This window comes from Chroicocephalus ridibundus, chromosome Z, assembly GCF_963924245.1.
Source record: "Chroicocephalus ridibundus chromosome Z, bChrRid1.1, whole genome shotgun sequence".
Taxonomy (NCBI): domain Eukaryota; kingdom Metazoa; phylum Chordata; class Aves; order Charadriiformes; family Laridae; genus Chroicocephalus; species Chroicocephalus ridibundus.
The window spans coordinates 12,555,633-12,699,811 of NC_086316.1; the positions used below are offsets into that span (position 1 = coordinate 12,555,633).

Genomic DNA, 144,179 nt, shown 5'->3' on the forward strand with positions numbered 1-144,179 from the left:
GCATCAAACTCAACTGATTGTCTCAGCTGATTACCCAGCTCATCATATAACATCTCTCTTGCTACGCACAAAACTACAGTTTTGACAGCACAGAACTAGAAGGCTCATTTTGGTTTTGACCTTGCAATTCCAATGAAACTGTGTATAGATTCACCTGCCAGTGGTACAGTGGAAATCAGTGTGAGGTCTGGTTTTCCTCTACACAGTGACAGTGTGCAATGAAGAAATCATTAGCAGTGGAATTTACATAATACAGTTCAAACTGAATGGTGTTTTGTTTTTGCACAGTTTACTTTCCTGCAGTAGACAGGGTCAAAATATTTTTTCCCTTGACTATGCTGGGAAAAAGGAAATCCTCTTACCCCTACCAAACAGAACAATTCATAACCATTCTTACTGAAGGGCAATGACTTATCAGTATTCCCAAATACCTAATACTAAACAAATGCAGCTCTGCTTGATCCAGGGTCTTGGGCAAAGAGAAAGGTTTTCCACAGATAGAGGTCTTTAAAGACTAGTTTAACATTAAGCATTCTTGTATGTTCATTTTTTCATTAAAATCAGCTTCTTGATCTCACAATGGGCTCCATGCTTCATTAACCTCTTAGAAAAATCCTGAACAGCAAGAGAACACACCACCACACTGGCTAGTAGTTTCATTAATCAGAGATTTGACCTTAACCCTTCACACAAAATTTCTACCATCTTCACTGAAACACAGTAAGTGGCCTATTTTCAGGAAAAATAATCACCTACCAGCTTCCAAAAATTTCAATGTATTTACAAATTCAATTTGAAATCTAAAGAGGAGTATGAATAGCTACAGAAAAGAGGGTAACAAGATCACAGTGAAAAATTACCATTATTAGAATTATTTCTGTTCCAGAAGAAATAAAGCAATTCTATCTCAGTGCCATTTTTCTCTTTTGAACTCCTCATTATCACATAATTTTCTACTTTTCACAGTGAATTTCTGAAATTTCCTAGGACAAAGGCTCCTACAAAATAAAAAAAAAAAGAGACTATCCCAGTAAGTTGTATTAACATTTATCATCTCTTTAAACATCAGTTTCCCAAAAAAATCCTTTAACAAATTTCTGATTGAGTAGTTGTCCACAACCGTTTAAGGCTAGGCCTGCCTTATTGCCAAGATATGCACTGGACAGCAGACTACCACAATTGCAACAGCCCTGTGGCCAGAGAGAAGCCATACCAGGACACCTCGTGTCCTCCAACACCAGCTTGACCCTGTAGATGCAGTCCTTGCACTGAAGAGACCAAGCAAACTCTGGACCATCAACCAGAGATGCCCACGCTCCCACACTCCACCTGAAGTTGGGTTTTGTCTTGCCTCCGAGGAGACGGGGGGACAAGGGAACAAGTCTGCCAGACCTGGCATAGGAGATACCCAACACAACATCCTAACTTTCATAAGCAAAGAATAAGAGCCCTGTGTCACTTTTCCCATGTGCTGTTCTTGCATATCTTTAGCACTATACGACACTTTATGATTTCCTGAGGTATGCTTTTAGGGAGCTGCTATAGCTGTGAACAACTTAGCATGTTTGGAACCTGCTCCTGTTAAAAATTCACTATGTTATTTACAAGAGCGCACATCCTAGAAATACATCGCGGGGGAAGTGCAGCATGAAAAATGCCATGCTTACCTGTGAATATAAGTGCTGTTCACACGTGCAAAATACATGGTGAATTTGCCTACCTTACGAGGGATCTCTGCCTCTGAAAGCTACACATGCAGAAGCATCAGCACTATGTTTGATATTTAAAACCACTTGGGTTGTTGGTCCTACACTGCTCACAAGTCTTGCTTTCAACTTAGTGTAAAGATTGTGCTTAAATGCACAGAAAGAAAAAGTTTACGCTGAAGTTTTTTCTTACCTGTAAAGACCTCTGCTGGCGGGGAATCCAGATGAGCTTTCAATTGCTTAAGAAAATGTCTTTTCACCGTCCCCAGTCAACGAGGTGGTTGGATCTTCTTTTTTTGGGTCTTGTCCTTGCCAGCACCTTGAACAGATGCACCTTGTCAACTGCACAGATACATCTTGCAGCAATAGAAAAAGCATGTGCAGTCTAACGTAAAGAAAAAAAATGGTCAGTATTTACACATCAAGGTGACTATAGTTCCCTCCTAAGCCTTCCCCCCATAAATTGCTCCCTCATGTTTGGGAAGATTTATTTTTATTTTGCATATATGCTGATAGTAGTTCCAGAGAGCACCCGATTTCTTTCATAACTCAATTTGCAGAGTGAATTTATGATCATCTGACTGCATCAGTAATACCTGCAGTAGGGCACTGCTGTAATTTTAAGACAGAAAGGAATTAAAAATACAGACTTGTTTGAGTTGAGTGCTGCATTTCAGTTCACAAAGTAGGAAAGATCACAGCCTCAGTGAAAAATGTTTAGCTTGCAAACTCGTGTCAGTAGCCAAAAGGAGAGAAAAACATGCCAGTGTCCAAAGTCAAATGACACTCTCATCCGTTCCCCTCTTTTCTCCAGAGTCTGAAAACATCATACTGGGAATACTGATATACTAATATTAATAAATGTGAATGTGAAGCAACACTCCTTCCATAAAGTATTTTATGCACAAAATACCAGGCTGAAGCTGGAAGTGACAATAAATGGGCAGCTAAAGCTGAGATACAAAAAAAAAAAAAAACAACCCACCCAAAACCTCCCCCAAACCAGCTTTGCTTCATTTCCTAAGAAAATCAGACTTTTAAGAGGGCTGATAGAGCTCAGCTGGTGAGCAGCTGTCTGGATTTAGGAAGAACAGTTCAGAATCTGTAAGGTTTGCCAAAATTCAAAGACATTTAGGGGAACCTAATGAGAAACAAAAACTCCACAGTGTTCAAAGTGAAGTGCCGTTCCCTGTGAACATGACACACCTGCTCATCTCTAGGCAAAGGAGCCTGAACAGACAGCAAGAATTAAACTAGGTAGATCCCAGATGATATTTCTATGGCAGCCTTGGAGTTACAGTGGAGAGATGACAGTACTAACATGCAGAAGAATATAACTATCCTCCCAAAGCTTTGTTGTGCAAGGAGGTTCATTTTGGTAAAGAACAAGGTATCAGCATTCTGATAGAAGGTTCACATTGGATGCTTCCAACAGACTCTATTTCATCTTCTCCACAGCCTGGCTGAGCTGCTTAAGAAGCTGAAGTGCACCCCTTCTGGCTAAATCGGCTCCTATAACCAAGCCCAGAGCTGCTTGCTTCATCCCACTGTCACTTTGGTGACTTCCACTGCCTAGTACATGCTTTCCTGGAGAAACATGCAAGAAGTTCAAAGCAACTTTCTGAACCCAAAGTCTCAACTCTTAATTTTCCACCTGTCTTGGTGGCTAAGCGAAAGCAGATTATGATAGAAACGGGGTCTCTCCCAGAGCCTGACCCTGTGTTCTCCCAATGTGTGGACACTTGTAGAAGACTGCGTTACCCAAACCCACACAAAATCCCAAATAACCTTCCAGTCCAGAAACCTGCTGGTAACTGTTACCATGACTGCTTCTGGATTCTGACAAATAGCTTTGAATTTGCAAGTTTACCCAACTCTTCAAAGCTCCTTCTGCTGAAGGGATACTTGACACTGCGTAGACTCACCAGATTACCGGGTTGTCTTCTAAACAGGGTATTTGGAAAAAGCTAAAGATCAGCATTTGAGGAAGAATACTTTGTGACATCTGTCACAATACTGCCATATTACTGACGGACCTTTCACGCTTAGGAATCATCTAGGAAGAAAATGCTGTCAAATAGCAGCAAACATGGTCACATAATGCCTTGACAAGACTCCCTGAAATCATATACCACATATTCCCTGGATTAGACCTTGTAAGGCTTGTTTACAGTTTGAAATTTATAAAAGTAAAAAAATTAAGAACTAGAGAATGCTATGAGGTGATTTCAGCCTTAGTACCTTGAAGAAGAACAAAAATATTCCCACCTGGAATATTTTAGAAATTTGATCTTCATCAATGGAAGAAGTTCCTGACAGTTCTCAGAGACTAGAGGTGAAAGAAGGGCTTTGCAGCAGCACCTTCAGGAACTCTGCGTAGTTGGAGAAGTATCAACCTTTTCCAAGAAAACTGAGTTCGCCTTTAAGTGCCTGGTATGGACCAATTCCTTCATTGTCCTACAGAAATCCTCATCTAGTGTTGCTGCTGAGGAAAAACGTCTGTGTGGAACAGAGAATAAAGTAAATTATTTTGATACATGTAATAATTACTTCAAACTCCATTTGCTTCCATTGGAAGCAAATTTGTTCAACTCTTCATTTTCCCAGGTAATAGCTACAGGCTTTTATTGTGAGCAAATGCTTAAAGCATGGGTCTCTTCAAAGATTTACCGTGATCAAGTGAAGTCCTCAAGTAATATACAACATTTCAGTGGTGGCAGTTCAGTCAAACAAAGAGTAAATTCACTTCTAATTTTATTTTGTTAGAAGAAATAATACTCTATTATTTAATTCTATGATTAAAATTTCATTTTATTAGAAATTAAATTTTAAGTTTTTAGTTTACTTTTAATTAGTTTTTCTGCTCTCCATGCTTTGCATAGATTTCAAAGAAGCCCACTAGTAAATGACAGAATTGTTGAAATTTGGTGTCACAATGTGAAAGCTCCTTTTCAGGCTTTTGCTGCCTTTGCTTTTGGCTTTTTCACACCCTTTTTTTGCTTTGTTTCTGCTTTTCTGGAGAGGTAGCAGGAAATGAAATACCCATTTTCCCAGAGAAAGCAAGAACAAGCCAGAGGACTAAAGAGGGTAATCCTTGAAAGAAGAGAAGTTTTGATGAGCATCCAACATAATCTGAATTTTCAACAACTTTTTAAACTTTCCTTTTTGGTCCAGACTTGACCACTTCAGGGTTCCCTCCTCTCTTCCCCGAGTTGTTCCAAGGGATGGCCATATAAATTCCTAAAGCATCAGCTTCGGGGTTATGGCAAATATTGTTAAGCTATCTAGAACGTGGAAGACGCTGTTTCCAACCAGGAAAGTAAGCAGTAGCATCTAGAAATGAGTTCTCACTAGAAAGTTATTAATCAGCTGTGGATCAGTTTATGTAAGTCCTGTATAGGCAACCTAATGGAAGTAATTAGAAGACTAATTTTGCCTTTTCTGGTCTTCCCTGGTCTGTAAAACATGTAGCCTGTGTTCTTGTTCTCAAGCTTTCCCTCTGCTACTTGCACAAATCCCTTTGCATGGACTGGATGCACAAAGGCTGGGTTGGTTAATAACAGATCAGAGAGGTGGGCTGGGGTAACACACACATGTGGGGTGGCTGGGGAGTGTTAGCACAACAAACAGCAATCTGAGGAAGCCTAAACTCACTTTCCTAAATATTTTGCCTATATACAAGAAGCCTGCCATAAGTGGGTATCATTAACAGCAAGCATTACAGTTACTTTCAAAATTCAGATTTATAACATATCTGAGTTTGTGGCAATAAAAATGGATACTACAGCTGTTTGCAATAAATATGCAACTCAACACAACACTTCAAGAAAGAAGTAATTCAACCAGAAAGTCTTTGAAGGTATAACTTCTCAGAAAACATGAACTGTTGAACAGGGAAGATGGACAGCTTGAAGCGAAGGGTACAACAGAACTGTTTTGGATCCATAAGAATAGTGCCAATGTTAACCAAGGACAGAAAAAATAAAGTCTGCCACGACGCTTTTGCTTGTTGTATTTTTGTATGATGACACAAAGTATAGATAGTAGTAGAAAAAAAAAACAAAACATTTTCTTTGACTTATCTCCACCTTCCTTCTGACACAACAGGCTGCTACAGAATACCCTGCATTTCTAAAAGTTAATACCAAACTTCTGAGACAGACATCAAGAAGTGGTGGACTAACTTTCAGGGCTATTTAATTAAGAATATTGTCTTTCATAAGTGTTAGCAAATAGCCCTGTTGTATCAGCAGCTGGGTGACCTGCAGAAGCTTTTATCAGCAGAACATTCATGTAAACACTTGAAACTGAGAACAACCTTGCATTCAAAACAACAAAAATACATGTGCTATACTAGGGAAGGGTCCTACTACTTAAGTGAGAGTAATTTAGTAAGAGTTGCTTCAAATTAAAATTCAGCCCTTATGTTTTTGTAAACTATTCAGTGTTTATAACCAATACTCTGTCAGCAGTTGTAGCAACTTTCCTTGCAGTATTACAGGGTCACTAAAAGTGTCATGTTGACTTAAATTCACTTATGTACAGGAGTCACATGATATATTACATAAAATAAGAAATCAGATGGTTTATTAGCTTTCTGCAGTTATGCTTGGTTTTTAGAGTGGCCTTACGTATACAAAAAAAATAAAGTTTTCCTTGTCTCCATTTATGTCTCAGAGCAGAATGTTGGTCAAAACCAGAAAACAGCAGAGTACTTACAAGATAAGACAGTAATGCATCAGACTTGATAGCGTAAGTTAGGCAACCTCCTAACCCACTTTAGTCACTCATGTTGCTTTGAAGGTACCTCAAAGTTTACGTTGCTTCCTCAATTTTTTCCTCATAGTCACTAGAAGTGCGGTCAGCAAGTCAAGCTTTTCAGATTAAAACTTCTCTTCACCCCAAGAGCAGGCTTCCCATGTTAACACAGTGTACCTGTTCCACCTCCTCCCACCAAAAGATCCAGCCTCTCCCCCAGCTTTGTTTTAAGTTGCTTGTCCCAGATGACCTCTGATGTGCTAGCTCATCTGCTGGCCCAAAGCATCACAGCAGTAGTTTTGTTGACAGATGCCTCTACAGAAAAGTCTAATTAGGGAAATTTCAGTGTAAAAACAGATGCATCCTTCTTTGTTTTGAGATGCGTACATGAAAATGCTGAAATCCAAATGCCACAACTAGGCAGACAAAGCCCAGCATAAAAGAAGGTGCAAGCACAGTTGAATCAACAGTGCTGACAGGGATGAAATAGCACAATACCAGGCAAAAAAAAAAATTCCATTTTGCCCGTGATGGAACATATCTCAAATTGTGTTCATTTCTCAAACTGTTACAGTAGAAAAAGACCCAAACACCTGAGATACTCTCTGCTAGTCATAAAATAAAACTATAAACTAATAAATTATAAATTAAAGCTAATTAGTTGCTGCTTTTCAAGATTTAACTCAAGTCACCATTCCTACACATTGTCAGCTTCATGCACTGTGTTTGAAGTGACAATACAAAGGGAAATGGATTTTAACCATCAGTCAGTCCTGCTCAGCAGTACAGGTAAGAGCATCTCACATTTACTAGTCCTTGATGACCCCTGGGTGTCACGCAGTGAATACACACCACGTACAACCCCAGCAGACAGCCATCGCATCCGCTCTACAAAAATGCACCCTTTTCATTTGCACTGGGAAGACACACTCCTGCCAAAGGCAGGCTCTTCTATACACAGGTGGGAAGTTCAGCTGTTGTGGTTGATTTCACTGCATAAATCCTTCGCAGAAGAAGCTACACAAGCCTCAAGTATGGTTCTGCAGTAACGAACCCCTTCCACAAGTGCCTCAGTTAACACCCATGTTCCCCACTTACAGCTCACCCTCTGCCAGGGTCATACTTCCAGCTTGTCTTATCTTGCCACTGTTAGTACCACACATTAAAGACGTTCCCAGAACTCTTACTATTTAGGTACAAAAGGAACTAGTCGTCCTCCACCGTATTGCATGAAGCAGTTTCACATTTTCTTCCTTAGCTTTATCATAAAACTTTAATATAGTAAGAAGAGTACTACCTCTGCATAAGTTTGCATCAGGTTCCCTTACTTGTGAGCTCTCACTACCTAGGGGTGCTCAGCTACATAAAACGATACTTGTATTCTTCAGCACTGACCTTTCCTCTGGGCAAATGCACTTACGACTGATAATTTTTAGTGTTGCTCCTTGACTGCCTGCTTATCTGCATCTAACCCTCAAAATATAACCAGTTTTGATTTTAAACTGAAGGCAACTACATAAAGACTTTTTTCCTCCTTTCCATATAACAAAATAATTCAACCGTGGCTAGTTACACTGAACTCCAACTGGTCTAAGTTGAGAACTAAAACCATCCTTCCGTGAAAGAGTGCAAGCTGAACACACAGATGTCCCTGCTGGAATATAAACTCCAAATATAGCTCCTCACTTGCTGCCAAGCACTGTCTTGCATCCTCTCATTACTCCAGCCACCAAAGAACACAACCACATAAAAGGTCACTGGTACACACTATTTCTATAAGTAAATATAAAGAGTCAGTGTGCTTGCACTGGTTATGACTGGCATCTTGATGTAGTTATCTATGTGTCGTCTTCACAGACTTATGACCCCATCATCCAAGTAAACTCAACCCTATCACACTGTAGTGATGGGAGATGCTCCACACCACAACACATGCTGCAAAGTTTTGTATCAAAAAAAATAATATCTCACAGTAAAGATATAAAAGAGAAGGGGAAAGAAAACAATTAGAAATAAAAGCTATGTTGCATAAGCTACTTTTGGAATTGTATTCTCACTGGTGGAAATTTACTCTCATTCAATTGAGTAAAGCAAACAAATTTAGGAGTATACGTACTTTAAAAGGGCAAGAGACAACTGACTAATTTTTAAAGAATTTCTTCAAGAGATGGTAAGTGAAAAGAACAGCAAACTAAGGTTAACTGAATATCCACTCAATTAATGGAGCCCAGAAATTAATGCAGTAATTAAACAGCAAATGGACATTCCAATAAAAAGTAAATCCTTCCCTCTCCTCTGTATTTATTCTAACACACTAGGGCATTAACTTAGCTACACTGAATAGCAGTCTGCTAGACAGACAGCATATTAAGTTTTACTGAATGTGTTTAACAATCCTCATTTATTATATCAATTTAAGTATTGAGTGGTTCATATAAAACCAAAGTGAAAAGATTCAACACTAATTCTAACATAACAGAAATGGTACACAGCTCCACTGTCTTACCTCCTTCTTGGTAACTAAGACCCCAAGCTAAGTTAAAAGGAGCTCAAGAACTTTGTGGAAACCTTTCACTTGGATTGCTTACCATAATTGCTTTCACTTACAGATTACTTACAGAGGGAACAATACGGTAAAGGACCTCCTCGTGACACTATTTTCCCTTCAACTTTGTTTATTGATGTACTGAACATGAAAAAGTACAAAGGATCCAAACACAAAAGAAAACATGTACAACCTCTTAAATACTCAACAGAATATATTTTCTATTCCAACAGATGTGAATTAAGTCATACTATACAACTTCAAATAAATACGAGCCTTATATTTTACTAAGTGCTCTGATAAACACTGTAAAGTGAAGCCCAATTTACATGCCTTCTCATCAATGCCGTTAGTTGCTACAGTAGTATAGGAAAGAAGCATGTAGCTACTGTTTTCCCCACATTGGAAAGTTTGTGATTTCTATAGTATATACAACTTTTAATGCAGAGGATTAGCTTTAACAATCTAAATGCACCTAAGAATGAGGAAGTGCTCAGGAAGCCAATTGATTTTTGAATAGCATTGAGTGGGTCAGCATGAAAACTCGCTTAGTCACTTTAGCACGCGCTTCACAGTATATGTACTGTACTATACTGAAAAATTTATAACTACAATTTAAAAGAATAAGAACCAAAAGCAACTGCAAAGATAGTGTACAACTATGTTATGCATAGAACATTGCTTTTTCTAAGGGGAAGCATATGAGCATCTCAGTTTATACAAAAAGCAGGACGTAACTACATAGTTGTCAGTGCATCCTGGTGAAGGCATCAAACCCTCAGCTTTTTTTTTAAAAATTTAATTATAAGCTAGATGCTAATCAGAAAATATTCTGTATTCTTCTTCTTAAATTTCTTCAATACATGGTAAAGACTTTTTCTATTTCCCCAAATAGTGATTTAAGCATCATACAAAGTTAAATTTCAATAGCATACAGGTATTTATGGGTTTTGTATGAAAAATGTAAGGAAATTTGTTCAAAACCTATGGTTATACTCGTTTTTACCACAAACATATTTATAAACAAAAATGTAGCATCACCATAAACAGCTGAAGCTAGACTATCTACAGACAAAAATAGCAACAGATCTGATGCACTGTAAATTCAAGTCCTCAGGACAACAAAAATGAGTAAGCAGACCTCAAGTAACAATGTTAATGCCATTTACAAAGAAAAAACTCATACAAAAACATTCAAAATTTAACATCACTTGGCATGTAACTTAAAAAATTAACTGAAACCAAAATTAGCTGAAAGGTTCGTAACTCAAGGTCTTATTTACATTACACAAAGCTCAGGTGTTAGCCTTGAACATAACTTTCAAAATACCTCCAAATACACCCAACTCAGGCCACTTCTGCTGATTTGCTACGGCGCAAACCATGCTCAATGTCTTTTCTTAAGACAAAACAATTCTTCAAACAATAGCAAGTACATCACTAAACACCATGAGCTCTATCTGAAGGGAATTCTTTAGGAAGAACAGATTTTTTTTTTCCCCCATCTCTCAGTATTTTAAGTTTCCTGCTTGCTCTTATATTCTTTTTTTTTTTAAATTTTCATTTGTTTCAAAAGCACAAATTAATGTGAGCCACCTAATAACCAGGATGATCAAAGACTCCACTGATGATTACAAAAATGAAACCAACAGTGCATCCCATTGACTCTACTTCTTAATACAAAGATCTCAAAAGTATTTCTACATCATAAATCTTTCTAAATTTTCCCCAACAACAGCAAATTTCCTGGTAAGTTTTAAAAGCTCACTAGGTGTCATATGAAGAGATTTCTCAAAGTATTCAAGTCAAAATATTTGTTCCAGGACCAGTAAAAAGTTTCTCCAAATTTTTTTTTTTTTTTTTATAAAAATAGATGCTTTTTTAAACCCACATCAAAGAGGCTCTTATCTCTTTGGCAAGGTACTGCTTTACGAAAAGTTCTCCAGTATTCTTACAATAAGCTTTTATAATGTGTTCCCATTCCCCGACCCAAATGATAATTATAAAATAAATACTGCTTATAACTTTATAAATTAAATGTAAACTTCAAATACTTTTCTTGAACAAAAAAACAGCAATGCAATTAAAATGTAAATTAAACACAAGGCAAATCAAGAAATAACATAAAAAACAACTTAAAGTATAACACAAAGCCTCCATATTTACTCATAGGTTAAAGGCAGTCATGTAAAAAGAAAAAAACTTCTTCCCTTAGCTGAAACATTTTAAAAGGTCCACCTTCTTCAAAGAAGGCAATAGAATATGCATTGTGACAGGTAAAAACCCTGCACCTCTTGTCAATATTCAAACACAAAAGATATTTAAGAAGTTTTAATTCAAATATTAGCAATAAAAAATCTCACATATTCTTAGGATGCTAAGTAGTCATTTTATCCCCATTTCCACACTGACATACAACAAAGGCATTTACTAATGCATAAAGCTTCTTGTAAATTGCCTTTGTTGTATAGTTTTCATGTATTAATGCACTGAGAATAAACTTGTTAGGCTTTGTGCGTTTTGTTTGTTTTGAAGGAGACCTGCAGTACTCTGTCCCCAAGGCGGTATCCATTCAGGCTGGCTATTGCCATAGCTGCCTCATCATAGTTTGTCATAGTCACAAACCCAAATCCCTTGCACTTGTTGGTGTTAAAGTCACGGATGACCTTCACATTGGTTACTGCTCCGAAGGGTCCAAACATTTGCCAGAGGATACTCTCATCAGCATCAGGGGCCAAATTGTACACAAAAATGCACCATCCAGTTCCTGCATGTCCAGGGATATTAATTCCAGCCAAACTGGTCATTCCATCAATGGTCATTGGGGGAAACCTACTAAAGAATGAGGGAAACAGAATCATAAAGTAGCCGTACACAGAAAATCCCAGCAAAGAAATTTCAAAATAAAAGAGAAAATGACACAGGGCTTTTCACAGCATGAACATGTTGGCCAGACTGAAAACGTAACATCACAAGTATTTTCTTCCCCAGCTGCACAAATACTATGTACAATACTATACACAAGTAGGGAGAACAGTCCTAGGTCTGTCTGAAATGAAGTAACGTAGAAAAACAGAATAAAAGCATGCTATAAAAACAGTGAGGATTAGTAAGTCATTTGAAACAGAATTCCATGGAACTGCTACAGAAGGTTTGTCTCTTTCATGCACAGTGTATCAAAAGGAACAATTTCAGCTTGTCTCAACATGCAGAAATCCAATATAAGTCTTACTGAAAAAGAATATGCAAAATACTTAAAAATAATTTGGTTATCATGAACCTCATAGTCCTTTATTACCTCTTTACTCCATAAGCCATGTTGAGCAGATTGTCCAACCTGCAAAACATTTAGCAAAGTGTTCAGTCTTCAGACTTTTACACCCTTTAATCTTAAGGAAACTTGGTATATTACTGCCACATCCCTTGCACTGTACAGAATCTCATGCAAAGTTAAAGTATCACCACTAAAAGAGCTGTGGCACCTTATTACACCTGATGCAGTTAGTGAATACAAAACAGATGTTCTTCTGTAGTATCCACAACCATTAATAGTTCAGTTCAGAAAGTGCACCATGCCACAAGTTTAGCCTAAGTCAAATACTGTTAGCATAAATTTATAGTCAGTGACCACCTCAGTGAAATTTTCAAGATTACTAACTTGTTTTAGATGAAGAATTTACTGAGGCTTCTGACAGTTTTCTGACATGAATACCCAGATAGACACAGGGTTTTGGAGGAGTAACAAAGGTCAGAACACGAACTCCAAAAAAGATTTTTCAATTTCCTACTCTTTTCCATAATAAAGCAGATTTAGAATATACACACACACACATTAGACTGCAAGCTTTCTCCATGTATTTCTTCCTTCACCTTCCCCCAAGCTGCTAGTCTGGAGTTTGCAAACACCATTCTAAACCCTTTGGAATTACCTTGACAATACTCAGAACATTACAGCACCTACCAGCCCTATTAATCTTACTCTTCAAGTTCCTTAAAGTGTTTCTGTAAGATAATTTCTGCCCTAAAGAAGCTCTGGTTTCTTCCTGGCAAATCTCAGACATGTGAAGAGAAAGAAAGTCTTGCTAAAGGACTCCACAAAACACGTGCCTACGTAGAAGAGGTACACTTGATTTAGTTTTTGGTTTACAGCTACCTTACAGATCTGTGCATTATTGTGATTTCTCTCCAGTACTGAGCTATAGGGTTTAAGAACCATTACTGGTATACAGAATCCAAATTCAAGCGCTGTAGTAGTGTTAATACACCTGTGCACAAAAAAGCTTCGAGAAAATATATTTGGTCTTGATTGCAGCTAAGTGAAGACCAAACTGCAGAGCATTATGATTCTGCAGCGAGCAGGGTTTGTGGGATGCACTGACAAGAAAGTGAGCCACTGAACCCCTAAAAGAAAAGAGTAAATTAAAAACGCCTGACTACTTCAGTAGACTTAGTATGGACGACAGAGGTCTATTGTCATTAACATTTAGGGATAGAGAGGAAGGTGAATAGTTCCAGAAACACCACCACTTCCAAGTCCTTGCTGTCCAGCAGTTGTCTGAGGACTTCATACAGTGACGGTATCACCCTAACAGTTTTCGTCAGTTACCTGGATGACTTAAAAATATTCTGGAAAAATTCTCAGGGCCATTCACTGGACAATTTTCAAAGATGCTTTAAGTTACACATGCTACAGGAACTGAGAAACAGTTATATATAGCTGCTTTTGAAAGTTCAGGTCAATATTTTTCTTAATAAGAAAAAAGGAGCATTGTAGTGATCCTATTGTTCTTCACTACTAAAATTTATGCTGACTCTCTTTTCAGCCTTTAACCAAGACAGGGAAAATGCATCAGGTAGTCCTGAAATGTCAACAGCTAAGATTTCTTGCATGTAAGAGACATGAAAGATCTGATGTATTGGTGCAATCTGAACTACGTAGTCAGCAACAGAGCTGGAATGCTGCAACAGCAACGAAGCAGAGACCTAAGAAACGAAAAAAGACACACTTCCCTTTAGAGTTATAAAAATTTAAAATTCAGCAGGGCTGTCTCTTTTAAAGAAACAGAAGCCTGAAGGCTTTCCCCCAAAAATTATAAAAAAATATAATTTAATTTTGTCTGCAACCCCAGTTTACTTTTGACTAGTCAGTTCAACCTTGTTCTTCCTTCCACACCAATAGAAGTGAGAAAGATTTTACTCCCCCTCCTATTCACTACAGACCTAACTCAGCGCTTTTTGTTACCATCATAGTTTTAACTGCAGCAAATCACAGTATCTCTTATGGTTGTTTCAGGCATCACTTCACGCTTAATATTCTCAGAAAAATAACAGCTTCCCAGTGAAATTTAAATGAGCTTTCACAAAAATATACTTCCTTTTTAAACAAAAATAAATCACAGACAAATAAAATTTTTAAGTTTCAAAGCCTAATGCTGGAGGACAGGGGTAGTCTATTTAAATTGCTATACTACAAAGAACTTCAGGTCCTATCCAGAGAAAAAAAACTCCAAAAGTTCAAGATTTTTTTACAAATCATGACAGATCTACCTGGAGTATCAGTTAAATACAGATAGTATCCCAGCCAGTATCAGAGTAATACCAAACACAGCTGAGTATCCGGGATCAAGTGCACTCAGAAGAACTCAAGGAGTCAGCAGGCCAGACTTGCCAGAGTACATTGAATGCTGTAACACACAGGCTGTACAACAGCTCCCTTGTGATCATATCTCATATAATGCACTGGGGTCCATCCTGTAACTTCTGCCCCTATGCTCTGCCTATGGTCAACTGGCAAGCCTACTTTTATTCAATATTCAGCATGCTGTTTAAATTAACCCTTTTATTCCCAAAGAAATGGTAAAAAAATCCACCAAACAACAAATAAAATTGGCTATCCCTTAGGGCAGAAAACCTACTGAAGTGCTGACGTTTGCACCTGTGAGACACCTGGAGCACATAAGGCTGAAAAGCTGAAGAAAAGAAGAATTCAGAGGTTCTGCCAGACGCTCAGTCCATGAACTCTGAATGTTTAGCCTAAAAGTAGGGTGGCCAATGCAGAGCTTTTGAAGTTTGATATATTCTCTTTGAAGCAAACTGTCAGCTGATTTTATTTCTTGAAAAATAAAATAGAAACTGTTTATTACTGTTTAGCACATTTCAGTCACATAGCGCAGGGCAGAGGGTGGGAACAAACGATCAAAATCACTGAAAAAAATCTGAGGTACTCACGAATGTAGATAATACAATATTTGTTTCACTTTGTTCTCACCATCTGTCCTTTTCAATACACTAAATATCACAGGGAACTGTATGGCTGTAGTTTCAACATGATGGGAACATACTTTCTGCATGTGTTTTTTGTGGATGTATCTGAATAATCTTCATTACAGAAGTTTGTAATGAGCAAAGACAAAGCATGGTATGCAGGATTCAGACAACTGACTAGGAAAAAAAAACTGAAAGCCAGAATGGGGAGGAAAGACAGCGGGTGTGGAAAAAGAGGCTGGCTGTGGCATGCCATATGGCTAAGAAGAAAATGGAATCGTCTAGGTCAATGTTAACTGGATCAACTTGCACATTAATCAACAATAATCTACGAATTAAAAATAACCTTTTAAAAGGGATTTTTTTTTTTAAGTGACTGTGTAGAAGAAAAAGATGTCATCTTGGTTTAACTCTAACTAGGTTTATTAGATACTGAATGGGAAGGGAAAGAGTGGAGGGAAATTAACAGGTCTATGGGAATACATGGTTTCCAGCACAGTTGCACACAAGTATGTATCTGACTTACCGAAAACGTTGAGCCTGCTGAGCTAGAGGTGCCGGATACCTTCTGTTTGGAGAATGGTACAGCTGGGAAAGGATGGCCTGATTGGTTTTTTGGCTTGGATTGTTAGCAAACTTTACAGTGATGGGCTCAGTGGCACTTGGAGGTTTTTGGCCATTCAAGCCCTTGATAGCTTCTTCTGCTTCAATTCGCTTGTCAAACCGGATAAACCCCACGCCCCTTGATACCCCTGCACAGGGTGAAGAAAGTATATAATAAATAATTCAGAGACTCTGGCATATTAATGTTAACATTTGATTTTCATAACCAATTGCTATGTTAATGGCCAACTGCTGTGGACACATCATTTTGAGCTTATTAGAACTGAATTCAGAGGCTTTTATACTGTAATTTTTTTTTTAATTATTATTTTTATGTTAACTGACATAAGATACATTCCATAGAAAGCTTGGAAGGCTGAGGGAAAACACAGTGGAGACACATATAGTGAGCCAAAGGGTAATTCTGAAACAAAGCCATTTGTGGTTAGGGTGGAAGTGAACCAGGAACCAGCTGCATTGTAACCTCTGTTCAGTTCTTGCTACTCTGAAGTATCTAAATTCACAGAAATTCTGTAAATAATTTAGTCATCTGCTCCCCAGCAGCAAGAAATGGCTTATGCCCTCCTGCAGCACTCCTTGCAGTCCCCTTTGGGGCAAATATGCTGGGAGGTCAAAGAATGGAGTGCAAGTTCTAGATTGCAGTAATGGGAATTACGGGCCTGTTTTAACAGTCCATATTTACCGCTAAGCAAGAGATTCAGTTTCAGCATACCACCACATTTTTGTTGGTATTATTTTTCGAAGGAAACCTTTCTTGGGCCATAGATTCTTCCTTGGTATAGAAAAATCAAAGATAACATGCAAGGGGATCAGTAAGTGTTTGTGGAAGGTCTTCGGAACATCACACCTCAAAATTTATACTGTGGCTTAAATATAAACACACTGAGGTGTCAATACTTGAACCAATTAACACTAAGCTACTACAGCCAACACTAGTTAGTTGCATGCTTTGCTGTAATATTCCTAAATCCATTTAGAGGCCTCTTGTATTTTGGTTCATGAATAAACAGACAAGTTAGATGCTTGCCCTCCCTTGAGAAAGACATTAGCAACAAGAAACATTCTGTTCATAAACGATGACAATTTAAACCATCAGAGTGACAATGAGCAGGCATAAGAAATTTTTAAAGAGGCGAGTGTCACAGCTTCAACTTTGAATTTTTTATCTGTCAGTTAGTGTCACAACCTTATTATTCATACCATTTTGAGTCTACCTCTTCCAAATTACTAAGAAGGAGGAGGGAAAAAAGCTTAAACCTGAACAGTCTATGCCAGGGAGTACTTAGAATTGCAGTAAACATTTAAAAGTTTAATTACATTTACTTATTTGGCCCATTTGTCAAATCCCACCATTTCTATGCATGAACATAAAGGACCATACTGAAAGCAGCTACTTATTGCACAGAAACAGGAAATTTGACCTGCAAGTTTGCTGCTTCTACAAGTGACTATTTGGCCTTTAGCTTTCCTTTCCCTGCCTCTCTACACTCTCACTAACTTACACTACTGAAACGTTTAAATATTTAGATTTCTGTTAACATAGTGGAATTGCAAAATAGTACATAGGAGGTCCTCTACAGGTCAGCCAAGTGTCCAACACTGGCATGCACAACCCTTTCAAAGTAAGACCATTTGAAAACTTTTATGACATCCTACAGCTGAAAGCTTTTTGTCACCCACAATGACATATACCTTTGAAAAGGTATGTCTATGAAAAAATCCAAACTAGCTTCTTATTCAGGAAATAATTACGTGAGTAAATGAATTCTTCTGCCTCACACCCCTAGCTTTTTGGAAAGATCAGAATTTTTAGAGCCATGCTCCTTTGCATTTTGCTTTGCACACTCAATACTTCTGTCATGTACTTGGCATTTCACTTGATTGCTTATTTTTGGAACAGGCCTGCTGGAAGCAGGTGAGTCAAATTATAAAGCTGCCAAATTATAAGAGCAGTAAATTACAAAGATCACCCATTTGAGCCAGCAAAAATACATGCACTACTGCCCAAGTCCGAAGAGTTACCACAGAGCATCACCTGACACTCACTCACCAGTTAGGACACATACTGTAACGACGCAACTAACCTGTTATAGCTTAGCTCTTTAGGGCACTGCTAAGCACAGAACTTATCTGCTCCTGAGGAACTCAAAGTTCATGTTCTTCAGTGTGCCCAAAGTTAATGAGGCAACCTTGAAAACAGTCTTACCAGCAGTTACCAGCCTGGGTCTTTTGTAATGCTAGCCTCAGAGAACCAGCTGTGCATTTCTGCATAAAATTTTATTTTTATAAAAAAAGTGTTTAATAGTATTTCATAAGGCACACGGGGACTATTTTCAGGCAGCAGCTTGGAAAGGAAGATTATAGCAGCTGTAAATTTATTACAAGCCATGAAACAGGCTTCAAACCTGCACCTTCAGGGTGGAAATGACTCAAGCTGGCTCAGTACACTCCACAATCTATTTTTGTCCATGCATATTTATGAACAATTCCAGCAGAAAATTGCATTTTCTGGCCTACATACACCTTTCACAGATTCTAGAGACAAGACTATTGTACTGAAAGGTGAAATATTTCTTAAACCGCCAGACCAAAAATGAGAGGAAGTGCAAAACTGCCTACTTACCAGTGACTTGGTCAACCAAAATTCGAGAAGTAATAATGCGTCCGTATTGGGAAAAGAGCTGTTCCAGTTCTTTCTGGGTCATTGTTTTTGGAAGTCCACTAACATACAAATTTGCATCTCTAATAGAAGCTGAACTTGGTCGCGCATAGGAAACCTTAGGAAAAAGTGAAAAAACTAGGAATCAAACACTTTAAACCAGCTGAAATAGGACAGTGTAATTTTTTCTGCGACAGTGAAATGTTTTAAGGGCCAGAAAAGTTACCTTGCAAAGACAGTTAAGTATTTTTTTTTATGTTGGCTTCTGTAAAAACACTGAAGGAATGCAACACAGAACACACAACACAGGCTGGCTACATGAACTCTTGTATAATTTAAGGAGTACTTGCAAATAAAGGAGAAAAGCTAGGTACACACTCCAGCAAGCCTTGGTGTAGAAAAAGTGTTCCCAGTTAGCTTACTATAAGATTGGAAAGAAATTTAAGAAGATCCAAGCATGTTTTCCTTTACATTATCGTTAAAAGATACAAGGAATAAAGCTTTCACCTTGATGCCTACGTCAGAAACACAGAAAGACAGTCCAAAGCATGAAGAGGTTTGCCATTTTTTTTTCCAAGTGCTTTGCCCTTTGTGCATGTGTTGAGCTTGCTATCAGATGACACACAATCATTCATGAGGTCAAGATAGATTTTGCTGTATCACTTTTATAGGCCTAAGAATGAATGGCAGAAGTAGGAATGGAACTTGCATGCTGGCTGTTCAGCAGCTTGCCAATTTCTGCAACAGGGAGGTCTTACAACCAAATGCCCAGTAACACTGGGCTTCTCGGGTCCTTTCTGACAGAAGTTTTTACCTGCTGCCTCAAAGTATCAGTCGAAAATATTTTATTGAGATTATCAATTAGATTCTTCAATCCTTAGACACACCCTACAAAACCAGGATGCTAAAGAGTTTAGTACCTCCCACTGAAGTCTGTACAAGTGGTTTATCCTTAGTACAGGAAAGATTAAAACAGAATATCTATGCTTATGGAACAGGACAAGTCAAAATATTTTATCTGGGGTTTCCACTGTAGAAAATATAAAGGTAAAAAGGAGCCTCAAGAAGTGGTTAGATTTATATCCTTTCCTTCCCTCTCTGCAATGCAGGATCAGCCAACTCTGGGCAGCTAGAACTTAACTCTGTAAATGAATCTTTTGCCTAATCCTTTCGCATTTATTTTCACATTCTCCCCCTGTCTCATCTCCAGCAGACTCTTAGGACTCCTGTGGAAGCAAAACAAAAAAGGCAATTGAAATAGAGCACTCTAGAGACTACACAAGGAGTACCCTGAATGCTGCTGTGATCATTTGATGTTCTACCCAGAGGCTTTGTGCAAGGCATCTTCCAAAGCTGGCTGAACAGGGCTGACCTACAGAACTTGCAGCTGTCCAAGATAACACACTATCCAAAACACACCCCTGTGAGCCACAGTGCCTTGCTCTTTTAACATGAGAGCCACACAAGGGCTAAAGACCCAAGTTCAAGTGCTTGTCTTCTGATCTCCCATATAAGCAAGCTGGGAATAACCTCAGTTGTTTCTATGAATTTACATTTTTTTGTGAAGATGTGCGAATTTAATCCTAATAGAAAAGCTGGCAGCACCCAGTTTTACAGCAAGAATGACAGAATTTCCCAGTTTCCATACAGTTTCTTGGAACTCCAAAGGCACACTGAAGAACAGTTTGTTTTCCACTGGAGCTGAGTCCACTGAACTTGAGATTACTTAGTCCTCTTTTTTTGCATGCCCTATCACTTTTTATATTATTAAAAACATGCACTAGGGAACTGTCTACAGAAGAGCTCATGAAAATTACCACTATCAAGGTGGTAGAAAGCCGCAGACCCTTTATCAAGATTGGATTCCGTGTCTATGATGCTAAGTGTTAAAAAACAGCGAACCAAAAAAAGACCTCACCACATTCTAAAACATATTCCTGACATCTGCTATGTGACTCTGAACAAATCTTTCCACCTCAGCTTCTCACGTCACAGGGACCTCTTCTATAATCCAGTCACATACACTGTCAATGGTTATTTTCCAATAAGTTAATAGTTTTCTTTTTCTTTAAAGATACCTTTAGTACCTCTTACGATTTTTCAAGATACAGTGTGAACAGAAAGCAGCAGTTCATTTTGTATACTGTGAATTGATAACTAGATTTTCTATTTTGACTTGATTCTTTGAACTTAAAAAAGTCAACATAGGATTATTGCTAGAAGACAATATCAACTACTAGCTAGAGTCAGATTCACACAGAAGGAGTGTTCAGGACCTAAGTGCCTGTAACCTGCCATAGGAAGTCCTTCTAACTATCAGAACTGTAGAAGTAAAAAGTGATTATGGCCATTTTGCAGCATTGTTAAGTAATTTAACCATATACTATGCAGTGCCGCTTTAAATTGCAAGAATGATGGAATATCACGAACTACTGGAAACAAGACACCAGATAGAAGATACTACAATGACAGCAGTCACGTTTCTGCACATGACAGAAAACTCGATTCCTGAGAGCCTTTAAAACAAGGTAGATTAGAAATTTAACAGGTCCTTCAGGAAAGGCAAATCCATAATTCTGATTTCTTAAAACTTGCTACAGTAGATTCAATACTCAAGTCCAAATCTCATCAGCAACATTAGCCCTTTCAGAGGAAGAAAGGAAAGGAGAGGCACTACTGTGGTATCATTTTGTTCTTTTTGATTGACTAACCATGCCCTTTCTTTAGATGAGGATTTGCAAAGGACAATGAGTACCAGCGGAACCACAGAAATAAAGATGAGTGGAAAGCACTGTCTTTCAAGTCAGACAAAGAGAAGAGGGAACAGACTTCAGCTACCAGCTGTATGGCAGATTCTGAAACAGCTGGGTCAAGTAACTGGTTTTGCCAGTTCTGTGCTGAAGAGTTTAACACTGAAGTTTTGTAAAAACAGGTTTTTTCCTGAAGTGGTAAATCTGCTACTATTATATGTCTCTGTAGCCAAAGCCCAATACTTGCAACTTGTGTTTAAAACTGAAACATTTGTTTTTATTCTGTATGTTCAACCTTCACAAGATATACACCCATATTTGAAAGAACAAGTTTCTAGATCTGGAGTCATTTTCATACTTTTCCACAGGCAAACGTATACACCTGTGATATTCCCAGGTGCAAAGAGAGTCTGAGAGGAAAGCTGCACCAGAGACAGGAAAACAGAGAGTAAAGGTTGCCTGCATTCAGGCAAAGCAGCAGCAAGAACAGCAAGGGCTATGCAAAAAGTAGAAAAACACAACAGAAGAACTTTCCCTACTTGCCTACTCAGCTATGAGCTCCTTTAACAAATAAAGCTCCATGCCACACTTTACAGGAGACCCAAGGCCAGAGAATGGAGACAGACTGCCTGGGGGACAGACTAGACACAACAAAGTCCTGAGTTACCAAACCCAAGCAGTTCTGAACCACTGAGTAAATGTTTGGTTTCAGAAGGAACCCTTCCACCTACCCAAATTTAACCCTACATGGCAGGAGGGCACAGCAAAGTCCATTTTGTAACTGAACACAATGAATTAATGTAAAGTTTCACAGCAATGGAAGCAGGTGAGGACAGGGACCACTTAGAGATAAACCAGATGTGTAACTGCATGCATCACTAGCACATCTCAATTTTATCTGTCAGTTTTTAATTCTGTCTGGAATTGAGATACACTGAAAACCATTCTATCCAGTCCTGTTTAAGGTGCCAGACACAAGATTTCCTTTCCATACGCACTGGGGCCAGGTCCTCTGGAACAAAGTCAGAATTCCTGGCAGTGACCATCAGCTAAGGAAGGGAGAAAAACAGTGACTTATCTTTATATTTAACAAGAAAGCTATACGACTGCTGGTCAAACAACATTTCACTGAGAAACTCAAAAAAACCCCAAAGCGATGGTTTGCTGAAGATTAAGGAGGTATTGTGGACTTTACATTAGCTTTGAACTCAGATAAATACCTGTTACTAAGCTGTTTTCTAAGCATGCATGCTTGCAAGCACTCAGAACAGAGGTTGCAGAATCTAAGCTTCACAACCTCCTTTCAAACAGGATAAAAGAAATCTGTATGAACAGAAGATACCAAAGCCCCTAAACCATACTTTATGGTGCTACTGTTTTCCCAGTCTCCAAACTATCTAGACTTTGCTCTAGAGGTACTTCTATAGGTGCTGATAGATTAAATAGCTCCATTTTCCAAGCAATCTAAAGCAGTAATTGGACTTTGCCTCCAGCTGCCCACTGCTAACTGTCAAAGTCATTCTGATTCGACATGTTAGACAGTATAAAACTGAGGAAGTACAACGTAAGCAGAAATAAGAGAGTTGTGTTCTTTATGAAGATGGAAGGACAAAGACAAAAAGCAAAGAAAAACCTTAAATCAAATAAGCAACCTCTGAGGCAATGATTAATACCTAAACTTTCTTTCCTTCCTGGTCAGTGACGCTAAGGTAGGCTAGAAGAAAATAACTAATTCAGAAGGTCCGACTGATCTGCAGCTCAAATTCAGTAGTGCTGAGAATGAAGTTAAAATTCTCCCTTCTTACCCATACATCACACTGATGGACCTCCCTGGTGACTGCCTCTGGCGTGGATGCCACAATTCTTGCAAAGTAAGCTGCGAGAAGAGCTTTATAGGTCTTGAAACCATGTTGATGTCCCTGCTTACCATCTCCAGTGACTGAAGGATCACCTCCAAGTCAAAGGTCCACCCTAGCAAGCAGAAAATCAAGCAGAGGTGTCTGAAGGCCTGCCTGGATTAACAAGGGATTAAACTCCAACACAAAACCAATGTGTACAGGATATGAAAGCAGGAATATGTAAGTGGTGTCTGATCATGCACAGATGAGGTTAGGAAAGCTGAAGTCCACCTAGATTTGAATTTGATGAGAGATCTGAAGGGCCACAAACCAGATCTGTACAAATATATTGTCAGCAAAAGGAAGACTGGGCAAAATACCAACTTACTGCTGACCAGGGACACAGAAAAGGACAGGATAATTAGTACTTTCCTTGCCTCAGTCTTTACCAGTACAATTGGCCTTCAGGAATCCCAAGCCCATGAGATAGTAGGAAGTCTAGAATAAAGAATACTTGCCCTTAGTGGAGGAAGATCACACTGAGGAATATTTAAACTGCACAGATTGAAGTCCATGGTGCCTGAAAGGCTGCACCCAAAAGTGCTGAGGGAGCTGACAGATGTCATTGCAAGGCAACTCTTTCTTGTCTTTGAAAGGTCATGGGTAACAGGGGAGGTTTCTGAGCAGCGGGAAGAAGCAAGTATCGCCCATCTTCTAGAGTGGCAAGAAACTCTCTTGCTCTTTGGGCAACTACAGGCAGTCAATCTCAATTCAATCTCTGGGACAGTGACTGAGCAACTGATCATGAAAACCTCCTGCAGTCACGTGAATGACTACTAGAAGTAGTCAGCACGGGTTTATAAAGGGGAAATCACATCTGACCAACCTAACAGTCTTCTACAATTACATGACTGCCTTGGTGGACAAGGGGAGAACAGTGGATGCTGTTTATGTCAACTTTAGTAAGACTTGACACTGTCTCCAATAATAGCCTCACAAACTGCACATTAAATACACCTATGTGCACTTAAGGACATACTAGATAAGTATTAAGTACAGTGGACTTATAGGTATTAAGGACAGTGACATAGACTAAAAACTGCATGAACTGCCAGGCCCAGTGGGTTGCAATCAGTGTCATGAAGTACAGCTGGAGGCTTGTCACTGGTGTCCAACGATACTGGATTCAATGTTGGTTACCATCTTCACTGCTGACCTGGGTGATGGGTCAGAGTGCACCCATAGAAACTTCACAGGTGATACAAAACTTGGATGAGTGGCTGATAGGCCAGAGAGTTGTGCTGCCACCCAGAGGGACCTCAACAGACTGAGGAATTGGGCAAACAGGAAAAGTAGAGTTCGACCCCTGGGGAGGAATAATCCCATGTACCAACACATGCTGGGAGCCAACTGGCTGAAAAGCATCTTGTCAAAGAACCTTGGAGTCCTGGTAGAAACCAAGATGATTGTAAGCCAGCAGAATGTACCCTTGCAAGAAAGACGGCCAAGGGCCACCTGGACTGCATTAACAGAAGCATTACCAGCAGGTCAAGGGAGGTGATCCTTCCCAGCATTGGTGAGACACTTCTAGGGGGCTGTCTCCAGGTCTGGGCTCCTCACTACAGGACAGATATTTACAACTAGAGCGAGTCCAGTAAAAGGCCACAAAAGTGGGCCTGGAGAGGGACCCACAAAAGGGACTGGAGCATCTCTGCAGGGAGTGCTCTGTCTGGAGAAAAGGCAGCTCAGCAGGATCTCAGCCATAAAAATCTGATGAAGGGAGTAAAGAAGATGGAGCCAGACTCTGTAGTATCAAGTGACTGACTGGACAGGAGGCAATGAACACAAATTGAAACACAGAAAAGTTCCTTTGGAAATTCCATATAGATTTCATTCCATAAGAAAACACCTTCTCATGGCAAAAGGTGGTTAAGCATTGGAAGAAGTTACTCAGACTGTAGAGTCTAACCCCTTGAGATGTTCAAAATCCAACCAGACCAAGGCCTGAGAGAACTGCTTATAGTAAACCTGCTCTGAGCAGGGGATTGGACTAGAGGCCTCCAGAGGTCACACCAACCTCAGCCATTCTGTGCTTCTGCCGCAACACTTAACAAATCTTAAGGGATTTCTTTGAATCATAGAATCTTCATGGTTGGAAAGGACCCTTAAGATCATCGAGTCCAACCAAACAACCTACAATCGCTGCCACTAGAGCATGCCCTGAAGTGCCACATCTACACGTTTCTTAAACACCTCCTCAACCACCTCCCTGGGCAGGCTGTTCCAGTGCCTGACCACTCTTTCAGTAAAGTAATTCTTCCTAATATCTAATCTCAACCTCTCCTGCCGCAACTTCAGACCATTTCGTCTGGTCCTGTCATTATTCACTTGGGAGAAGAGGCCAACACCCACCTCTCTCCAACCTCCTTTCAGGCAGTTGTAGAGGGCAATGAGGTCTCCCCTCAGCCTCCTCTTCTCCAAGCTAAACATGCCCAGCTCCCTCAGCCTCTCCTCATATGACCTGGTCTCCAGACCCCTCACCAGCCTGGTAGCTCTCCTCTGGACATGCTCCAGCACTTCAATGTCCCTCTTGTACAGCGGGGCCCAGAACTGAACACAGCACTCGAGGTGAGGCCTCACCAGTGCCGAGTACAGAGGCACCATCACTTCCCTGCTCCTGCTGGCCACGCTATTCCTGATACAAGCCAGAATGCTGTTGGCCTTCTAGGCCACCTGGGCTCACTGCTGGCTCATGCGAAGCTGGCCGTCCACCAGCACCCCCGGGTCCTTTTCTGCTGGGCAGCTTTCCAGCCACTCTGCCCCAAGCCTGTAGCATTGCTTGGGGTTGTTGTGACCGAAATGCAGGACCCAGCACTTGGCCTTATTAAACCTCATGCAGCTGGCCTTGGCCCATCGATCCAGCCTGTCCAGGGCCCTCTGTAGAGCCTTCCTACCTTCAAGCAGATCAACACTCCCACCTAGTTTGGTGTCATCTGCAAACTGACTGAGGGTGCACTCAACCCCCTCATCCAGACCACTGATAAAGATATTAAACAAAACCAACTTCTACCCAGACTCTGGAAGTAACTCTGATCAAGCGAAGCTAATTAAGTGAAGACAGAGGATTCACACTTTGTATAAAATCAGTGGTACAGTTATTGCCCCCTTACTCCTTCCAAGAGAAATTTGAAAGAGACACACTGTCTTCCAAAGGGGAATTCACACTGCTGGACACATGCTGTCACATATCAAGGATATTAACTCACTCTGAGCCCCTCAGAAGAGGGGAAACCCACAATAAATGTTTGCTAACTTACTACAAGTTTGCCTTATGCTACAGAACTGGTATCTGTCAAGAAATAAAACCGTATCTGCAAAACTCCTCTCACTTTTCTTCTGTCAAATGAGTATGAGTTTTTTCACAGTGACAGTTGATCCAATAATGTTTATTGCCCATGCCCTAGCTGGTAAATGCTATTTGGCATAGAGTTTGATATAGCAGTCAAGGCCTATACTGAATGGAATTCAAAGAAAGCAAGTAAATGAAAGTAGTAAGCTCTAACCAGTAAATATTACCATTTTAAGTTCAGTTTCAGTATCATTCCCTTTAAATTCTTAAGTGTGTTTACAAGGTATTTTTAACATCTAAGAACACATGCTGATCACAGATTACCCTACATGGAAAACATTCCAGTGACAATTCCTGTATCCGGACTGATGCGTACTAGAATCTGGGCAGATTAGTCACAGGAATAACATACATCAAATTGAAATCAGTACTTCATTACCAATATCCAAACACTATCTCTAGTCATCTTGCTAAGCAGCAGAAGTTCTGGCCACACAAGAAATCTGAAAGAAACCTAGAACTTCAGAAACCCAACGTAATTGAAGTTTGACTTTCTTTGGCAAAACATTAGTAGTGATCTGTGATTACTGCAAATCAGCATCACTAGAGACAGACACCACAAAACGTTACAGGGATAAGGGAACTAATTCCCATTCAAAAGAAGCTTGGCTGAAGTATGGGATATACAGTTTCTATTCATTATTGATGTTAAAGTCCAGCTATTTCACTTTAAAGCAGATACTCTCCAGATTAATCTCCCTACCTGCTTCCTGTCAGTTTGCTCGTTCAGTAATTACTTGCTGATAGTTCTAGATTCAATCTCTTCAAACAATATACATATGCATCAAATCAATAGCTGTGCTAAAATATTACTTCCACAGCCACTTCAAAACGTGAATATTTAACAGATAAACATTAAGGTTACGCAATATCAAAACCATCGAACACAATGCAAGTCATAAGCAGCCTGAAAGCCTACAGTTTTAAATATTTAATGATGACACACACTGTACAACACTGAACATAGCTACTCTGGAGAGACCAATTTAAAAATGGTTTTACAAACTGCAGTGGAAGATTCCAGTAAGACAGATACTTGTTTCTAGAAATGCAACCATCACCATACCAAATCCAAGTGTTCTCACTGCTTTAATATTTTAAATTTCTGAACATCAAGACGAACTGATTTACAATCCTGAAGTCAAAACTGTGGAAGTTAACAGGTTAAAGAAGTTGACAAAAAAAAAGTGACCCAGTCCGTAAAACATTAATGTTTCAGTTTCTTACTACCTGCTACTACCTTTAGACACCTCAGCATCATACTTCCATCTTTGTTATCTTACAGTTTATTAGCAGTATAGAGGGCAGAGCATTTGTATTACCTGCAAGAACTTCAGGAAGAAGCTATATTAAATTCTAAACACCTCTACTTAAGGTATTCTTGCAAGACTTTAAATCTGAAATCTTTAAATCAGGATTTTAGTAAATTTTTGCATAAAATAACTTCCAGTGTAAACTTTCAGCTTAGAACACTGTTTGCCTTACGGATAGCATCCAGTTCTTTTAAAATGCATGTTTCATTGGGGAAGAAAAAAAATAAAAGTAAATTACCACCCAGTCTGTGCAGATGAAAATGGGTTAAACCTTCCTGCAAGCCAGACAGATTTATGTTGGGAAGAGGAATACATTAAAAATGGGTAAGCCACCTTGGCAAGTATAATAAGAACAAGGACATATTTCTTTGTTTTTGTTACAGAAGTGTTCTGATACCATTGTGCCAGGCAAGCATTCTTAACTTGCACTTAAATTAGTATATGAGACACCATGACTCAAGAACTCTTCTTAATTTGATTTCTAGTAACAAGATGCTGCAGCACACAGCAGAGACCGGGTCTCAGCTGTCACTAGCCAGTGATAGGATGTTGTCTGAAACAGGAGAGTACGTTGCTGTATATTCATCAAGTTTTCATTCTCTCTCCCCTCAAATGAAAGACAGTTCCCTTCCAAACAAAGCTTGATGGTCACTTTTCACAGTATACACAAGACTGCCTTGTTAAACATGTCCATGCTGTGCTGACTAAGTTTGTGGTGGAAGCTTGCAGCAGCATTTTTTTCTGTGGGCAAAGCAAATTGGAAACACAACAGGCTTACAGGCAATTTAGACTCAACTCTGTGGAACTACAAAAACATATAACTCAACACAGCTTCACTTATAGCATGTAGTTTAAGCTAATAAATACACCCATATGCCATACGGGCTTCACTTTTACAGCCTGTCCTGCAACAGGTAATGTATTCAATAAATGGACAAGGAAGTAACAGCCTTTCAGCACTACCATCAGAAGAGGTTTTGCTATTTCAGTCCATATCCCATGAAGAGTGCCAGCTCTGGCAGCTCCAACCAGTGCCAGAGCTGCAGCCCTGAGGTCAGCTATGGGATCCATGGCTGTTCTGTACCTGAACAGCTGAGGGCATGAATGGACCCACCTGACATTTTGTTCCTCCACAAAACAGACGCAAGTAGAACCAGATCTGGCCATGAAGTACTAACTGGTGGGAGATCATGATGAGCTACGCCTCAGAGACAAATGGCTCATCAATACATTGCCCTGACATCAAAGCTTTCTCCTCAAGGATTGCACGGAACAAGGTATATTTGTAAGGGACCTGTGAAGTCAGTTATTGTCTCAGGATATTGCAGCACAGAGTAATTATGCCAGTTGCTACATGCACTCTTGAAACACATCTACAACCCTGGCACACAAGTAGCACTACACTGACCAGGGCAGCCACGTCCAAATCAAAAGCTGAAACACTGTTGAAGCTCCAGTTCCTCTACAATCTTCTTATATAAGCAGGCCTAAAATACGATGTTCAAAGTGATTACTGACGGGCACAGCAGTTCACATGAGCATTACTAGCCAACACAGGAGCACCTGTATTTTATGAAGCTCTTCCTTTGAACTAGGATAATTTTATCCAGGTAATACGAATCTGCCAAAGAGCTGTAGGCTGAAAATACCACATCACATCTACTAAGACTCACAAATACAAGCCCAACATACTTTCTGAGTTGGGGGAAAACAAAGCAGGAGATGTGTTTTTCACAACTAAGGAATGACCTCTCTGCAGCTAATGTACACTGAAACAAAGTGAAGCCTCCTTAGAGAAGTAGTCTCTTGCAGCTTTTGGTAAGTAACTGCTCACCCTTTACATATTTATGACCTTCACTCTTAAGCATGTTAGTGTACAGTATGGACACTGGATATAAGGACTCCAGCATCTGAGGCTTCCACTAATTTTCAGATTAGTTACTGGACAGAGACGACCACCGCTGATATGACGAGTACCAGAGCTCAAAGATTTTTTTACTGTCATTCCTCTTCTACCACCTTTCTGTATTTGACTCTTGTCAGTCAGGAAACAACCACCGCAGCCACTCGCACTCTTCGCCTGCAGCACAGCGCACACTTGCCCCGCTTTCCAGCTAACAGCAGGTCAAAAGCCCTAGCTCCGCCAGAAAGCTAGGAAACTGAGCTAGCTGCTGACATTACTCAGATCAGCATTAAATCTAAGGAAAAATCTGGCTTCAACTCTGGCTAAGTCCTAGCTCAGCATTTTAATCCAGTCCTCTCTCACATTTGAGATTTCCTCAGAATGGGACATTATTTAGTCATTTTTAAAGCATAGGAAGCAGCAAGTTCAGCACAGTAAAGCAAGTTTTAAGAACTGAGGCCATCAGCAAGTCTCATCTGGATGAGAAGACTGATGAAGGCCTACAATAGCAGTGAGACATTAGAGACAACCAGACCGAGAAGCTGAGAAAGCTCATAATTAATCATTCTTGAGAAGAAGTGTTTTGTAAGAAAGCATGGGAATCTCCAGTCTGGAAAGCAGTTTTTCCCAGTACTGTTCCTCAGGTTATCTTAAACAAAATACTGAAATACCTCCTTGTGAACACAAGATGTTTTCCCATATGCTGAAGACCCACTGTGTAAAGCACCTGAGCACTCACATTGAGATAGTTCAGATAAATCCTTGGCCTTCCATCAGTAATTCGTCACCTCATCTTCCTTGTCATTATCAAGCTAGCTTTAGGCCATGGGTTTTCTAATAAAACATGGCCAGTTCTTATCACTAGGCAGGAGCAATACTGATCAATAATGGTATCACATTGAACATGCACAGCAGTAACAGGCCTGATCAGAGCTATAGTTTCAAGGAGAATTTAATGGGCCTTCCCCAGCTTCACCCTATGCTGAGAGTACCCAGCTAGATGGATGCCCTTTGCTTTGGATTCAGACAGCCTTGGTTCTAACTCAGTCTCACACCCTTGGATAACACCGCATTATCTGAGAGAACCATCTTTCATTTGGAAGAGCAGCAGTCATGATGTTGGAAAATAGCATCCTTATGGGATTTCACGTCACTCTGTGCAGCAGTTTCCAGCAACTAAACCCGCTCCAGAAGGATTTATACCCTGGTTTCTCTTACAAGCCAGAGAAAACTAGCAACTAGAGTTCACTGCACGTCTGACAAGGCTGTCTGCAAGCAACAGGTTTCTTTGCGTGGTTTCAATTATATCAGCAGGCCGGTTCTGACTTTCAGTAGGAACCAGAAAACAATCCCTTGGTTCTGCAATTCTTAGGAGGAACATGGCTGCTAAGAAGTTTCTTCCAATTTGTAAGAGAATTTTCTGCAGGCAACTATTTCAAAGATATCTGAATTTATTTCATGTACGAGTGATAAATTTGTGACTCAGCAAGCAAGGACAGATCAAACTGATCTTGCTCTTAATAAATGCACTGTCCTGGTATCTTGCATGTTTGTATGGTTCTACCAGCTCTCTGCAAACATTCCTCAAACATCAGTGACATCAGTTAAGAATATGCCTTAAGAGTCTTAAACACAAGAGCTCTAAAGTCCCTACAATTTTTCAAGGTTAGACTTTGAAAAAAACTCAAAGCCTTAACCAAAGTTAGCAAACGGATGCTTACAGAGCATGTCATAGTACCAGATGAGAACTTTCCAATGTCACAGAAAAAAAAAAGAAGTCTTCCTAAATTTCCTTGTGGCCTCGCATAGGCTCAGAGCCAACTGTAAAATGGTAGCACAATGTATTCTGAATACGGTCAACTTATGCAAAAAGCTGCATCCGTGTTCTCAGAGCAGCAGTGTGAGAGACAGAAAGAACAGCCAAGCCAAAGGACACCCCTGAGCAATGGTTGCTGTGTTCTGCAAGGATGGCTCAATGAATTTTAGATTAAGTATCCACAGAGATTGACCTTGCAAAGGGTGAACTGGCTTTCCTTCTCTGTTTCCTGGTATAAGACCTGATGAAGACAAAAGGGGCTGTTGGCTGCAAAGGTTAAGATCAGAAAGGACAGGTACGATGACCAGGCTGGATAGGCTCTAAACCACATTGTTTCTACTAGAATGTGACCTAAACTGCATTGTTCCTATTAGAATTTAAATTAATTCTGTAATCTTCAGGTAATTCTAAGTACATGTATTGTACTATAAGAAAAGAGTGGATGAGTAGAATAATTGAAATACAGAAGTCGCCACATTTGTTGGTTAGCTCTTCTCCAACTTTAATTTGACATTGCACTCATCTCCAGTTGGCAGCTTCAGTTCCTAGTTCTTGATTATGTTTTTTCTGTTTTGTTTCTGGTTTGTGTATGTGGTTTTTTTTTCCCCCTCTTCTGTTTCTCTTTACTAGATTTAGGTCTACACATTTCCATTATACTAGCAATCTCTTATGACAGCCTTCTTCCAGGAAGAATTTAGATTTAAGACCAGTCTTTATATGACTGAAAGGAAGAGAACAAGGAGTCTTCCTTAGAGTATTACCGATTAAGGACAGCACACTACTCAGAGGAAGATCAGCAGTAAAACTGCTGCTGTACGTGCCACAAAAGAACACCAGAAATAGGCTTTCACAAGATTTGGTCTAAAGCCAATACATGAGACACAAAAATACCATTTGGTGAACAGAAGAAAATATAATAGTACATATGTGTTAACGACAGAAACCAACTGGAAATCCTGCTATGGACGAAAACAGAATCACAGGTTTTCCCAGAAGTAGTTGCAATAGTACAACAGTTTACCTATATTATCAGAAGTTTATCATACCACTTTAAGAGAACGACAATAATTAAGTTCACTGGCCTCTCTCTACACTAAAACAGGAGATGGGAATTATGCACTACAATCACAGAACAATGATTCTGCTGTTTTGCCTTTAAAAGGACTAATATAGAAGAACATTAAAAAAACTGCAGTTGTAATTACCAGTCTCCAAACATTTTCAGTTTCTTATGTCTCTCTTATAGCCTCGAAGTCCTTCCTCTGTACTTTGCATTCCTCATTCTGATCTGATGAACGCTCCCTCCCTACTCATGTCCAACCAGTGAGTATGAGCACCACAAGTTTTGGACACTTCCAATTAAAAACCACATACCATTTCATACTTTGGAGAACAAGAGTACACAGGATAATATCCATCCCTCCACAGGAATAATACAAAAAGAACAAAATCTCAAAACAGCAGACCCCAATTCTTCTGGTTTTAAGACTTGAGATGAATCTGTTCACTAGTTTTCCCTTCTTCTGAAGAAAAAAAGTACACTTCAGCTTCCCCATGTTTGTGTCTAGGGAGCTGCTGCTGCTGACAGAGACAATGGCAGTCATATCTCCCTTGGGTCTCTCTTGCACTACTGCACAGACACACCTTATAGAAATGCACAAAACACTTATCCATTGCCACTTATAGTTATCGCTTTACTGGAATATCTTACAACCTTTCAGGGAAAACTACTACAGCGATGAAAGACACCCAGAGTCAATATTTAAGATGTCAAAAACTTGAAAGCCACTAGTTTAATAGAGGTCAATTTGTCTCAAGACTTCCATAATTTCAAAAATACATGCAGACGTATTTTACAATAGTAAAAGCATTCTTATGGAGAAGACAACTATTTGGATTTTAAAAAGAAACAGACAGATCTCCATGACTGGCATTTGCAGCATTTTGGACCCATGTAGAAAGCCGTATCCTACTTAAAAGAACTTTGTATAGCATGAGAGGGCAGAGGACAAGAAGATGCACCATTGATCTCAGTAGCAACAAGCAATTTTTTGTTGTTTTTGTTGGCTTTTTTCGCTTGCTTAGAGCTTGGCTTTTGAACAATGCTTGCAGTCTTCCTTCAGCTCTATACAGTCCTGTTGGCCTTTCTAACATCTGCATTTCTGTGTCAGAAACCCCTTATGCAGGTTCAGAAAGGATCTTACTGCACCACTGAAGTTTTTTGCTCCAAACCTGCTCAGCAGCCTCAGGGTGAGCTGCCTTGGTCTAAGAATCCTCTGCCCCAGGGAAAGCCGGGAAAGACTCCTGCAGGAAACTCTAGTCATCTGCAACACAGCACTTGGGGTCCAAAGAGAAAACAACCTATGTGGTGGCGGAAGGTGAGATTAGCCCATTTTGTAGTTCAGTCTGACACGCGGTGTTATTTTCCTCAGAGTGGTTAGGCATTAATGAACAACGATGTGGCCATAATGTGGCTTACAGAAAGTGACAGCAATATGCATTTAGAAGTGAATCCTCCTCTCAATATTATTCAGCAACATGAAAAACAAGCATCCAGCTTAAGCTAGTTAAGTAACATTCAAAGTCTGAGGGGATTTGAATTTCAGTGAAGAACAAATTTTACCTGGGGGTGAAAAGGCATGTGTGGGGTGGGGAGGGGGTTTAAAATGGAAATGCTGTCAAAACTTTAACTGTAACATAGCTAAAAGACTGTATAATTACCATTTATATAACTCCTGCAGAAATTTAAGGGAAAAAAACCCACCTTTACCTTTGTTCCAAGACAAATCGTTCTTCTGCTTCCGATCTGCTAGAGCGCTTCAATTTTACCTTGAGAATACAGTTCTGAGGTATTTAATTACACTGTCAAGACCACTAAATGGTCTGGCACCATGCCCCCTCTCTCAATCTCTGCTGATTGATAGCACCAGTAAAGCTCACTAGCTTTAATTAAACCTCCAAATAGGATCCCCTTTTGCTACTCACTAGATCAATGTTCCTTAGAGCTGGAAGAAAAAAAATACGGAAGGCAAGGAGGGTTTCTCTCACCTTCACAGCTCGCTTGCCTCTGGTATTTTAATAGGCTTTTTTACAAAACTCGTATTTCATTGCTCCCCAGGGATGTTATTTAATGAAAAAATTACTATAAAAACTGACACTATCAAAGTTTTCCCCTACAAGTGAAGGTATGGTGAAGACAGGAACAATCTCAATCTTTCACCTGCTGCACTAACTCAGAAATCAAACAAGCATGGCTTTTTTCAGCATTTTGTTATTTTCCATTAAGTCTACACAGTGTTTGCAAGAGTACTATCATCGGCAGAATTTCATAAGGGTGGAGATCTTGAGCAGTTAGGTTAAAGGATAATTCCATTAAAATGAACCTTACTGTAAATCTAAGTAATGGCTCAAGGCACCAGGTGAAACTGTATTGCGTAAGGACACCGTGCCTCAGAGGCCACTAATGAAGTTGTGGCACATCCCTCATTTCCAGTCTTCCCTTGCCGTACTGCCCTTGAGGCATTTGTAAAGCTGATAGTTCAGTATTCACTCTTCAACTGAAGTCATAACTAGCTCTTTTCATTACACAGCTTTCTACAGTAGGGCAGTTAACTAGGTGATGATGGCAAAGTAGGCCATCTGTGCTTGTAGACAAAGAATTTGTCAAACTGCATTCCAACAGGAAGTTGGCAGAATGTTACATGTTAAGCCTGATTTTTTTTTTAAATATGCAAAGCTATAAAGGAGTGGGAAGAAAACCTACAGATTTAATACTTTAGATAAATTATTTCTTCTTCAATCTTTATTCCCCTGACAGGTGATAATTACCCATGTAAACACCCTAATAGTCCAAAGAATTTATAAAAGGAGGAAACCTTACTAAATATGATTTTTAGGAGGCACTAGCTAGGTAAAATACAACTAGATAATCAATGCTATCTTACAAAGAAGGACAACTCCTAGGCTGCTAGCCTGGACAAACTACTTTCTTTCCCCTTTCCAATACATACTTGCATACACATCTACACATGTATCACCAGCATTAAATAAAATAATAAAACCCATCACCAGTAATAAAACCCATCTGGCAGCTCCCGCACACAGAGGCTCTGCCACTTCAGGCCTCTCACACCGGAGAGCTGGGAACAGGACAGCAGGAACCTCCTCAGCCCCAGTTCATCCGGCAAGGGAGGAAGAAGCACTCCATTACTGCCATCTGCAGCGTCCCCTTGGCAGCTACAATCCACAAAAGACCATGTCCATCATTCAAGCCGTCTAGCATCCATGGAGAAAAGCCATTCCTGTGTGCTCCTGCTACCCCTAATAATCTAGGTAAAAACCTGTCTCCTATTCATGATCTTAGAAAGCTCTCCACCACCCACTCCTCTTTAGACAGAGAATCTTACTAAACTTTCATGTTAATGTTGAAGTCTTTTACACCACACTGAAAGATATTCCTGTTCGGATAATCTGACAATAAATTCACCTGTATCTTTTTTTTTTTTTGAAGGCATTTTCCCAGAAGCAATGGGAGGGGAAGCCACCGAGGATTTCCCTCCTCCCAAGCAGAAGCCAAGCCAGCAAACCATGCACTGAATTTTCCTATCACTACGTGCAAGGCAATGACCCTGACATGCTGAGTTGCTCCTCTGCATTTTCCACATTTGGTTCCAGGACAACCCAAATGAAGTCATGGACAAACAAGTGGGTAGGCAGAAAAATCACTCCAGACACAGAAATCCACATTTTCACTGGCTCTTCAATAGAGCAGATCCAAAGTCCTTCCCAGCAGCAGCTTCTTCCAGAAGAGAAGCCAGAAAATTCTAAGATACAACTGGTTTTCATGAAGTTGTGTAATTAAATTAAGCCCAAACTTCACAGGCTACCTGCAATACAAGTAAGAGTGTTCACATTGAAAATAAATCAAATTATGCCACTGAGGGCACCATCTAATATGTGTAAGTATCTTGCCTAGCAGAGTGGGGTTCAGGTATCCAACATATCTAGACGTGCCTTCAACATCAATTGAACTGTGCCGCCCTACAGTTTTAATATTCAGGTCAAATCAGAAGGCACAAACTGGCATCATGTTAAACAAGACTAAGACTGCTATGACTTGCTTTGGAGGTGTGGATCTGAAATCAGTTAAGATAGTTTGCAAACAGTTCAACAGTGTTTCATAAAGCATTCCACAGGTTGTTCTTCCTGTTAAAAAGGTATCAGGTAATAGGTTTTACTATCTCTACCCATACAGAAAAACCTAAGCCAACATTTTGCAAATTCACCTTTTCAATATATTTTATTTGAAGAAAACAGTAGGTGGCATACCCTATTAGGGATTAGAGAAATATATCCCATGACTAATGGGCTAGTACAGAAGCAGTGGATCAGAGGCAAGTGAGGATCAGAGGCCCCAGTCTGTAACACCTCACATCAGAATCAGGACAGTTCCTTCTGAATGGGAGTGTTCTTAGCTCAGCCACAATGTGAGGGTCCGTCACCAGACCAATGAGGTTACTTCCAGTTTTATAGGCCAATTGGAAACACTTTCAGCCATCAGTCTAGTGAACGTTTCTACAGAAGTCCCAAAAATGTATAGATAGAACAAACATTTAATTTTTTTTCTTTGAAGTCAAAAATATCCAATAAAACTAGGCTAGCCCATATTTTTCATGTGAAGGTATATGCACAAATCTCAATGACATCCATTTTCTAAAACTGAAAGTAAATCCAACTTATTACCCTGGGCAGATGCATTTTTCATTTGTCCAATCCAAGACATTAAGATCCAAGATACAGTGTACCTGCAATACCACTGGAACGCAAACCCAGTTCCACCCAAAAGACTCTTTCAAGAAACTAGAGCACAAAATTACTTTCCTCAGTTTTCCCCTAAAGCAGAAAATGGGAGAGACTGCCTGTGGGCAAGAAGTCTGCCAGAAGCACGCAAGAAGCTTTCTGCAGCAAAGCATCCACTGTTATTGTGAGCCACAATTCACTGTTTGTTAACAGCAGTATTTAAGTTTCAATAGTGTAATCCACTTTATTAAATCTTACGAATCCAGAACAGATAGGCCATTCTGAACACAACTACTGCCATCTTATTTTTGTCTCAGTCATCTTGAAGTGGCTCCACATTGCTTAAGGTCAAACCTTTTTACAGGTGAGCTTTATCTTACAGCTTAAATATGATCCTAGTTAGAGGGCAGTCACTACCCAAGTGACCAGCTAGCAAACCCTGCTGTTTAAAGAGAAAGAGCAGGCTGATTGGAACATGGATGGCCTTCAGGCAATGTTCAAATGTCTGCATTCCCCAATAAAATTTATTTCATCTGCTCTCTCTGAATATTTCAGAGCCCAAACAACTGCTCCAATGAGTATCCTCACACTTCCGATAATGGATTAACAGCAGATGAGAAAAAGTAACTCTAAGATTTCTACTTCTAGCCATTTAAGAAACTGAGTTTAGTAAACAACTACAAGACAAACAGAAAAAACAGGAATCCAAAACATTAGAGACCAGAGAGCCCTAGGACTCCCACAATTCATAGACCAAAATAATTATTTCAGCATTTCATTTTAAGAATTTGTAAAAGAAACCAGACACTAGCAACCTAAAAAAGGCAGTATTAATAAGTTACACCATCTTCTTTGACAAGGTAAGAAGGAAACACAGTGCAGTGTTTAGATTATACGTAATATTGCATTTCTGCAACTGAAACGTACAATTTCTCAGTTAAAACAATTCAAGCTCACATCTAAAATGTTATCAAGTACACAAAAAAAATCTAGATTTTCTATACTTAATCATAATCTAAATCTAAACAGACTACAAAGCACTAACCATCTGCTACATAGTGAAGTCCTAGTCTATTCTATAGACATTAGTAGAATGTTTAAGTTACACATGTAAAGGGAAAACAAATCATGCATCTGATCAACAAGAAGTCAAAACACTTCATTTGCTTTAAAAATCATAGTTAGCAATACATACTTTTATGGTTTTAGTTTGAAGTCTCAATCCATTCAGAGTGTTGATAGCTTTTTCGGCATCCTTGGGCTCAACGTAGTTCACAAAACCATAACCCAAGCTCTGTCCTGATTAAAGAGAGGAAGAAGAGTGATCATTAGTACTGCAGTGCTACGCAATGGGTAACTAACCATGTTTAAAACTTATATGGACACACTGAGCAAAACTTGCTTACATTAAAGAATAGTATCTGCCCCAGATAAAGTTTCAAAGGCTCACAACACCTAATTTTTCCAGTAAGGTTAGCGGTTTTTAACTAGCTCCCTCCGTTCCCATGGACTGCCCTAAGTTCAATGCAGAAATAGCTACAGTCAGTTTAATGAAAGACTTAAAAATTGCTATGCAAAATAGGTTCAGTAGTTTGTTACGATCTGTTAGAGACTAGAGGAAGTGCAGCAGCTTCACAGTTGAGACTACATCAAAAATCCACTATTCGCTTTTGAACTTCTTAATTGAACAGAGAAAATACAGTGGTAAAATTCTGGACCAGTACTTGTAAATAAGTGTGTTTCAAATTTATTTCTGTATCAGAATTTGAGCCAAATTTGAAGCCAAACATTTCTACAGGTGTTATTCACATACTAAATAGAGCCCCTCAGTAATAAGGAGTTCAAAGGCTCATTTTGTTTCTATATTCAGAACACACAGTACAAGTAACCAGTCATGAGCTAAATATCATCCAAAAATGCAACGTTTTTAGGTTCTTTTAGCATTGGTAATTCGGATGATAGATGGGCATAAAGCATTTTTAATTAGCTCTTAATCACTGAACCACTGCCCATTTCTAATAGTGTATTTTGTCTAAGCACTTCTTATTAAACACTGAGAGCTTGTCAAGAGATGACTACTGCTAACTTCAAAACCTGAAGTATACCATCCTTAACTAGCATACTCCTTTAAAAATATTTTAGTGCGTAAGTATCCAAACAGGTAAAAAAAAAGTAACATTAGCAAAAGGATACCACTTAGTAATACTACTATCCTTCATCAGCACAAACTTTTCAGAAAGTGTCTCCCGCACCTCTTGACCATTCTTTTTTCAGAATCAACAAGGTCCAAAAACCAGCCAACAAGCCACAGGGAAGCATCCAATATATCTAATTCACAAAACACTTGTTTGAAAGATTAGCTTGGAGATACAAACACATAAAAGGATAAACGATATTACATAAAGCACAAATGGCAAATTCATTTATTGCCAGCAAAGATATAAAAGAACCTATGCTGTCTGTATCAAGTTCTTGTATGGTATCTATACAGCATGTATTAAATAGTACATAAAGCAAACAACTGATGCAAAGTTTGTAACTGATTAAGTAAGACAAGAGAGGGTTTAGTAACAAGCCCGCCACTGCTGGCATTCATAATTTTGTAGAAAGTAGTCTACCATAGCACCAAAGTTTAGAGGACACCACCATACCCCCACCACCCAAAGCTACCCCCATTCTTCCCAATCTCCTCCTCAAAACAGCACACACACAAATAAATTGTCTACATGAAGCCGTGAACATGTTAATATATGCAAAGTTATTAGTAACACATCCAAATCCCAACAGGACAAAGTACTGAGCAACCTGCTCTAGACAACCCTGCTCTGAGCTGGAGGTTGGACTACATGATCTCTAGAAGCACCTCCAACCTCAGCAATGCTGTGTTTCTGCAACAAACAATATGGAAATATGCAGAAGCATTTCTATATTAATTTACAGCTTTACCTAGATACAGCAAAGTTCCTTATTCTAGAAGCACTTTTTTCCTTTTTAGTTTGATTACAGTAGAGCAATTTCTATACCTGTCACCTGCATCACTCCCACTGTCTGCAGAAGCTCTTCCCAGCACTGTTTTCTAAAAAGAGCAACTTAAAGAAACATCTCTTTTTGTGCAGTGCTTTTTATTCTTATCTCCTAATACAGAAATGCTGATTTTTAGTGTTATTATTAAGTATGTCCTAGGAAGGAACCTATTTAAACGACAACCTTAAAAGACATTAAAATCTCAAAGAGAAAGCTATTTCATTTAAGACATTCCCAATACACTACTCACTAATTCTAGAGTGAACAGAAAAAGATGTGCCGAAATTATTCCTACTACCCTTCTGTTCATGTCATCTATTTTTCCGCATTAAAAACATCTCGACCACTGCAGGCACAGTGCATATCCAGCTGTTACAAAGGATATCATCCATGATCAGTTCTTCTGGAGACATTCTATTAGTTAAGCTTGGATCAGTACTAGTAGACTAGCCTAGGAAGCTGCGCGAAGTCCAGTAATTTAATTTATTCAGGACAAACTTTAACTCATTCCTGTGGGTCTATTCTGCAATTTTGCAATTAATAAGAGCTTTCACTGTGAGGGTGGTGAAACACTGAAGCAGGTCACCCAGAGGGCTGTGAAGTCTCCATTCCTGGAGATACTCAAAGTCTGACTGGACATGGTCCTGGGCAACCTGCTCAAGGAGAACCTGCTTGAGGAAGGGGAGTTGACTAGATTACCTCCAGAAGTACCTTCCGCCCTTAATGATTCTGTGAATGGTTTCTTTTATCGAGCTGTTTTGTTTAATTTGGGCTATCATCTAAGATTCAAAGATGTTCAGATTTGACAGTCCAAAGGCCTTATATATTTGAAAAGGTTAAGAATAGGTAAAACTTCATAGAGATTGAAATTTTGATTGAAGATTAGTGGTTCATTATGCATTATCGATAATTCAGAGTCAAAAAATCACTTCCTCCACAGAAGCACATAAGTTGAATCTTGGCTCTCAATAAGCAATACGAATAATTGGAAGTTGAACATGATTTCTGGAATCAGATGCTTGAGGGACCACTTTTAAGTCTTTCTGCTTGTGTTAAGGGAAGGTGTTTAAGAGGTTTGTTAGTTCATATACAAATGTCTGAGTTTGTAAATCTAGACAAGGATTTCACAAAATGCAGTAGAAGCAGCTGTTTCAACAACCCACCAGATACCCCAATTATTGCGAAGTATGTCTGACAGCTGGTAGTATTTTTTCACTTGGTGCAAGAGTGCCAAATGGGTTACAAGAACTTAGAAGCTCAGTTCTTCCTAAGTGTTTCACTGATGTACAGGACTTCAGTCCAGACTTATGCTAGTACCACTGCGGCTGTATGAGCCAGAGAGAAGCCCCATCTCATTGTGGATTTCAGGTGGAGAAAAGGCAGCATACACACTGAACACAAATTTTAGTCAAATAAAATTAGAGATACCTGGCTAGTATAATTCAAATAAGTTCTCCCTCTGTGCAGCCTTTCCCTTCTCCTCAATGTCTAAACTTTTTGCTTTCAATACCAACCGAGTACAAGCTAGATATACTTACGCCAAATCAGCCACCACTTAGAATATCTAACAGGAGGAACTTCATTATTTAATAACTGTAATGACTAATTTGTATTGCCTGAAGCCAAGGATTAAACTAAACACTGACAGAAAACAGCTCTGGACTCTTCCATCTGTGCCTCTTCTACACTAAACTCCACTTGCCAAGATAGAAGTCTCCTGCAGAACACACACTTGTTTCAATATCTAGGAACACAGTTAAAGTAGATTATGTGTCTCAGTCCACAACGGGGTGATGGAAGAAAGAAGGTAAATCTATAGCTGTCCATGAGTTAAATAATCCTCAGATTTAAATGTATATCAAAAAGCAGCTTAGTTTCTTACTGTTTTGAGACAGGGTCAGCTCGATCTGGCTCTTGTCTCAGCTTTGTCTTTACAATTTGTGCATAATGACACTACAGTCTGAAAAGCCTCTGACACCTCTTGAACTCTTGAGCTGCCCTGGTGCTCTATCTACTATTGTGTGTTCAGGTATTTTGAATATCCAGTTTAGCCTTTCCTAGATCTTCAAAATTATGACCCACTCAACCTCAACACAGACAAGAGACTATCTGCGCACATCAGCTATTTATTCCATAACTCAGACTCCATAAATCAGATTCCATAACTTCGCAAATTTAATACTGTATTATTTTTAGGTTATCCTAAAGAATGGACAGACTACGAGTTTCTTAGTTTTGTGAGTTATTACTTGTGCCAGTAAGAAGAAAACATTCACCACCTTCTAGGGGGAATATTCTGATCATTTGCAGAAGTGAGCAATACTTCAGAAGTTACATGCTCAAACTATCAGTTGAGGAGCTTCTCAATAGTTCTCGTGGCTATTTCACAGCACTGTTTAAAGCTGTTTCTGTACACCTTCTACTAGATTTTGTGCTTGGGACACTACGAAAATTAGACGGTGTGGTGCAGAATAAAACAACAGTTAATTAAATGACTGGTAAAAGAAGAATTCACCTGAAATAGGGAAAGTCAAAATGATGAAGTGATCTGGAAGGAAAGACAAAGTAACTGAGGAAAAGCAGTATGACTTGAATTTTGCTTCAACAAAATCTGATAAAAACCAAAGACCACATAGCAGTAGAAGTGCATCTTGCAAGCCTGTAAGATAGCGAAGGACTTAAAGCAAAGGTTATGATTTCAAAGTTGATCTTCATTAATTACATTTTATGTTTTATGTAACTGACACTTGCAACAAAGTCAAATTCAAGCACAAGTGGCAAAACCCCCTTTCAGTCAGACATCACTGTGAACCTATCTGTGCTATATCCACCACTAAGTGCATCACTGATAAATGTTCAACCTCTAAGAAAATGTGAATGGGAAAGCAGTATGCTTCTCGCTTTAACAGACGAAACTGTTCCGTTTATGTTTCAAGTTTTTGAGCTTCATAAATATCAACTGACCACCGCATATGATGATGATGTAAATTAAACAGTAATTTATTAGATAATGCCAATTTACTTTCTGGCATTACAGTCAATATACAGAACAGAATGGATTTTGAGAGGAGAGGGGCAAAAAGTAATTTAAAACAATTTAGTTCTAATCAGTGTTTGAATGGACTGCTCAAGAGACTGAGTGGAGATCCACATGCACACTGGAGAAGCGTAGGCAAAGTGATTTAACATTAAATAAGAAGCAAGTAAAGAACACATTGATTCAGTATTTAGAAAAGAAAAGCAGAAAGACTTCCCAGGCACCGGTCAGCGAAAGATCAAAAAAAAAGTTTCAAGTTGGAAGAGGAGAAATAAACAAGTAGGAAGGTATAGCCTTCAGGTCACAGTGCTCCTGAATTTACTACTGTGCCTTGAAAAAATGTCACTTTTTTTTTTTTGCTTTAAAAACACACAGGCTCCAATTCACAATACTTAAAGAAACACAAAGAAACCCGGTCTGTCTTGCCTAGGTTGTTTCACAAGTGTCTCCTTATTTCCTACAAGTGAAGCCTATTTAAAACTGCACACACCTGCAAAAGCCCAAAGAAAAAAATCTCTGCTGTACAACATTCAGAGAAAGACTCAAATGGATGTTATCTCCACAGAGGAAACGGTCATACAAAGTAGATGTGATAGTGATGGCCGTTGTCCACTCTTAACATTCTGCTTTTAAAAGTAGCAGCAATATTACTTAAAGCAGAATAAAGCCCTTTTAGTTGAGTTAGTAGAACAACATCTTTCTCCTGATAACAAATACATTCAACTTTCTGAATAAGAATAATCTCACTCTGGAACTCAACTTACATGAAAGGACTCCTTGGCTATTTCCAACTGCTTCAACATTTTTAGGTAGACAGATTATAGTAGAGTCCTGTTCCAAGAACTTTATTTTAGAAGTAAAAACATCAATGAATACTTAGGTTGGACTACCCAAGATGTGACACAAATGAAGAAATGACAAAAAGATCAAGAAACTTAACAGGTTGTTTAGCAAAATGCAAGCCAAGTCTAGTTTTTCCTTGGTAACTCAGAAGGATTGTGGGTTTAAAAAAATGCATCACTATACTGTACATTTTCATGAGGCACAGATATTTACACCAACTAAAAGGGGTTATTGATTAATTACTGAATGCTCAAAAGCAATTACAAGCCAGATCACTTTACTTGGTCACCATTACTTACTTTTGCAAAGCTCTCTTACGAACTTGGGGAGGAATATGAGATATAGAGACAACGCAATTTTTCCTATTGCCCTGTTGCTACCCAAATTATTCATAATGGAGAGATAAGTAAGGGTGTTGGTGACATGAAAAAGCAAGATAACTACTGAAGCTGTTTGAACACTGATGCATCTTAATACCTAGGAAATTCTTCTGCTGGAGAAGTGTTCATGTATGCGATACTTGGTTGCCTGGAACAGCCTAGGTGTCCCAAGGCATCCCCCAGTTCAATGTTGGGAGAGTAGCTAGTGAGACCTGTCACATAAGACTAGAGATTGCTCTAGATAGGACAATTAATAGGACATTATCAAGGAAGAGTGTGGAGCAACAGGTCATGTATTTTCCTATGGGTTGCTTTAGTGTAAAGGTTTCACTTCAAGTCCACTTCCATAGTAAATACAACTCATGTCCCCCATTTGAATGGGGAAGCTGACATAACTTGTTCTTTGCTTGTCTGCTGCCATTCTCAGCTGCGTACACACCCCTCTCTACTTTGTTACACATTTAGAGGTCACATATTCTGATTATAATATGAGGCACAATTCTTTTTCTAGATGCAAATGAAGTGTTGCACTCTAAAAGCTGGTGGTGCCTCCTTGCTATTGTCCGTCTATTGACAGACAGTTTCAAGGGCTAGATTGATAGTGCTGATCACCTGTCCAAGGCAGCAATTTATGCCTCAAATGGACTGAGGGCAGCACCCACACATAGTAATGACCAGTTAAAGACAAGTGCACAATAACATGACAAAGGTTTTACTCTCCCCAGATATCTATATGTAATTGCCACCTCTGAGGAGTTTGTTCTTCTCAAATAATTTTTACTGTGTCTTCTAAGCTTCCTGTTTCTCTGGAGAACGCAGAACTTATTTCCAAGTGGTACTCCAACTTATTACCACTACAGTGGTAAGAAAAACTGAAAGATATTCCAAACTAAATTATCTGCCTCCACCAAGCCCATTTTCTTCTCTCCAGCAAACCTGCATTAAGAGTCTACTGTTAACATTAAGGAGTTACACACACAGCTGAACCAGGCCATTTAGCCCAATGACACTGGGGCAGCAATTAAGATGTTTTACAGCCTCCCCTCTCAACCTCCCTGCGAAGTGGCCTACCTGACAATATTTCTTGCAAGAAAAAGTATACTCGCCAACATTCACTTCCTTCCTTTTCAACTTTTGGAAGCAGCGACAACAGCCACAGACAGTGGCTTGTCTTCTATAGCTGTAATATACTCGCCACATAACAGCTAAATTCCTCCATGCTGCTCTTCCAAAAAGGGCAAGAGCCTTCAGATCAGACAGCATCCTCGAAGGCCAAGTTAAAGATACCCCCTCCCTTCGACTATTATACTCAAACCTGGAAAACTGGTGAAAGTAAATAGAAAAGTGTGGCTACAGCATGTAACATAAGAAAACTTCTGACACTAGATCGATATGCAGGAATGTCTCTGTGTGGCTGCTCCCTTCTGCAGTGGCCAAAGGGTGATAATATAACAGACATAGGAGCACTGAATTGCTGCAAAATGCTTCTGTTACATTTTCAACCTATGAGCTACAAACTCAGTTTCAGGAGAAACATTCCCTAAAGCTCATAGGCTCCTCGGAACCAAGAATAAATACTATTTTAGGCAAAAGTGCCAAAAGGCAGCATCTTCAACATCTTTTTTCGCAATGGTACAGGGCTGGATGCATAGTAAGAGAGAGTTCAGTCATCTGAACTCTGCAGTCCTGTTTGCCTGAAAGTGCTCAAGTGTCATTTGCCATCTGTTATACCTTACGAGAAAGGCTTCAAAGGTAGACAAGTATTAGCTTTACTTAACAGATGCTAAGTAAGCCCTTTCAAAAGCTACTTCTGAAATGCTGTGAGAGCTGAAACACACAGGAAAAGTCTCTGCGATGTTACAAATGCACAGCAAACTCAAGTGCTGCATTTTCAATAGTCTTGCAACATTTTATCACTCCTGAAAAAGAATACATAGTTTTCTGCATAACATCATGATTAGAGAACAGCTGGTTAATAAGACAGTTTTATTTCATGACTAATTAAAGCATCTTGACAATTTACTAGGTCTTCTCTGAATGTTTTTTGGGCAGCAACATTAAGTCTTACCCCAGGAATCTCTGGCCAATATCAAGCCTACTTATCTTCCGGTCTTGAAGTCTCTTGCTGTCCAGTTGTCTACTGAATCTGTGTCCTCACAACTCTCTTCTCTAAATAGCTAATGCTGAAGATAATTTTCCTACATGCATGATTGAGAAGCCTGTCTTCCCAGACAAAATCCAGAGCCAACATTGTAGAACTTTATTTTTGCTTAAGCACACAGCTGGTATTTTTTTTTTCAGCACTGCTCCATTAGTACACAATGGCATTATTACCAGATGACTAACAGGTGCTGAAAAACCAGCAGCTTTGGTACTAGAAGAGTTTTCATTACTGCATTTCTTCCCGGGGTCAACTCCTTGTGTTACTTGAACATGTTCTCCCTGCTCCTGTGAACCAGAATACTCGCCTTTTAACATGTGGCCAGATGCCTGTGACTCCTTGTCGCACCCGCCACACGAGGGAGCCCTTGGCTGCCGTTTCCCCGTCAGAGACATCCAACACCCAAGGCAAAGGCTAACTGAGCAAGCTACGTTTCTTAAGTAATGGTTGATTAAATTAACAGACTATACAGCTAGTCCTGTACCTTTGTCTGTAATTCTTAAACATTCCTGTAAGGTCTGCAGACAGAATAGAAAATCAACCGTTTCAAGCAATCGCTTTTTCCACCAACAAAAAATTAAAGACAAAACAAATTACTACCATCAGCTGAGCTCTCGAAACCTTTTCAGTACATAATCAGCTTCTGGTAAGGTGAGAGTGAATGAGTGGCATGAAACGAACTGGTTCTTTTTAACGAGCAAGCTTAGGTAGTTTCTAAGTTCCACCTGCCCTTCCCCACTTACTGATCTCCTCAACAGGTAACATTAGTGTAAGAAAAGTAGCCCCACTAATTGAGTGCTGTCAGTGCTAATTCTTAAAAGAAAAAACCCCAAACTATCATTCAGTTTTGGATTATGATTCTGACATGCATATTAAATAAAAAGCAAAAAAAACCCTGAAGAACACTTACATTTGGTTAATAATACATCTGAAAACTAATACATACTGCTAAATTATAAAACTAGTTTCACGGTCTAGTACAAACGTTTACCACAAGCCCACGCTAATGATACTCTGAAAAATTAAAAATCTCAATAGCAAATAATAGGTATTCATGCATTTACCCTCCACAGAGGGCAATCAAAAAATTTTAAGATAAGTAGGCATTTAAAGAAATAGGTTATTTCTATAATACAGTCATTGATTTCTGTATAGTGACATTTCAGGCCATTTCAACTTGTGCAAGAAGTCATCATATTGCACAATAATGAATTAAAGGAATATAGCCATCAAGAACTACAATACCACACAGAAGAAATGCTAAAAAAGCCTATCTTCCAAAAAATTACATAGTATTTGCATAAACATGACAGAAGAACACACTTCTGAGGTTCAGTAGTGAAGTCTAGAAGCTGAAACTCAATGCCTGTAAGCCTACAGAAAAAAAAAGTAAGAATTCTAACAGACTGAGGACTTTGTTTTTTATACTTTAACTTAAGCTACATATGCTGCCTTCAGTGCTTTACTCCTTGAAGGACTGCCAGCCAGTCCCTGACTGGAAGGGAGCAGTCCATTTTGCTAGTGAATATTAATACATTTTCTGCCACCAGTCATGCAAGTATTCATTTTACATCAAATGCTATTTTTAATAAACTCAGCATAACTTTGTTTAAAGCCATAAATTTCTGTCCCTGTGTACGAAGATAATTGGTAAAGACCTACTAAAGTATTGTAAGAACAAGTCATCTTCATATCTTTATAAACAGGACCAAGTCAAGTTCACAGGAATCTGATGTAAGGCTTTATTCTACCTTTCATCACTCCTGAAGTTGCACATACTGGTGGAAGAATGCTGTTAAAAGAAACACACGTGACAACATCACAAGCCTATATACAAAGGCTCTCATTTGAATTCATCTCATCAACCCATATAATTTCTCAGAAGTCTCCTAAAATTTCAAAGCAGAGATGTGCTCCCTGACCAGCACACAAAAGCAGAAGTGGCACTGTATAAAAGACACAGCATTATGTTAAGGTCAACCTAAAAACTGCAAGTAGTCACAGCCTATGATGTCCTGAAGGCAAGACTGTGTGGCCACGGGTAAGATCAACAGCACTTCTGGCCTTTAGTGCAATTTCACGAGCATGACAATTTGGTAAAGAGTTTCAGACATAGCAGCAAGAAACACTCAAACCTTTTGTTAGTCTGCATTTGCAATTTAAGACATCGAAATGCTCCACAATATGCAAGGCTGATCCTCCTGAGAGACAAGCCCACAGAGGACTCTCTTGTGCCAAGACAGGAGGATCATTCAGCTGGTACCAGCTCTTTTTCAGAAAAAAGTTACTGTATCTTCATAAGTCACCATTCTCAACTACATCTGATTCAAACCACTGAGATTACCACAGTAGTATTTTCACACTGAATAAGGCTAGAAGCACACACCCAGACATGCAGTTCACTTAACTGCAGCACTGTTCCTAAAACTACCAACATACCTATGGTATCTCTAACAAGAGGGGATAAAGGAATAAGCAAATAACACCACCAGCATTGCTTTCTTCCCATTTACTTTTAACGTAAGTTATTGTTCAAGTTTCACAATCCTTTGAAGTTTGCATTAAGGCTTGAACCGCATTTTAAAATCAGCTTCAGCAAAACGAAGGAAACTGCATGAGCCACCGAGCGATCTCCAATTTAACTGCAGTTTGCTCATAGTTCCAGTAGATGGATTCTATCTACTGACCACTCATAATTAATATACTACTGAGCTAGCAAGCTAGTCAGCTTGCAAAAATATGCCTGTAAATCATGATTGTTACTAGATTTCAGTATCTGATACTTAGATGCCTCTTTCTCCTAAACCCATTTTCTCAGGTATTGCTCTGAATCTGGAAAAATGGAAGTTGAGACTGAATGAAAAGGATCGAACACTGATCAAAGTACTTGACAGTTTATCCTGACATCCAGTAAGAAGATTATGTCTGTAATTAAACAGCTATTAACAGACCTGCCCTGAAAGTCAGAGTTTTTCAGGATAAGAAACTGAAGTTTCATCTCAGCCAGGTACAAGTCTACCCTTTTATCAACTTAGTGCCATCCTCTTGCCTTGCATCTTGTTCTTCACATGTGATGAACATCACCTGCTACTTCATCAACACAAGCATGCTGATGTTGGATACAAAAATGAGGGTGCAGCTCTGGTTCTTCCCCACAGCAGGCAGAGAAAGTCAAGGGCAGGGGGCATTGTGGATGCTACGATTTACATGAACCTGATCTAAGATGTTCAGTAAGACAGAAAAGATATTAACTGGGGGTTACTAACAGACATACCACATCCAAATAGGAAATCTCAACACTATTAACATAGCTGGAAGCAAGGACTGCGTGGGAAGGTGTATGCTTTTGCACAAGCAAAAGTAATAGGGCATTTGCTTATGGACACTACAGGTGGTTGAACACTGATAGTCTTGCCTCTTGTGTTCAAAGATAACTAGTGACAACCACGAACTGCTTGAAATAACGATGACTGACCTGGGGACCATACTTTCTTACAAACTAGCTTGTCATATTACAAGTAGAAGCTCCTTCCTATGCTAACGTGAAAGCATACGACAGAATTTGTGGAATTGGCTACTTTTTTGAAAGCTGGCTTTACCTTTTAATTTTTACCATTATTAGTAGTAACATGTTCTATGCAGCTGAGAAGTTTTATCTTTCACAGTCAATTTGTTCCTTGTCAGGAATATGGCCGGCAGTGTTAAATATTCTGCCCTATTGTACCACCTAGTCACATTAAATAATAAGCAGGTGGGTAATGCACTTTGCTTTACTGCTGAGGTGTTTAGAAGCATTTGGTAATTGTTGCACCCAACTAAAAAAATAGCATGACACTTAGAACAAATTCTCTTCCCAAACTTCACATTAACACATACTATTGCTGGGGTTTTGTTTTTCTTTCAGACTATCTGCTATGTTATCTCAGAGTTTTGAAAGACACCCTGAGACATACGTGATGAAAAGTCTGAAAACTATTTTTCCCCCCTAGGGCACATTTTGCAAAAGTTAACTTGCAGTATTGCTTTCAATCGTGGGGTTTCTTCTGGTCTTTACTGATGATTGAAAAACAATTGTTGCCAAAAGCTACTTTATTTTCCTAGTCTAAGTGTTAGCTGTCAACTCAAAAAATATGTCCCTGCAAGTATGTCAAAGGATAATATCCTTCTTTCAGTTTTAGTAGCTCTGATTAACAAACAAGAACAACTACTAACCTGCAATACAGAATAGTAGAAAACAAGCCACTTATTGTAGTTGGTAAATACACGCAGGAAAAGGATATGCTAAGAAAGGCTCACATTTTCATTACTTGAAACTGAAACATGTCTACACAAAGTAATTCTTACAGCAACACAGCAAAATTCTTCCAGAAGGAAGCTTTTGTTATTAAAAAGGTGGGGCGGGGGGGGAATAATCAATGCATCTTGCTATAGATGCAAGACTTCATAATCATTGAGCAGCAACATTAGGCTGTGGCTTAACCTGCATAAAGCCATAGGTACCACCAGAAAGACCAGAAGATAAAAAGCAACTTTTATCTTCAACAGATCCAGAAACTCAGAATACAGGAAAGAATTCAGATTACAAGTCTCCTTCTGTTTTAGTTAGTTCTACCATGTCTCGAATAGCTTGAAGGTAACATGGCTGTGCCTTTGATAACTCTGGTAGTTGATTGATTTACAAAAATAGTTTACGGAATCATAAAGTGAAATGCAGGATCAGATTTGTATTTGTCAGTTATTTTCCCTTTATATGTGGATTAAAGTATTATGAAACTAAAACCAGAGGCTTACAACATTTTTCTTCTGTTGCCTTCTACAACTTTCAATGTATTCCTACTCACACTAATGACAAAAAAATACATAAAAAAATCCTTTTCTGCAGTTGAGCACACAGAAAGATGACGTCAGCCTGGCAAATTAGCATTGTAAGAACTGCCATCTTAAGTGTCCCACAATGAAAGCAAATAAAATGTAGAAAACAAAATGTGTTCATAGAGCAAGTATAAGTATATGAAGCTAAAGAAAGTTCCTTGCCTGTATTTAAGGTCTTGTTTCTATACTGCAATGTACCAGCTGCTTCGATACATAATGGACTAACCATGAACCAGTTAGGACCATCTGCAGCTTGAAGTCTTATTACTTAGCATTCTGCTTGTCGTGACTAAGAGGAAGTACCCACTTTCTGTAGGGATACCCAGGTCCTTACAATCCACATGACATCCTTGGAGTGAAAGGGCTTCAGGGTGTGCAGGTCTGTAACACTACTACTATCCAGAGGTAGACTTCACTGAAACACACCTTGATTATTATAAATACCTCACAGTAATCTCACAGCCCAGTTACCCTGAAAGGCAGCGAGATGCCCATAAAAACGCATTACTCAGTCTCTTAACACACACACACACACACTAGAATTAGCATTTATTCAAACAGCCACCCTAGAATCACTAGGACATAACAGCAGTATACACCTACAAGTAACTATGAAAGAGCAAGCGGTGACAAGACATGCCAAACAGGCAGGCTGGGGACTCCTAAAGGGAAGCAAAGAGCACCACCTCTGCTGAAAGCGCACAAGATATCCCACATTACTAGAGGACCACTGCCAATTTGCAAGACCCAACATTTTCACAGGCTTCTTTTAAGTTACTGCAATCAAGGATGAGAGTGAATTTTAATTTATCTGCAGAAAAGTGCAAGAGAATGTATATTGCATTAATTCCCATCAAAAAGCACAGTGCTTGCTGAAAAGCAGAGTGATTCAATGAAGATGATCTGATTCACTACATTCAGAGAGGTCCCTGCTCATATTTAGCTTTATAAAAAGAGTTCCAGTTTTAAAACATCAAGTCCTTGCTTACGTTTTATATCGACATCACCTCATTAATTGAGGTTAATATATGGATGAATAAATTGTTTAATTATTTTTAAAAAAATGGCTTGTTTCCACAATGTCAGTATTAAGAACTGACTAATTAGGTAACTTAACTGAATCCCTGAACAGGCTATGCAGGTTTAGTCAAACAGGGTTTTTTTTCTACCATTTATTTTTAAAAACAAAGCCTATAAACTTCCAAAACCATTGTAGTGCCTGCACAAGAGTGAAAAGCAAGTGGATGCAAATGCGAAGACAATCAAGTGCTATCTTGATAAACATAAGATGAGACAAGTACCTTCATCCCCAGCTGCTTGCATGACTCATTTCCAGGAAACATGCAAAGTCCAATACATTATGCAGTTTACTATGAAAAAGCACAGTTAACGCCCCTAAATCCTTTTCAATAACATAAATAGCGATATGCAGAATCAGAGAAAAGTAACTCTAGGATACAATATTAACAGGCCTACGACAAGCCTCCATTAACAGTGCTCCAGATCCATGCATAATGCTTGTTTGAAAACATAACTCCTTCAGGATTATTCCTGCAGTCCAGACAACAGGACAGTACTCCAACCACGAGCTAAGTAGACAAATGCTACGCTGTTGTACTTTCTTCCAAACAAGCACACAAGTTCAAAATTACTTGTTGTGCTACAACACACTGAGTCCCTAGGCCACATCAGAGACTGCATTTTAACAGCTGCAGAGTTCAAAACATGGCCTATCTTGAAAATTAAAAAGCTGATACCAAGAACAACCCTCCCCCTGCACACCCACCCCCAGAAAAATCCATGCTTAAAAGTCTTAAGCAAGTTGCTCCAGAGAAGAGATCAAACAGTCACTATATATAAATTTGCCTCCAATCCCATTGGGTTTTTATTCTTGATTTCACATTTTAGTTAAGTTCTGCACAAGGGATCCTGCGAGCAAGATAACAGTTTGCCTGGCAACACCTTTTGTCCACGTCCCTGCTGAAATCAGAAATCGTCAGGCTGGCAGAACTCATTCCTTCTCTCAGCACACCATGAAGCAGCAGGTAGCAAGAACCTCTGCCTCTCACAGACTCAGCACACCACAAAAGAGCAGCCAGCTTCAGCGAGTTCCTCCATTAGCTGCCAAACTACTCTCCCACTACAAGTGCACTTAAAACATTGCAGAAACATCTGACAGATTAGAGTGGTATAGGACTGCAAACATCACGCACACTGGGAGTAAAGACTGAGAAGGAAGAAGAGCTGTGGAGTTTCACAAAAATAGCAAACCTCTTTTGGAAAAGAGCTGCCTGTTCATTCATGTGGTCCTTCCTGTATGACGTGGTTATGATACATAAGCAAATACCTGGAATTCCATCTACTCACTGTCCAACCATCCTCAAAATTTTAGTTTTTTGAGGAATGTTTAAATCTTTCTATACTGTAGATAGTTACCTTCCAGACTAAGCCACTCCACAGATATGCTATACTATTTGTCTTCTCTTGCTTTCTCTGGAACATGAAGAAAGGAGAACAACTTGCCCAGTTTGTCTCCTACCCCATCTCCACATAAAATACTTCAAGGTGTCAGCAAGTCTAGAGTCTCAGGTTAAGGCCTAAGTATATGACCATACTTTCTTCCCACACTCCTCTAAGGTTGGTTTAGATGCCCTAGAATTAGTCTAGGCAAGCAAAAGATTTAAGGTTGAAAAGTAAGCTAACACTGTTCAAAGCAATAGCAAAAGAAACTGCCAGCCTAGGCTCAACTGAACAATGAGATCACTCTGAAACTTTAAAGTGCACATACAGAATAAGTCAGGAGCTTTGCAGTAGCGCTGACAAGAAATAGGGTTTCCAACAGTTCTGCTCTTGCCAGACACTAACATGGGCTAGGAGGTTTTGCATTGGTATGATAGAAGTAAGAAAACTGCAGAAGTTGAGAAGTTTCACATGTTCTGGATTCAAGGAGCCAGTCAGACAACACACATTTACTGCTTGCGCTGAGGAGTCACAGTACGTTTCGCCCTGATTACCAGAAGATTGCTGCAGAAGTCACAAAAAGCATTAGAGCTATCACTAAGAGATCCTCATTTCACCCCTGTTCTCCTGAGACAGAGCACCTACCCCACAGAAAGAAAAACCCTTCATCTCACAGCTGCAGTTGTTTGGGCAAACTACAGTTCAGCACTGTCACCAGGTGTTTCCTCAGACTCTGCGCTGGAACAGAGTTCCCTATAACCAAGGATCTGACAGCACAGAGTTCCTCCTAACATTGCACTGACTGTACGCATATACACTGCACACACTGAATTATGACCAGTGTTAACTAGAACTATTACTGCTGTTAACAATCTAAGCTCAACTCTGATGACGTCACGTACAACTCCATACATGCTTCCTATTTTCTTCTGTGACCAACCCCAGAATCCTTTGCATTTATTACCATGGTTCTTCAATGAATAGAGAGAAAGTGTATGAGAAACTTTGGTATTAACAACTATTTCTGCACAAACTCTAATTGCAAACACACCAACTACAGCTGCATCCACAACTTTCTGGAAGTGTTCACCTTCTAGGAAATTTTTTAGAACTGTAGTTCTAGACAGATTCCGAGTTGTGTGCTGCATTTTGCATCTCCACTATATGCAAAACAGTAATGGAACAATACTTCCAGGTATTGAGAACCTGGACAGCAAGATGAAATATGCACAGTTAAACAAGACAGATAGGCCTATTTCCATAAGACTAAAGTTGGCACAACAGAAGGAAAAAGAAATGCGACCCTTCCTCTACATGACTATCACACTCTACTATTTCTAGATTGTAAAAGTCCACAAAATTTAAGGGTCACATAATAAAACCTGAAGCCTTTACTCTGAGAGCCTATAATGTTGACCATAAAGAAACCCCACTGCAATGTGACAGATAGTTATCAGTCACAGGGCCAAATGGGAATACAGATTTTTGGAAAGAGGTGTGCAAAAGGACCAGGCTTTCAACCAAAATTTAAGCTTCACAGGGAGGCAGCTGGATCAATTTTAAAAAAAACAGGCCCATATAACAGTGATCTGCAAGAATGTCCTGAAATAGACTTTCTCTTTGCCTTCCGGTTTAGAAAGCAGAAAGTCTAACAGCAGGAAGTGATGCAAAAAGAAACCTTCAGGTGGAGAGCACCTGCCTCCTTCTACTAAATGGAATAAAACAGTTACCAGGACTTCACAGCACACAAGTCTATGGATGTGAACTACTGTTCCAGGCTAGATCTCTAAATACCCATCTCCAGCCTACCTATCAGGTATGCTAAACTGAAAATCAAGTCTACATTTATGCATTATTACTAGTTTAAACGCATTCTGTTAAAAAGACAAGAAAAACTGACCTATCAACAAAAATGTTCTCTTTTAAAGAAAGTTAATTTTATGAGCATATGATTATCATAACAGAAGAGCACAACAGCTTTGAAGCCAAGAAAACTAAGAAATTCTCACAAATTTACAACGTCTGATTTCAGCTGCTCTCTGAAATTAAGAGTCTCAGTTCCACAAAGTGTCAGTTTAGCTAACAACTCCGTAAGTACTCCTGGGTAAATAACCAAGAAGCAAAGGCCTGAAATCAGCACAATGCAAAAACTAAGCATTTATCTTCTACATGTACAACTGAATCTGCACTAATGACAGTGGGTGCTAAAAGAAAGTGCAGTCTTCTTTGTAAGGACACCACATTCATTGCCGTTTTTACCCATACTCAAGTTTCAAGACCAGAAAACGTAGTTTGCCACACTAAAGTGTTCATTTTTACGTAGTAGCTACCGCTGTCCCTTGCATTTTCTTAACAGGTGCCAAATCCATCTACCATGCATGAGCAGAAAGTTTGCGCTTTTAAGTGCTTGAACTGGGGCAGTTTGACAATTAGACTTTATCCCATTTTATCATCTTCTCTTACATTTAAAGTATTTTTAGCTTAATTTTTATAATTACACATGTTCAACACTGAATTAAGTAAAATGTTATCTGCAGCTTTTAAATATGTAGAAACACTTAAGAAACTAAATTAAACTGCTACCTAGAGCAGCTGGTAAGAATTCCATTATGGTACTTTGTTGAGACCAGCGTCTCCCACCTATTGTACAACTATAATTAGTTCATGTGGTAGTTCCGTACCTTGTATATACATACATCTACCTTAGTCAAAAGCATATGAGAGTTAACATAGACTCTAAAAATATCTGGGCACAATGACTGATTCCAGCCAGATTCTCTGGTTAGCAAGTGAAGATAAGTGACATTCATGCCCCACTTGTCAGATGCTGCTCTTGATGGGATTCTCACATGAAGAACAGACCCTCATTCAACATCCTTTAAAATGTTCATTAGTAGCAAGGTTTAATTTCTCTACCTTCAGTAGAACAACAGAACAATAATCAGCTATTTTAATGCTTGCTGAGAGCACTTTCAGTGTTTTTCCATTAATTGAGCAAGTGAACTTCACTTCACCTACCAATGTTGCCCCAATGGCAAGTTGTACCCATGAACCAACCACATGCTTGGAGATGACCAGCAAGAACTTTCTGCAATTCAGCCTTCTTCCCTACCTCCCTCACTACTAAACCTTTACATAAAAATCAGTAAGGGACATAAACTTTGTGTTCACAGTACAGTGCATGGAACTAGAACCACTGGTTGAAACAATTAAGATGTTGTTTTAACAAATTCCACACCATGAAAAAAAAGCATTACTGAAACTACTAGAACAGCCCTTTTGAAACAGGGCTTCAGAGTACTCACACGATATTAAAAAATTAACTCCAGGGTGCCTCCCTTCCCTCCTAATAGGTTTTCCAAAGGCAGCAAGACCCTCAAGCTCAACTCACTGCAATCCTAAAGAGTGCAGACAGCTTCAAGGAACTGGGGCACTAGCAGTATTAAACGCACTTCAGCGTTGCAGATTTGACCTCAGACTGAGTATTAAATAACAGGGTGGGAGATAACTTAGTGCAAATCCACAGGATATTCTGACAAGTATTTGAGTCAAGACAGTAGTAGCCATTGTTAATGCCTCTGAATTTCAACATGTGGCTTTCATGACCCAGTATGTAGCAGACTTCTTCATGTCTTTAAATTTACACTAGTGGATCACATTAACGAGGTATGGTCTGGCACTGACGCTGCGTGCTAATATGGACAGATAGGTTAGAATTTCTTTTCTTCATCAAATGTTTCACTTCTGAGAAATAGTTCACCTGTATGTTTAATTTCATTCACCCATGCTGATAATACCAGATTTCTTAGTGTTTCTATACTAGAGCTGGCTAATCTGCTTGGCAGGCAGCTCTCAGTTCCAGGGTGTCATAAACGAAGGATGCATCCAATACTGTTATGGGCCAACCTGAATCAGTCAAAGGCAGACCAAAGCTTTGCCCTATATCAATTCTCATTTGCAGTTTAGCCTGTATGAAAGTGTATTTCAATTTCTACACTCCCCTAAATTTCTCATCAATTCAAGATATTCACCAAGTATGCAGTACTCATGACAGTTCATTTAAGATGGAAAAAATTACTGCTTTAAGACAAGAATTAAACCAATATAATTCTGAAATGCATGCCAAATCTCTTCCTTCAAAGCAACCTAGTAACAATCCCTGTTCTGAGCTGTAGAAAGAAAAGGAAAATTTGCTTTTCAAGAACTCTGTAGAAAACCTGAAAATGACTAAGAACAGGACTGGAACTAGAGCATCTCCCCAGCATCCACAAACACAAGGTAATCTTGCTCCAGGCTACTTAAATCAGAAGTATTGCTCCCAATGCACCTATAAGGTCAGACACCACTTTTCTCAATCTCATTTATACTAAAGCCTTTTGGAACAAGACTGATGCAATGTTTTTGCTGGCAGCTGAAAGTATGCCTCAAAGCAGATGATCTGCTCTCTGATAAAGGAGAAACATCAACTATATCTCCAATAATTCCAACCCTGGAGTTCTCACCTACTAAGGATGTAATTTAAATTCAGGACCCTTTTAGGCATCACTTTATGCTATACAGAAGACATAATACCTTCAAACAAGAGGTCTGCAGTTAAGTCCCAGGCAAGGAGTCTTTTCACACCAACTAGCAGCAATGTAAGCTTCCATATATAAAACATCAAAACCATCATTTAAGGATGTGGGCAATTTGCACATCCATCATTAAGACCTTGAGGCTCACTTCTGTGTGCCTGCAGCAGCCTCTTAATTGGGAGAAGCATGTAATCCTTAAGCAACTTTAATAAGGAATGCTAAATATGTGAACTCAGATCTGCAAGACAGAGATAAACACTTTGAATAGCCATCTCACTAACTGATCAAGAACCAGTTATATCTTTCCACTGCTGGAAAAACAGGTCAGGAAACCGCTAAGTGAAAGACTTTTTATTTCAAAGCACTGAAGTCATGACCTATAGAGAACACAGGCTTGTTTTCTGCACCCACCAGCCTTCAGCTGAAGACAGCAAGGTGTGGCACAAGCCCAGTCTAGTTTTTTTGGCATCCCTAAGCACATTAGGTATTCTTCACAATGAAACGTAGAGATTGCTTTGAGGCTTGGTCAGCCCAGAAGGACTAAAAGCAGCAGCTTCAGCAGCCAAGCCTACCATGCTGAAAGCACGGTACTTTACAGATTTAGCCATTCCACTACCTTATGGCTCAAGAGCAAGCCACTTGCTATGGGAAGAAGTGCTCATCATTCAGATCCAAAGGGAGGCAAAGCAACCTTCAGAAGTCAGACAGAGACTACTCAATAAGAAAGAAGCCAAAAGGTCAGTGTTGGGCTTTAAGCAGTCTCTTAGCTTGACTCATTTTGTGCCACTAACTGATCCCTACCTCAGGAAAGGTAAGGCTGCCAGCAATCACCAACTGAAATGAGGAACAGCCATGAAGCATGGCCCAGTGAATTCACCAAGACAGAAGCATGTGTTTTGTCAGTCATCTTTTAAAAGTCATACTCTTCAGGCAGATCCCCTTGTTTTGGGGCAAATTGCTTTGAAATTAACAAACTGTGTGTAGAACAGTCAGTAGAAAGCACTGAGACTTAAAAAAATCCCATTATTGCAGCCTCAGAAGGATAGCCTCACCTCGCTTCAGGCCTGAATATGGACATTGCTCCTTCTCTTTAGTTTCCACTTTGTGCAGTACCTGAAGTCAAGCATAAAACTGACTGATGTTGTATAAAGCTGAACTGCACGGAAGTAGGGCTTGAGAATGCACCTTGTGACTGGGGACAAAGAAGTGCAGGGCAACAAAACTGTCTAGAGGACAGTAGCCAAGACCTATAATCAAGAGTAACCAATGCCAAAAACATCCCTTTGTATGTAACAGGTTATTATCACACCATGCACAAGTAAATATCTATTTGGACACAGTCACAAATACTGTCTCCAGCATGCAGAGAATAATGACAGAAAAAAGCATTCTCAAAAAAGATGGTGATTATTCAGTGTCACATCAGTATTTTCCCTATTGTATATTAGCAGAATGCAGGTACATGAGCAGTGGCAACTAAACTACTTCATATTATTCAAAAAAGGTACAGGTTAAAGTCAGTCTCACTGTGCAGACTAGACGGTCAAATTTAGAAGAGATCCCTAACTTAGTTCACTCTGGTTACTCTCAGCAGGTGCAGATGTACTTGAACTAAACACACAAGAAATAATCCCTGTAGTATCTTTTTGCTGCCAGATTCTTGTTTAAGCATCATCCTTGTACCAATGACACAGTAGTATCTGCATCAATGTGGGAAAAGGTGGCGTAACTTCTTTCTGCCACACTAGAAGAGTGAATATGTCATCAGGACAAAAGAACGCCTGCGCTGCATGCCAAAGACAAGTCCTAGGGTTGGTGCCAGAGCTGCCTGAAGACCTTTTCCTTTTTTTCCAGGCCTTTTCTTCCACTATTCACATGCACAGTTGGCAAACACATCTCTCCAGGAGATACTCAAGCCATCAACACAAACATCTGTAGAGGGACTGAAGCCACAAGCAACCCGCATCAACTAAAGCTTTTGCCTTCCCACTTCCAACTGTCACTGGTCAAGGAACATTGAGTCACAAGGAAGTTTTTATTTACTGTGAGAAAAATATCCATGTTCTGCCACTACCTTTCAGTAATAGGAAAGTATTAGCTTCCATCCCTTAAACCAGAGCACAGAGAACATGCAGCCTTGAAGAGGTGTAGTTTTAAACACACAGAAGCTAGCTAGCACATTCAAGAGTTGCAACCAAGAACATAACTTAAAGATGTGTTCTTGAAAGCTGGATATTTGAGGACTTTGAAAAAAACCACCGGGGAATAAAGTACGAAAGTCAACATTTCTGAACAAAACTAATGACATGTCGACAAAAGTGGTACACCAATGTTTTTTAATTTGAGAGCTTAGAGTTGAGAAATGGAGATTAGATAAACTGAACTCTGCCAACCACCCTTTCATTCTTGTTTTTAAGTGCAAGCATCCATCTGGTAGTTCTCTAAAAGTTAAACAACTGGTCTAAATACATGCAACATGTGCACCAGTTGTTACTAAAATCAAGTACTACCAGAATGCATCACGCTGCAGTTCGCACTTGTGCCCTCAGACAGCACATAGTGATTCAAGTGTGCATCCTGAAGAAATTACTCAACTGCTGCAATGCAAAAGCAGCTTTACCCAAAGACCTACAAAGCTGAATAAATGAAGCCCACTTTGTCCAAAAGTACAAGTTTGATTACCTGCATCCCTGAAAAAGGAAGTTATGCATCAACTAGGGCTAATGAAGTCATGACTCCAATGGAGTTGAATAAAAACTCAAGTAAACCTTGTATAAATATATGCTTTTCCACATCTGAATCTTCTTTCCAAAGACTCTAAAGCTCATAAGATTTAAATGCCCTGTTAGCATTTACAGCACTCATACAAACCTGGATGAAATGCAAATACAGACACATTTAATTTTTTGTGTGTAGAATCTAGGTAACAATGAACTTAAGTTCCTTCTGGCTAGCAACATCAGCATTAGTTTATTCTGCCTTTATTCCATGATTTAAGAGAATTGCAGAACAACACCTGACAGCCCACTGTTTGGAAAGTTAAAAGATGCAGAAAATCCCAAACCCACATACCTGTTATTTTGTCCCTGACAAGCTTGCAGGATTCTATCTCACCAATGCTGCCAAACAGACTCTTCAGCTCCTCTTGTGTCATGTTCTGTGGAAGGTAGTTGACTATTAAATTGGTCTTGCTGTCTTCTGTGTTCCCAGAATCAACTGGTGACGAGCAATTGTTTATGGTATTTGAACCATGGGCTGTGTTATTACAAGTTGGTCCATTAGACAGTTGTGTTTCCATGGCAGCAATCACCTGCTGAAAAACAAAGAAAACAAGAACCATCAAAATTCACATCTCACCACCTATAAGGACAGTCCAGACAAGAATCTAAAAGACCTGTCACTATGCAGAATTGGTATTGCCAGGGCCATACACTGCCTCTATGTGCAAAAATATCCCACCAGTTGAGAAGCATTTTAACTGGTAAGTCAAGGTAATGCTTTCAAAACTCACAGGAAAATAAAGTTGTCACTACAATTTTTTAGGACCTCCCTCAACGAAGTCAACACTCAAATCTTAGTTTCCATCCTCCCCCATTCCCTTCATTTAAGGGCATCACAGCCTTTCTATCATAGAAGTTACCAAGCAGAATTGGCCTGTTGCAAAGGGAATCAGTTACATTAACTTACAACTGATAACTGAAATGATGTGAAATGTAGATTTTAAAGTGATAGTATTTGGTTATTTTCAAAAAGAGGTGGGTGTTAACTGTAGCCCGAGCCTATTTCTCAAAAGCAATAGAAGAAAGCAAGGTTAGTAATTTAATGAAATACTTTTGAGATGTATGAATGCAGGGGGAGGGAAAACAACCTCTTCCTTGATAACCTCTATGTCAACATTCTGTCACCCCAGGTTGGAAGTAGGTTTCCAAATGTTTGTATTTGATTAAACTGACAATTCCTGGCTCTCACTTCTTCCCTCCCCTGCACCCTGAAAACAGTTAAATTTGATGTTTGAACTTGATTTACTTTTAGACATCAAAATAAGGGAATGATCACCACTCCAGGAACTGCTGTGTTCCACCTCAGAGTAACTGACTGTATGATTGCTAGATACAGCCACAATCATTTGGAGAAGTCTCAGTACTTGCCCATAAGCTACCACATGTACAAAAGGCTCTCTGCTATCTCAGTCAGTCACTGAAGGGCAATAATTGGTAAATATAGTGAATTTTTAAAGGCAGTCTACCCTGTTTGAGACCAACTATACAGGACAACATCCAACAGAAAAATTCAATAAATTAACTCTCCAGTAATAAACGTCAACACAGAAGCAAGACTCATCAGGAAGTTTCACTAAAAAAAATCCAACACCATACTTAAATTTCTAGGAGTTCTCACACAAAAAAGCCTACTGTAAAATCACAATGTAGCGTCAGGACCTCTGGAGGTTATCTGTCCTAACTGTCCTGTTCAAAGCAGCATATGCAATCAGTGCATACCCAAACACCTGATTAGGACACTGTACTCAGGGAGTACAAACCTGAACTTCCTAAAAACGTGAAAGGGGTTGAGTGTCTTAAGCTACAATTCAGACATTCCTGAGAACACATTTCTATGTTCTGTATGCAGAAGTATTTTCTAAGAGGTTAGTTCAACAAAACACAAAAAAGGGATGATTAATCTGTTAAGAATATTTAATACAAAAATGTGATCTAGTTTTCCTGAGGAGCTACAACTGGAACAGCATTTTCTTCCCTTGTGATGAACTGCAAGGGGTAACCTGCTCCTGGCACTGTGATGAAACAAGCCTGCTGAAAACAGGACAAAATAGATGATCCCAATTAGGATAAATTAATTCTCAAAACACTAGTGTATCTGGAAGAGTTAGTAGCCACAAATGCTCTGCTCTGACCGAGGCTCTCTAGGATTGATTTTTTTCCCCATCCTCTTTTTCTTTTTCCTCAAATTTTAAGTGTTCATTGATCAAAATTAGCAGGATTTAGCAAAGACAACAAACAATCCTCACTTAATTGCACATTTATTTTCATGTTCAGGTGGCATGAATGAGATCCTAAGCCAACACTCAAGTGAACAGCTGCAGTAGCCTGTGTGTGCTGAAATTACAGCATTTCTCAGCTATAGAACCATCTGCTCTGAATAAAGTGATACTAATATGTTTTACAAATAATGCATATTCTATTGATAGGTTGAATACAACCGTTCACAAAACACAAAGCACTTCTTTAGCAGTTACTAAATATTTTCCACCCAGAAAAATAGTTTAAGAGATAAATTTACAGTTTTCAAACAGTTTTTTAGAATAAGACTTGTAAATATACTTTTAAAATAGTAATCATAAATACACAGTATACAAGTTTTTAAAGTTACTGCAATTTAGTATTCAGACCATACCAAAACCATTTTAGTACAATGCTACTCTTCAATTATCCACCGGGTATTTTGAATTAGTACTAAAATCTAATTGACATTAGAAGAAAGGCAAGCCACTGCAGTATAATTTGTACAGGAGATCACCATATCATTGTAAAAGTTGTCATGGTACGCCAGTGCGCTCTAGGCTCTCACAGAAAAAGGACACAACCTACAGCCTATAACAAAAGATAGAAGGGAGTTAAGTTTCAAATGGGAGATTAAAGAGTTTGGTATGGCCTCAGCACTATTAACATGGAAAAAAGTAGCCTACAGAATTTAAGAAAAATCCCACAGACCCCAGTCCAAGGCTCTGCTGCCCACGAACCACTTCTAAGCAGAGAAGCCACATCACAGAGTCTGACTGCCATGTTAGTTTGGAGTTGCCGTCTGCAATATGGACACAAAAAGTACCGTATGTTAGATTAGCAAGATAATGCAACAAATCAATTTGTACAAATTTACAATAATTGCATTTATATTCCCAGCACGTCCATGCAGTGTGGCTTAATTGGATTTGAGGCAATTCCAATCTAATCTTTCCAAATTCAGTTCTGAAGTTATTTTTCTTACATAAAATTAGATACTTATTTTTAGTAAGATTTAAAAGATAACGCAGTCTAGTTACCCCTGCATCTATCCTGGAAACTACCTCCAGAACCACACCATGTCTAAAAGGAACTATACCACAAAACATATTAAGTCTTCAAGACTGAAGGATGATGAAAGGAAGAAAATGCAGTGAGTCAGTTTTCCATTAGCACATAAAATGACCATGCACCATTGAAAAACAGCTCCCCTTACATGCCTTTCCCAGCCCACAAAAAAAATACACAAGAAAACAAACTGCTTTACTAAAACAGTCTGTTCTTAAAATCCTAGGTTTTAAAAATTAAGTAAATTGAAATCTTGCACAGATGGTATCCAGTAAGTTTCCTTGCAATAGCTTTTTAAGAGTACCACTGGACATACAAACGGCAGTAGAGTCAAGAATTTCTCAAGCGGAATAACTGGAGCAAAATATGCAAGACAGTTCTTCAAAAGGGTATTTTTGTCCCCAAGCACATTGTTGTTTGTTTTTAAATAAAATATCATTGCAAACCCAGCTGGATTTTAATTCAACAGTGCTAGGAGGATACCAAAAAAACTAATGGCCCATTTGCAGATGATTACAAGTAATCCAGATGTTAAGTGTAACCACAATACTTGCACAAATAGGAAGACTCCTGACTGTTGCCACAGCTTGAGACTGGTGTAAATACAAGAGATCCTTCTTGTCTCTGGTTAGGAGATGAGGTTAAGCCTAAACTTGATAAAAAAAACAAGGACTCAGATTTTGGAAAGCTGCTGCATCGAGGGTTTATAAACATACTTCAAAACAATTAAAACAGTGTAACTAAGTCCTCATTTCAGTTTGCTACTGAAGTCAAAATATGGCTAGCTGACTTCATGTCCGGTCTTTTTTTCTGAGGTCAATAAATGCCTTTAATCAACTTTTTTATGAAAAATACTGAGGCTTTTGTATCAGCTGCAAGTTTGCAAGCCATTCTCTCTGCTCTCAACCCAAAACCAATGCTAACAACTGCATTTCAGAAGCTCTCCGCTGTATACAGGCAAATATGTTTGATGAACTGCTTATTACATGAAGAAAAAATGGAACTCTCAACTGATGACTTTTAAATCCAGATAAGCCTTATTAAGGAGATTGCATTAAAGCAGCAGTCTACAAATTCTCTGTCTTAGAGACTGTAGTGGTGTGCATAAAATGATATATTTGGATCTCTATGCCTCTCAGAGCAGCATGACCTGATAGATGATTTGCTTCCTGTGAGCAACAGGCTGCAGACAGAGAACTCCATTAGGACAGCTTACCTGTGTGTACAGGACTTCAGTATGCTCACTGCACAGACTTCACTGTGCCTTTGAGCATTACAGCACTTCTCAAAAAAACAAAGAACATCTCATCTGAAGTATTTCCACTTTGCATAACACACCTATCTTCACTAAGGAGTTCCACAAAGTACTTGCATCAATGTATGACAAGTCAGTTCTCTAACTACTATAACACTATGTTTCAAAAACAAGTTTTGCTCTACCGAATTTTTTACCATTTTTATTACTTTCAAAGCTGTACAGAATGCTCTTTTACATCTAGTCTGAAAAACTAGAGTTCTTACCCTTTTACTTGCACTTTTAACTGACCTGAAAAAAGATATAGCCAAATTAAAAAAAAGTGTTTTTTTTTTAAAAATCAGTTTCCAGCCTAAACAGCGTACTTTAAAATTAAAACGGCACATTAACATAGAATTTGAGCTGTAAACAGTCTCCAAAAAAGTTTTAAAATACTGAGCTACTGAAGGATCACGAGGTATCATTAAGAAGAGTTAATATAGTTTTTGACTACTAGCCTCACAAAGACAGTATTACACTTTGTATTATTGAAATAGCTCAGCAATTACTGCATTCAAAAAAAACTAAGAAATTAGTAAGTTCAGGAAACAGGGCTCTATGCCTCTTGAAGAAATGTAAGTTTGTCTTAAAATACAATCAGATTAAGAAGAGAACAAGTAAGTGAAGCTGGAAAAAGAAGTCTGCTCTTTCTTCTCAGTCCTGAAAGGAAGCAGAACCAAAGACAAAGTTGTTCAGTTCAGCAAACTGTGAGTGGTTCCCTTTGTTAACACTGTAAGTGCTTGGGAACCATCTACCTTTCAATAAGGTTACTTTTAATTCACCAAGCACAGTTAAGATTATAAATCCAAACACTCTTAAACACTGCTTGTGGCATTAACTGAATTCCAGTTTCTGAATAGCTTCAGTTCAAGCCAGTCATGAGTAAGGTTTGCCTAGCAGAGAAGCAACTAGGTTTGTTTTTTTTTTGAAGACCAAAGACATCAGGAGTTAAAAAGCCATTCGGTTTGTGTGATTAGTTCTGGTTGCTATAGAACAGTTTTGACCATAACAGTAGATTTTTATGAGACCTTTTGAAAATAAAGCAGAGCTAGCAAGAGGTAGACCAGCAAAACCATAGTCACAGTGATCTACTAATTTTCCCTGCAAAACAGGTATTTTGGTATGTACCATACTTTACTGCTCATGTTCAGATGAAAATGGAAGCTGAGACTGGATGCTGGCAGTGCTGAGGCAGAACCAAGGTGAGCTGACAAAACAGAAAAGCCTTCAACCACTTACCACCTCAGGTGTATATGTTAGGGAGAAACCTTTAGTACATCACACTTCTGGCTAATGCCTTTCTACCACCTGTTTTGATTCATACCTATGCATCCCTGTCATTGAGGAAAAAAGTTATTTCACACAGGTTTTATACACAGAATTTACTACTATTTATAGACACCACATAAAAAAAATCACTGCACAGATGTTTGCCCTTGTTAAGCTATATACTTCTAAATAGTATTATTATATAAAGGCAATTACAGAAAAATAAGCACACAGAATCTAAGTGGCCAGACACCAAATATTCAGCATCTCTGCCTCCTCCAACAGGTTACCACTGTTCAGAGGCAACTGAAGTTGCACCCTGAGATGCTTCCAGCCTCAAGGGTCACTGATGATACAATGCTCTTGATAAAATCCTAGGAGATCCTAAACACACTCATGAAGAACCTCCTGAAGACTTACACACCAGGAGGCTTTTAGAACATGCTTTAAAATTCATTATTTGTCCCTTTTTCCTGTTGGGTATAGACAGTACAATGGAAGCATGTAACAATTATCACATGTTGCTATTTGGATAAGCAGATGTTAGGTTTTGTTTTCACAATACCATCTAGCAGAACAATCAGAACCCCACAGCTGAGTACAACATCCTTTGTATCTTCCAGATATGAAGGTCTAAACCAGAACTCTAGTATGAGCTTGTAAAAAATTATTCTTTTTTTTAAATTTAAATGCTCAGTGTGTTTTACAAATAATTTATACCACCTACTTTGACTCACAACAGGTAATGAAGGTCATTTAGCAAGGATAAGCTGTTTGCTGTCTGCGTGAAGTGTTGCTAAACATCTTAAAAAAAAAGCATTGAGGGCTCAGTGAAAGGCAATAGCCCTGACATAACCTAGATGCTGAATTTTGCTTTAAAAAACAGAATTCAGCAAGAAATTTTAACAGTTCCAAAAAAATATTTAAATGCATAGTTGTTTGTACTTTGAATAGCTGTAATTCTTAATGCTTCCTCTTTACTAAATTTTATTTTTACTAGAGTGTTGATTTGAAGGTCTTTTTCTTCAAATAGTCAAATATCTTATGAGCCTGCATGAAAGCAGCATTAATTTGTGCATTCTTAAAAAAGCTGTACAGTAAGAGATCATGGAGGCTGATGAAGCCAACATATGCAAAAACTAATATATAGGCGGCTAGAAGAGCCCAAACTTTATGGATAAAAGCACATGCAGGCCTAGAGGGCACCTCTTCAGTCAACAGCCTTGCTTGTCAGAACAAAACACTACTCATTCTTTCAGTTTTCTTGTAGGAAGGATAGTTGTCAAGGAGAGCCTGATGGTTACTCTGATGTTCGCACTTTAATAGCACATATTGTGCTTTCCGAGTCTGCACAAACAGGCTAAAATACGCTGACTTCTTCGTCTGTGTTTTCACTGTTATAACAGCATAAACAAGCATTTCTCCATTAGCAGCCCTCTCTATTTGCATGTCCATTCATTTGTGTCATTTCCTCCATTACACTACTGAAAAAACCTGTGGCACAAACTAGATTAGGGCACTGCTCCAGAAGAAAACTCACTCAGCCCAAGAGAACCAACCAATAAGAGTATCTCTTGATTTATCCATAGTTACAAGGAAGAACTTTGTGATACAATACTGATCAAAGACCAAAAAAAACCTGACAGAAAGCTTAAAACTAATTTCTGATAGGGTCACCTCAAAATTTTCCAAGTAACTTAGAAAGCTACTAACGTAAACACAGGCAAGTGTAAGACCAGAAAGCAGAGGAGTCCTACACAACAATAAAACCCAACTACATAGCCTCCCTAATGTGACAGGTTACGAGGGAAACCATTTCACGCTGGCTCTTGTATGAATCACTGAACAATACCACTTACACTTCTACACCTTGACCTCAAAGGCATGGTGAGAAAGTGAGTGAAGAGATGGCAAGATGAATATGAAAAGAATAGTCATATGGGATGTAAGCAAAAGCATTTTCATTCTTGTGATTGGTGCCACAAAAGTTAATCTGCAGAAGCTTTTAGCAAAGATGAAGATAGCTAGATAGACTTGCCCATTCCAGGTAGGAAATAAGACAAGTGGACAACTGCAGACACCTAAATAAGAAATAGCCATCAGTACAGGAATGAATTCTGCTATCAGGAAAAAACCTTAATAGTCCTGGTGACCGCACTAAAAGGATAGAAGGAAGAAAGGGCAAGTTACCTACTGAATGTAGAAATTTATAGGGAACACTAAAAATGAATACACAGATTAAAAAAAAAAAGTGTCTCCACACAGTATGCAACGCTTTCAGAAACACTTGGCATTCCTGTAAAACAACTAAGAACCTGTGGGGTGCTCTAAGCAATGCGGCACTAATGCTACTAGTGTATTAGGAAAGAAGCCAGCATAAAGATTTGCAAGCAGTTCTGAAAAAACAATACATGAACAACAAAGTGAGGACATTGCTTGACAATGGCGTAATCCAGAGACCATGCAGGAGCTCTTTGAGCAACTGCAGCTACTAACTACCTTGTCAGCTGTGGTAAAGGGAGGGAAATGTACAGGGTAATTCAAGTTATCTTAGAAATCATACTAGAAATATCAACTCTAATAGACTTCTGTAAAGAAAACAAATACCTGCATTCTGTCAAGTGATCTGTTCAAGTGAGACTCCAATAAAGTAAAATCATTTTTATGTTCCTCATTATTCAGGTCAATTTAGACACATAACTACTTCTACCAACATAACAACTTTTTCCCTGAGAAAGAGAGCATCAACATGCAGCATTCATTAGCTTATGCACAGAATCGTATTCTTCCTTTTCATTGCCCTCTTTCATTTAAAAAAGTTTAAAGCCAACTGAGGAGAAATTATTACTTCTGTTATAACAGAAAGCCTAACTGTCAAATTGGGCCCATCTGAACACAGCCAATATTGATGATGTTCTTCAAGAGACCCACCAAAACTATCACTGGATCATGCAGACAGTCATTGAGGCCTGAAACAAACAGCAAACCTCCAACAAATTGTCAATAATTTCAGACTTGATTGATACTATAAATGAGACCGTTGTTTAAAGGACGGGATATGCTCAGACTTTTCAACTGCACCCTACCATTCACAAAATATTGCCAACTACAGTTTTTGCTCTTATTCCTTTAAACACTTGCATATGCTGTCCCATGTGTCTCATGTGCTAGCTCCCAGCCTTCTAGCAAAGTGCTCTCCCAAGGCAATACAATTCTGTCAAAACGCAGTTGTATCCTGCAAGAAGTAACAGAATCTTACTGCAGACATTTCCCTTCAGCCTTACCCATCTGCAGTCCTCTTGAGCCTACTGAGAACAACAGAAGAAAACAGATTCAATGGGGTGAAAGGAGACAACTTGAGGACTCTTCAAATGCAGCATCTTGACAGCTTGAAGGGTTTCAAAGTCAACATCCACTTTTAGACATACAGAGCCTGCTCCACTTGAACTGGCTAGGATGCCTACTTCAATTTTTCAGCATTTATCTCACTATTCCAGTTGGACTGTGTAAAACTTTTTCCTCTTTCACACTGCAGTTACATCCTTCTGCCCCACTGGCAATTTCAAAAGCTGAAGTTTTACCAATAGCCAGGAAAAGGAAGCTAACCAGGTTAGTCTGACTCTGAAGAGATGCCCACATTTAAAAACAAAAGTTAGAAAAACAGCTTCATCCTGATCAAGAAAGCCTGTGTCAACTTCAAGGCCACCCGTTACTCCATTTACTCTCCCATTCCTGTCCCTGAAGGAGAACATAGCTAGAAGGTTTTGTCCCTCATACACTCAACTATCCTCAGCTGCCCAACAATGGATGACAGGACTCATCTTCCAGGTTGAAGACAAGGTTAGGTAGAGGAACACTTCTGCTCTCCTGCTTTTTCATGGCAGCACTCCCTTTGCTCACAGCTCCCTGGTAAAGCGGGGAGATGGTTGGGCCCAAAACCCAGACACCCCACGCAGACCCCAAGCCAGATTTTGAGAACTTGGTATCTCTGTCACTGTTCTACCCTTCAAACCACAGGATGAATCCCCTCAATTTCCTCCCTTCAGGGAAGTTTTTGTTCTGTCACTGTAAACTTTGATCTCAAATGTAGGGTAGGGAAGAAGTTGCATGACTGAATATCCCTTAAGCTCGCACATACATAGCTAGTTAGTTAGGCAACTAACATCCTCAATCCCATATCAAAAGGGAAAAAAAAAACAAGCAGCTGAAAGTCAAAACTCAGGAGCATCCATGCCTCTCCCTTCCTCCATATCCATCTTTACAAGTCATTTCAAAGTGGTGTCAGGCTGCGATAGCAACACAAATCCTGCACACTCAATGCCTCCACTAGCGCAGATCACCAGTTCTTGACACACAGCCATGTCACAAGGTGGAGACAGCATCCTTCTTTTAGTTCTAAAACTGATGACAAGCAAAGCTTATGTGCAACGTGAAGTACTTGAACCAAACAAACATGCAACATTACATACACATAGAATCAAGTCATTTTTGCCCAGGAAAAATTAAACCTTCCATTAAACCTTCTTGGCAGGAGAGATCTTGATAAAGACAACAGCTCAACTAGTGAGAAAGGGCAAGAGGCACTGAGTTTGACATGAACTCAGCATGTAACAGCAAACTACCTGAACAGACCAAGACATGACATTGTACACTATACAAATACTAAATACCCGCCTTTATCCCTCGAGGTGAAAAGTCTAAAAGTAGCATGAAAGGCAAAGAAAATAGGGATCTGTGGCACCAACTGACTTGAGCTGCACAATTTTTTTTTTCCCCACAGCTGGGCATGAGGGCTGGGAAGAGCAAAAGGAACACTGTTCAGACCAAAACACTCCCATTTAGCATTTTCTGCCCTTTCAGTCAAGAGTAGCTTAGACTTCAAAAACTGCCTGGATGCGTTCCTGTGCAACCTGCTCTAGGTGGCCCTGCTCTGGCAGGGGGTTGGACTAGCTGATCTCCAGAGGTCCCTTCCAACCCCTATCATTCTATGACTTCACTCACAGACTTTTGAGGCTTACATTACTTCACCTAAAAGATTTAATCTCATCCAGGAAGACTGAAGACAACAAGTCATTCTTGTTCGACAATTCATAATTAACTACTATGAAAAAATATGGCCAAAGACAGTTTGCTCTGAACACCTATTACAGATAAAGACTATTCAGTTTTTACGTAGCATTCTTGATGGTTGGAATTTAATACATCGCATCTTTTAGAAAAAACAAGCTTAGAGACAGCTATGACTCCGCCCTGCCTGCCCCACCAGGGATAGGAAGTCACTGTGGTTCCATAAATGCAGCACAGACTTCCAGTAGCAGATGAAGAGAACTTCATTCCTTAATCCTGCTATACCACAAGTAATGAATAATGCAACAAAGACACAACATGACAGATCCATATGCTGTACTGAGACGACTTGCTTGTAGAAATCTTTGTGTAACCCAACTAAAAATGCAGAGATGGATACTTAAGAACCTTTCCTATTTTAAAATAATCTTGCTCTTGATTTCAGTCAGCACAGAAATCTTACCCAAGTCTTAAGATTTCTGACCTCTGCAGACAGGAAACCCTCCGCAAACATAAACTGAAGAACACAGAAACATAGCAGCCAAGATGCCAAAACCCTCTGTTACATCTAAGAATTGGATACATCATAGTTAACACTCCTAATCATATTTTCCTATCATTCTGTCCAGAAAATACGAAGTTTCTGGGGCCGTTTGGCTTCTGTACACTCTAGGTCTTTCATCTAACCTTTTGTTCAATGCTAGGTGTTACACCGAAACCTAATGAAACTTCACCTTGATATATTTACGCAGTAGCCACTTCTATTATCTATGTCCAACCCACTGAACATTGTATATACATATTACTGAAATCTAAATCTCATAACAGCAAATCCTGAATTAGGTAATTTTCCTTCAAACTAGTTTTGAAAAGCTGACTTCACTGTATTAGGAGATTTAGCATCGCATCAAAAAAGTAACAGCCCATTTCATTGTAAAACTAATTATATGCCTAATTCAATAGCAAGAGAAACAGTCACAGAAGTAAACCACTGCAGAACGGCTCCCAAATACTCAGAATCATATTTTTCCCAATTTTTTTTATTCTCCTGTGCACATCTTCAAACTTTGGTAACAAAGAAAAAAAAATCAAGAGAATTGTTTACAAAAAAGTTGGTGAGAAGTCTCAAGACAGCACGATAGCAAGAACATCAGTCCAACAGCACACAGCTCTGAATAAACTCACACTTTCCTGCCCTGTATCAATGCACATCAAGCACTACAAAGTCCCCTACGGTCCAAAAACCTTCCTGTAACCCACACTACGGAACAAAAGAGAACCTGGGCAGAGAAATGAGCCATAAAGCAGCAACCTGAGAACATCAACAGCTGGAAAATATGATGCTGATGGTATCTGACTTAAGATACTGTCATGGTTTTGGCCAGATTGACCAGAGTGATAGATGGCCCTCCATCCTCCTGAGTTTAGAAAAAGAACTAAACTGCTTTAATGAAAATATTAATAAATAATGAAATAATAAATAATAATAATAAAAAATAATTAAAAAGTATACAATATATACAAAACCGTATCCAGCTCACAGGATGACAATTGCATCACCAGCAGGCACAGAGAAAGTCCCAGGCTGCAGTCAGCGACGGACAGGAGCAGGATTCCAGATGTGGAGTCAGGAATGCTTGCATTGGGATCAAAGGCAGACAAACAGACAGGGTCCTCAGACATCAGCAATTGAAGAAAGAGAGCTGACCTTTTTATCCCTTAGCTTTTATATGAAGCTTTGATGCAGATGGGATGGAATATGCTGTTGGTCGGTTTTGGGTCACCTGTCCTGTCTGTTCCTCCCTGCAGGTGGGACCCCTCCACACTCTTCCACTTCCAACCCTCTAATGGGGCAAATAGTGAAGTTAACTGACCTTGGTTGTTATAGCAATAAGTATAAGCAAGAGCCTCTGTGCCTACCATTCCTTAGTATAATCAGGTCTTATCACTGTGAGAGTGAACAGTTTCTGAACAATATGCTGTTAATTTCGGACTTTAGTCAGTTAGAAGAGGCCCAGCTAAAAAGTAAAATTACAAAACTGAAAAATTGGTTCTGTTTTGCCTCAAACCAGGACAACCCAGCACTCAAGTCTGAGGTCAGGACGTTAAGACCTTGCTTATCTCTCGCATCCTTTATAGCGGACCTGACAAATCACATTGTTTGCCATGGCACCTAAAGGCTGACCTCTCAAGTGCTGAAGAATATCTCAAAATAAACCAGATGGTGAATTTTATAGTGTGACATCCCTCAGACATTGAGAGAGGAATCCAAGTTGGAAGTTTCTGTCTTTGGTTCATAATGAATTAATACCAAAAGGGCAACAAGTCCACCTTCACAAGGTGAACATTATGCTTGGAGAGGAAGGGGATGTCTTGTGAAGCAAGACATAAAGAATCAATATATCAAAGACATATGAATCAATAAATTAATAAAGGCTGTTCAGAAACAGTATGCATTTTCCCTCCTGGCATTTTTATCTTGCAAAAAAGGTAACAGTGGTTTATACTGAATCTCCTGAAGTACAGGATATTTATACATAAACTTTACCAGCATCAAGTAAAGAATGCGTTTTACTCAGCCAAAAAAAAAAAAAAAAAAACAACACACCAAAAAAAGCACTGGAGACATGTTGACAACAGGTCAAAAGGCATCAGTGCTATGGAGAAGCCTGAACAAACTGCTCTTGTCAGTATTAAAGTCCTTGCTGGTATCAGGCAGGGATTCTCACTATCCTGTATGACCATACTTTCCCACTAAAAAATACACAGGAGACCCAAACAGTTAAAAAGGTAAAAGTTACACTACTTAATTAGTTTAGAGGAGTTGAACTTCTTTCTGTAGATCCCATTTTCAAAAAAGTGCCATCCAGATTACACTGGAATAGATTCTTCAACAAATTATAATAGTAGCAGCTCTGAGTTTGAAAAAGTCTGTTTCTTTAGGTGTCAGCACAATCTAGCTCTAAAAGAAAGCCTATCAGGAAGAAAACTATTTACTCCACACTATTCATTTAGACAGGCTGTTGATTTAAGCTCTGCTGCCCACATTTTAAATGTGGGCATTTAAAAGAACAGCGTAACTAAGGATATAGGCATAAGACAAAACAACCATCCACTTCTGGAAATGAACTCAGTCACAATAGCCAAAATTTGAAAGAAGTCAGTTATACAAAGCACTGTACTGTCTCACAGCCAGAAGCAAGGATTTTTCCTTTTTTGCACTGCAGGTAACTACTTAAAAATATTACATTTTCTTAGAAGTAGTACCATCATTCCACCTCCTCCCCTGCTACCAAAAAGAAGTCAAAATGTATTTGAACTATCTTCCACCTATCTCCTAACATACAGACCAGCACCTCTAAATCCTGAAGCCCTGATATCAGTGACCCACACAAAGATGTCCCTTTATATAGGTATGACATAGAAGAACAAGAACATAGGCTTGTTATGTTATTTTTAAACCAACTCTGAAGTCAAAAAGGATTTATTTCACTCTGCAGGCACGTTACACAATTCTACAATAAATGGACCATTCAGTCAATGCTCAACTTTTAACCTTCAGAAGTTTATTCATTGCTTTGTAAAAGTTTTGGGGGAAAGTAGTAGAAAAATAGGTTCAAGTATGCTTCCTAGCAACAGCAGTAAGAAAAAAGTATTTAAACCTCTCTTACTGCAAATCCTGCATAAATACTGTACAAAATACATGGTCACTACTATTTACCTGCAAGTCACTTCTGCAAGATGGTGCCTCAACTAACACATCTGTAAATGCTCAGCCTATGTGTAATGGGTAATGCAAAAGCTTTACAGCTCTTTTACTCTAGGCAGGGAAGGCACATCAGGAGTAGCTGCCTAAGGCAAGTAACATCTGCATCTTCAGTAAACTTGTTAACTTATAGAAAAAAATTATTAGAAGACATTGGTTTGAGACTCATGACTGCAGAAGTTCATTTAACCACACCAAAGTTCTGGGGCCTGATGTTGCAAAGACTTTTAAAAAGCCTGTGCATGGGAAGGCTGGAAAAGGTGAAGTCACAGAGTTAAAGTCACAAACCTACAAGTCACTTTAGAGAAAGCCCACGCCACCAGAAGAGGCAGGGACAGAAGGACGGTGAAATCAGGATACCGCACAAGTAAAACATGAAGAGCAGCATCCTAACACTGAGGACCTGCCACCAAGCATTATTTGACTGATGATGAAAAGAGCTTGTAGTACAGTAATTATTTCCAACTTGCAAAAAAGGAGACTACCAGTAACTTATCTCCCAAACCTACCACAAACTGCCAGCAGAAAAATACCGGATATATCACATATAATTATAACCTGTGCCACACAAGTGCGTGGAAGTTTAGATTTTACTTTGTTTACTGTGCACCTTGAAAGGACATGCAACTGCTTTGTAAGGATTATTCTGTTTACAACAGCCTACTGGAAAATGGACTCAGCATAGGCCATGTATCACATGTTTTCTTACTTCTCAGCAGTTTGTGAACTCCCTACAGCAGCAAGAACAGCTACTGAAGTAGGGTCTCTCACGCACATCTCAACAACCTCCACTGAAGGTACGAATTCTTAGTAGGTTGCTAGAAGATTAAACTGTAATAGGCTCGAAATAGATACAAGTCAGGTGTTAATACTAAAATTTGTTGCATTTTTTTACTGGTGTAAGATCAAAGTTTTTTACATTTTGTTTTTAACTAAGATCTGAAACAGACCCAGTAGAAAAAAAGATCAAACACAGAATGCTGCCATATCCACCTCTACTAAAATCGGAGAAAATAACTCCCTTTCCTGCTAGAACTGTGGACAATGACAGCAGCTCTCATTCAAAGCCATATGACAAATTCATCTAGTTGAAGAAATAGCTAAAAATGTTTAGGCACAGAAAGTGCTTAAACACAGAAAGGTTCTCAAGTAGCAGAGACTGTCCTCACAATAAAGACATCCCATATGGTAACTATTTTTAGACTGTTAAGTATCAGAGGTTACAGAAATCACATGGGTGTCTCCAAACCACCAGCTCCTCATCTGATTTTTTTATCTTTCACATATAGAAAAGGCAAGTTGGGATAATTTTTAGAACTAACATAGCTCAAACTCAAACATTGTGTCCTCTTTAAAGTGCATTTAGCTTCCATAACTAAACATCCTTTCTAGTAAGGACCTGAAAGGAAAGCAAGCCTGTAACTTCTGACAAAAATACCTAGAGCATTCAAAGCAGATCAACTGAGTTATATTTAAGCTGGTTCTAATTCACTGCAGCTGCATCTAATGAACCACAAAGAAAAGCTTATTGCTGCAATAAAAGCGACACAGCTTAGAGCTCAGTGGCTGAACACTCTCCAAGTTTCCAGCATCCTTCAGTTAGCTGTACTCAGTATCAGCTACTGAATGATCTCTGCACTGCAGATAAAACCAACACAGAGAACACACACGCACCCCCCCGCCCCCCGATTTGTAATCTCTTGGATACATTATCAAAGAGGCATCAGATAGGGTATGCTACCTGATATGTTCAGATGTTTGGTGGCAAAGAATGTCTGTGCTCCTTGATGCCTGAAGTACTCACAGAATCACAGAACAGTAGGGGTTGGAAGGGACCTCTGGAGATCATCCAGTCCAACCCCCTGCCAGAGCAGGGTCACCCAGAGCAGGGGGCACAGGAACGCATCCAGGTGGGTTTTGAATGTCTCCAGAGATGGAGACTCCACCACCTCTCTGGGCAGTTTGTGCCAGGGCTCTGCCACCCTCCAAGTAAAGAAGTTCCTCCTCATGTTTAGGTGGAACTTCCTGTGCTCAAGTTTGTGCCCATTACCTCTTCTCCTGTCCCCAAGCAGCACTGAGAAGAGCCTGGCCCCATCCTCTTGACACCCACCCTTTAAGTATTCATAAGCATTGATAAGATCCCCCCTCAGTCATTTTTTCTTTTCCAGACTGAAGAGACCCAAGTCCCTCAGCCTTTCTTTCTAAGAGAGATGTTCCAGCCCCCTCATCATCTTGGTGTAGCCCTTTGCTGCACCCTCTCCAGGAGTTCCCTGTCCCTCTTGAACCAGGGAGCCCAGAACTGGACACAGTACTCCAGGTGCAGCCTCACCAAGGCAGAGTAGAGGGGGAGGATGACCTCCCTCCACCTGCTGGCCACACTCTTCTTGGTGCTCCCCAGGATGCCATTGGCCTTCTTGGCCACAAGGGCACATTGCTGGCTCATGGTCATCCTGTTGTCCACCAGGACTCCCAGGTCTCTTTCCACTGAGCTGCTCTCCAGCAGGTCAGCCCCCAACCTGTCCTGGTGCATGGGGTTATTCCTCCCCAGGTGCAGCACCCCACACTTGCCCTTGTTGAATTTCATAAGGTTTCTCTTTGCCCAACTCTCCAACCTGTCCAGGTCTCTGAGTGGTGGCACAGCCTTCTGGTGTGTCAGCCACCCCCTCCCCAGCTTTGTGTCATCAGCAAACTTGCTGAGGGTGCACTCTGTCCCCTCATCCAGGTCATTGATGAATATATTGAAGAGGACTGGACCAAGTACTGACCCCTGGGGAACACCACTTGTCACTGACCTCCAGCTAGAGTCCGTGCCCCTAATCACAACCCTCCGAGCTCCCTCTTTCAACCAGTTTTCTATCCACCCTACTGTACATTCATCCAACCCACACTTCCTAAGCTTCCCTATGAGGATGCTGTGGGAGACAGTGTCGAAAGCCTTGCTGAAGTCAAGGTAGACAACATCCACTGCCCTCCCCTCATCTATCCATCCAGTCATTCCATCATAGGCGGCTATCAGATTAGGCTATCAGACATGGTTTCCCCTTGGTGAATCCGTGCTGAGTACTTCTGATAGCTTTCTTTTCCTCCACATGCCTTGAGATGATGTCCAGAACAAGCTTTTCCATCATCTTTCCAGGAATGGAGGTGTGGCTGACCAGCTTGTAGTTCCCTGTGTCCTCCTTCTTGCCCTTTTTGAAGACTGGAGTGACACTGGCTTTCCTCCAGTCCTCAGACACCTCGCCTGTTCTCACTTGCTTTAAACATAGAAAAACAGAAGTCCTTCTTTTAAAGGTAAGTCAAAGACTTCAACACAGGAGCTTGTGATCAACCACACTGAACTCTGATGAACAACCCAACCTGCATGCAGGACTTTCAAGTTCATCTTTCCAATAGGAGACTATGGGTGATCTAAAAATATCAGGTCTTGATGAAAGTTGGACAAATATTCTTAGGAACAGATCCATCCATTAGTTGTACACAGAGAAAAAATCAGTTAGGAGCTCCCACACAGAACTATGTGAAAGTTTTACTTCAAATGAACAGAAGTATACAGCACACACTAAGTCTAAGTGACAGATTACTAAACTCAAACTTAAGACTTTGGAACATTGTCAGTTCTCTCCACCAAGAACTTCTCAAACCTGAATTTGAGCAGTTCACTGGTAACAACTGGCCGTTGATATACCAGTATGTTTTTATGAAGCTTGCTGTTTAAGACCAGGGTTGTGTCAGGAAGTTCATCATATCCTCTTCCAAAATTTTGCTAGCATTTTTCCAGTCTTACAAAAACACTTCTGGTCTCCAGAGTGTCTCCTGACTGAGTCATTTGACTGCAAGTTATCCAGATCCAAATAGAACAGTACATAAAATACATAAAAACATACTAACTAATCTAAGTATTCAAGATTAAGTTAAATGCATTTACTTCATCTTCTACATCAGAAAGGGGAGAGGGAAGGGAGGGATGTGGTGCTGGAGAAGCTTCAGAAGCTACTCAATGTTTTCAGCTTTGACAAAGCCTGATCCAGGCCAGGTGCTTCAAAAAGCACTGTCTATATGAAAAAAAAAATCACTAAGATTAAAAGTCTCCCTTCTCTGATAACAGGAACGTGACACTTATGCTGAATACAAGAAACTTCACCAATTTACTCGACAGCTGCACTCTTTGTTTTCCAGTAGCATTTAACACGTGGAAAGATTCACAAATCCACTGGAGAGACACAGAATGAGGGAGGAACAAAAAGCATTTTCTTCTAGGATGTTTAACAATAAACTACTTTTTTGTGATACTGAGAACTTTGAGCTTTCTACTTCATTAGTCAAAGAAAATACAAAATTAGACAGCATCCTTAAACAAACCCTTCAGAAGGAAGCCGGATAAGCCTCAAGGAAAAGAGGTAGATCAACCACACACCAAGCTGTTATACACAGCAGCAGTGCTTTTAAACAAGTCTTCCAGCTGAGGAGGCCAACAGGTATTTAGAAGTATATTAGTAAACTGAAACACTACAGCCTAAGACTAGGATTGCTTCCCCAAGAATTGCTCTTGTATTTCTCTTGCCTTTTGATTTTTCACACAGCAGCGAAAGCATTTAATGTTCTATTCATCCAGAGTTTCAAAAAAATAATCTGTGAGCAATGCCTGTTCAGTGAAGCACTTCCTCATAGCTGACTTACACCACAGGTAGCAACTATTTCTTCCCCTACCACCCCCCCACAGGCTCCCAAAACCAACAGAAATACCGTTCTATGGGAAACAGTCTCTAAACAGTAAATGAGAAACTAATACAAAATGGTAGAGGAAAAAAACCCAAATCTATCCTTAGTTCCAATATTTTGAAAAACAGTAAGCGGTGCAGTCTCCCAACTGTCACACCAGTCTGTTACATTCTAATTTGCTTATGCAAAGTACAGATTGTTATATTTCTCTACAGAATCCACTACAGTAAGTGGATTAGCTACACAGCCTAACATTATTAGCAAGACTCTTCTCTGAAGCACTAAGAGGTATGACTCCGGGGGTGGATTTTTACATTTATTGAGACAGGTGGCAGAAAAGAAGCAGCAGGAATCTTTCAACAGACCTCAGAAAGTAGTAAGTGGTAGATGTGATTCGGCTGGCTGAGAGAGCACACTTGACAAGCAAGTGGAGAAAATGTGGCATCAATTGTTTTGCAAGCCTATCACAATTGGATTACCTGACCCACAATAAACTGCACCAGTGTAAGATGACCTAGCAGATTCTGTTCACCTCAGGGAGCAATCTCCTCCTGGGACTGCTTGTTCCTTCTGGTTTTCAGCAAAGTGTTCATGATTCAGTTATTCAACAGCACATAATCGTGGGATCTTGGGAGTCCATTATGGAGAGAAACACTCTTTCACCTCCATGAAATAAACTCCTTACCCCATGAAGCTGTGTCCCCTGAACACTGGGGCTAAACAAGACTGCAAAACAGAAAAAGAGTATTTTCCTAGCTAGAAACATGTGCTCCTGAAAGCACACACACAAACAAAGAACTGAAGGCTCAACACCTTAAGATTTTACTATTAATATTTACCAGAAGCTTCAAGAAGAGAAGGATGTCCCAAGTCAAAACTGACATAAAATGTTAAGCCGTATCAGTACATCAATACATGTGAGCTCTAGGATGCTAGGAGCCATACATTACACAGGATCTTTATTTCCAAGCCTTGCATATTTGAATGTTTCCTTTACCCCTTTTAAAAAGCTACCAGTTATCAATCCTTACAGCCTGCTATAGTCAGATATGCCTCAACAGCTTTTAGGAAGTGGGTTTTAGACACAGGCTAAGCATCCCAAGACTGTCGGTGTTACTGAGTGATCAAACAAGTCACTGCACCTAGAAAGAGCATGCCTCCATCCTGTCTGGAAACAGGGACTGTCCACACCATACTTCCCCTAACTAGAGGGCTTTGGAGAGCTTTCTAAACTTAGTCTTGTTACTAAGTGAAAAAAGACTAAAGTCCTAGTAAGGGACATCAGTATTTAATCCCGTGGTCACCAGCAAAAAGCAGAATTCAGCAACAAAAACAGTCAAACACAAACTTACTAACTGAATTTTAGTTACTATATAAGATTTCAGAATCCATGCACAAAGGTCAGAAAAGAGACCTTCTACCTGCAACCCTGATTTCGCAGACCCTGCCATCTTTCAACTCCCACAGCTGCTTCAGCTGTAACATCTGTTTTCCATTCAGCTCACTAAAGTATCATATACACTATTCTTAGAATTACTGATCAACTAATCACAGAATCAGACTGTTTGAGGTTGGAAGTGACCTCTGGAGATCATCTGGTCCAACTCACCTGCTCAAACAGGGCCACCTAGAAGCAGCTGCCCAGGACCACGTCCAGCCAGGTTTTGAGCATCTCCAAAGTGGAACACTCCACCCTCTCTCTGGGCAACCTGTGTCAATGCTCAGTCACCCTCACAATAAAGAGTGTTTCCTGGTGGTCAGACGGAGCCTCCTGTGCTTTAGTTCATGCCCATTGCCTCTGGTCCTGTCACTGGGCACCACTGCAACAAGCGTGGCTCCATCCTCTATGCACCTCCCTGCATGTATTTATGTATATGTTAATGAGATGCCCCTGAGCTTTCTCTTCTCTAGACTAAACAGCCCCAGCTCTCAGCCTTTCATCACAAGAGAGATGCTCCGGTCCCTTCATCATCTTCATTACCCTTCGTTAGGCTCTCTCCACTATGTTCATGTCTCTCCTGAACTCGGGAGACCAGAAGAGTGTACATATCTAGGCATAAGCCAGGCAGAAGTTTTGTTAAATAGATAGTTAAATTTGTTTCATTCCTAATAACTAAACACAGAAACCTACCTCAAGAATTTGAACAAGAACAAAACAAGTTGGAAGTATATCAATGGATATGAAACCCTATCTATGTAAGATACCACTGGCTGCTAACTTAGTACTTTAGTAAAATCTACACCAGTCTGTCTGCAACAGACTTAACCCTCCACTATCACTCCCAAACAATTTCATGGTCAGAGCATTTTGGTCAAGTTTTGAAGAGTTATTAACTTAAGGAGACTGTTCCTATTTCTAAGTGACTTTAAGTAATTTTCTAACTTTCCACTGTGAGTAAAAGTCATTTGAAGCCCTCCTCCGTCATGACAGCTAGAGTATTTCCCATTTCAGTGGCTTGACAAAGAACCAAAAATCAAAAAAAAAAAAACTGAATCAAAAAAATAGCAATCCCCACGATACATTTGCAAAGAGTTTCCTTGAAAGATAGGCAGAATTACAGGGAGATCTGACTTCAGTTATTTATGATGCAAACCCTAGGTAGATACCATGACCCAGGAGATTATGTTCAAGTTTGGTAAGACATTCATCCAAAATCTCATTTCTCCCATTTCTGGGATGCTGTGAAAGCATTTCATTGATGCCACACGAGAGATCCATCTGTACCTTGGGTACTGTGCTAAGTCTCAGAGCTCATCAATGACCACTTGCATCTTTACAGGCAGTACATACACAAAAAGATACGAATCATGAAGACAGAAAAGCCCCATAGTTCTGTGGCTAATTACCCAGAACACTACCACCTGGAACACTCAACAACCTTGCAGTTCTCTCTTCATCTTTTTCATACCAATAATCCCTGAAGATCCACCTGCAACACACTCCAAAGGCAACTTTCTTCACACCTGAAGTTTCAGAAGTCCAAACCATGTAATGTTTGCATGAAAATGGGAAATCCCAAGTTGACAGTGATAAGCAGTAGCCATACATAGTCATCAGAAGTGTCATGGTTTGGGCTGGGCACTAAAACAAGCGACAGATGCTCTCCAACTTCTCTCCAAGTGAGAGAAGAATGAGAGAGAGAGACTTATGAGTTGAAAAGAAACAAAACTACTTCAATGAAATAATAATAAAATAATAAAAATAAAAGACAACAATGTTACTAAGAAAATAATGAAATATATACAATATATACAAAACTGCATTTAGCTCCCACAGGATCACAATCACATCATCAGCAGGCACAGGGAAAGTCACAGACTGGACTCAGTGACAGATGGGAACTGGATTCTGGATCTGGATTCATGAACACGCAGATCGGGATCAAACGCAGAAAAACAGGGTCCTCCTTGGAAGCCAGCCACTGAAGAAAGAGGCTGACCCATTTGACCTCTCAGCTTTTATACCGAGCATGATGCAGATGGGACGGAATACTCTGTTGGTCAGTTCTGGGTCACCTCTCCTGTCCGCTCCTCCCCGCAGGTGTGACCCCTCTATGCTTTTCCACTTCTAACCCTCCAATAGGGCAAATAAGTTAGCTGATCTTGGTTGTTATAGCAGTAGAGTATAAACAGGAGCCTCTCTGCATACCATTCCTTGGTATTCACTATAAACATCAGGCCTTATCCGCTAGAAGTGGAGATTGTCTGAAAAATATGCCATTAATTTCAGAGAATGCAGCTAGTTTCAAGACAGTTAGCAGAAAAGTAAAATTACTGAAAAGAAAATTGGTTCTCTTACCTCAAACCAGGACTAAAAGTTACTGATAATTACAAGCATCATCAGTTTATGTCTCAAATCTAAGGCAAACCATTTGCTTCCTGGCATTGCTCCAATAAACCTGTGGCACATTAAATGCTGCAACAGACAAGCTGTTTCTTCAAGCAGGTTTCCTTTAATCTTTCATACACCAGTACCAATTCTGGCAGATAAACTGTCAGATAAGAAACTTCTAGGTTTCCCTTTCTATTCTCTGTGAAAAAAGAATCTCATTTTAAAAACAGTTGCTTTCATCAGGAGACAACTGGAGTTCAAAAATAATGAGGTCCAGCCCCATCTTTATTCTAGCTTTTAAAACAAGTATTTCCAGACTACCTGCTTCTCTTCAGAAATTGTGTGCATTCAATACCAAGTTTTGACACACCAGATACTTACACAGAACACTGTGCACCATACCACCTGGCTTCTGAAGAGAAACTTGACCTCAGAAAAAAATAAATAAAGGAAAAACAAAACTGTGCCAGGCTGTGTCAACATGCTACATCAACTTCAATTTACCACCCTACCCAATCCCTTTTATTAAATCAGTTTTTCAAGTAATTTTCATGCATCAAATATTACACTGCCATTCAAATTTGTTTATACTGAATTTCTTTCAATCCATTAACTCAGTGAGCTAAACCCTTACCTTCCTCCTCAGCACAATCTGTCATACAGGGGTAACACTGTCTCACAACCAGGAAATCTCACATAATGAATGATTCAAGCTTATTGGAAGTGTTAATGGGCATGAAGCACAAAATAGTAACTTTTTCTTTAGCTCATAACACACTTCATTTTTGTACAGATTGCCAAAGTGCTTTTAATTCTATTTTCTGTTCTTTGCACCAGCTTAGCTCAACTGGTACACAGGACACAAAGTTTTGGCACAGAATGAAGTTATTTAAACAGTGACAGTTACACACAACCTAAAACAGATGGCCGGTTCTCCTGTGAGTTTAAGACTTAAGAGAAAGAGCCATGCAAGCCTGGGTGTGCTCACTAGGCCTGTTTTTCTGATAAGCCAGGGAACTTATTGAACCTGCCAACTGCAGGTATTGCTCTAAAGCTGTAAGTCTAGTGGACTTAGAAAGACCACCGTACACAGGTTCCGCCTGTCTTCTACCTTTTCATCACCGTCTTCTACTACATAAATAGATGCCAGACATCTGCTGCTTTTTCTACTCAAAAGAAACAATTTCAGTCAAAACCTGTTAAAGCGCAGAGTTCCTATTTGGGCCACAAAAGCTAAGCCGTCCAACATCCATTGAGTCAGCCAACACAAGAGTTTCTGTCCAAAGTGCTTCAGTCTTGCTCAAACCATACAAACACCAGCTCCAGTTCAAACTTTGGTCCACTAAGGACAAAGACTCTTGGGATTTTTCTTTCTCACACGAAACCAGTCCAGAATCTATGATATTTTCTATATACTCTACCCAGAGATACTTCTAACCATCATGCCTTTGGTACACTAGAACGCTTCTCCCACAGATCTTGTCAGTGGCTAAACTTGTCAAAATAGATCCCTTTTACAGAAATGACATTGTGTAGCACTACAAAACCTTCTTGCTGAGCTCATTGACTTCTGACAGTTTATTTTTGTCCTTTATTTAGAAATCATTCAAATTGAGATGAGGAAATGCTTGAGTTTGTCAAAAATAGGAGAGTGATGCTAGAGAACTGGCTCAGAAAAGTAAGATATTTAGCTATTTCTGTAACAAGAAAATTATTACCTTTAACATTATCTGATTTTTGTTGGTACATCAGTTCAAAGTCATCACGTAGCACCCTCGATGCCAAACACAAGGAAAAAGAAGAGCAAACACCAGAAACAAAAGGTAAATGCCAGCATGCAAATAAAAAAATTCACAGAACATTACAAACAAGGATTTCTTCCGTTAGCTCTCAGCTACAACACAAACTTACCAAAAGAAACAGTCTAAATAAGTACCTACTACAATTTCAGGTTCCACTAGAATCCAAGTGGTCCTGCATGCAGGTAGAACTCTTAAACTTACTTATTAGCAGTAAAGCCCAAACACAAAGGGAACAAGAGTTTCTCTAACAAGTCTGTAAAGTACTATGCAGATGGAAGACTTCCTCCCCACAAAACCCAAAAGGTGGCAGAAATGATGTGGAGACAGCTGTGGCAAAGGTCTATCTTGAGATTTAGCAATAGATTCTACAGACGCAAAGACAACAAGGTTAGCACACATTTACTGCGCCATCAGTTGTCTTTAGTCTTCACTGGTTTAGTAAATGCTGCTGATGATGATGAATAATGCACTTTACTCCTCTTCTACAATACTAGAGTTGGCCTTTTTCCCCCTGTACAACAGCAGTGTAAACTGTTGCTTAGACAGTGCAAGGTTCCTCCCCTAAAGGTTAGAGATGAAAAGCAAACTCTAGACATTGTTTGTTACTTGGCATTCTGTACTACTGTATTGGTTACTGGCATTCTGTAGTCAAAAAGACCTTCATCCTCCTACCAGACACATTCTTTTAACCAAGTCCCCAATATGACAACTTAGCCAGTATTGCACACCCAGAGCTTTCCCAAAACCAGATCTCCAGTAACTATTGCTTCCTTCTCATGCAACTCACAATATAGAAAGCAGATTACAAAAAAAACATTAATTTCAAAAAGAACACTTAATAATGCACTCTATACCATAGCAAGTCTCCAGCAACAGCTTAACAGACTGCAGAGGAAACAAAAGAGTAAATACCCATGGTGTAACACAGGATTCTGAACTACTGACCAAGTTGCATCTTTAAACACAAGGATATTAACTGCTTTTAGATAAGATGGAAAGCATGGTAACTTCTCAGTCAGAAAAATTTAGTTTGAGGATCTTTACTTCATAGCTCTTTTTGTTGATGATGATAAGAAGTGTAAAAAGCAGAACTAAAAACAGCCAGTGAAAACAGGCTCTTAAAAATCAAGCACTTAAATCTTAATATAGAGGGAGGAAAAAGCATTCTAAGCATTTTTTAAAACGCTAACAAGCTGGCTGATTACACAATGTGTACTTTAAGACTGCAGAAGTTAATTCAACTTACCAGCATTGCTAGAGACTTAGATCAATGGAAAAAGAAAGGCAGATGGAAGACCATGAAAAATATGGGCCTGCTGCTGAATGGGGAACCTGGTGACAATGGACATGGAAGAGGCTGAGATAGTCTATGCCTTCTTCACCTTGATCTTTACTGGTAACATCAGTACAAGTGCCAAATGGAGGGGAGTAAAGAAGACTGAGACAGACTCCTTTCAGAAGTACACAGTGTCACGACAACATATTACATTTAAACATATGAAAGGTTATTCACTCAGTGAACATGGACAGCACTGAACAGCTTGCCCATAGAGCATACAGACTCTCTCTGGGCAGAGCAGGAGAAATCCAAAACCCAACTGGACATTGTCCTGGGCAGCCTGCTCTAGGTTGACCCTGCTTTAAACTGAGGGTTGAACCAGAAAAATCTCCTGAGGTGCCTGCCAACTTCTGCAATTCTAAAACATTTCAGTCAGTAATATAATTGATTAACTCATTGATTTACCTTTGACAGTTTTTAATGGACTAAAAAAGCTAAATTATGCGGTAGAGGGCTGTTGACCACTAGCGCCAGCTCTCATCATTAAAACAGCATTGAACACAAGCAGAATACATTACACATCTGCATCAATTCTGTTTTCTCACAATTGAGAAGACAGTTACTGAGAAGTTTCCACCATCCATATGTGGTGGAAACTTATGGATCCATCATGTAGTCATCCTATTATTCTACCTGCAATAACAAATAAGAGTTCATTTATACTACATTTCATTAACATTCAAATGCACTTGCAGGTACAGGAATACATTATGTTAAATCTACACATCAATTTTTACCTTCCACAATTGTGTCAACAGCAACAATACTTAACAGGCAAGAGAAGGCAGTGAGAAAGAAGGGGGAGAGAGACTTAAGCAGTATCCGAGACCTAAATTCACAGCCAAGGTCATGCTATTAGTAAAGTTCCAAACTATTACTGTGTTAAAATCCATATGAATGTTGGGGAAAACAAAGATGGCATATCACCATTCTGTGGATGGACTGACACCTTTAAGGTGTCCCTTACAGAAACTACCAACAGTAAAGCAAAGGATATACTTGTGTTAACCACCTCAAATGGAGACAGAATTCACACACAAGATTCCAGAAAAATTACTTGGCAGAGTAGCACTCAACATTTCAAATATTAGCTCAATACTGCTTACTACACACTCACTAGATTACAAGTCTTTACAAATGTCATGGTTTTAGCTGGACTGGCCAATCAGAATGACAGATGCCCCCCCCACCCGCCACACACACACTCCTCTCCGAAGAGAGGAGAGGAAGAGATAAGGAGATTTACAAGTTTAGAAAAAGAACTAAACTACTTTAATTAAAATATTAATAAATAATGAAATAATAAATAATAATAAAATAAAATAATAAAAAGTGTACAATATATACAAAACCATATCCAGCTCCCAGGATGACAATTGCATCACCAGCAGACACAGAGAAAGTCCCAGACTGGAGTCAGCAACACACAGGAGCAGGATTCCAGATGTGGAGTCAGGAATGCTCGGATCGGGATCAAAGGCAGAAGAACAGACAGGGTCCTCCTCAGACATCAGCCGCTGAAGAAAGAGAGCTGACCTTTTGATCCCTCAGCTTTTATACTGAGTGTAATGCAGATCATAGAATCACAGAATGTGTTGGGTTGGAAGAGACCTTTAAAGGCCATCTAGTCCAACACCCCTGCAGTAAACAGGGACATCTTCAACTAGATCAGGTTGCTCAGAGCCTCATCAGGCCTGGCCTTGAATGTCTCCAGGGATGGGGCCTCCACCACCCCTCTGGGCAACCTGTGCCAGTGTCTCACCACCCTCAGTGTAAAGAACTTCTTCCTAATGTCTAATCTAAACCTACCCCGCTCAAGACAGGGCAGTATTTCCCAGGGTCCTCCTTTTTACCCTTTTTAAAAATGGGTGCAATGTTTCCCTTTTTCCTATCACCAGGGACTTCACCTGACTGCCACGACTTTTCAAATATCATTGAGAGTGGCTTGGCAACTACATCAACCAATTCCCTCAGGACTCTGGGGTGCATCTCACCAGGTCCCATAGCCTTGTATATGTCCAGGTTCCTCAGGTGGTCACGAATCCTGTCTTCACTTACAGTGGGAGGGCCTTTGTCCCGCAGGTCCCTGTCCTGCAGTCCTTCAACTTGCGAGGCGTGAGGAGAGAGGCTGGCAGTGAAGACCAAGGCAAAAAAGTTGTTGAGAACCTCAGCCTTCTCCTCATCTGTTGCTACTAGTTTGCCATTCTTGGTCCTCAGGGAGGGTATGCTTTCTTTAACCTTCCTTTTCTGGTTGACATACCTGTAGAATCCCTTCTTGTTATTCTTAGCATCCCTTGCCAAGTTCAGCTCCAGTCACACCTTGGCTTTCCTGACCTCATCCCTACATAACAGGGCAGCATCCCTATACTCTTCTCAGGACAGCCTGAAGCTGCTTGAACTGTCTGTGCAGTTCCTTCTTGCCTTTTAGTTTGACCATCAGGTCCCAACTCAGTCATGCTGGTCTCCTCCCTTTCTTGCTTGATTTCTTACACCTGGGGACTGAGAGCTCTTGTACTCTATGGAAAGCATCCTTGAAGATCTGCCAGCTCTGTTCTGCACCCTTGTCCTTGAGGACTATTTCTCAGGGGCTCTTATTGACTAACTCCTTGAAGAGACAGAGCAGATGGGCTGGAATACCCTGTTGGTCAGTTTTGGGTCACCTGTCTTGTCTGCTCCTTCCTGCAGGTGGGACCCCTCTATGCTTTCCCACTTCCAACCCTCTAATGGGGCAAATAGTGAAGTCACCTGACCTTGGTTTTTATAGCAGTAAGTATAAGCAAGAGCCTCTGTGCCTACCATTCCTTGGTATAATCAGGTCTTATCACTCAAAGTGAACAGTTTCTGAACAATATGCTGTTAATTTCAGAGTTTAGTCAGTTAGAAGAGGCCCACCTAAAAAGTAAAATTACAAAACTGAAAAATTGGTTCTGTTTTGCCTCAAACCAGGACAACAAAGTCTTCCACTTACCATGCAATTCCATTCCTGTTTATCGCAAAAAATACACTAGAAAGTGGTCCAGGACAACAGTGTTCTGAATAGTACCTTAAAGCATCCCACCTACGCTCAGGAGAATACCCCATTTTATCTAGTAAGTGCCATTTTTTCCCCAACCATAAATAGGTAAGTAAAAGCAAGACCTGTGTCAAGACACTGTTTCTTTCAAAGGAGTCCTGCCAACACTACCCTTACCCTCAGTGCACTCAATGAATTAACAGACTTAAAAAAGTTTGAGAAATAAAGGTTTATGCTTCAAAATTTTTTAATAAAGATACAACTCCTGATATATCAAATTGGTGTATCTCCCTAATTCTGTTCTGACATTTCTACTGCACAGTCTACCTCCTCAAGGCTGTTTGTGACAGCTTCCTTATCAACTTGAGACAGACAAGATGTGTCATGCCTTTACAGAGGTTTCAGAACTGAATTCTTCAATGTTAAGGAACAGCTGTATGCAAGCTATAAAAAGAAAAGGAAAACACACTTGGGAATGAATTGAAGCAGAAGGAAATTGCCTTGAACAGCAATCGCTGCTTGATCCACTGTGCAAGTTCATCATCACTGTTCTGGCTTTCTAGGGTTTTTTTCCCCTCCACACATCAAATCTTGCCTATGGAATTCTTCACCAAGCAGGCTCCACCAACATCTCCTGAAAGCACCAAGTTTTACATCTGTGTAACACAAAAAAATTCCACATACACACACCCCATCTGTTTAACCTTCTCTTGCCTGGTGCACTTGTTAGATTATTGAGTACACCTGTGCTCTTTGTTACAACAACCTTTGCAGTGCTGTAGCTACCAAGCACTTCAGTTAGCTTTTGACAGCTGTTTTGCTTCCCACCCGTCACCCTCCATCCTGATGGATGACAAGAAGTCTCAAGACACTGCTTCAAAAAGCTGAAGGAAAAAGTGACCAGACAACGGTTCAGTGATACCACTCAAGTTAACCATCTTCCAATTACTTCTGGCTTAACATCTACAGTCAACCCGACTTTTACCAAATACCTGCCCCAAAACACAAGAGTCTGAGTATTCAGCAGAACCATAACTGGAAACAATCAACTGAAGCTGAACATTAACTCTGTTACCATTTTTCCACATAGAATAGGGTTTTCAAATGCCATACACATTACGCACAAGGAGGCATTCTTAATGCCTGTTTAATGCAGAGCAGAAGCACTAAACTGATGAACAATCCAAGTGCTGTATAATCTAGTGGCCCTGGCTTTCTTAGTCTTTCCAGTGTCTCGGCTCATGCTGAGGGGAAAAAACTGCCATCAGAAACAGCATGCACCAGAACCAGCCACAGCTATTTCTAAGTGGCCACTTCTACTTCCAGGAACTCCACATAGGACATCAGGCAGGTAAGAACTCCAGCACAGCTGCATATTTCATTTCTTCAGTCATCTTACATAAAATTAGCATAAGATCTACATGAAAAAAAGGAGAAGACAGCTGATACCTTCAAACAAGAGTAGCTTATTGCTACTGGACTGAAAAGTACATAACTGCAGTATCAATTGTTTGCTCCTTGGCAGGAGGTCCCGCAATGAACGTGGCTACCTGAAGTCCTCACAGATTCCACTCACCTTCTCCAAATCAGACAATACCACATGCAAGGTAGACAACTTCATAGAATATTACACCCTGCTTCTCACAAAAGAGAGTGGAAAATACATGAATTCCAGGTCACTTACATTCCATACGTTCACACAATCCTTTCCCTACCCTAGTATTTGTGGGGTGGAAGAAGCACATAAGGAAAGTACAGGTCTGTATTCTTGTACTATTTCCAAGGATGTTTTACTGATACACAGCGGTAGCGTTGCAGGTTTTAACAGTGGCTACATTTAGCTTGAGCAAGACTGGTTTCATAATGCAAAAAAAGCAGGAAAATGTTGATTAGCCAGCAAGAAGCTGTGCTCTAGCTACACCCACACAGCACAGTAAGTCATAAGCACTTCCTAATCAAGGAACAGCAAAGCAGTTCATGGAAAATATACTGCAGATAACTGTTTGAAGTGTGCTTTTAGAGGAAGAGCCACAGAGATTGCCAGCTGCTCACCGTTAAGAGTATTGCAAACACCACTCTCCTTAATAAAATGACAACATCACCCTGGTTCACTCCAGAATCTGACCTTGAGGAGAGGCTATTTTTTATTATTAAGTTGAAAGGTTGTTACAATTCATTGGACTGAAAAGATGTATAAAAATTCAGGTAGGCTTCTTCAAAAGAGGACGATGAAGCATTCCTTTTATATGATTCCTTCTGGACATCGCTTGGAAAGGATGAGTTTGAAGGTCTTGCCTAGATATTAGAGAGCAGCTATTGTGGCAAAACAACCTATGAACATCTAGTCACAGAACAAGCATTAAAAAAGGACACCCAAGCATTTGATCTTACTCCTGTAGCTCTAGAGGTTTTCTCCCTACCTACCATATCAGTCTATTTCCAGGCTTATCACGTTCCCTTGGTACCCATTCACAGGACTGGATTCATCAGCTTGGATAGAGCAATTTTTCCCACGTCACTCTTGCATTTCGTTTGCATGGCTGGACCTTTGCTAGCCCCACCATTATCTATTCAGTCTACCTCACTCAACTCCAATGCGTCAAAACTATTCTCAGCATTAAATCCTGAGCAACAGGCTTCTCCTGAGAAAAGTGGGAATCAGAAAGGCAGAGAGAACAAGACTTTATCACTAATCCTATTTTATTAGACTGAAACATTAACTTTGATTAATGTTCTGGTTTTATAAAGCTGAGGACAAGAGCCCCATTTCAACACCACAATGGCTAGTTACTAGCAGTCCCACATGAGCAGTTTTAGATCCACTTATCTCTGCCCATTTAAAAACAATATTTTCTTGTTCAACTTTCAAGAGCCGTCTTTTGGGTTTGGAGAGGTAACATGACTGTAGAAGACAGCAACTGTTTTGGTTTTGAGCTGCACAGACAATCCCAACTGCTAAACAGAATGAATGGCCATGAGGTGGAATACATTAGAAGTGCAATTTAGAATCCCTACTTTTAATAGTCTTTGTCACATGAGGTATGCATGGCACTTGGACTGCAGGCAGCAAAGAACACATCACTATCAAGGCAAAGATGCTGAAGCAGAACATTATCTACTCATTCTAACATGGTCATGTTTTCCAATTCTCCATAATCCTCCAGGTGGTTACCTGGGTTTCATGACAACTACTGTTTGTCCCACAGAAGACACTGGGAAAGGCTGCTTAACCTTCTATTCCATTCCTTCCTACCTGCAAGTTCTAAGAAAAGTGTCCATATCATATTACAAGTTAAATATATTTTGCAGCAAAGTGAAGGAAGCACAGAACAAGGACAGCTAGCTACTGTTAAAATATCTAAGCCAGAGGCAATACCTCAACTACTTATGATCCCTCCCTCCCCTCCTCTGCCACCACTGCCTTTCATGTACTTTGCTGTATCTCTGCATCCTAATCCTCCTGAGATCACCCACTATTATACAACACAGAAAAATGGACAGCAAGTAAGGTACTGTTGATACAAGCAAGTTGTGACCAGTGGCCACATACTGTTAATTGCAAAAAGGCATCTTGCTGACACATGCCTCTTCTGCAGCATCCCCAGCTCATAACCAGAAGCAGAAGTACAGGCCAGAAGCATTATTGTCAGAAGTAAGCGGTTATAGACAAACCTTTTACATTTTTGATTTGCTATACAGAAGTCTCTCTATTGCATAAAAGCACAGAAGAGCAACTAGTCCTTTGCCTTCCCTATTTAAGTTACCATTTAACTATACAATGCCACAGTTGCTTACACAAATCAGGAACGTGGAAAAGAAGCAAAGGTCACGTCTGGTAGAACAGCGATATCCATGTCTAACACACCATAAAATAAACCAGACTTACATTATGTTACCGCATGAACAGGTCACTCTCATCAGTACAACCACCTTCAGTCTTCTGACTCATCAGCTACATCTTTCCGTTCTTCATTTCCTCTCAAGCTGCATTTCCTCTCTTACTGGACCAAAGCCTGTTCTAACAAAGGTGGATATTGCCCACACCAAGTTACCCTGATTCATAGGACACTGGATGGCCTGCCTCTGAAAAAAGCCTAAGCCTGGATAAAGTCCAGACATGTTCTCCAAGAATTGTGCCCGAAACCCCCTTTCCCATCTGAATAGTATAATTATTCTCAGAAAAAAGCCAAACCCCACACTTAAACTGATATACAAGCAACCATTCTGAGTAGTTTCTACTCGGCACAGGCAGATTGGGTCAGTGTTGGCCAGCAGTTCTCTCATTATAGCTCACCTCTTGCCTAGAGAGAGCATCACTAACATCCACATGCAGAACATCCCAGCTGTCAAAGGACCCTCATCTGGCCCAGAACTGCCCTCAGGGATTTCCAGGAAAGCCTTCTGACAGCCTCTCAAGAGAGTGGTTCATGCAGAAGTACAGCCTTTTAGCTCCAAGAGGGCTCTGAAGACTACTTAAGAACTAAATATGGACTCTGTTTGCCTCTAGGCTGATCCCCACCAGGAAAACAAGTTCAGACAGATCACTATGTATTCTTCAAACAGATCAACTTACGTAGAGGAAGAGCCAACTATATTCTTTCCTCTCAAAAGAACACCACCATACAGCCCCTCAGAATCGGTAAGCATTTGGCTCGACTACTATTCATGAAAAAGCCTGGGGAAAAAATGTTAACTGATGATACGCATTAAGTGTAAAGTAGACTCACAAGGGCAGCTGCCCACATAGTGGGCAATAATACTAGGCATCTAACTGCTATCCCAAATACCTACAACCTGAAAGACAGGCCAGGAAGACAGTGTCAAAGTAGGATTACAACTGCTAAATAATGCAAAGGACTGAATTTCACCTTGAAAGGCACTCATAAAAACAGCCAGTAGTTTCACACTGTGCTGGCATTTTCAGTTATTAAAATATTCCAGCTTGGGTTTGTCAGCTTCTCTACATAAAGCTTACATCACATGAAACTAAAAGCTATAGTGCACCTTCCAAACCAGTGACCTCTTAAAGAGCAGATGACAAAGCAGAATCTGATCTTGACATCTTCTACCTACACGAGCCTGTGCCTCCAATACCATTCTAGTTTTTTAGGTCAGATACAGAAAGTCAAAGCTACTCGCCCCAAAGATACCCTCAGACCCACAGACCCAAAACAGCTGAGACTTCTCTAAAGATCCCAGACCTGTTCCTCCCAACAGCTCTTCTCCTTGCACCCTCTCCCTACACAAAAGGAGCTCAGGAGACCCTACCAGTGAAGACTGAGGCAATAAAAGCACTGGGCACCTCACCACCTTGTCTGTTTGATGTCAGTAAATCATCCATCCCATTCAGCAGCAAGTCCACAGTCTCCTTTTTATATTCCTCTGCTGCTATATTATTGGTTCAAACCCACCTTGTTGCCCTTGACATCCTTCACCAACTGCAGCTGAGTACTAGCGTTTCTAACACCATCCCTTTATTCACTGGCAAAGCTCCTCCTTTATGTCTTGTCCTCACTGCCATCTCCTATACACAACTTTTAGCACTGGAACTCAGTCATGAGTTTCCTGTATAACCAAGCCTGACAGGACTATTCATTTTCCTAAGTGCCAGAAGAGCTCCATGCATCTGAGCTGCTCTTACAGACAAAGGACAGACTGTTCTTCACGCTCTTTCCAAGAGGGCTTGCATACCTCAACACTGGTCATCCACATAAGCAGTCCCACCATATCTCAGTTCCACCAGCAGTCCCCACAGCTCCACACAAAGACCTCTGTCTCCCACTGTTTGTCATGTGGGCTGCACACACTTGGGTACAGGCACTAAAAGTGGGCTTTGTTTTGGCCTGCTTTATCCTTCCTGAGGGCTCTCTCATTCCTGTAACATTACCTATATTTAGAGCCCCAACCTCCATTCTCCTCAGCTGACTGCAAGTTATTACTACTGCCCACACCCACTTATCATACCTATTTTCAAGTCTTTTTCCCCACGTTGGCAAACCCTTTGGCAAAGATGCTCTTGCCTTACTTTGTCAGCTGTCCCACGTCTCTCACTCAGCCCTCATTCCTCAAAGAGGGATGCACTGTCATAAGAGGCAAAATGCTGTATGCAGCACTAGCCGCAAAGCCATTTATTAATGGCCAAATAGTGTTTCCTTCCACCAAAACTCTTACCCTTCAACTACAAGACTGAGAGAAAGTCAACTTCTCAACTGAGAAAACTTCCCGCAGAGCTCCCGTATCCTTTGCTTGCACCCCCAGAGCTCTGTGGCCCGCTTGATGTACTTCAGTCTTCCCCTGGCTGCCACTGTTGCCCACAGGGATAAGTGGCAAATAGTAGGCAATTGTTCAGGAGCTGGATGAGCACCACTAAGCCCTCTGGGGCACCTTGGATCACAGAGCTCTGACAGCAACGACCATCCCACAACAGCACGACTGTAAGGCAGACGCCCCTGCAACTCCGTAAAGTCAACCTCTGACCACTACCATCAGGCCCTAATTCTATACATTCATGGTTATTATGGCTCTGCACTGACACTGTAGATTGAGATCATCATTCATTTACTATAGATAGTGAAAAACAGGACACAGGATACCAATGGGGACTGACCATCAGCTTATCATTGGCTAAAAAGCAAAGACAATTGAGAAAGCAAGTTTTAATACCTAGCCACTTGTTAAGGAGGACTGACCAGAAAATTGAAGTTGCAATTACTATGCACTGGAGTATAACACGTAATACTAACACCAATACCCTAACTCTTTCATTGCTCCAAAGAAGGGACAAAGACGTGTCACTGCTGGGGAAGGATGGCTGCACATCTTTCATCATGGCACTGAACACAAGACATTAACAACAGTTGCCTAGACCACAGAGAGGTGATATGACCAGCTTCAACAGCTGATGTCTTTGTTTAGCAAACAATAGAAGAATGGAGCAAGTCATACGCCATGGAACTATTGTCTACCTAAAAATTAAGAAAACCTCCAAGTTCTGACTCCCTCTTGGGAAGGACAGGATCCGTGTCTGTCAGGAATACCTGTTCCACAAACATTTAAAAACTTCATAAAATGTCAGCATGAATGAAGAGAAAAATCTGTTGCCCGGACAGGTACTCATACAGAAATGCATCTAGCAGCTATCCTGCCTGCAACACTTACACACAGCAACCACCTCTTCCTGCAAGCACAGCTTGGAGTATGGAAGAAAATACAAAGTGTTTCACTAATAACACCCTGGATGCACATTCCTCTGCCACTTGAAAGACCGGTTAACTAGGCAACAGAGTTTGTAGAAGCCACATCTCACAGGCACACAAACATTGGAGCACACATACCTAAATTTGGAAGCCTTTTAACACACGCACACCATATCATTCTGGTCAGCCAACTACGTCTTCCCGTTTTTGAGAGATTCGCTGCTCTCTGACACAGACTAAGCCACTGACCATGACCTGTGTGGTGGGCTTGCCAGACACCTGCCCAGCCTCCAACAGGACAGGGGAGAAAACAGGATGAGAAAGCTCTTGGGTCAAGAAAAAGACAATGAAATCATTTACCAATTAGCATCACAGGCAAAATGGACTGGACTTGAGGAAAATTAATTTAGTGTACTGCCAATTAAAATGCATTTAACTAGTGAGAAACAAAAAGAAGATTATAACACCTTCTTCTCACCTCCAGCCCCATCTTCCCTGGCTCAATTTCAATCCTTCATTCCCAACTCCTCCCCCCCCACGCCACCACCCTCCAGTGAGGTGAAGGAGAACGGGGGTTTACCGACAAATTTTCCCCCTGCTCCAGCAAGAGCCCTCCACAGCCAGCAGCTCCTTCAGGAAACACCCATACCTGTGATGGCGCAGGGCCCTCCCCTGGGTTGCCATGCCATTTCTGCTCCAGCACGGTCCTCTCTATGGGCTGCAGGGAAAGGCCTGCTCCACTGCAGCCTCCTCCCCAGGTTGCGGGGCCATGTCTGCCCCGGGCCAGCGCCACCACCTCCTCCACCCTCAGTGCTCACAAGGCCGTTTCCTCACGTTTTTTTCCCCCCTCACTCTTCTCCACCCGTGCATTACTTTATCCTTTCTTAAGCAGGTTCTCATGACAGCACCAGGGACTCCCCCAGCTGGGTCCTGCAGCCATGAGGCCCCTGCGGATCTGGCTGGAAGCAGCCATGTCTGCTACGGGCAGCCCCAGGCCTCCTCCTGGAGAGCAGGGCCTGCCGCAAAGCCTGCTCCGACACCCAGCGCCGCAAGCTGCCGTTCTGCAGAGGGAAAAGCCAGGCAGCCAGACCTCACCCAGGTTCAGGCACAGATCAGCTTTACCCGACGAGGAAGCTCCTAAGTGGAGAAAGAAGAGGCAGCCCGCCTCAAAGTCTTACTTCAAGTTTCCTTCATCGCTGCTTTCCTGACAAAATCCAGGGAGTTCAGGAGAACTGCAGGCATTTATGAGAACTGCTGAGACCTCAGACAAAGCTCCTATTTCTCAGCCAGCACAGGGCTCCACCAGTAGTAATGAAAATATTTTCCTGGGGTGAAGCACCCCATCTGGGTGCCCACCACCATGTGAAGTCCTCCACTGACATGCAGCAGGAGACACTACCGGACAAACTTTGTTTTCCCCATGCTACTTTGGCTCTGACCTTCAGATTCCTGACACAGAGACTGAAAAAAGATCATTTTGCCCTCGACCCTCTCAGGGAAGCGAGATCTGTCACCCCTGGTATGGTGTTTTCTCCTCCCTGCCTCCTCAAGCCCAGACAAGCCCTATGAGCTTCCTCCCGATCGCTTCTTCAGCATCTCCCAACCCACCACTGCAGGTCCCAGGGGGCCTGCATCTGCCTCTGCTCCTGTGAGACACTGGATTCACCAAACAGTCTCTATGGGAACCAACATGTCCAAGGTCACCAAAATCAACTTTACCCCTCAAGCTTCAGATGGAAACGTATGGAGTTTCCCCTTCTTTTGCTGGAGTGGGGGAAAAGTAAGGGGAGGAAAAAAACTGCTTTTAGAAATCCCCACAGAAGAATAAGCAAGGAAGAAGCCTGCTTCATAAACTACCTCCACAGGGCATAGAGGTCCCTCTGCTATGGGAATAGCTTCTCACTATTTAGTCCCATCTAGTTTGGTGCTACACACAAAGCACCCATTTTTGAACAGCAGCTAGCAGCAGCAAGAAAGGCTTAGGTTGTCATCTAAGGGTGCCTGGTACAGAGGAGACACCTGTGAGAAACTGCTCCTCAGGGAACGCTTTTCTTGACCAAGTAGCTAAAAGCCTGGTCTGACACTTTTTTTGGTTCAAGAATGTGTGGAAAATTACTCTTCATGTTAGGATATACAGTGCACGACTTCCCTGGCCAGACTTAAGACCTACCAAAAAAATTACCATCTAAGATTAAGAAAAAAATCTTCAATGTTTGCCCACTCATCTTTAAGTCAAAGCAGGGCAGAACCTCTGTAGTGAGCACACCATCAGGTAGCGCAAGCCTTCAAGCAGACTTTTTAAAATGTTTAACATGACAGCATGACGATTTGGAGGATGTCACTGACTTAAGAATGTAGTGTCATACGCGTGCAAGTAAGCTCATCATCTTCCTCAGGCCAGGAAAGAAAAAAAAGAGCTGACACGTACCAGAAGGAAGGGCACATCCGGAAGCTAAGAACTCATGAGCTATACCCACTGTCTACTGAGTTCAAAGAGCATTACAAGCACTGGAGTCAGGCATACCTTTGCAGATGTCCCAAGAAACTGATTAACTTTACAAGTTCGGGTCACAGACACTGCTCAAACTATTCATCTTGCATTCAAATACGAAAGATACCTTCACCTCTTGTGACATCCACAATAATTCAAATACTTCTATGTTTCAAGAAATTGATGCTCCCATTCCCATTTAATCCTGTTGTACAACTGTATTTTTCCACCGAGGATTAAATAACCCTTCAGTCCATATGCATTACACATAACAAACACCTACCATCTGCATTCAACTGTTCAAACCTCTAGGTAGTATTAGATGTTGTCTACATCATTCTGTACCTGAGTGTATCATTTCATATCCACTTACGTACGTCAATGGAAAGTCCTGCATACATGTACTGCATTTGACAGGAATTTACTCAGTTATCTGAATTTTGACCAAACGTATCATTACAATCATGTGCCTACAGCTCTTCCTAATAGCCTAACAGCCAGATTTTTCAGATGTATTCAGATAAAAGCAGCACAGCCTTCTCAGGTGAGTCATGAAAAGATATATAAATAAGTTTTTAAAAAGTCAACCCAATTTAACAAACGGGAGGATAGACACAATTAGATGGTCATTAATTTTCAGTACTAGAATATTTGAGCAAGCCATCAAAATTAGGTCCTTCATATTGGACATTCTGACAGTACATACCAAGATTAGATGGGATTGATACACAAAAGTTTAAGTTAAATATGATACTGCACAGTTAATTTAAGCCAAAAAAGGAAACTGTTCCTACAGAAACTATCAATTCATTATCCTTTGTCACGCATTGCTTCGAACAGGAAACTTGGTGCATTTGATCATGCTATGCAATTCACACCAAAGTTGGGCAATTTGACTTAGCATTTCTTCAGGAACATTGACATCCCATGTTTCAATACAGGTAATCCTTACTCCACCTGGCTACACACATGCAGTATTTGTAAAGATCAAAAAAGGCCATATACACAAAAGAAAAACAGGTTGTACTTTTACCACAGCAAAAGTCTGCAGTATCTACTCCTTTTCTAACAGCTACTTCTGAAAGACTAGATTATCAAATCCAAAAAATGGAATGTACATTTCTCCTAATGTTACCTAACTTGGACATGAAGTCCCCTTCCCTGACATTTTATCATAGATTCACAGATCGCTTTGGGTTGGAAGCAATCTTTAAATATCACCTAGTTCCAACACTGCTGACATTGGCAGGGACCCTTCCCACTAGACAAACCTTTGTGTCATTTGTGTTACACCACTTGATGTGGAAGCAGTCACCACCTCAGAGTTGTGCGAGAAACCTTCCACACAAAAAAAAGTAATTCAACAGCTCAGTTACAATTTCAGCAGAGAAGAGATCCTTGAGCTATATCCAAAAAAAGCCTCAGTCTCCATCACGATGGCTAGTTTTATATCCTTCAGCTGTACCGGTTCAGAGGAATTTCACTACAAGAACCACTCTCCTTATAAAAATAGCTTTTATCAAAAGACAAGCATGACTCCATTTAATTTTCTTTCAGTTTGCTCAACTGTTACAGAAAAAAATTCAGCTACTCAGTTGGTTAATGAGGCTGTAATTCTCATCTTGCCTACCAACATCTCAACCATGGATGCAGTCCAAGGCAAGTGCTATCGCTGTGCCAAGTTTCACAGTTTAGCTATCTGAATGCAAAAGCAGTTCTAAAGTCTTCCTCACTTTATGCAGTTCACTTTGTCAGCAATTTCCCAGTACCCTTCAGAATGGGTGCTCTGACCAGATTAGCAACAACAGTTTTAGGTCAGGAACTCAATTTTTGGGTTACAGCTCAAGGTGTAAGCACATAAAATGAAAAAGTTAACTCATTAATAAACTAATTTCTTCACTACTGCATGCATGCAGTACATGCATAGTTTGTTACAAGAAGCATATGGTGGTTTAGAGTTATGAATTTAGCTGTCCCTCTTTTGGAAACAGCAGCTTCTATTGCATGTTTGGGTAGAAAGGAACCACAGCAGGAAGTCTGACGAGATTTCTATGCATGTTACTACAGATAAAAATAACATCCTTAATCACAATTATCACAGGTATTAGGATTTTTATATTTAAATGTAGAAGATTTAAAAGCCCTTCTTAAATCAACTGTGACATGCAAGCAATCGTGTTCACCTCTTACCTTTAGCTAATTATATTTGCTGGTTCAAGACTGGAGATGAAGAGTAGATACAGAAAAATAAATAAATCCCAAGATCTTGCTCTGCCGCTAAAACTGGGTTGATGCATAAAAAATTTAATGCTAATGGATGAATAAAAACAGAGGTCACAGCATTAGTTTTCTGGTATTGCAAGAGGATGAACAAAATGGATGGCACTGAAACAAAGACTCCATTACAAAAATAAAACGGGAACATAGTGAAGGTATGTTTGCTGCTAGCATTCTTGCAATATATTAACCCATTTCAGAGCAACAGCTGTGCATGTATATACTCAAAGCAAATTCAGAAGACCAAATAACCCCTAATAATGTTCTTCTCTGTCACAATACCTACTCCCTCCTGCACCCAGCTTACTCATCAGAAACACCCCTTAGCTAGACCAGAGCTCCAAGGGACCTCCTCATCCTCCCCACCTTGCATGCACTTCTCAGTGTGACCTGGAACAGTGTTGCAGGAACCTTAACTATTTCTGTAGGTAAACACGTGCATCTGTGCCACTCTGACTCCATGAGCTATGAAAAGGTATTTAGCCATTCAGCATACTCTTCTCCAAAGGTGCTGCTCAAGCCCAGGCACAGCTGTTTCTGCAGCTTTTAAGGGGGAAGACCATAACCTCAAGAATGCATTCACAGATATCCTTAAAGTATTGAAGTTAATGACAGATAAGAAACAGAGGGGCACTCAAGCCACAAGTATTTACAAAACAAAAAGTGCCAAGCTCACTAGGACAAGTATAAACACTAGGCAGACAAACCCTTGCCCTTTTTCTGGTGTTTAGGTATTTAATTTCTCACTTTTGATAGCCGTTGCAGCAAGCCTAAAACAGGGAACTCCATTTCTTGAAGGCACTTTGTAGTTCCATTATTAACAATGGACATAACCATGAAAGCCTTAGCTGTTTTTATCTACATTAAGCCATATTAACAGTAGGCTTCCCATATCATTACACCGAAACAAAACCCTGCAGCCCCCTGCACGCAAAGGTTGACTGTCCAAATCTCAGTATAGAAAGACACACAGCTCTAGATTCAAGACTCTCAAAACCACACCTTTTTCCTTACCAAACTCAATTTAGATACCATGGAACATTCATGCTTGGAATGTATCCATTACTCACCTTGAAATTAAAGACAAGGTCAGCCCAAGGGGCTCCCTTCCCATGTTCAGCCCCTGTGGCATGTAGATACTGTCTGAGTATCTGCAAAACCCAGTGGAACCACCACCTCACCCAGGCAATCCCACCAGGTGGAAGTTGCATAAAAAGTATCTGCCTGTCGTCTTCTGCCCTCCATCCTCCCCTACCTCACTCCAGGTTAATATGGCAGAAATCTTTGGCAAATCAATATAATAAGAAATAACAGGCAACTTAAGCCAAAGGGAAGCTGACTTCAAGTACCCCTTCTGACCATAATGCTACTTCTTAAAGAATATATAAGAATTATATTGAAAAATATTGTTACCAGGGTAAGAAGCAGGGACACTACTGGTAGAGAAGCTGAATTTACATTACTTTTCCCTTTCTATAGCTGAATCTCCTTCTCTCGATCCTTTCAAATGACTAAGGCATTTATCTACAAATATTTATTTCAATTTCCCGGAAATTAGCTCTGTTCATCCGTTCTGTAAAACAAATCCTACTAATTTCATTTCTGTCATTAAGATTTAAACTGTAGAACATCAGTACTCCAGCAATCATGCAACGGCAGTTTCATTCCACAAAAATACATAAAGTTTATTCAGTTAAGTCTGAATAAGTACTTGGTTAAACAAACTCACCCTCAGGAATCCAAAAGCAAATGCAGCTAGCACAGACCAACAGAAAGGCTGCTCAGTGCGTCACAATGAAATGTTCCAGGATACCTCGAACAGCCTTTCCTACCTCCATGTAGATGGTGTTACAAAGCATTTGAACATTTGATTTTCCCTATTTTACCAGTACTTGGGTATTTAAGAAACTGCACGTACATACTTTACATTACATTCAAGCAATTCAGTAACTGTCCAGTGTATAACATTTTATAAATCTACTCCATGCTCAGCTGAACACCAGAGAAAGTGTCTGGAGTCCTTAAGACCATCCTACAGTGTGCTCAGCACTTCATTATTTTCTAGCTTCTGAGTCATTTGGTCAACCACTGCAGGTTTACTGGGATATACCCATTGTCTGCTAAACACAGCAAACCAAGATACTCATCCTTGCAACATCTTACAGCCTTATCGAGCCTAAGCATCTGGGCAGATTCTGATAAGCAGCAGCACCACTTGAGCCACCAGCAATGTCAGGGCTGTATGAGGGGATGAAGAATCAGTACCACAATGTTTTTATGAAGTGAAGCCTAGGACTGCCTACAATGATCCTCATTCTGATCCTTGGCTGGTGCACAAACAATTGTGAAGCATTCCTAAGACATTTAAACACATAACACTCATCCCAGCTTTCTATTAGGGGAACTACAGCTTTTTCCAAAACCGTATTATGTCCAGGATTACTACGATGATTAAAACAAATGAAAACCCCTGTTGCTTAAGTACTGGAGTACCATGAGGAACAGTGGGGCTCAAACAGAATAGAAAACAGTGTGACACTAGTTTAAGCTCCATCTGGAAAGCTTCAGCTTGTTCCCAATTTGCTTTTTCCAAATGTATCCAAGTAAGACCTTCCCATTACAATTTCTGTGATTATATAATTACTGCGCCTAAAACCCCAGATATTTTGCCAGCAAAGACAGATTTAGACTGTGAGCTATTTCAAAAAACTTGATGTGGGTTTAGAATTTTTAAATAAGTTTCTGAGGAAGCATGCTTTCCTTAAGATTTCTGCCATAAGCTGTCTATAACTATTTCACTTAGTTTTAAAGCTGAAAAACTGCACTCCCTACAAAAACACTGACTACTAAAAGCAAAGTATTTCACTGAGGTAATCTTTCCAAGGTGCCCTTTCTGCAGAGCCATATGCCAAAAAAAAAAATCCATGCGAAACAGCACTTCAAATACAGGGAAGATCAACAATTAGCTGTTCTCTTACCATAGCTTCTGTCAAATTTAGCATGGTATTTAGTTGCTTAGTGGCAAAATATTAGATGCTAGAAGTCCCTTCAAATCACAGCAATGCCTACTGGGCAAAAGCAGCTTGCTCGATATTGGCAGTTTCTCCAAGCTTCAGCTGCAATCAGTTGAGGAGCCTGCCTCTTTGTGTTATTTTGCCACCAGAAACTCAGGATGACTTTTTAAATTTCAACAAGGATTAGGCAAGAAAACATCTTGATCTGGCCCACCGGTGGTAGTAGCTAAGCACTATGAACTCTAACCCTGTTACACCAGCTTCTCCAGAACTAATCCTTCCTGAGTAAGTCAAATTAGGTAGATTCACATAGGCGACAGATCAAAAAACATGTAGTGGCTTCCTTCAGAATTGAAACTAGAGATGTCAAAACCCACAGCATCATCAGCTAATCCTGCTGGATAGTATCGTGATTTTTCAATTGATTTGGGGGCTGTCAGGAAAAGAACGCTCAGTGCACAAAGGCAACATCATCTCACTTTTAAAATCTTAGCAACAGCTGGTAACATTCCCTGCCCTCTGTAGATGCTAGCATCTATTAGAAAAGCATTACAGCAAAAGCAAAGATCGCTTTAAAGCAAGATTGAAATGTATGTTCATCACAAATTGACTTTATCCATTAGCTAACAATTGGTTTTATTGCTATGAAGAACATCAGTGTCAAAAAATAATCAAAAGCCATTATGTTTTAAGACAGCAAGAGTTTTACCTACAAAAGCAGCATTTCAACATCACTGTTACTAGGAAGGAGCTTGCACTTGCATCCCTGTACTATTTTTACCTGCAAAGTCCACCTCTGCAACGGCATTGACTTATTTTAAGAAGGACAGGAAAGCTGAAGTATTCCTTGGGCTTTTAGAACACTGCATCACATGTCATCTATTTCCTACTTAGTCCTCAAATAAAGCAAACTTTGCTTTGGCACCCCAAAAAATCTAGCTTAGCATTACAGGCTCTTTCATAGAATTCAGCCTGTAATAGAATTTCACTGTAGTTTGAATATTGTCATCCAGAAACCTGCGAAATAATCTGAAAACCTAGGGTTTTGTGGCTCACTTCTGTGTTTTTTGTTGGTTTTGTTTGGTTGGGTTTTTTTAACCAGATACTCCAGCTCTAGCAGCTGTTTAGAACAGTTTCAACTCACCACACCTGGATCACTCCACTCACTCTGCAGCATGGTAGTTCACAATTTTTGAAGAGGCAATAAATAAATCAATGACAACAAAACCTACAGTGATGAAAGGATCTTCCCCTATCACTGAAAAGCAGAGTTTAAAATGAAACCAGGGAGAAGAGTATTGTGTGCAGTTCTAGGCTCCCCAGTTCAAGCAAAACAAGGAACTACTGGAGAGAGTCCAGCAAAGGGTTACAAAGATGATCAGGGGGATGGAGCACCTGTCTCAGGAGGAAAGGCTGAGACACCTGGGTCTGTTTAGCCTGGAGAGGAGAAGACAGAGGGGATCTCATCAACACTTACCAATATCTAAAGGGCAGGTGTCAAGAGGATGGGGCCAGGCTTTTTTCAGTGGTGCACAGCAACAGGACAAAGGGTAACAGGCACAAACTTGAGGATAGGAATTTCCACCTAAACATGAGGAGGAACTTCTTTCCTTTGAGGGTGGCAGAGCCCTGGCACAGGCTGCCCAGAGAGGTGGTGGAGTCTCTGTCTCTGGAGACATTCAAAACCCGCCTGGACACGTTCCTGTGCGACCTGCTCTGGGTGACCCTGCTCTGGCAGGGGGTTGCACTAGATGATCTCCAGAGGCCCCTTCTAACCCCAACCATTCTCTGATTAGTATGGGAAAGTCATAATAAATTTACAGGCGGAAATATTATACAGGTACAATTAAGCCAATAATAGGAGAAGATTTATGCAAATATGAACATATTGAAGAGGTATCCATCGCAAAGACTAAAGCAATTAAAAATCTCTACTGCATATGGAAAGGATCAACCACTCTACCAGAATTAAAACATACAAAATTAAAACAGCTATTGCTGAGTGGAAATATCAGTTCAGGTACAGCCGTAAGACATTTGAAGGGGGCATTAAAGATGTGCTTTGTCAGATCTTAATAAGTGCGATAAAATTCCTTAGCAGTTTCAAGGTCATTCATATGTCTCTATAGTTGGATATGCTCTCAATATATCACAGCAAAACTTCAAATATCTACATTTATCTCTGATTAAATAATACCCTATTTGAAAGAGTATGTAGAATTACCAGCTCAGTATTTGAAAACTAAATGATTTATGCACAATAGCTATGAAACAGAGTCAAGTCCACTCTTCAAACTATCACCCCCAATACAGTATTTCCAAAATGCCAGGAAAGAGAGGGAGGAAGAAACTGAATCCAGTTTCAGGATTCAGAATCCATGGGATTAAAAAGAAAAATGCAAAATTGAAGCTTTAGCTAGTACCCTGGTGTCCGTTTCCTCAACTGAACAGGTTCCCACTTACTGGAATATTTTCCGTACTCCCACATTTTAACATTGGCCATCAAGGCAGAGATAAGTAACAAAGTCAAATGGCATGGAGGGCTTTTTAGCACAAAAAAACCCCAACGACCTTTTACCTTTCAAGAAAATAGACACACGCGCATTGTGAAATACTCAGTTCTTCAGGCATTGCTACTTTATCAAATATCACTTGCAAAAAAACAGACAGTGAAGACCTATGTAGCTACTGAAACCATATTACCAAAGTGGTCTTCAAAAACTCCATAAACACAGCAACACATTTGGGTCTTGCAGACTTCAGGTAAATCAACTACAATAAGACTACTTTTTTCAGGTTTTGTTGATTATCGCTCTGCGGGTTTGGGTTTTGTTTTTTTTTTTTTTAACTAAAGACCAGTTTTACTACTCTAATACATTATACCTGTATTTAAACGGATGTAGATAGGGGATTGTAGAGGTGAAAGGGATACCGAGCCGTCTGCCTGCTCGGACCAGTTATCTTATCCCCAGCGCTATGCAGATGAAACAAAGCCACCTCGCTCCCCTACACACGGCCACCAGAACGAAGAGACTTCATTCTTCCCAGGGCGGGACGAACCCAAAAGGCAGGCAACACATATAACCTAGGTTAAAAAAAAACAAAAACAAAACAAAACAAAAAACCTTTGCAAAAAAGATGGGCCGACTCCCTCCCCAGCTGACCCAGGGCGGCGTGAGCCCCCAGCCCCGCCGTGCCTGAAGCGTTAAGAAATAAATAAGAAGAGACGACAAGCCGTGCACCGGGGGTGCTCGGCCCGGGGATACCGCGCCTTCCTCCATCGGAAGGAGCCCGACGGCCGCACCTGCGGGCGCTGCGCGGCCGCGCAGCTCTGCCCCCTCAGCCCCCGGGGCTCCGCAGCCGCCCAGCTGCGCCGGGACCCGCAACACCCCCGTGGCTGCAGCAACCCCCCCCACCCCGACCCCGTCAGCAAAGCGAACGGCCCCCGCCCGGTTTTCATCCGGTGCTGCCCCCGGGGCTGAGGCGGCGGCTCCGCCAGACGAGAGAGCGCGGGCAGGAGCCGGCAGATGCACCATTGTGGACGCAAACGACCCGGTTCGAGCAAGGTCAGACCCAAACAAGAGAGGAAAAAGAGGTGCAGCTTGCAGGAAGAATGGGAGCTAGGCTCAAGTGGCAGGGCCACGGCGAAGGAAATAGGTGGGGGGGGGGGGTAGTCGTTCGGAGGGACGTTGCAGACAAAACAAAGGGTTTATTGAACAATGTTTTGTCAGGAGAACAGGTGCTAAACTCGCCCAATTAGCACCACATGGGGAACGGGGCGGGGGTGGGGAGGAGAGACATTCAGAAAATCCTGACGGGTAAAACAAAAAGCGACGAACCCCATCTAGTGCGAAGAAGGGGGCAGAGAGACATTCGCAGGAAAAAAAAAATAAAATAAATCCCTGTCAGCAAGAGGAAGCCCCTCTTGATGTAACGCCGCAAACACCTTAAGAGTTTGCAACCGGCTGTGCAACAAGCCGCTGCCGGCGGGAAGCCACCGGTCACCTACCGGGGCCGGGGAGGGCCACGGTCCCCGCACACACCGTGTTTTCCCCCCCTTTTCCAGAGGGGGCCCTGGTGTGGCACCGGCGGCCCCTAACTCAGCCTCCCCCTGCCCAGGCCGCCCCTCCTTCCCTCGTACCCCCGCCCGGGCTGCAGACCCGCTCCGCATCCCCTTCTCCTCCACGCGTGCCCCGTGGGGAGCCCCGGCGTCCCCCTCCCACCCCGCACTTTTACGGGGACCCAACCGACGGCTCCCCGCAATGCCCACACGCTCTTCCCAGCCCCTCCGCGATCCACCCACCGTCCTTTTAGCCACCCGCTGCCCCGGGTGAGCCGCCGGCAGGTCCCGCGGAGCGTGGCCGCCGACCGCGGAAGGGGGAGGATAGGGGGGGGGCCGCTGCCCCGAGGGAGCTGCGCGACTCCCGCGACCGCCTCACCCGCTGCTTCTGCCGGTGCCACCGCTACCCCAGCGAGCCGCAGCCGCCCCGCCGCCAAAAAGAGCAGCGCCTCCGGTGACGGCTGATAAAGGTCCCCCACCGCCCGCCCCCGCGGCCGCCGCCTGAGTGACGCCGCCGGTGGCCACTCAAGAAGCCCCCCGCCCGCGGGGCCGCGCCCCCGGGCCCGGCGGGCACCCCCCGGTAGGCAGCGGTACGGCCGGGCAGGCCCCGCCCGCCGCCTAGCGCGGCAACGGGCTGCGCTCAGCGGGATGGCGGGAGCTTGCCCTTCCCGTTACCGTCAGTGTTCCGGCGTCGGGTCGCCGGTGAGGTCGGGGGCAGGACCGCCCCCCAGCGACGCTCGTCTCCCCGGCTCGCCGCCTTTCCCTGCAAAACGCTGGTCCTGCGCTGCCGCCCCTCCGAAAGCGGCCCCGGCGGGGCGCACGAACGCCCCGATCCGCCCGTCCGACGGGGGAGGCGCTCCCCGGCCCCCTCCCGGCTCCGAGCCCCCGCGACGGGCACTAGCCGCTGTGACAGCACCGTCCCGTTTTGCCGGCGGCGCGGGGACGCCACCACCCTCCCCGCCCCCGGGGAAGCGCGGCTGCCGAGCGCCGCGGCAGCCCGCCGAGGCTCCGCTCCTTCGGGCCCGCCGCTGCTCGTCCCGCGGGGATCGCCCCAGCGAGTGCCCGAGGGGGTGTCACTGGGACAGGGGGGGGTCCCGTCCCCGGGGGGCCGCACGGCTTGGTGTGCCCTCCGCCCTCCCGGCGCTGCAGCGCGCAAGGACTAGGCAAAATAAGCCGTCTCAACGCCGGCATCACCACCGGCCCTTGGAAACGAGTTGGCGGAACAGGTGCAACTACCAATTTGCCCCGCTTGCTCCCACATCAATTATTTTCTTATCTGAAATAGGTGGGCACGGAGCAACGTGCTGGGCATAAATTAAACGACAATGGGAGTGCTCGGGGCCGGTCCTTGCCGAGAGCACACGCTGCAGCGCCAGCGTTTACCATCGTCTCTTCCTCCCCCTCCTCCACCTCCTCCCGCCCGGACCCTCCCACCGCCGCGGGGACGGACGGCGAGAGGACGGGAGAGGCGCCAGGGGAGGACGGGACGCCCCGTCCGTCCCTTCGCCCGGAGCCCCGCTCGGATCCCCGCCGCGGCCGCCGGATGCGAAACTTCCCCCGAGCGCACCGGGGACCGCTCCCCGCCCCGTCCCTCCCCTCCCCCCCGCCGCCCCGGTAGGACCACGGACAGAGATCGGGGACGCCGCCGCCGCGCAACACCGCGCAGCGCCCCGAACAAAGGGACGCGGCCCCTCCCGCAGTTTGTCATCTCCACGAAACGCCACGGCAACCACCCACCCCCCCAGGCCCCGACGGTCATCAGGGAGAGCACCCCGGCTCCCCGCCGCCTGCCCTCCGCACCCGCGGACACTAGGCGCTGCGCGCTCCTGCTCCGGCCGGCTGCGTCTTTGTGCGCCCTGACATGCAGCCGCCTCCCAGCACCACGGGAAGCCACGGAACGCCGTGCGGCTAATGCAATTACCGGGGTGGGGGAGTGGGGGGGGTGTCTTATCCCGGCTAATCTGCAAATGCAGGTTTATCTCCTCAAAGCGATACGCCTCCCGTCACCCGTGGGCTGCGGGTCCGTCCCTTCGGCCGCTCCCCCTCGACGGGACGTACCCGCAGCTGGACGGGGGCGGCGGCGGGAACTTTGAGGCGGGGTCGGGTCAGGTAGGGATGCGGTGCCGAGTGTCCCCCGTCCGTCGTCGTCCGCCCCCCACCCCCCGCTCCCGGGCTTCCACAGCTGCCTTCCCTCCCTCCCTCTCTCCCTCCGCACGCTGCCAACACTTCCAGCAACTCAGCGGGCAGGCTGCGGTGGGCACGAAAGGTGTTCGCGGGGAGCAAATATAGGTAATCACACGTCATTTTACACGGCATGCACCGCAGGGCGCTCGCGTGAACCCCCTCGCACACCCACGGAAAGAATCAAGCCACAACTTACCTTCCTCTCCTCGGCTTAAAAAATAAAAGTAATGGTGCAGTTCTCCCAATAAAGAGGAGCAAGAGGCAGATGGATAGTTCTCTCAAGACAACACACAAGAAGCTAAATTGGGGACAGTTCTAAAAGGAAGCAAAAAAAAAAAAAACCCTAAAAGAAAAAAATCCTCTGCCCCCCCTCCCCCAACAATCCAACACTGGGGGGTAAAAAAAAAAAAAAAACCAAGAAAAAAAATGTGGAAAATTAAAAAATAAAAAAAAGGGAGAACTCAAAAAAAAAAAAAAAGGAGAGTGACAGGACTGCCCTCCCTTCGCAACCCCACCGAACAAAAAGCGGGGAGGGAGGGAGCAGCGGAGGAACAAAGAGGAGAGGGATGGAAGGGCGATTTTAAAGACCGTCTCTCTCTCTCTCTCTTTCCCTCCCTGCCTGCCTGCCGGTCCCTTCCTAGCGGCTCGCCGCCGGAGCCAGCTGCTGCATCGCGGGGTGGGCGCGGGGGGAGGACGCCGTACCGTGCCGTGGGGTGCGGTGCGGTGCTGTGGGGGGGGGGGTGGGGTAGGGGGGGTGCGGTGTGCGGTGCCGCGCCGTGCCCGTGCCTTGCCGGGAGGCGGACCGGCTCCGCAGATTTATAGCAGCCCCCCGCCGCCCGGGCTCCCTGCCTGCCGCCGCGCCGGGCTGCGTGCGTCTGCGTGCCGCGCCCGGCGGCGCGCCCGTGGGGGTGCGCGCGTGGGGGCGTGGGCGTGTGTCCCCGTCGTCCCCGTTCCCGTGTCGTCGTCCGTCCCCCACGTTCCCCTCCCCCCCGCCCGGCGGCCGCCCCCCGGCCCTACCCCGGCGCCACGCGCGGCAGCGTCTCCGCACCCCCGGCGCAACGCAACCTGCTGGCCGCCCCGCGCGCGTGTCCCCATTGGACCGGCTGCCGTCCGCTCGCCCCGCCCCCCCGCCAGGCGACGGCCGCCCATTGGCCACCCGCCCCGCCACTCCGGCAGGCCCCATGGCGCCGCGGCTCAGGCTGGGTTGCGGCGTGCGGGGCCGCCTTCGCGGTCGCGTGTGGGTGCGGGGACGGGGCGGGCGCGGCCCGGGGTCACGCGTGTGTCTGCGGCACCGCGCGTCCCGGCCCACGGCGGGCGGCGGGGCAGGACAGGGCTCCGGCGGGCCAGGGCTCCGGCAGCGCGGACAGCTGCGTGGGGAGGCGCTGGCTCCTGTCCGCTCGGCCGGCCACGTGGGAGCGGGCCGGCGCGTCACGGCCTGGCCCAGGGCGGCCGGCTGTCGGTGCTCCGTGCCTTCTCAGGGAGAGCTGCCGGGAAAGCACCCCGTTTCTGGTGGTTGTTTTCTTTTATTTTTTTTGCCTTCCATCCCCCTCCCTGCTCCACGCAGTTCTGGCCGTACGTGTGTCGTCGCTGCGCGCGTGAAGTTTATGTCACTGCCCCAGGGAATGCTCTTGCGATTTGCCCTTCTGAGAGTGGACGTACTAATGAGTGATATTTCCCCTAACAAATAGTCTGGGTGGAAGGAAGGAAGGGAAAGGAAGGGAAGGAAGGAAAGGAGGGAGGGGAGGAAAGGAGGGAGGGGAAGAAGGAAGGAAGGAAGAAAGAAGGGAAGGAAGGAAGGAGGGAAGGGAAGGAAAAGAAAGAGGAAAGAGGGAGGAAGCGTGGATTGATTCCTATGTCTTGCACAGATACGTGTTCGCAGAGAAAAATGTTATACGGAAGAAAAAAACTGCATGGTGTTCAGAAACATGCCTTTTATTCCGTGTACTGCTTGACCTTCATCGCATTTGATTGTAATTTCTTTCCAGAATCCAAAGTGCTTTCTAGAGACGGCTTTTCTTTTCTGTCTTTTCTGACACAGAACACACAAGTGTATATCATGTATTTCAGATAGCAAAGCACTTACGGCCTGCAGAAAGGACATGCTTATTTATAATATTCTGCTATTTGCATGTAGCAAGGTACAAAAATAAAGAGGCATGCAATTTCAAGTAGAGAAAGTAGTGTTTCTTGAGAGTGTCCTTGAGTGTTTATAAATGATTAATACAATGAAAGAGAAAACGTGCTTGCTTATATCATCTGTTTCTTATAATCTCTGTATCCTACGACTGTGACAAAAACCTGAGTGTTATACAGGGCCTGATTTTACATTTTATGTAATTAGTTACATGCCGAATGCATCTGATGTTTTTCTAGAACACACAGTCTTTAGCTGATTATTTACAATCTATCACCGACATTTTGAATCGGCAGCATTCCGAAAAAGGGAATAACTCCCTGGTGGAACTTGTGCCAAGCTAGCACCTCTAAGGACTAAATAAAGAATGGGACTATTCCCTCAAAGCTGCTTGCACAAAAATCCTATGTGAAGTGATGTCTGTTCCCCCAGAGTTTGTGGAACTGCACATGTAAACCGTGCCCTCAGCAGTGTCTGTTGGTGCTCGAGAAGGTCCTCTGAGTTTACTCTGTGGTTCAGCTTGTATCTGATGCTCGCTCTTGTCTGATTGTGGCAACTTTTACCCTTTGATACAGCAAAACTGCTTTTGAAATTCTAATGATACCAGCGTTAACAATGAACTTGCTCATGTTCTTTATGCTCTGGGTGCATACATCAACAAATTTTGTATACATCTTTCGGAAAAAAAAGTGATTATTTGTTCTGGGGTGAGTTTTGAAGCATGGGTTAGGGCAAAGACCATGCAGGAAACATCTGTAAAACCTGTGCACTGTGTTGCCGTTTTTGGAATTACTAGATTTAGTTGCTGGTTACTTTCTCACTTTGTGCAGTTTGTGCTAATGTGTTTAAGCCAACAGCAGTGTTCCTTAGCAGAAAGTCAGCAACGTATGAGAAGAGAAAAAAAAAAGGAAAGGAAGAAAGGAAGTAAATAAGCGCTCTGAAATTCCAAAGCAGTTCAGTGCATTGACCGCCCCCCCCAAAAAATATGAATACACAGCTGTTCTTGGAACTAAAGAAACTTGTCTGAAAGGGGAAGCCAAAGTGTATATTAGAAACCATAAGTGTGTCTTTCTGAACTTTCAGGAAATTAAAGGTCTCTGCTATCAGCAGCTTCCCTGTCAGGTCTGATACTCAGGATTCTGATTTCATCTCCCCTCCTCCTCTCCCAGAAAGTAACAATTCTCCAGCTATAATTAGTGACCAGCTTTTAGCAACAGAAGCCAAACTTTGTGCATTCTTTCGAGGCTTAATATCTCTACCGATAATGCACTCACGTCTGTCACATTTGTCGATACATGGTGCTAAAGTGAAATTAGGCAGAAAATAGCTGTTAAAGTGAATTGTCTTGTCATCGGCCCTTCTTGTCTCTGGTGCATTTTCAGAGGCTCTTGATGCCAGCAATGGCAGAAGAAGGAAAGCTAAATTCTCCCCTCTCCCAGGAAAAATACGTTTTTCTGTGAAGGTTGCCTTTGCTTATGTAATATGTCTGGAAAGAAGTCTTTATGATTAGCGGTAGCTGGCTGTCTGGACATAGCCTTAAGCTAAAACGTGTATGGCTTATTAAATAGTGTTTGGACATGGGAAAGCTATAGGAGGAGGGAAGGGGACTGCTTGTTTGGGCATGCTGAACCCCCCGTCCGGGACCGGGAGGTCGGGGAACGGCAGTGAAAGCAGCAAGTGCAACGCGCTGGCGGAAAAGAGGTCTCACAACCAGCATAAAGAGAGAGGAAAGAAAGAAAAAAAAAAACAAAAAACAAAAGAAACCGAGCAAGCAAAGCCCGGCTGCGGCGGGAGGGGCCGGGCGGGCGGGGGAGCCCGGCCGCCGCGTCAGCACCACGGACAGCGGCGCGCCCCGACGGCGCGGCCCGGCCCGGCCCGGCCCGGCCCGCGGGGGCGGAGGGGCAGCGGCTCGGTTCCGGGGCCGGCACCGGGCTGGGTTCCTTGCTGGCACCGCAGCGACCAAGAGCATCGCGACAAGTGGTAATATACCCATCGCCCCCCTCTTTCTCCCCATCCCCCTCCCCCCCCCCCCCCCCGGAAAAAAACAAACCACGGTTAAGGTACGTGATGTTGCTGTGGGGTTGGCTCGCTCGAAGGCACTTCAGACAAACGGCTCCTGCCCAGTGGTGTTCATGTGCGAAACTGCACGGTCACACGGGTACGTGCCTGCTTGTGTGTGTGTGTGAATGTGTGTTACGGCACCCCGGGGGACTCCACGGGTCATTCTTACAGTGCAAGCTTACGTTTGTTCCCTTAAGTTTGACAAATAAATGGTAATAGGCATGAAGGCTTCTGAGCAAGTCTTCAGACAGACACTTCCTGATACAAAACATACCTGCACTTCAGTTTAGCTGCGTGATTGTTTTACCTTCTTCTTCTCTGAGCCTCTCTGTGGTCATAAGACAGGGATATTGTATAAAAATACAGTAGTGTGAACACCGCAACTGAGGCTGCTATATTCTTCTCTGTTCTATTATGCAGCAGTGTCTGAATATTAATAAAAGCTATTTTTCAAAAAGAGCTTAGCATTTGCAGGGGGAGAGAAAAGGGGGGTGTTTCACTTTTTTCATCAGAGGGTGAAAAGGTATCTTAAAACTCAGGTCCACACAAGGTAACCACAACTGCTCAGATTTTCTACAGACAGCTGTGGAGCCTTAATCCAGATAAATATAATACCTGAAAGAAGCTGTCTATTTGTTCAAATTATTGTATCTTTGCTTGTTTCCTACTGTGACCAGGCAAAAGGAGATTTCTGCTGCACCACAGCTTAGGTAGCTTTTTCTTTTATTGAGGATTTATATTTCCAGTGGTGTGTAATGCACGTTTAATTGTAAAATAATAAGACTGTGTCACCTGCCAGTCAATCTCTGCCATCAACCTCCTTTGTATTTGGATCAAACGCTTGCACAACAGAGAAACTGACAGCATCAGGGCACAGTGACAAAGCTGTAGTTTGCACCGAAAGAAGACCGAGGCCCAGAGAGACACTGCAGCTACAGAAACAGCTGTCTTATCAGCACACTGCAGAGATGGAGATGGCTCAAGAGGTCCTCAACAGATAATGACTTGAATAGGTTTGCAATGCGCCAAACTTCACGCTTGATAAGACCAGCCCAGTGTAGAGAGCAGCAGAGATCCAGCTCTATTCTATTTTATCTGCGCTGTAAATTAAGAAATTAAAATTCAGGTGGCACAGCCAGCATGTTGCTGATAATCCAGTGAAGTAAACTGTCATTAGAATGTTTTCAGCAAAGAGAAATAGGTTTCTTTTCCTTGATGCTGCTTTAATAAAAACACCTTAACATCCCCTTCCCAAATCACTGTCCCAGCAGTACCTGAACTGGGGTGAGGGTTCCTCATCTGTTTCATGGCTGAGATGTGTCGTTGAGTCACAGAACAAACTGTTCATTTGGCTGTCAAGTTCTTTACAAAGGACAAAACACTTCCACTTTGAAACTGCAGTAGCTTATTTTCAATTCCCAATTTCCTCTGCAGGAGAAGGAACTGCACTGTGATTTTTAATAAAAGAGAACCAGCAAAGCTCACATTAAAGCACACAAGCTCAGTTCTGTAACAGACAATAGAAGCATGTGTTTGTGAGCACAGATAAACAAAAATTAATTGCTGATGTGAAAGAGGTCTATAATGACCTTCGGAATTATTCACTTGACAAAACGTAAGCCATAGTACACACTAACACATTTCATAGAAGCAGAAAATCCTGTTTCAAACTGTGTTTTTTGATTGAGTAATGGCATCACATTAGAATACTGTAGCTCCACCTTTTTCCAGCATAAATACTTAGTTTAGACTGAGTTCAGCTTAGCTTTGATCTGGGTTTTTTTGAAGAAAGCTTTGTGGAAAATGCAATTAAAAGGAATGTAGATGGAGCATATAACCTGAGGTCACAGAGCATTATTTTGTAAAGAAGGGTTGGCTACATTCGCTTAACTACTTGTGATTGATTCCTGAAGAGCCAGAGTAACTGTGTGGGCTTGTAAGCCATTATGTTATCTAATTTTGGCCATTAAGGCTAATTTTCCATCTTCTTTGGGTAATAATTTAAGACAAGGTTAACTTTATTTCTTAACAAAAAACAAGTTGCTAGGTACTTATGCCAAGAAGAACTTGAAACCTGAAGAGAAACTTAAAGACTTATCACTCAGACTTGTTAAATGGAGGGCAGAGAGGTGAGACCAGTTCTATCCGCCTGATAATCTAACCACATGTAAGTGGCCTTAGCCTGTCACTTAAACATACCTGCCAGGGGGAACTAGCGAGGAAGAAGAGGAAGAGGAGTATTAAGGACCCAGAATATCACTTATTTCTTTCATGTTTTAAGACAGTATGCTTTCTCGCAGTCAAGAGGAAAGGCAGAATGGGGCGGGGTGGGAACAGAAGGTGTCTTTGGCACTTTGTTGGAAACACCTCTTTGCTTGTCTCTGAAATTTGGGGTTCTTTCTAATGGTGTCTCAGAGAGTAAAACCACAAGGTGACTGGGAGAGAGCAGGAGGCAGATGTGGGTAAGGTCAAACTTGTTCAGCGACTTAGGTGGACTGTGGGGTTTTAACACATGCAAATTAGTGCCAAGAGGCTATTCCAAATGCAGAAAACCACTTGGTTTTTAAGACGCACTTCAGTAGCTCACAAGGAGTTAGACAGTTTAATGAAGGTCACAAATCAGAGAACTCAAATATTTGCCCTTGCCCCTTCTAATTTGTGGGGAATATGTAACCAGAGCCTGAAGTGATTGATACCCTTGCCAGTGAAGCACTGTGTAGATGTGAGGAGAAATAACCTTGTGGAAAAGAGACAATCAAAAGCAAAAACGTAATCAATATTTTTAATGCTGTTTGTTATCCAAAAATAACAAGTTCTTTTAAATTCTCCAGTGAATCATCCCAAATACCGTCAATTCAGTTAGATTGCACTTCCACCATAACAATAAGTTTCTCCAGGAAAGAGATGTATGGTTATAAACTTACTGTAATTAGTATATCCTCTCATGATATTAAAGCTATAGGAATATTGACTTAAAAGATGGATTTTACTTTTTCAAAAGCCTATATTTGTTTTCATCTGTTGAAGGAAAAGCACGTATTACACAAAGATAGCTTTTTCAGTATGCCAGCATATTTCCTGCTGACAGCATAGTGGAGTAAAATAACGGCTGTCGGTGCTATTATTTTATTGAAAAAGTCCTTATAAATTCCAGAGTGTTTGTATAATATGTAATTAGATAATTTTCACATAATCAGATCACATGTGTAGTAGATGGATTATTTTTTTTTTTACCTTGTAAAGCAATTCTTTAAATACATTCCACATCATTTTTAGTATCAACTCGAACCTTTTGTTTTATTCAGTTACAAACCCAGCTGGCAATTATGACTCCGCAGAGGTACACGTGGTGTTCTGCTCTAATGTGTTAGGGTAGGAGTTTAGAATACGTATGAAAGTAGTGTATTTTCCTGCTCCTCCAGATAAAGTTCATCATTTTTTTAACATGCACCTACTATAATTGCTCAGTGGTGGGGAGTGGACGACTACACACGCATGAGAAGGGATATTAAAAATGCTCTTTTCTTAGCATTACATTAAAGGCAGTTACCTCCTGCCTTTCACATGTACCCCTTCATTCTTGTCATATAACTGCACCCAGTTCTTCACACTTCTCTTTTATATGTTACATGTGTTACTATTTCTTTTTAAGGCAGTGGCTCAATATTCGACAGCAGTACAATTAGACTTCGCTGATTATTCCTTGCAATAACTAGCTATGAAGATCAAATCTCACTTCCAAAAAGCACTTCCCTTAACTTACTTATGCTCATCATGAAGATTTTACTTCGAAGGACCAAGCTAAAAATTATCTAAATAACTACTTTTCTTCTTTTTAATGCCACAGTTACTCACTTGTGGATGACTTAATGGTCTTTCACTGGTGCTGGCCTAGTTTTCTTGTCTTTAAATGCTGGAGGTTTTGTTTCTTCTGCTTATACAGCTCAGTTTTTTGCTTCAGAAGTATTATGCATAGCTCTGTACTACTTTGATTCTGCTGGAGATGAGTCATCAGCAAAATCCAGACCGTAAATGATCATGTAGCTGCAAATATCTAAAAGGTTATTCAAACTAATAGTAAAGTACTGCACGGTAATATGGTTTAGTGGAATAACATACGTGATAAAGTTACAGCAAATGATTCTGATGATGTCATGGACATTTACTCATTGCCGAAAGTTCTCCTGTATATCTGGTCATTAGGTAATATATATACACACTGCAGAATGGGTTTAAAGGCACTATATTCTTTCCTTTTTTTAAAACAGAAATTCAGGAGAAGGGAGACTACTCAGCCTTATTTCTGTTTCTTAATTCAAAAGAAGCCACCAAAATGACAGCACTACGAAACATATATCTACCAGGAACAAATCACTGGGCAAATCCTATTTTCTTCTACAATCACAGTATGATGCATAAGGCAGAGAAATAGTACATGCTGGTTTTCATAAGTTTCCAATGCATTCTCATGGGATGAAAACGAAGCATAGTGTTAATTAAATTACTGTAAAAAGGATATACAAAAAATATATCTAGAGAATACCTGGTGATGCTTCATTGCCAAATGAATGGCTGTATCAAATAAGGCCCTACTGGAATATATCTTTTAAGCTCAAGATAGTATTTCTGTACATGTTTTGGAAGATGGAACATAGGGAATGGTTATGAAAACTGTGGACTGCATCAGGCAGAATGGTTGTAAACATTTGGTGGTTAAGTGCTGAATACAAAATGATCTTTTCAGAACAGAGGGACTTACTGGTAAGATAAAGCTCAATAAGGGTAAGTGGCAGGTGACTGTGATTTTTAGAAAAGTAAGATCATAATCAGCTCTGCAAACGAAAACCATAAAATAACAGCAGTACTGAAGAAGAGGCTGTAGGATACTTCTGCATCATACTAAAAGAGTCATGGGAATATGATGTTGCAAGAAAGGGATTTCACACTGAGATGTATAAACAGGAGTGTGATTTGAAAAGACAAACACGAATGCCTTTCTTGTTTTGACATTGATAAACTGAAAGCAGAACGCTGTATCCAATGTTTTAAGAAAATTGGAGAAGGCCCATAAAAGAGTGTTTAAAATTAAAGGTTTTAGAAAACATGACCTATGAATATATTCTAAGAGAGAAATTGTTTAGAAACAGGAACAAAGACAACATAGACATAGGATATATGAAATTGCTTTTAGAAGTGATTATTGTTGGCAGATTATGCTCAAATAGTCTTCATGTGCATTGTAAATAAAAAAAAAAAAAGAAAATGGCTCAATTCACAACACATAAAATCTAGATTAGCAACTAGAAAACATTCTCTGAGAGTAGTTAAGAACTGGACCATGCTGCTTAAGAAAGTTGATGAGTTGCAAAGTTAGATATACATTCTATTTTTCCTTGGAGAAATAGGACACGTTATTTGATCTCTTCAGGCTCCTTAGGGATTTACACTTCTGATTGATTGATATAATTCCCCACCACCAAAATGACTAAAGTTCTAAATAGTGCTTTTCCCTTTATGTCTTTTATAATCAATTGAATGTCTGAGAAAAAAACCCAAAAACAACACACACATAAAAAACTAAGAAAAAAATGGATCTGATAGGTGATAGGCAGAGGAAAAAAGCTGTAAAGTACTAAACAAGTTCTCTACACGTTTTTCCGTTTTTTGTCAATAAGCATTGAAACCAAGCAAATACAAGTCTGATGAACAAAGCTATTTGCATTCTAGCATTTTTTTCCACATGAATTCAAAGACTGATTGTTTTTTTGATCTCCTAGACCTCTATCTTCAAAGTGCCTTTCAGTGTTTGGCTGTTGATTTTTAATTTGTGTGGTTTGTTTTGTTGTTTTTTTTTTTTTTTGTCCACTTGAGACATGGGAATCCAGAATTAAGCTAGCTACAGAAAATCCATATTCTGAAAAATCATGCATCCTTTTGTAATTCCCATTTGGACACTTAAAAATGGTGACAACTTAACTTACTAATGAAAACTTTGGGCTAAAACCCACTGGATCAGTAGCATAAATGCACATACCTACCAAATGCCTTCTCTATGAGAAGGAAAAAAATTCTGTGTTTAGACATTGTAATCAGATATGATCAACAGTGCTGGAGATTCTGCTAATCTGGACAAAGCGAAACTACCATAAGAGATCTGCATACCTTCAAATAACAAAATCCTGAAATATATGTGATTAAGAGCCAGGATTTGATTTTCCTGGTCTAGAAATAGGTCCTAATAACAGGAACTGTTTTTCCACGGTACTTTCTTGACAGTGCAAAACTCTACTAGATTTTGCTTCTAAATGTTTCCACAATCATATTTAGGTTATTTTCTTCATCCTTTACAGGAAATGTAAGATACATTATGAGACCTAAAGCTGATTTACATGATGTTATATTTAACACAAAACAGAAAGTGAAGTCACATTGTATGTCAAGAAGCTATAAAATATCTATCTTGCTACTTAAATTTGCATTCCAAAGCTAAGACCTGCCTTCCTCCCTCAAGTCACCTTTAAGCACAGAGAAGTTAACTTTTTTCTTTCTTTTTTGTCTTTTTTTTCCTTTCTTTTAATGTGTTGACAGGTAAAGAAGGGAGAGAATTAGCATTATGGGATGACTGGATATTGCCTTTTAGACTCTGAAAACATATTGCTCCTTCCCAAACACATGAGGTCAGATCCAGATTTCCAATGTGCATGGAAGAGTATGAAAACAAAAAAAATTAAGCCACAATTATTAAAAATCCTGTAGAAAGGCTTACTTAATCTTTCCACCCACAGTCCTTTTCCTCTTTTTCCCTGCATGACAAGTCTTTAGATTGACAAGATTTATACTAGATGTATTTATTTGAGCTAGCACTTACTCAGTGCTCCTAACTGCTACAGTAAGACAAAAGGTAAATACCAGGTTACTCTCCAAATAATTACTTGGAGATAATTTGTAAATAATTATTTGGAGAGTTGTCTAGAGATCCTCCTTGTAAAACATCCCTATAACTGTCACCCAGTATTCAGAATAAGAGTATAATAATCGAACTGTGAAAGTTATATCCATCTTCTCACTTTATACCACTCATATGTGCGGTATCTATTTGCCTTCAAATGGGATCTTATTAGTTCTCCCAGTCTTTATGTATTCAGATCCCCCTGTTTCTATAGCGTCTTCAAAGAGGCTAATACTTCCTTGTATTTTTCTATTTTGACTAGGTGGTTCAGGTCTGAAAAGTCTACTATGCAATAACTATGCGAATAAGTGGTTTGTGTCATGCAAATACATTGTGTAATGTGATGTCCAGGCAGTCACTTATTCTTCGGCATTTTCTGTTTGGAATAATTGCGCTTTCCATGGAAAACTAAGACAGAGGGATGAACTATTTGTAGATTGTAGACCTGTAGAGTCACCATAGTTTCGATATAGTGTGTATCTTAAGACAATCAATATTTAAATGCATATTTACATGCTGCTTACTTACACAACCGGGGGTAAAAAGGCTATTAAAGTCACAAGCAAAAGAGTTTCTCATTACAGCCTGTTATACAGCATCACCACCTAGTTTGCCATAACTTGTAGCAATGCTGCATCACCCAGTGTCTGGAAGGTATGGGTAGAAAACAAGCAACACCAACAACTGGATGGGCTGCAAGTGCGAGGTCATGCAATGTCTCCTCTACAGAGAGAAAAACGAGGTATTCAAGAATACGAAAATAAACGAGTGAAGAAAGTATTTTAGGCTGTAGGTATTTGAGTTGGGAGAGACTGCCTTGTTTACACACAAGAGAGAAACCACCAAGAAACAGAGACTCCGGGTATGCAAGGAGCCTTACAACAAATTAAAAAAGAGAGTTGTTACCGTAGTTAAGCTTGGGGTGGGAGAGATTTACGCCAGGGAGGTGAAGAAGTGTAAACTGAATTCTGAATAGATCCTTTTCATTCCTCAGAACCAAAATTTTCCCCTTGACCTTCATCCTCAAGCTACTAAAAGGGGGAGAGGAGGCTCAGCCCTTCTTGCATCTCCAGAGCACATGGGAATAATTGATCAAGTTTTGCTGTTTGGAGACATCTTCTCACATCTCCCATCAGTCCACAGGGCTATGGCTTTCCTGGTTCTTAATAATGTTGACACAAGGAGAAATGAGATGATATGAAGGAACAAAGCTGGTGTTAGTCTTTATATAATTGCCACCTCTCTGACTTTCCCTCCATCTATTCCCTCCCCCAACTCTGCATTGTAAAATGCTGATTCAGCCATACCCAAGTATTGTCTTGAGTAGGCAAAATGCTTTGGACAGAAAAAAAGAGATAACTACAGGATTTTATGCTATTCTATTTTTCCTTAAAAGCACAGATACAAACCCAGAAAATGTTTGCATAGTCCCAATGAGTGGACAGAATGTTTTCTTCCTTGCTTATAAGTTTTGCTGCTGTTGTGGAAAATTACTTTGGTCATTTCTATTTGGGTAAGGCTTAGGAGTAGTGTTCTGGAGCCATTACACTGTGGAAACTTCAACGTATTCTTTGCTCTCCTTGTTACGGTAATCTTACTAAGATAAATGGAAATATTTATAGTGCGTGAAGTCAAACCTGCAGAACACTTCTCATCTATTTAACTGCCCAGAACTTGTATTACTTAACACTATACATGTATCATTTTGCATGAGATAATTTTTGTGCTATATGTAGGAGCTGTTCTCAAATGGAATAGCAATGTACACTAAAAGCAACCCCTCCTTCCTTTTGCAATTTCTTATGAAAAATAAAACATTATTGTTGCTTTAGGAACTGTGTTAGTAACCATAAGTCAAATGCCTTCATGTAAATTGTAATAAAGATGGTTTTAAATTGTTTGAGTAGCAACAGATATTTTCATGAGTTATTCTGACATTATGTACTGTGAAACATCTCTTTTTATTCTTACTATGCTTCCCTGAGGTTTGAGAGGAAAGAAGACTCCTTTCTAGCCTTACTTTGTTTAACTCCTGTTATTCTGGTAATTTTCTGTGAAGCCTTTCCTTTTTTATTGCCTTAGTTTTATTACCATTATCTATACTACATTTCAATTTTCTGTGCTTTTTTTTTTCATTTTTTTTACAATTCATAAAACTCCGCAAAAAAGGCTTGAGAATAAAGATACCACATTTTAAAAATAAACCCTCCTCAACAACGCATATAGTCAATTTATATTCATAGCTGTAAGTACTGAGGCATCATCTTCATCAATTTCTTTATAACATCACAGCTAATTTATTAGTGTTTACTGCTTCTCTAAGAATATTTTCTATTTCTACAAATTTAAGTTCTAAATTAAACAAGGCAATCACACCAGAAGCAGACAATGTAGAGTTAAGATAAAGTATCTACCATGAAAAAAGCAAAACCTTAAAACTAATAAAAAGAAAGCCAAATACAAACTACAGTAGTTTTCCAGTTTACTGAGGCACTCCTAACATGGAAAATGATATTTTGCAATTCATTTCAAAATATTCTACTTTTGCACAGCTTTCTTTCAATGCTTATTTTGCATATGTTTTCAATACCTTCCATGCTAATTTGGCTTAAGATGCTTATTCTGAATCATAATGTAACAAGAAGTAAATGTAAGCAAGCAATTACAGAAGCTGCATAAATACTTCTCCAGCTGTAAAATCTAAGAACACTTCATAGCTAAAAGTATGTAGTATGGCTAGTTTGTAATGAGGACTGTGAAGTACCATTTGTCATTGTGAAAATGCACCGTCTACAGAGAGTTTGGTCTGAGAGTGACATGGCAGAACGCACATTGTTACACTACAAACTCACTAGTGCAGAAACAGATCTTGGATAGTTTAGGAAGCAGATAAGCAATTAAGCTACCTTAGAAAAGGCAATACATTTAGAACCTCGATATAGCGGTTCTTTTAATAAACCATTTATAAAAAGAATTAATGCAAAATTCTCTTTCTATGGTCTGCTTTCTTAAAGCCACCTCCTACTTCCTTCCTTGTTAAGTTCACGACATTTTGGAAATAAATATTTGCATTCCCAGTAATGGGAAAACTGAGTCCTAAATACTCTTAGAGGTTGATTTAATATAAATTCATATTAGATGAGAGAGGATGGAAAGCAAAGCAAAGAAGTAAAACTTTGAGATAGGACTCACTGCCCAGGATTTCCTGAACCCTGTTGCTCTGGGCTGAGCTCTGATTTTCAGGCAGTAGTGATGTGATCAATCATTTCTTGATAATGAAAGAAAGCAGGCGATGGCTCTGAGAAACTCTTACATTATCTGCTTTTATCATCAGTCTCCTATTCTTTACTTGCCTTACGGACAGGACTGATCTCAGTGTTGCTATTCTTCTTTTGGCAAGCGATTTCATTTTCCGGAGCAGAAGTGCAAGGAAGGGCGATGCTGCAGCCTCTGGAATCCTCCTGCCCCAGTGGGGCGAGGGAGGGAGGGGAGGAAACACCACTTGCTTTGAACAGAAATGAGGAACTTGTGCTAAACGAGGGAGATGGAGAAGAATGTAGATGCAGTTATCAGGCCTTTGGAGGAAATAAATAATGTTTTCCTCCGAAAGCTAGTTTTCAAAAGGAAAAGCAGCTCTGCTATTGCTCAGCCCCACTGCTACTGTAAAACCTGACCCGGATCTGCAAGTGAGAGGGGTACAACAATTTTCCCTCACAGGGGCAGATCTTGCTGCTGTGGCTCCTGCGTTGCATGGGAGACTCGACGTGATGCTATGGGACACTCTAGCTGGAGCTGAAACTGACCCGAAAGTGCTGGTGGTATTCAATACAGCTGCTTGTGAATGGAGCAAGCCATGTTCCCAGCAGCCTGTTACCTGCGCTCTGGGATTTGCACCCTCTGCCTTTTGGTCTCAGGGAGGTTCTGAGCCCACTGCCGATGCTTGCAAGGCCTCGTTAGTTTACAAGAGTGAGTGCCTGACTCACAACGTACCGATAAAACTGCAGTCGGTGGATGTTTCAGCTTTGTTCTCCCTATTTGAAACTGACTTTTTTTTTCCCCCTCCAGTCTGTAAACAATGCAATTTTTCTCTCAGCTTAGAATGCTATAGCCAAAACACAGCAACATTCTGGACAAGCTAGAAAGACATGAGTTGACAGAAGTTTTGCTTCTATAATTGATGGAAAGGAGTTTCTGATGATTGGCCAAGTTTAACCTCTGCTTTCATATAGGTATTTAACTTTAAGAAATAAAAATACCCATTCATCCCTTTGTGAACTCCTACTTTTTTCCTGGTCATCTCCTTGGCAGAAATGTGTCACGTGGGAGACTAAAGCTGTGAAAGATTCTAGCTTTCTTTGATGAAAGAACCAGGTTTTCAGACAGCTGCTGCAGCCTGTCTTTGAAGAAGAAACTGTTGATGGTACTGGTTTTTTACGGGTCCCCTTGAGTGGTAAGCTGTGATTTATCCAAAAGCGCTGCACTGATTGCCAGCATAAAGAAAGCAGTGGAGGACAAATGGCAACACATATGGTCAGTCTTCTTCCTGTAAATTGCAGGAGCTTCACTTCAGAGAACAGGTAGAAAAAACCACACTATTTGCATTTGTAAGATAAGGAAAACATTAGAATGTACATGCAGAAATTTGAACTTGTGAGGTTTTTAACCAATTATGTGAACTAAAAACTGGTTACATATTTCTAGGTCTTGGAAAACCTCTGTGCCTTTTTAATGCTGTTTATGCCAGTGTTCACAGACTGCCAGATATTGCAGCATCTTGGTGCAATTCACAGGGACCTGTTCCTCTCTGACATTGATCTTCACTGCAAAATTTCTCCATTAATGTTCTTAAAATGGAATTAAACTGAAATTTATTACTGAAACAAATTCTTGACAAACCTTCATGTCTAGCCCCACTCATTCCAAACAGCACTAGGTCTGACAGATATGAAGAGTGGACCTATGATCAAAGCTTGTATCATTTGCCTATTTATTATCTTATTTAGCCGTTATGCTTGTGCCTTCTCCAACCTTCTTTCCTCCCCTCCCATGCTTCTGCTTACTCTGGTTTCTCGTTTCTTGAGGAGCGGTCAGACCAGCAGATGCCTTGCAAAATAGCTGTCAATTTACTTTATGTTTTGTCCTCCAGAAGTGGCCCCGACCACAGCAGAGACCACTGTACCTTCTGCCGTCTCTGGCCTCATCTCTGCCATCTTCAGCTGACATGAAGGGTCTGGTCTCCCAGTTGGCAACCCTATTATAGTACTGGCTACATTTTAGTGTGTGAAAGGAAAAAGCCTCCCCACTTTAACACCTCCTGTTATCTCAGTAAAGTGATGTTTAAATAACTGAACTGGCTTCAGTGAACTGTAGTTGCCATTTTCCTGCTTCTTAGTGAGATAAAATGGAGATAATTATGAAGTGGATGAGCAGGTTTAATGAAAGCCAGTTTCTTTTGGTATATTCCTGAAGCAGCAATCATCATCTGTTTGGCTTTTGAAGAGCAACAATTATAATCACTTAAAATCCCAAGAGGAACAAAAATAGAACTTAGATTAGCATATAAAATATACAGCTGGATTGGGCAAGCCTATAAAAATCTGGGAAAATAATTCTAATTTGAAAGCTATTCAAAATCACAAGCAAAATGAGTTCAAGAGTATTTTACATGTTTCTTCCTTTCTTTTCCTTTTCAAAGTAGTAACATAACAACATTTATAGGATTTTCCTAAAACATGGAAATGAAAACCCAATGCCAAGAAAGAGACTAAGTAAAAATAGGCTAAAGGTGTATTTTCAAAATAACAGATAAAATTACTTTAGCAGGTATTAATCTCCCAAAGCTCTGAGATAACTGTATTGCAAAGCCATGTGCTATACTCCAGAGCTAAAAAATAAAAATATTGCTGAGACCGATAGTTACACATTTCAGCTTTATCAGACAGCTGAGCAATGATAATACCTAAAGGAAACTAATAACAGACAATAAGTTGCAAACAGTGACACTAGCTGTGTAGCATAAAAAAATTGAAGCTTTCAGTGATCATTTTAGATGGTCATTTTTATAGCTAACACAAATTTGGCAATGAGCAAAGAAAATTGTTTTCCTTATGCTGCAACGTCCACATTTTGAACTGTTACCTAATAATTTGAGCTTCTGGAAATCAGTCTTCATTTCAGTAATCTGTGAACTCACAGGAAGAATTACCTTTTTTAATACTACTGGCTATGTAGTACTTTTGGTAATTTTGACTTGAAATAGTAGGTCTACTTATTCTCTGTTAAGGTTAAATAAGACAGTATTCAGCTACAGGAATGAGATTCCAAAAAAAGTAACTTCTTCCAAAAAATTTTTGTGGACAAAAATATGAGGAATTTGGATTGTTTACTATTTATAATACCAAAAAAAGACAGTCTTGCAAACTCAAGCTTATACGGTAGGGTCTATTTTTCCTGCCTAAGTTTCTCTAGTATAAAATAGATTGTTTACCTTTGACTAGGAGATACTATGTGCTTAGAGATTTTGATACCAAAAACTGAGCAGGTCTTGAAGGTACAACTGTTACTTCTGTAAGAAGACTTCTGAATCATGATTTAAAAAATCAAAATTAAAGGTCACAGGTTTTAACTTGTGCTACATTGTACACAGAAATATTTAAAGATGGGCTTTGAAACTCCCAAATTTATTTTTCTGCATTGTTCAGCTCTGTGATGAGCATCTTCAAGCAAATGTCTGCCCTTCCCCCCTCCTCCACTGCAATTTTCCATTTTCTTCCTTTCATTATCAATCTCAATTTCAAATGATTTTTTATTGTTCCATTATCCTCAAATAGATACTTATTTTTATATGTGTTACTGTGATTGAGTAAGCATTCCTTCAGAAGCCTGAACTTCCTGAACGCTGTGTTAAGGCCAAAAATTACAGCACACTTACTCATCCTCTCTCTTGCTTTAAGGTAATACCAGAGAAGGCCCAGCAGGTCTTTTTGACAGTCTTCCCAAGCCATCTGTTTCATATTCTGCATGCTTGGGACAACATGGTGTACCATGGGATGAAAAAGCCCATCACAGCACATTCAGTTTAATGTGGAATCCATTGGCCACTCATTTTTAAAGAAATCATAACTGAAGGTGGGACACTAGTCAGGGAACTACTTTTGCTCTTGTTTCTTCCCCTCCCACCACCACAAAAAAAATTGCCTTGTAATTTTTTTATTTTTTATTTAATTTTTTAATCTTGGTTTATATATATATTTTAAAATGTTATACTTCGATACATATATTAAAACATTTTACAGCATCTGGATTTATTACCCCAGCCTGCTTTAATGAACGTTTCATAACTAGAGAGACATAATGAACTCAACAGGCATTAAGATCTTCTATAGCTCAGAAGAAACCTTGACTTACTGGTAAATATTGGCTAAAACTAAGCATCCTGTACTCGCTGGGCCTCAATGCCCACTCCTGCCACTCTGTTTATAAATTGTCACTTCTGCAGATTGTCTGCATGGTCAGTAGGGCTACAGGAAAGCGCGAAATCATGTCTAGGGGGAATAACCAGCTTTACTTCAGACCACGCTGACCCCAGCAACTAAGATACAATGTAGAGAAAAGTCGTCACTAGTGCTGGAAACACTTTATTCACATTAAATTGGAGGGGGGGGAAAAAAAAAGTGTTTGAATTTGGATTATTTGTATATTTGTCCCTGTGCTGAAGCTGTATGTGGCCATACCTCTTGCCATTGTTAATGACATTTAGACCTCCTACAAAAAAAAAAAAAGAAAAATAGAAAAAGAGTCCTCAGAACTGTGCCAGTTTTGCACTTCTGTGGCCATAGATGACTGATTTCTGGAAGAGAAATAAGTCTTAACTCGCAGGCTGAACTTAAGCATCAGATGAACCAGGGGAAGGGTGCCTTCTCCTCATGACCCTGAGGAAAGCATAGGCACCAACACCACAACATTACCAAAAGACTGAGCAATACCTTGTGCGTTTCACAGAAACTTGTCTAGCCATAAAAACTACTTACTGTCCGCTCAGTGGAATAACAGCCCGGTCGTGTTAACCCTGATTTTTATACCTGTAATTTCTAACAAATAACAGCTCTGCTTCTGCTAAGGTAGACTAGCCTGATATTTTTGTCACCAGGTCACCAAAAAAACAACACCCGGCGCACGCAACACAACATGTGAAGCCAGCTTTCAAGAAAAAACACAGCTTTGATGAAGATCACTCTCTGCTGCCTAAATGGTTCGGTTTCAATACAGATTCTCCTTCACAGATACTTAAGTAAATTTTCTTTTCATACCAGAGGTCTCTGAATGCCTGAAATCTGAAGTACTTGTATTATTATCACTAATACATAAAAAAGAAAAAGTTTGTTTCAATTGTTGAGGTTTTAAAAGATTTACTGACTTAAAGGATGGTTCCTAAATTGTATATTTTAATGTGTTTTGCACTTCGAAGATGCTGAAAGAAATTCAGTACCAAGGACTAGGCAAAATTACAAATGTTTAGTTCTCTGTAATAGATACGAGGCATGTGTATCCATGCAACTGTCAAGGGTATCTGCCAATACCCTGTTATAAATATAGCATGGAACCTGATTCGGGACACCTAACGGTATTGTTGGGAGCATCAAAGATATATGCATTTCTCTAAGAGTATTGGCTTAAACAATATTTGTCCAAAAAGACACAGATAGCTTCCAATCAAAGGACTGTGGTTTTTTATTCTTTATTTTTCCACAGGTTAAAAATCTCATAAGGTGGAAGATGTAAGCGTGCAATTAACTGGACTTAAAATTTGTAAGGTGCTGCAGTGACTTCCTGAATTAGGCTAAGATCAATTCTTAAATGTTTCTCACACTTCTAAGAGACATCTGCATTATTTTAAAGATGGAAACCCTTCAATAGTTGTCATCTTATTTTTCCGTAACTGTTCAGTAAAAATGGGCAAAGGAGTCTCATACAGAACTTTGATTCCCAAAATTTCAAACTCTTTTCTGAGGAGGAGTATCATTACTGAAAATTAATAGTTGAACCAGTAAGCAGTTTGATAAGAAATCATGCTTTGATATTATATGTCTGCAAAACAAACTTTAAAAGTATCATAAACCAAGACCTTAAAAAGTCATACAAATACTTTGGCAGATAGGAATGCATTTGAACTGTGCTCATTTGATAGGAATATCTTTCTGTATAATCATTTTACAGTAATAATCTTTCAAGATAAAACAAATGAACAATTATATTAAGGTGATAAAACAAGAGGTGCTTGTCACCTTGTTTTGTAAGTGTCTTATGTATGAAACTATTGTTGTAATTATCTTTTTTCTTCCTATACAATAAATAACCCATGCCTTCTGTGCTTTTTTGGCACTTGATATTTAGCAACTGACAGGAACTTTCACACCTGTTAGATGGTTTTATAAGGAAAGAATCTCAAAGCATCATTTAGAGACTCCTGAGGAAGCAGAACAGGGTGCCCAGGAACCTCCAATCAATCACCTTTACTTTCAATTTTTGAGATAATTTTTACTATTTGGTGCAGTTCTGGTACTTTTGCTGTTGCCCTTCAATTTGAATTCTCATTTTTCACACTAAGGGTGGACTTTGAAGTACGTGTGATTGATAGTCACATGGACTGGAAAATTTCAACTCATTTCCTACTCGTCTGCCGTAAGGCAAGTACATGGGTTTCCCACCCCGCCCCTTGTAATTTCACTGGGTCGTCTGTGTATATTTTGCTCAAAGTCACTACTCTAGTTGGCAGTACCACTTCCATCAGAACATCCATCCATATATTCTTCAGGAAGGTGAAATATACACTGTATTTGCACGAGCATGCAGACTTTTTTCCTAGGTACTTCCAATCACAGAGAAACATAAAGCCTTTCCTCTGCTATCATCTGCTCAGACTGTCAAATTCTTAGCCACTGCCAAAGCAAGACAATTCTATCAAATCTTGCATCGCCAAATCTTCCAGTTTTCTTAGTTGTCAGAGCCTTTTGTCAGCAGTTTGGGTTAAATTTGACCTATTGCATCTATTGCTTAGCTTTTTTTTTTTTTTTTTTTTTTTTTTAATGTCCAAGTAACTAATGCATAACCTGTGCTATCTCCACAACCAGATGCAGGTAAGGGCAAATGAAGGCACCCCCCGTGCCACCACGCTGGGGCGGAATGGGTGGGCTCTGGGCAGGGAGCAGGAAAGGGCTGCATAATTGGTGGGTGGCTGCCGCCCCCAAGGCCGAGCGCGTCTATTTGAGAGGAGCCGAGAAAACAGACTAATGGGCACAGGTAAATCTGTCTAGTCCCTGCACATGAAGTTATTGGCATTTGCGGAGAGTATCCACAAGAAAAGCGAGTTCCTTTCTAGTTAGGGAAGTTTCCTGACAAATTCAACATCTTTTGGTCTCCTTGCTCACCACTTTTCTCCTGCACAGTGCTTAAAATATAACGGAAATAAAGGGTAAGTGAGCCATTAGTGAAAGAGGCTTCAAAATTATAAATACTTCGAGCACTTATATTCTGTGTGGTTGCTATAAAAGGAAAATATTAATACATGTGGTGGATCCAGTTTCCTTGGAGAAACAGCCTTTCTGACAGAAAAAAAACGCACCCTGGCTACAGAAATATGTGTACAGTTTACCACCTGCAGTCTATTAGAATGGTTCAGCTAATTGCCTGCAGCACGGGGTCAAACTCTACTGAAGTAACTGCTCCTAACGAATATTAAACTGAATGTACTCATATACTTATATTTCATGGATTACTGACTTTGTCAGAGGAAGAAGAATAATTTTGAAAAGAAAAGAAGACAGTTTGAGGCAAGCTAATGCTGTAATACCTGCATGTTCATCTATCTGTATTTGTGGGAGATATTAACTAAACATTACTGCCTTTGGACAGATAATATTAAAAAAAATAATTAAAGAAGACCAAAAACTTGTTTATTAAAGATAAAATGATCTTAGGAAAATAAACCCTGTCTGTAGCTACAGCTAGAAGTCTATAGCTTCTTCTTAGCCATTGCAGACTTCAATTAATTTTTTTTTATCCCCCCTCTCCCCCCATTTATACACTTTAGACTACATGTAAGTTCTGGTCACTAACCAATAGACAAAAGCCTAAAATTGTCATCAGAACAGTGACTAGATTTACCACTGCTGACAATTATCTGTATTGCTTCAAGTAATGGTGAAGTTAAATAATACTGTCTTACAGTTGCTTTCTACAGAAATGATTCTGATATCCACAGAAAGAAGTCAGTGAGAGTTAATTATTGCTGTCTACCATGGAACATAAACACTAACCTATTTCTAAATCTTGTAAGACTTGGAAAGTTACCTCAAGTAATCATGAAGTGAGGAACCTTCCTTTCTTTGGCTCAAGCAGCTTCAGTACCCACCCTTTAAAAAATAAATAAAAATCAAATAGATATGACAAAAAAATAGAAAAAGAAAAGAAAGGAAAAGAAAAAAGAAAGGAAAAGAAAGGAAAGGAAAAGAAAGGAAAGGAAAAGAAAGGAAAAGAAAGGAAAAGAAAAGAAAAGAAAAAAGAAAAGAGAAAAGAAAAGAAAAGAAAAGAAAAGAAAAGAAAAGAAAAGAAAAGAAAAGAAAAGAAAAGAAAAGAAAAGAAAAGAAAAGAAAAGAAAAGAAAAGAAAAGAAAAGAAAAGAGGAAAATAAACTAAAATATTAAAAATAATAAATAATAAACTAAAATAATAAAATAATAACATTAAAAAGAAAATATTAAAAATAATTACAACCCAAACGGAACTAAATAATAAAATTAATTTTAAAATAAAATAAAATAAAATAAAATAAAATAAAATAAAATAAAATAAAATAAAATAAAATAAAATAAAATAAAATAAAATAAAATAAAATAAAATAAAATAATCAAAGCGCAAATGGCACTGCCCGGCTTGTTTTGTGAACTAGTGCTCCTCAGGAGTGAGAATGGGTACTTTGCTGTACAAATACACGTTTCGGTGTGCAAAGGTGCTATCTTTACGCCCACCCCCCGCAGCAGCGGTCCCTAAAGGACGGACGACCGGCGTGAAGGTCGCCAGCAGCCCGTATCCCACCCGCCCCTCCCGTAAAACCGCGGCTGGGGGGCGCGGCCGGCGGCGCGGAGGAGCGGGAGGGATCCCCGACGTGCCCGCGGGAAGGTGCGACCTTTCCCGGGATGTAACGGCAGCGACGAGGCGCGGAGCGGGCTTTGCCCAGCCGCCCCCCTCCTCCGTCCCGCCGCCCACGCGGCCGCGGGGCCCGGGCCGGGGCAACGGCGGAGCTCCGCGCTCCCGCGGCTGCGTCCATCCGCGCTGCCCCGCCCGCACCTCGGCTACAGGCGAGGTTGATGTGCCAGGGTTTTCTCCTTCACTCGCCCCCACCGACGGTGCTTCCTGCCTTTTTTTTTTTTTTTTGTTTAACACGATTCCAGAAGAAATTACAATAATTTTAAAAAAAATTATATATACACACACACACATATATATACTTACCTTCTGACCTCACAGTGCTTTGTCATGGGCTTAGGGGAAAAAAAAAAAAACAAAACCAAAAACAAAACCCAAAACCCCAACACAGACACACACAGACGTTCTTATGCGTTTTCAACACAGTTGTGCTAGGGTCAAAGAGGGAAGGGGCATGGCGCGGGTGGGGGGAATTGCCGGCGCTGTAAACTACGTTTGGAAATCACCGCACAAAAGGAGGGCAAACCCAGCAGCCCGGGTCAAAAATTCTTCCCCCTACCCTCCCCCTGCGCCTCTCCGGACTACGCAGGGAAAGCAACGGACGTGGGTGGAGAGGCGTGGGAAGAGGGGAGGGATTCACGCTCCCATACGACTGCAGGAAGCGCCCGCCTCAAAGAAGGAAAAAAAGAAAAAAAAAAAATCCCCCAAAAGAAGGGCAGAGCCCGCCGGCACGCAGAGCCGGGGGGGCACCGGCCGAGCCCCGGGGATGTCGCTGGCCGGAGCCACCACCGCCCCCGCCGATCGCTGCCGCCCCCGGCGCCTCGTCCCGACGGGGATGCGGCTCACCTCGTCAGATCGGAACACCCTCGGCTGTTTCAAGCTCCTCTCGAGATACTCCCTCCCCCTCCTCATTCCCCACCCCGCAATTGATGTGATGCCGCCGCATCCCCAGCCCCACTCCTTCCCAGTGGGACTGGGTTCCCCAAACCGGGACAGCCTGGGCTACCCTCCTGGCACCCTCTTAGCCTTTGCCTAAAGATGTTCCTCTGCCTCAGCCCCTGCAGCTGGAGGTGGGGAGGTCTAACACCTTTCTCCAGGAAGACACTGCTTGCATGTGCCGGGGAGGAGGGGGTTCGTGTTGTCAAATGCCATATGGAGTGTTGGCGGCCAACATGCGCATCCACACATGAACTGTCATGTTTGCAAAATACCCTGCTCTGACACACACCACCCCACGCTGTTGCTCCTTTCCTTCCCAGAGATTGGCATCATCCCTGGTTACAACTAGTTTATTAGCCCATACACCATGGAGCTGTGGACCCCATGGCCATAGACACCTTTAGTTGGAAAATACTGGGCTGCCTTCCCTGCACATCGTGAACTCACACTGCTGCCTCCTCCTCCTTCACCCAGCAACTTCCCTTCATGCCCCTGAGGAGTCCACTGAAGACCTGAGCTCCTTTCTAATGGTCAGTCCCTGTCTTGGCATAAGAGTGCCCCTCATTCCTTTGCTTCGTGGTGTGAGCTTGGACGAGCCACTTTGTATGAATCAAATCAAGGAGCTGGTCGTGCAAGGGGTAGATATCTAAAACCTCTTTTGCTCTATGGTGGCCTGGGGTTATTAGGTTCACCTCCTTGTCTGAAGTGAACATTTCCTAGGTGATAATTTCATTTTCTCAGCTGCCCAGATATTGCCTGAGACCTTCAACATAAAGCTGCTCATAACGGAGGTGCCATGGCCACTCCAGAGACTCATTTTAATCTGTCCTGGTGCAGAGGACAGATAGGTCTGTAACGCTGCTCTTTCCTTTTATCCAACCTCTTCTTGGCCTGATCCTTCACAGCAGGCAGCTGTGATGCTGGTATTGATTCTGCTGCTGCTGCCCTTCTGATACGTGATGCTGTACCTCAGAGAACTTGGGTAGGAAATGGGAGGAATTTGGGAATACCTTTTTCATCTTGGGATGCTCAAAGGCATATCTCCCAACTCCCACCATGGCTAGAAAATTTTCCAGGAGTAGGAACTACCTGCCTTTTTGTTGAATCTGTGCTAGAATTTTTTAAGGACTTAAAGATTAATGTTGAGAAAGAAAAGAGCGCATAACTATACCTTTGTCAGCAGACATAGGGCAAAAGTTATTACTGGTCTCTAACTTCAGGATTATTCTGGGAAATTTTTCAACATGTTAAAACTGTTGAATGTTAATTTCTGAACTATTCTACTGAAGCATTTTTCCCTATGTGTGTTTAGGGACCATATATACTCTGTGTTTTGTGCTGCAAAGGCATATGGCTGCAGTGCTGCAAAGACATATACTGGAGTATCTAATTCTTAAATTTTTAAAATTCTTGAAAGTCCTTTATTTGCCCTAGCTCATCTTCTCTCTGTTGTTTCCCCACCTATGATAAGCACCATGAATATGCTGTTATTAATGTTGCTGAGAATCTTGTACCTACTGAAGAATATTAAAGGAGAGTCTGTGTATACTAGCTGCATATTAGCTGCATTTCTCTATGTCTGAGCTGAAGAGCAGAGCACACAAAAAATTCTCAAATACTTTATTTCCAAAAACAACATACACAGAATGCACACTTAAAAAAATACCACTATTCTCATGCATGATCATATATGCCATAGGCTGACTTTATGACAACTGCACCTGAGAACTCAGGTTTTGTCCCCAGTTGTGCGAGAGAAACTGGGACGTGAGAGCTAAGTTTAATGTTTTCCAGGTAAGTCATTACACTGGCCTCTACAGGAGCCCATGTCTGTGGACAGAGAGGTGGAGGCTTGTGTTTGGAGGAAGGCTCGTTCCACCTGTAGCGCACGTTGACGTGTTGCTCTGCTCCTGCACGAAGGCTGATTTTGAGACCCAGCGCACAATGGCAAGGGATGATAGCTCATCATTAAATGCTAGGAAGAGCAAATCCCTCAACAAAGTCCCTAAGCATTCATCGGTTGCAAAGGTGTTGTGTTCAGTGTTTGTACAGGGATGTGGGAAAGGAGAGAATAGTTTGTGACGGAAGAAATTATAAAAGTAGGAGAAAATGGAGGTTATGTTGAGCACTACGCTCCTTCTTATTTTCTTATTTAGATATATATATTTATTTATATATAGAGACAGAGCAAATATATATATTTGCTCCAAAAGACCATCTAGGCAAGAGTCCTGTAGTACCTGCAAGGAGAACTGATTTTGAGAAGCCATGTCCTTCTTTGCCTACTTCATAATGTCCTTAATCCCTCTTCAGCTTTTAAAAGCACTCTGCTTCATTGATAGTACATCCTGCTAGCTATTGAAGTCAAAGGAGAGATTACTATGCCCTGCAGTGGGAGTTGAATTGAATATAACTTCTTTTCTTTAGTCTGCTCTTACATTCTTCTGTGTATTTCAATCCTGCTTTCTATGTTAGCCCAGTTTTAAGTTACTGCAACATTTTGGAAAATTATTGAATTTTCTCAATATTGTCCAGAATTCATGGAGACCAGGATGACTGTGTCTTTGCAAAAAGGTCTTCTTTACACTGATGAGATATCTGCCCCTCCAAAAATGCAACCAATGAGAAAAAAAGTAATTAATATAGAACATGAGAGTAGGTGGTAATTATTTCCTTTTGGTTAGCCTATAGGTGTATTGAGAAATGTGTCTGGGAATAAAAATTGATCAGATAGTATACCACCATGTTGATTACCACGGATCACTTAACTTTCTGACTGAGAGCTTTTTTGTTCTTCTTACTATAGCTTGTTCTTGCTTGTCTGCTGTTCTGGTGGATTTTATACCAGGTTGCGGATACCTGAACTTGAGTGAAGCATGGGTGTTCGGTTTCACAGGATCACAGAATCACAGAATGGTTTGGGTTGGAAGGGACCTTAAAGATCATCTAGTTCCAACCCCCCATCTAGTTTCAGCTCTTGGGTCATTGCAATGTCTGATTGTGAGACATTTCAAAAGCAAAATTTTCTCATAAAACTAAATCTCCTGTTTGGGTATCTGTCTTCACTGCTTCAGCAGATTTTACGCCCTCACAATCTGTGTTTTTAGGTCAATCTTATTTATGTAACATCTGACAAACAAAGAACAATTAATTTCTCATTAGCTGCTAGGCAAATGTCATGCCCTCAGATTTTAATCAGCCAATGCAAATATCATCAGAATATAATCTATTTGCTACATTCTTCTTATTATATCCTCTAGGATAATGGCTAATATTTTTCATTTCAGTTCATGTGTGTGGAGTTATTTTTAGATCTAACTTGCTGAGCATCTATTGGTTCCATAAATACTTGAGTGTTTTATTTTACTAATAGCATTTAAAAAAAAAATAGGCTTCATTGTTCAGTGTGGATTTGGGTGAAAACATCTTCATTCGGGACTCTGGAAAGTGAATATTAATAAATTATAAATGTTTGGCTTTGGCTTTCTGACAGGATGAGATGGCTTATGCTTTCTGCTCTATATATCTCCTGGCATCTGAGGTGACTTTGGTCTACCATCCCCAGTGTAGCTGAACTGCCTCCTTAAGTTATAACCACACCTGTGGCAGAAAAGGATGGTACTTTCCTACCCGAAAAGACAGGAGTTGCCTTGTTTCATTCTGTCTTTCAATTTGGGATTCTGTACAAGTAGTTTGAAATTTTTTCTTCTGCCTTGGGGCCTGGAGATATTTGGGTACCAGCTGGAAAGCAGGGTCAGATAAAGTGTGTAAAATTTGTCTATTAATAGAGTAATGTTTTCTTCTTCTAAACACAGAAGTACTTAACCTTTAGCAGTAGGAGATACATCTTGTCACCAAACAGCACTACAGAGAGCCACAAAACCATTGCATTATGGTATCTTTGTGTCAATAGCTAATGATGCATCATCATTATCAGTCATTGTCGTAACATACTCACTCAGTTTAATGATACAGATGCTACATCACTCAGTTTCTGCTCCTTCCACTCCAAGCCCAGTTGCAAAAGGCAGTGAGAGATTCACCCCACTTCATGTCCTCATGATGATTAGAGAGATGCCACCTTTTCCTCTCAGTCTTCCCAGCAAAGGTATTTGATTTCTCTCTATTCTGTGATGTTATAACTGCTACTGCTGTGAACCTCCACTCCTTCAAAGTTAGTTATTCAGGGAAGTAAAGAGGAAAAAAAATATGCCAACAACTCTTTTACAGAAGGTTGTACTTATTTTTGCTTGGGAGCACCTGGGTAGGAAGTGTGTTAACTTTCAATTTGGTCCTTCCAGCTGTTGTTGTTTCAGTCCTCCACAGCCATCCTTGCAGGTTCTGCCTTCGGTTAGGAAATAAAAAGAACCCCACTAAATGCTAAAAAACAGAAACCAACACGAAAATGTAGTTTAACAATGAACAGAGTATGAACTCAGAAAGAAATTTTCACTTAGAGAGTGAATATACATACTTGAGAGTTGTGACGAGAGACCATATAGCTGATGGCTGATAAAATGCCTGCACATCCAAACTGTGTACCATTTGAAGGGTTGCATTATTTATCCGTTGTAACAATTAACTACGAGCACGTGAATCACACCACTGCATCTGCAAAATAACTTTGCCTTTACTTCTCCCCTCCCCATCCATTAGAAAAAAAGACCTTATGGGAATGCTTTTCATCTTAATGAGAAATATCTGTATGTGGTTCACTCCTTTTTATCTACCTGCATGGTAAAGGGCTTTTTTTTTTTTCTCTTTCAGGAATTGCTTAAGCCATTCTGGAGGCTGGTCACTGAACAGAAGCCAAAGCAGGCTCATTAGGAGGACTATGATTAGATATGTGCATTAATGCACGTACAGTCATCACCAGGAGACTCTGTGGTTGCTGGAGGAAATGCACCCTGCTTTTCACACTAACTTGATGTAGTCATAGGGGGAACGTGTAATTCCATTATTTTCTTTTGAACAAGATAATCTTACAAACATTTTGATGAAAGATGGATTTTTGGAAGACAAATCCTTGCCTTTAGGCAAAGAAAGATTTAGAGACAGATAAGTAGACCGACACATTTGTATTATTTTGGTAACACAGTTCAAGTGATTTGTTTCTAATGTAAAACTATTTTTTACTTTCAAAGTGCCTTTCACTCAAACATCTTAGAATGAAGTTAATTCAGTGTCTTCTTGGTATTCTGAGTTAAGTGCATTTTTATCATACATTTTGTAAATGGGTAAAGTGAGTCAAAATAAATGAGAAATTCTATTTCCTTCATCACTAGAATTCCTGTGATGAAAACCTTAAAATTTGGAAAAGAGTTTCAGGTGATTTTACTATATACTTGAAAAATGTGGTGCAACAGCTTTGTACTGTATTTTAAGCACAAATTTTCTTTTCTCTCCATGCCAGTTCCTGTTGATGATTAAAATAGGCATTGGACATGATTAAAGGCTTCAGGAATATGCACAGAAAATAGAGAAAAAGAAAGAAAATGAAACATATACAAACCCCAGTGTTGGTACCGTTGTTAATTTAGCTACTGAATTGCACGACAGAATTTCCTGCCAAAGGTAAGTACCAGGCCACCTGTGCAAAACTGTATATATACAAACCTTTCTAGCTTATGCATGTTTTATTACTATGTGTAATAGTAATAAACTTCTAATACGTGCAGAAGTCCTTGAGGTAGCGTCACAAAAGATGACCACTAGAATTAAAGGCTCCTTATGTTCTTCAGAAAACATTACTTTTCAGTTAAGTGTATATAAAATTTCTATGGTTTATTCGTGATTCAACTTAAATTTGGTGAGTTGGTCTGACAGAGGGCACTTTGCTGAAGTCAGGCTTTTGAACACGCTCTACACGGGCTGACCAGGCTTTTGAGGAGGGGGAAACTAAGAAGGTTGTAAATGTATTGTATGGGCATACGCAGTTAATTTGCTGTGCAGGGTGTTTTCTTGTTGGAGTAGGCATCCAGACAGAGTCGAAAGAATGCATGTAATACACTTTTGGTCATATGCCACATGAAAATCTGTCCCAGTATCCTTTCAGCTTTAGTTTCACTGTGTCTTGACATAAGATGGTTGGCGGCAGGAAGAGCATGTGTGAACCCAGGGCCTCACAAGCTGTTTGAGAAATCCTGGCTGACTGTCATGGGGACAAGATTTCCCTTTGCATTTCAGACCACAATAAACTCAGTTTGTGGGTGCAAGTGGATTCCTGCACGAAACGCAGCACACAAGAGGCGGTGCTGGGTTGTATGCGAGAGTCTGGCTGAAGCAGGACTTTACAGACAAGCAATAATGTTTTGAGTAATCTGGTGAATGGCTACAAAGCGTGAAGGATCAATAACAAGAGCTATTAATTTCCATTCTCACCTCAGACCCCCAGCCTGTGATTATATTTAATTCAAAAATCATATTCACAGGTAAAACAGAAAGGAGGGAAAATCGATTTTTTCTCTGTGGACTACAAGAATTGCTTCCTAAGCCTGAATGCTTAACAAAACTCAGAAAGCACTGTTCGCAGCAGGTTGGAAAAGTAGCTTAATTTGGAAGACAACGAGCTAGCCTTGCATACATAGGAGGTCCCGTTCACTAACTTGCTGTGGTTTTGTGTTAACATAAATAAATATTGTATTTTTCCCTCTAGACCAAATTTTTCTTTTCCACCTCGGATCAATGGCCTAATGATGCTTCAGCACTCCAGCTGCATGCTTTGGAATTCCTAAAATAAGAAACTTTATCCAGAATTCCTTTTTTTCCTTCTTCTTTCTTACAAGTAACAGATTTTTTTTTTAGTAATTAATGGATACTCTGAATGATTTAGGTTGGGGAAGTGTAATGGAGCTGTTCACACACAAATTCAAAACACAGTTAAATTTCCATTAAAAAGCCACAGACATTTTGTGAGACTTTAGTATGAGCACCTAACTTTGTAATGGACACTAAAATGTATTTTTCACTGGCATTCTCATTGGATTTGGATTCTTTTTTTTTTTTTTTCTAGCTACCACTAGTTTCTTATAACCACATTCCCGAAGCTGTTCCCCTCTTTGTAAGGTCCACAAGTATCTGACTGAAATCAGCGTATCAGTGAGTCAGATGGATGCCCAAGGAAACATAAGAACGCAGAAATAGGGTACAACTTAGTTATATTTTGATCATTGCATCATATATGGATTGTTGCATGGAATCACTACTACCCTGCGAGTTTCCCCTTCCCATACACATGTTAGATACAGAATCCCTCATTATCTTTGTATAAATCTAGGTGAGACTCATGAAAAACAGAACCACCACGGGTGTTACTGTGCCGTGACTTGTGAGGACAGGCGCACCACTGCTGCTGTTGGAATTGCTGGCACTTCAGACATATGCAAGGTCTTCAAAATGAGAGAGATATGCAAAAACCTCAGTCAGGGAAAACATTTCTGTGCATATTTTTTAAGACGTTATGGAACAAAAAAACATGTCCAAATTTCCTAAACTAAGATAAGAAGCAACTGATAGCCTTTATATATACTTAGTAAAATCAAAGCAAAAGACAGTCACCTCTCTTTGGCTAGCAATTGTTTCAGTTTACATGTTTTTTTAGTACACCACAAGGTTGCCTTGCATGTGGGTGGCACAATTAAGTTATCAGCTATACAAACATGCAGGATGAATGATGTATTGAAAACATTCGGGTTATGCAAAACATCCTACCAAACATGGCAGTGACAACTGAACTAGTTTTGAAATGGA

At 40.8% G+C, this 144,179-nt stretch overlaps 1 protein-coding gene across 25 annotated transcripts; it reads right to left on the bottom strand.

The window, feature by feature from the left end:
- Window positions 1-9,130: 9,130 nt before the first annotated feature.
- On the bottom strand, window positions 9,131-113,182 carry ELAVL2 (ELAV like RNA binding protein 2). 25 transcript variants are annotated; one of them, XM_063320297.1, is made up of 10 exons: window positions 112,341-113,155; window positions 108,784-108,985; window positions 65,376-65,468; window positions 64,465-64,555; window positions 61,808-62,045; window positions 38,580-38,683; window positions 18,521-18,674; window positions 15,800-16,025; window positions 12,308-12,346; window positions 9,131-11,844 (listed from the first exon to the last, which is right to left on the bottom strand). In XM_063320297.1, the coding sequence occupies exons 4-10, from the start codon at window positions 64,534-64,536 to the stop codon at window positions 11,514-11,516; spliced, it is 1,164 nt and encodes a 387-aa protein (XP_063176367.1). In that variant the 5' UTR covers window positions 64,537-64,555; window positions 65,376-65,468; window positions 108,784-108,985; window positions 112,341-113,155; the 3' UTR covers window positions 9,131-11,513. The 25 variants fall into 25 exon arrangements, with proteins under 25 accessions (XP_063176367.1, XP_063176357.1, XP_063176358.1 ...); XM_063320287.1 differs by having other exon boundaries at window positions 61,808-62,048; XM_063320288.1 differs by having other exon boundaries at window positions 61,808-62,048; window positions 65,376-65,473.
- Between the last annotated feature and the right edge of the window lie 30,997 nt (window positions 113,183-144,179).

Coding starts and splice junctions, on each gene's coding strand:
- ELAVL2 (XM_063320281.1), bottom strand. CDS start 86,517: ATGTACCAACAAAAATCAGATAATGTTAAAG. Junction 64,556..65,371: donor GAGTCTTCCTATTTGTGCAA/GTATTGTGGTTA, acceptor TCCATATTGCAG/ACGGCAACTCCAAACTAACA. Junction 16,026..18,520: donor TTTGGTTGACCAAGTCACTG/GTAAGTAGGCAG, acceptor CACCCTGTGCAG/GGGTATCAAGGGGCGTGGGG.